Source organism: Dendrobates tinctorius, unplaced genomic scaffold (assembly GCF_039654945.1).
Source record: "Dendrobates tinctorius isolate UK_male_01 unplaced genomic scaffold, ASM3965494v1 ptg000094l, whole genome shotgun sequence".
In the NCBI taxonomy this organism is placed as follows: Eukaryota; Metazoa; Chordata; class Amphibia; order Anura; family Dendrobatidae; genus Dendrobates; species Dendrobates tinctorius.
The window spans coordinates 1,914,170-2,038,146 of record NW_027361762.1 but is presented as its reverse complement, the minus strand read 5'-3'; the positions used below and the strand labels follow the sequence as shown (position 1 = coordinate 2,038,146).

The 123,977-nt window shown below is 45.4% G+C and overlaps 1 protein-coding gene across 3 annotated transcripts; it reads right to left on the bottom strand.

Annotated features, from left to right (window-relative positions):
- Positions 1 to 20,861: 20,861 nt before the first annotated feature.
- Positions 20,862 to 114,182, bottom strand: SREBF2 (sterol regulatory element binding transcription factor 2). 3 transcript variants are annotated; one of them, XM_073586641.1, is made up of 19 exons: positions 113,875 to 114,182; positions 88,968 to 89,342; positions 87,150 to 87,349; positions 78,193 to 78,339; positions 74,644 to 74,865; positions 74,019 to 74,133; positions 72,716 to 72,897; positions 71,300 to 71,492; positions 58,447 to 58,631; positions 44,086 to 44,347; positions 43,816 to 43,985; positions 40,119 to 40,278; positions 39,854 to 39,965; positions 37,476 to 37,588; positions 37,172 to 37,301; positions 35,468 to 35,633; positions 31,502 to 31,687; positions 31,303 to 31,414; positions 20,862 to 27,617 (listed from the first exon to the last, which is right to left on the bottom strand). In XM_073586641.1, exons 1-19 carry the CDS (start codon positions 113,939 to 113,941, stop codon positions 27,397 to 27,399), a joined length of 3,318 nt encoding a protein of 1,105 aa, XP_073442742.1. In that variant the 5' UTR covers positions 113,942 to 114,182; the 3' UTR covers positions 20,862 to 27,396. The 3 variants fall into 3 exon arrangements, with proteins under 3 accessions (XP_073442742.1, XP_073442743.1, XP_073442744.1); XM_073586642.1 differs by having other exon boundaries at positions 31,312 to 31,414; XM_073586643.1 differs by lacking the exons at positions 87,150 to 87,349; positions 88,968 to 89,342; positions 113,875 to 114,182 and adding an exon at positions 81,619 to 81,848.
- Positions 114,183 to 123,977: the final 9,795 nt, after the last annotated feature.

Genomic DNA, 123,977 nt, shown 5'->3' with positions numbered 1-123,977 from the left:
CCATAGCAATGTTACAGTATATATCAGGAAGACAAACTGTAGGGAAGGTGCACAGATGCCTTGTGCCCCCAGCCTTATTCTGGATGAAGTTTTGGGATTAATCTAGTGTATTGTAATGAGTGTCTAATCTAAGTTTATGCTGTCTAAAGGGCACTTTACACTACAATCTGCAAGATTGAAAACAAAATGTTTGCCCATTTGGCACTCATTTAGTTGCCAGTTTACAAGGCCAGTCCTGCTTCTGATGTGAACCCAGTGATCAGTAATAGATTGTTCAGTATCTATGTGTAGGGGGGTGACAGAGACCGTTGTGTTCCTGCCCCTGAAGACAACAAGTGTGTCATGTGAATAGTGTCATGCATTTTTATACATGTAATATGAAGCGGTAACTATCCTATGCAGTTTTTAGTAATGTGACTAATGCATAATGTTATAGATACGGATCCTGCTTTAGGGGTACTGCAAAGGTAATACCTAACGTAACTAACTTAGCTCAGGTGTAGGGAAAGTATAGGATATAGGTTAGTAGTTAGGTATTAACGGTAGGAACATTATGGCAGGATACAGTTAAATGTTTGGGACTAGCCCATATTGGAAAGTGGCTAGGGCAAGTAAAAAGGGAACCATTTTCTGGTTTCATTAGTGAGAGTTAGTGAAAGTTGGTGTGAATTCCCTTGCTCGGACTTCTGAGCTGAAGCTCCCTCTGGTGGTTACTGGGAGTAGTGGAGCTGGCTGGTCTGATGGAGGTTTGCCACCTGACGGCGATGATTGGGAATCTGGGATTGCTGGATGGGTGCATATAAGTGAGCAGGCTTCCCTTAGTGTTTGCTGGTGATTTCCTCCTTGTGAATTTTGAGCTCTTCAGTCTCCTGCCTGATCTGCATGGTTCAGTTAAGTGATTTCTTTTGCTAATCCTTTGCATCTAATCTGGTTGTGCCTTTTTTGCTTTCTGCTTTGTTGTTCAGTCCCCTGTTATATTAGTATCTTTTGCTTTGCTTCCAGTTCACACCAGAGTGCTGATCTAGCGTGGGTGAGGTCGTGTGGCCTCAGGCTTTTTGTATATCAGATGTGTTGGATTTCTTTATGGTTTTTGCGTGATTGCAGAAATATCTTTTCTGTCCTGTCCTATCTAGACAGTTTGGGCTCCATCATTTGCTCAGTCTATGTTCTGCCTATGTTTGTGTCTCATCTTGTCTCACCGACAATATATGTTTTGGGGGCTGTCTTCCTATGGGGATCTGCTCCAGGGCAGTTTAGATTTCACCTTTCTGGCTTTAGGCTTAGTTAGTTCTCTGGCTGTGCCGAGGCGTCTAGGGCATCGTAGGTACGCTCCATGGTTGCTGCTAGTTGTGTTGTTAGGATCAGGGGTCTGCAATCCGCTGAGTTACCAACCTCTCTGGTCTGCTGGTGGCTTAGCCTGTTCCTGCCATCCTCCACGGAGACCCATTCATAACAGAAAGTGTTCATTGGAGGCAAAGTCAAGGTCCAGTGCCAGTGGGTTGAAAGCAAAGAGGGATAAAATATTCTAGCGGTATGAAGTAGTAGTACAAAACTTCCAGCAGACAAAACTTCCTGCAATGTCCAGAGCACAAATCGGGGGCTATGTAGAGCGCCGAAAATCCTTCCATAGAGAGGAAGATGAACATGGAACCTTGTGAGGGAAATGTAGCAGATCTTGGGAATACTGCAGTGCCGGACGGGAAATCCCTTTGGCTAACAGAACCTGATAAAGAAGGGGTAGTCCGAGCTGAATGTAAGAAAATGATGGAGATATGCTGTGTTAATGAAACAAGTGGCGAAGGGTTCTGTGCCCGATACTGCGTGTCAAAGAGTGATGAAGATCTCAGGTCCTTGTGAAAAAAAAATCTTGCAATTTTATGGATCAGACTAGTTAATGCATGTTAATAGTAGAGGACTCCTATATCCATCCACTATTCGGACAAGCATATAGAGCTGCACATTAACATCTTTAACCCCTTTCTGACATCGGACATAATATTCCGTCCCTGTGCCCTGGGCATATTTGACCAGGGACGGAATGTTACGTCCACACGATCGCCCGCGCACATGGGGGGGGGTGAGGAAGATCGCCGCCGGGTGTCAGCTGATTCTGAACACAGCATTCCGGATGCCGGCAGAGGGCTCACAGCCCTTGTGCCTTTGGGTCAGAGATTTGCTGATCATGCCCAGTCCGTGATGAGCAAGTTTGTCTGTCAGTGCAGAGCTGACAGGATGCTGCTTCATCTCCATGCTGTAGAAGCGATCGTCCTCCAAAAAATGATAATCCCATATTGGGACAAAATAAAAACGTTAGAAAAATTTAAATTTTTTTTAAAATAATTGTAAAAATATAAAAAAAAATTAATACAATATCTTTTTATTTTTTTATCTTTAAATAAATATTTGAATGAAAAAGAATACTCATATTTGGTATCACCGTATCTGCAACGACCCAACCTATAAAATTGCCCCACTAGTTAACCCCTTTAGTGAACACCATAAAAGAGGCAAAAAAAACAATGCTTTATCATCATACCTCCGAACAAGAAGTGAAATAAAACGCAATCAAAATGATAGATATAAAAAACATAGTACTGCTGAAAACATCATCTTGTCCTGTAAAAAGCAAGCCATTATACAGCTCCATCAGTGGAAAAATAAAAAAGTTATTGCTCTCAAAATAAAGCGATGCAAAAATAATAATTTTTTTCTATAAAAGCTTTTATTGTATAAAAGAGTCAAAACATAAAAAACTATATAAATGAGGTACCGCTGTAATTGTACTGACCTGAAGAATAACACTGCCTTATCAATTTTACCACATACGGAACAGCATAACCCCCCCCCCCAAAAAAAAAAAAAAAAATTCCTGAATTACTGTTTTTTGGTTTTTGTTCATTGTGCCTCACAAAAATCAGACTAGAAAGCGATCAAAAAATGTATGCCCGAAAATGGTACCAATAAAAGAATCAACTCGTCCCGCAAAAAACAAGACATCATATGACTCTGTGGGCCAAAATATGGAAAAATTATAGTTCTCAAAATATATTGATGCAAAAACTATTCTTTGCAATAAAAAGCATCTATTAGTGTGTGACAGCTGCCAAACATAAAAACTCGATATAAATCTAGTATCACTGTAATCGCACTAACCCGAAGAGTAAAGTCGCCTAATCACTTATACTGCACGAGGAATGGTGTAAAAAAAATAAATAAAACCAATTCTTCACATACTGTTAATTTTTTCATTCTGCCTCCCAAAGATCGCAGAAAGGCTCGGCGCACAGTTATCCTGCGCTCTGCATTGAGCGCTTATACTGGGGTTCCGTATAAATCTTTGAAATGCGTGATTCAGACGGAACCTCTGGCGGAAGATTCCCTATAATGATGCAGATGGAGGCACTGTTGACGCCGTCTGGCCTGTGACCCAGCCATGTCCGTCTTTTTAGGCGTGCATAAATGTGACATCGGCCACAGTTTTGTGCACTTCTGAAAAGGACACCACTGAACAGAGGCCAGACGGAGTCCAGAGTAAGGCTGAGTTCACACGTGGCGTTTTTGCGGCGGTTTTAACTGCGCGATTTTGCCGCGAAAACGCGAAAAATAAGCATCCCATGCATTCCTATGGGATTCCGCAATGCTGTGCTAATGCTGCGGTTTTTACCGTGGCGGAATCGCTTCGCGGTAAAAACCGCAGCATGCTCATTAATTTGCGGAATCGCGGCGATCCCGCACCCATAGGAATGCATAGTCCCGCTTACTTCCCGCATGTGGCTGTGCACACCATGCGGAAAGTAAGCTGAACAATTGCGGATGGTACCCACGGTCCGGAGGAGAGGAGACTGTCCTCCAGGCTTTGGGTACCATATCCCTGTAAAAAATAGAATTTAAAAATAAAAAATATTGTTATTCTCACCCTCCGGCTTCCCGCGCAGCCTTCCCGCTTCTCTCCACGCTCTCGTTCCCAGTAGTCCTTTGCGAAAATGCCCGCAATGGCGTCCGTTCACGCGGGATCGCGAAGTCTCGCGGTCATTTGCGCGACGTCATCGCGAATTACCGCGAGACATCGCGATCCCGCGAGAACGGACGTCATCGCGGGCATTTTCGCAAAGGATTACTTGGAACGGCTGCGCGGGACGTCGGAGGGTGAGAATAACACCATTTTTTATTTTTTTTTACATTTTATCTTTTACTACTGATGCTGCATAGGCGGCCTCAGTAGTAAAAAGTTGGTCACACTCGTCAAACACTGTTTGATGAGTGTGACCAACCTGTCAATCAGTTCTCCCAGCGATGCTACAGATCGCTTGGAAAACGCTAGCATTCTGCAAGCTAAATACGCTTGCAAAATGCTAGTTTTTCCGCGGGAAAATCGCGGGAATTTAAAATGCGATTTTCCCGCGGACTGGAATTCCGGAATTCTCGCGGTAATTTCCGCGAGAGTTCCGGTACTTGTGCACTTAGCCTAACTCTGCTGCCTCATTGCAGTGAATGTATCCCTCGGGGGTTTCATTTGAATCATGTCACTAAGAGGTTTAGATGGAAAGCTCAAAGTAAGTGCTCAGTGTAGATCACCAGATAAATCTGATCCCAAATGTTATAAAAAATGTTCCCAATAAAAGCTTCAACTTAATCCACAAAAAAAGCAAGTCCCCACTCAGATCTGTCATCTGTTAACGGAAATATAGGGGCTTCTTTATTACTAGTAGTACAAAGGCTCCAGAAAAGTGAAATGGCTCCACACCTGCTAAAAGAAATTCAGCAAATTCTGTGCTTCCAAACACAATCCCTTCTGAGCCCCACAGTGTACCTAAACCACATATTGCATCCACGTTTGGCATTTCTGAAGAAAAGAAGAGCCCGCCTAACTTAAGAGTGCATGCTTCCAGAAGCACGAGATGGGCATAACGTACTGGTGACTGAAACGTACTGGTCACTACAGTGGTAGAGTTTGCAATTTTCACTTGGCAACATTCGTTGCTGCTTGTTTCTAGAAAATACCCATGGAGTCAAAATCAGCACTACACCTGTAGATAAATTCCCAAAGAGGTATAATTTCCAAAATTGGGTCACTTGAGGGGGGATTCTGCTCTTCTAGCAATTAGGGGCTCTGTATATGGAGTCCACAAACTCCTAGGAAAACTGCGTTCCAGGAATCAAATAACGCTCTGTTCCTCCTGAGTTTCTCCACATGGCTAAGTAGTACTGTACAGCCACATATAGGGCATTGCCACGTTCAGCAGAAATTGTGGGACAAATTTTGGTGCCATTTTTACCCACTTCTTGTGTGAAAATGTAAAATTTGGGGCTAAAACTAAATTTTGATGGTAAAATGTACCGTAGTTATTTTTTCTTCACTGATCAATGGTATAAAATTCTGTGACACATCTGTGGTGTCAATATGATCACTGCATCCCTAGATGGATTCATTGAGTAGTTTGTAAATGGGGTCACTTATGGGGGGGTTCTGGTGTTTTGGCACCTCATGGGCTCTCCCAGTGTGTCATGGCACCTGCAAACCCTAACAGTAAAATCTGGTGTTCGTTGCCTTCTGAGCTTTGCACTATGCCTGAAAACCATTTCCTGAATACATATAGGGTATTGGTGCACTCAGGAAAAAAAGGACCTCAGTTTGTTGTAAAAAAAATTTCCTATTAGCCCTTAGAAAAATTAAAAACTTGGTGCTAAAACAACATTTTTGTGAGGAAAATGTGATTTTATTATTTTTTACGGCTCAACGGTATAAACTTCTGTGACGCACCTGGGGTTTCAAGATGCTCACCACACATCTAGATACATTCCTTGAGAGGTCTATTTTCCAAAATGGGGTCACTTGTGGGTGGTTTCCACTGTATAGGAACATCAGGGGCTCTCCAAATGAGGGTTTAATGTGCTCACCACACATCTAGATCAGTTTCCTGGGGTGTCTAGTTTCCAAAATGGTGTCACTTGTGGGGGATTTTCACTGTTTAGACACATCAGGAACTCTCCAAACATGACATGGCGCTCGCCAATTGTTGCAGCAAATTTTGCATTCAAAAAGTCAAATGGCACTCCTTCCCTTCTGAGCTCTGTCGTGCACCCAAACAGTGGCTTTCTCCCCCATATAAGGTATTGGTGTACTCAGGAGAAATTGCACAACAAATTTTGGGTCATTTTTTCCTGTTCTTTTAAAAATAAAAAAAAATTGGATCTGAAGTAATTTTTTGGGGAAAAATAGTTAAATGTTAATTTTTTGCCCACATTTCAAAAATTCCTGTGACGCACCTGAAGGGTTAATAAACTTCTTTAATGTGATTTTAAGCATCTTCAGGGGTGCAGTTTTTAGAATGGTATCACTTTGGGTATTTTCTATCATATAGACCCCTCAAAGTGGCTTCAAGTGTGATGTAGTCCCTAAAAAAATGGTGTAAAAATGAAAGTTGGTCAACTTTTAACCCTTAACTTCCTAACAAAAAAAATTTTGGTTCCAAAATTGTGCTGACGTAAAGTAAACACGTGGGAAATGTTACTTATTAAGTATATTGTGTGACATATCTCTGTAATTTTAAGGGCATGAAAATTCAAAGTAGCACAATTGCTAAATGTTTGCCAAACTTCCATTTCTTTCACAAATAAACGCAAATCATATCAAATAAATTTTACCACTATCATGAAGTACAATATGTCATGGAAAAAAGTCTCAGAATCACATTGATCCATTGAAGCATTCCAGAGTTATTACCTCATAAAGGGACAGTGGTAAAACTTGGCCTGGTCATTAATATGCTGCATATTATATGCAAACTACCCTTGTGGGTTAAGGGGTTAAAGTGAATCTCTCAGTAGGACCAGCCTTCCTAAGCTGTCTATATGGGAATGTAAGTCATAGGAAGCTGAATAAAATAATACTTTGATAGCTGCAACCCAATGTTTTATTCAAGAGAAATCTACATTTTTCTTATATATAAATGAGCTGTTAACATCTAAGGGCCGAACACTGATCTCACTGAGAATCTGCCTCCAGAGATTATTTTACATGAAAAGAGGCGTTACCTGTGTGTGACACGTAGATTAAGAGAGCAGACTGTCAGTCATTACATGTCTCACACTGGTAACTCCCTATTTAGTTTAATACAATCTCTGGAGGCAGAATCTCGGTGAGATCAATGTCCGGCCCATAGATCTTAACAGCTCATTTATATATAAGAAAAATGCTGGTTTCTCTGGAATAAGACATCGGATTGCAGCTAACAAAGTGTCCTTTTATTCAGCTTCCTATGACCATAATTTTTCCCCTATGCTTGGTTAAAAAAAGTAACCATTACTGACTACCACATTTTTTGTTCTTGATTTCTTTTAGTGTTAAAGCCAGAAAGTTGCCATTTGAAATGACTTTAGTTTTGTGCCATGTCGGTGATCGGCTTTTTTTCTACAAAATTAACCTCTTTCTGCCATGTGACGTACTATCCCGTCCATGTGCCCTGGGACTTAATTTCCAGGGACGGGATAGTACGTCACAGCGATCAGCAGCACCCACGTGGTGAGCGCCGCTGATCGCGGCCAGTTGTCAGCTGTTTATCACAGCTGACACCCGGAACAATGTGTCAGGGGCGTCATGGACCGCCCCGACACGTTAACCCCTTGCACACCGCGATCAAACACGATCGCGGTGTACCGGGGGTTAAAGGGAAGCATCGGCAGGGAGGGGGCTCCCTCCGTGCTTCCCTGAGCCCCCCACAGCAGCGCAATGTGCAGCGCTGCTGCGGGGGGCTCCTTCCCTGCAGATCCCCAGATCCAAGATGGTGACGGGGACCTTCGGGGGCCTGCAGGGAGCTGGCTTCCTCATGCCTGCAAAGCGCAGGCAAGGAGGAAGCCTGCAGCACTGCCTGTGACAGGTCGCTGATCTGTCACAGTGATCTGTGATGTCCCACCCGGGACAACCTAATAAAGTTAAAAAAAAGTGTAAAAATATTTTTTTTAAAAATCACTAAATAAATTTAAAAAAAAAAAAAATTCCCTAATTCATTTTTTGGAAATTAAAAAAAAAAAAAAAAAGTACACATATTTGGTATCGCCGCGTCCGTAACGACCTGCCCTATAAAACTGTCCCATTAGTTAACCCCTTTAGAGAACCCCTTAAAAAATAAAAAACAAAGCAAAAAATAATATTTTATTATCATACCGCCGAACAAAAAGTGCAATAACGTGCGATCAAAAAGACGCATATAAATATCCATGGTACCGCTGAAAGCGTCATCTTGTCCCACAAAAAACGAGCCGCCATACAGCATCATCAGAGAAAAAATAAAGTTATAGCTCTCAGAATAAGGCGATGCAAAAATAATTATTTTTTATATAAAATTGTTTTTATTGCATAAAAGCGCCAAAACATAAAAAGACATAAATGAGGTATCGCTGTAACCGTACTGACCCAAAGAATAAAACCGCTTTATCAATTTTACCGCACTCGGAACGGTGTAAACGCACCACCCAAAAGAAATTCATGAAACGCTGGTTTTTGTTCATTCTGCGTCCCAAAAATCGGAATAAAAAGCGCTCAAAAAAGTCACGTACCCGAACATGATACCAATAAAAGCGTCAACTCGTCTCGCAAAAAATAAGACCTCACATGACTCAGTGGGTCAAAATACAGAAAAATTATAGCTCTCAATATGTGGTGATGCAAAAACTATTTTTACAATAAAGCGTCTTTTAGCGTGCGACAGCTGCCAAACATAAAAACCGCCATAAATAGTAAATCAAACCCCCCGTTATCACCCCCTTAGTTAGGGAAAAATAATAAAATTAAAAAAATTTATTTATTTCCATTTTCCCATTAGGGTTAGGGCTGAGATTAGGGTTAAGGGTGTGTTGGGGTTAGGGTTGGAGTTAGAATTGGGGGGTTTCCACTGTTTGGGCACATCAGGTGCTCTCCAAACGCAACGTGGCGTCTGATCTCAATTCCAGCCAATTCTGCGTTGAAAAAGTCAAATGGTGCTCCTTCCCTTCCAAGCTCTGCCATGTGCCCAAACAGTGTTTTACCCCCACATATAGGGTATCAGCATACTCAGGACAAATTGCAAAACAACTTTTGGGGTCCTTTTTCTCCTGTTGCCCTTAGGAAAATAAAAAGTTGGGGGCAAAAATATCATTTTTGAGGAAAAAAATATGATTTTTTTTATTTTCACGCCTGGGCGCTATAAACTTCTGTGAAGCACTTGGGGGTTCAAAGTGCTCACCACACATCTAGATAAGTTCCGTGGGGGGTCTAGTTCCCAAAATGGGGTCACTTGTGGGGAGTTTCAATAGTTTAGGCACATCAGAGGCTCTCCAAACGCACATGACACCCGCAGACCATTCCATCAAAGTCTGCATTCCAAAATGTCACTACTTCCCTTGCGAGCCCCGACGTGTGCCCATACAGTAGTTTTCTCCCACATATGGGGTATCGGTGTACTCAGGACAAATTGGACAACTTTTGGGGTCCATTTTCTCCTGGTACCCTTTGGAAAATAAAAAAATTGGGGATTAAATGATCATGTTTTTTTAGGATTTATTTTCACGCCCGGGCGTTATAAACTTCTTTGAAGCACTGGGGGGTTCAAAGTGCTCACCACACATCTAGGTAAGTTCCGTAGGGGGTCTAGTATCCAAAATGGGGTCACTCGTAGGGGGATTCCACTGTTTAGGTACATCAGGGGCTTTCCAAACACGACATGGTGTCCGATCTCTATTCCAGCCAAAAACGTCAAATGGCGCTGCTTCCCTTCCGAGCTCTGCCATGCGCCCAAATAGTCGTATACACCCACATATGGGGTATCAGCGTACTCAAGACAAATTGCACAATAACTTTTAGGGTCCTGTTACCCTTGGGAAAATAAAAATTGGGGGTGTAAAGATCATTTTTGTGGAAAAAATGATTTTTTAATTGTACCGCTGTACGTTATAAACTTCTGTGAAGCCCTTGTGGGTTCAAAGTTCTCACCACATATCTAGATAAGTTCCTTGGGGGGTCTAGTTTCCAAAATGGGGTCACTTGTGGGGGGTTTCCACTGTTTAGGTACATCAGGGGCTCTCCAAACGTGACATGGCATCCGATCTGAATTGCAGCCAATTTTGCATTGAAAAAGTCAAACGGCGCTCCTTCCCTTCTGAGCTCTGCCATGCGCCGAAACAGTGGTTACCCCCCACATATCAGGTATCAGCGTACTCAGGACAAATTGCACAATAGCTTTTCCAGTCCAATTTCTCCTGATACCCTTGGTAAAATAAAAAAAATTGAACCTGAAGTAATTTTTTTTGTGAAAAAAAGTTAAATGTTCATTTTTTTTTTTTTTAAATAGTCAAAAAATTCCTGTGAAGCAGCTGAAGGGTTAATAAGCTTGTTGAATGTGGTTTTGAGCACCTTCAGGGGTGCAGTTTTTAGAAAATTCCCAAAAGTGACACCATTCTATCATATAGACCCCTCAAAGTGGCTTCAAATGTGATGTGGTCTGTAAAAATAAAATGGTGTTGCAAAAATGAGAAATCGCTGGTCAACTTTTAACCCTTATAACTTCCTAACAAAAAAAAATTTTGGTTCCAAAATTGTGCTGATGTAAAGTAAACATGTGAGAAATGTTACTTATTAAGTTTTTTGTGTGCCATATCTCTGTGATTTAAGGGCATAAAAATTCAAAGTTGGAAAATTGCGAAATTTTCGCCAAATTTCCGTTTTTTTTTTCACAAATAAACGCAAGTTATATGAATGAAATTTTACCACTAACATGAAGTACAATATGTCATGGGAAAACAATGTCAGAATCACTGGGATCCATGTAAGCGTTCCAGAGTTATTACCTCATAAAGGGACAGTGGTCAGAATTGTAAAAATTGGCCCGGTCATGAACGTGCAAACCACTCTTGGGGGTTAAGGGGTTAAACAACTGAATGAAGATCCTCCAAGGCCGGTGATTCTATAATTTTTGCCAGGGGTTGTAGATGGCTTAGAAAGGGTGATACTACTGACAGATGCCCTTTAGTAATATTTGTTAAAATAATGATCAGATAGTCTATCTTTAAATTATTAGGGGTTTATGCCTTATACACCCACCAAAGCCTCTCCCACACACAATAAAAACCACTACACATAGACCAGTATTACCATAAGGCGGATTCGCTTGATTCCCATTTTTAAGAGCTTCAGATGGAAGCACAGTCAGAGCCGCTGACCTGTGCCAAAATGGTGGTGTGAACTTTACCTTAAGAGCACTAGTTTCACAATAAACATTCAGTGTAAACAGGCTCGCGACCATCCGATGATTGAGCAAAATGTTCAATTATTGGGTGAAATGATCGTTTGTGCAGTACAAAAAAAAAATCAGTCCTCGACAGCGCATCATCTCATGTAAGTAGGACTCCCACTGCTGAGAATCGTTGCAGCCTACGCACACTGAACAAACTACTACACATCACTCAGTGCACATCCTTAAGTGTGGTAAGCCTGTGAAAACAGTCCATTAAATGACCGCAGATCTGCAAATATTTTCCGAATGGCAGATGTTTAGTGCCACCAATTTAGCCATGTCATCTGAGCTTAAGTGTCACCATTTGTGTATTGTTTAGCGTCTATACCGGTCTTTGTGCATGTCTCTATATAAATCCAATACAAATTGTAATTCTACGGTCTGCATTCACACTTGTGCTTTGAACCAGGAGGAAGGGTTAAAACGATTTCTTACAGAACATCCAAAGATGAAAAAGTCACTAAATCCCTGGGATGTTTTTTATATTCATGTGCAATATTAATTATAAGCCGACCAGTGGGGGTCTGGGTATTGATAGACCCCACCAATAGCTCAAAGTATCCTCGCAATGCGCACACCTCACACAGATTACATTACGGATAGAAGACAAAACATAATAAAACACATCTCTCAAATAAGTAAAATGTACATATATCTTGCTAAAATTGGACCTTTAATATTTTTGGTAAATTCCTAATAAAACTAAATTTACATGCTGAATACGGTGATAATTGTATGGCATCGCATGCAACGGATTGGTCTACCTCAGGTCCAGGTGGAATATTTACCTGGCATCAGCTTCATTATTATATTCTAGTGTTACAGCCGCGCAGACAGTGTCAATTTATTCCCACTCTAATTGAATATATAGGTTAATTGTGGAAGGACCAAACGGATTCAAGTCTGAAAACGCATGGTCCACTGGCCTCAGCAGTATATGTGCTTTTTTTTTTTTTAACAAGCAATCCCTTGATTACACTGCCATTTGACCCTCAAAATCGTACAGGTAATTGTTTTCTTTAATTCTTTATTTTAAGTATATCATAGGAAAGATACAGACATGTCTTGAGTACAAGCATAGTACATAACAGCATATGTTACACCGACATGTAGGACAGAGGGTAAGGAAGGGGATGGGAAAACCGGGGGAGGTTAGGAAGGGAAGGTGGTGGAATGATTTAAGGCAAATGAAAGTCCAGATTCCAATGGGGTATGATAGGGGAGGGGAAAATAATAACTAGGTACAACAAAAACAAAAATAGGTGCACATAGCAGAGCAAATATGCAAACTTACAAAGTCAACAGGAGATAAATGCACAGGGGCCAGAGACACATGTATAATTACTCATCGGGATGAGGTTTTGCTGCTTTATTGACACATGAAATACATGTCAAGTCGGAATCGTGACAGAAAGAGTGCGGATAGGCTGACAACGGCCGTTTCGCGCTGTTAGGCTGGGGTCACACTAAACGACGCAAAATACGGTCCGTAGATTACAGGCGTAATACGGATGAATAACCTCTAAATAGTGCTCCGTAGGTCATCCGTAAGCCAGGTGCGGTCGCGTATTTTGCGCATGTGAGCATCCGTATGAAATCCGTATGGCATCCGTATGCAATCCGTATGGCGAGTTTTTCTCGCAGCCTTGCGAAATGGACATTTAACGGTTTTGAGGCCTGCTAACAATTTAAATCATTAGCCTGCACCCTATTTATACACTCAGGAACAGGTGGCTGCCTCCATTCTGTCCATTTGTGACCTTGCTTTCACGAGGTGTGTTGGTGTTCTTTGTGCAACATGGCAGAGGGTCTGAGTTTCAATACAACTGAGCAGGTTCTCTTCAACTGGCTTTTGTCACGGCGCTTTGGGCAACCATACCCAGTGATAGTGGATCCGCGGAGGAGGAGACGCATGTGGGTACATCCACTTTTGAGGCAACGACTCACAAGAGGTCATTTTCACTGCCTCTTTTCTTCTCTGCGGGAGCATCCAGTGAAATTTTACCAATACTGTCGCATGAGCATTTCCACATTTGATCGACTCTTGGAGACAGTGCGCCCTGGGATAACCTTTCAGGACACAAGGATGCGCCAAGCTATATCTGCAGAGGAGCGACTTCTACTCACAATACGGTATGTACTACACAACCACATTCTCTATGTTCATAATGTGTGGGCTAAAGTATGTTTTTTGGCCTTCTTGGACTAAGTTTAATGCCCTCATCTTACTCCAAATATGGTTCAACTTACACACCAGAATGTTAGGTCTAATATGTACTGCATATCACTTAGTCATTGTGCAACCAAATATGTGTGTGTTATTCTATCTTAATTCCTACCAAGTTTGGTCGCCATGTAACTGATGTTTTTTGACTTTCTGCATTCTAAAATTATCCATTTCTGTTGTTCTACAGCTTCCTGTCCACTGGCCTGTCTTATGCCGCCCTCCACCATGAGTTTCTCATTGGAAGATCTACTATTTCTGGCATAGTGAGGTCAACATGTACAGAAATCTGGACAAGACTCCATCAAGTCGTCATGCCCGAGCCCAGGATGAAAGACTGGTTGAGGATATCAAGGGACTTTGAGGAGGAATGCCAGTTTCATAATGGTATTGGGACCCTGGATGGCAAACATACACGGGTGCGTAAGCCGCCGAACTCTGGCTCCCAATTCTTCAATTATAAACAATACTTTTCTGTTATATTGTTGGCTCTGGTAGACCCTCAATACAAGTTTATAATTGTTGACATTGGGGCCTATGGAAGGACGGGAGACTCTAGAGTCTTCAATACTTCCATAATGGCTCGTCGGCTACGCACCAACCAGTTGGATCTACCACCACGCCAGCTACCAGGCTCCACTGAAGAATCAGTCCCTTATGTCCTTGTGGCAGATGAGGCGTTTCAGTTATCGCGCAATGTCATGAGGCCATATCCCCGGCGCAACCTTGACCACAGGCGCAGAATTTTTAACTTGCGCCTATCACGTGCTAGGCGACTGGTGGAGTGTTCCTTTGGCATTCTTTGTGCCAAATGGCGGGTACTCCAGTCTGCCATTCAGTTGAGTGAACAGAATGTTAATGAAGTTGTGAAAGCCTGTGTGGTTCTTCATAACTTCACCAGGATACATGATTGTTCCTCCTTCTGGTGTTGTGCGTAGGCCGGACAATGTGCGCAGGGTGAGACCACCTAGGAACCCTCAACGTAGACCACTCTCTGGCCTCAAAGTGCGTGATATTTTCACTAATTACTTTATCTCACCTGAGGGGGCAACTTCTTGGCAAGAGCATGCTGTGTCTATGTTATAATTTGTTTCTTTAAGTATGTCTAAATATATATAACTCAACCCCTTATGATTCTATGACTATTTCATTGCATTGGTTAGCGTATGTTAGTATGTTGACTGGGTTTTTGAGAAATCACAGAGACGTTAACTGTAGTAGACTAATTTTTAGTTTTGCCTTTTTGCTTTTTTTTTCTTAAAGGCAAACATAATATTGCCATATGAAAAGTTTGGCAATGGGCCAAAATGCCCTTTTTGCATTATAAAACTTTTTTGAAAAGTAACATTATATAACATAACACTAAAAAACATTAGGCAATAACAACATTGCTGCATGAGAATATTTCAATACAAAGGAAAAAAAAGAGGTGATCTCCATAACCAAAATTATTGCTAAAAGATAACACTCACATTTCTTCAGAATGTTTTCCAATCATATTAATATTCCACCATGACAGGCAAGGCTACCTCACGCCTTTCAGACAGATATTACATGTCTGTAGAACAGAGAATATTTAACCATGCTATACTGGTCAAGTGAAAGGATGAAAAAACAATACTCACTTGTTAAGACATAGAGAGAGCGTGATATTATGAAGGCTAGTCGCCTTGATTTGTTACTATAGATTGCTTACAAAAAAGGTGACTACTTCACTAAGGCCAGCACGCCTTTCCTAGGCCTTAGCAAGTGAGTAGTGTATTTTCATCCTTTGACTTTACAGTATAGCGCGGTTAAATATTCTCTTTTGGACAGACATGTAATATCTGTCTGAAAGGCGTGAGGTAGCCTTGCCTGTCATGATGGATTATTAATATGTTTGGAAAACATTGTGGAAAAATGTGAATGTTCAATTTTTTTACAAAGTTTGGTGATGGAGAACACCTGTTTTTTCCTTTGGATTTGTATTTGGAGCACCAGTCAAACCGCACTGGACATGTCCGGCCATCAGACTGATTGTGGCCACATACTTATAAATTCTCATAAGTAGGGGAAGGAGAACGTGTCCAACATCGCCCTGTGTGGGGCCATACTGATGCCCATGATGTGGGAATTGCCCTGCCTCCTGGGAATGTTGGGGGTACTGGCCAGAGTAATAATGGGGAGGGGCATCTTGTTGGCTGTGGTAGGCACGTGGCTCATACCCACCAATATAGCCATATCGACCCCAACCAGGTTGGGACCAGCCTCCAACACTGGGTGGGAACAAGTGGCCATATTGGTGGGGTTGGCTAGAGACTAACATCTGTGGCTGCTGAATTGAAGGTTGAGTAGTGGGAGGAAGGGGGTGAGGTGTAGGCCCACATATTTGAGGATCCTCAGATCCTGCTTGAGCTTGCATTTGTGGGGGGTGCCTAAGGCGCATGAGATTTCTTGGTGAAAGCTGCCACCTCTCAATATATTCAAATAATTCGTAGGGCGTATTGGGGTATGTGCAGGCATCAAGCAGGATCTGAAAGCATCCTCTAATACGGAGCCTGACCTCACGGGAAAGGGCACGGAGATAATTGGCCAGGCTGCGAGAGTATGCCTCCTCCCCATCATCAGTGTTTACTCTGGCTAAATAATTGAGGACCCCAGTGTCCACATTAGTGCGGATATCAGGGGCAGGTATTTGCCGTCTTCGGCTTCTTCCTCGCCAGGATGTGGCAGCAGGCTGAGGGGAGCCCCGGATGTGGCCAGTTGGGCTGCTGCTGCTATTGCCCTGATCCTCTGCTGGTGCTGATGCAGCAGCAGCACCAGATGGTCCTGGTGGTGGGCTTTGGGGAGCAGACAATGGAACATCCTGACTTGATTCCTCACCCCGGCTCCTAGTAGGGGGAGAAGATGAGCCAGCCACCTCTTCCCCTGCAGACCCAGGATCAATGATGGGGTCGGTTTCCGAGCCAGTGCCTCTGTCCGTAAGGTTGGACTGAGTTCTGTGAAGAAATAGAACAGAGCCAAAAATAAATACCTATTTTTGGCCCTGTAAAGTATCTGTGTAATGTGGTGTGAGGTATCTACTTACAGTCTCAGATCCAGAATTGGGGCGAGGAAGGAGAGGCGGTCGTAATATGTATATTTTCGTTTCACGTAGCCAGCATCCCCACTCCTGGACTGCTGCTGGCGTTCCCGGCGGTATTGGTCCCGGATGCTTCGCCAGCGTCTCATCACATCATCCACTGCAATGTGACAGGAAATAATGTCAAATTCACATATTTGATAGGTCACATTTTCTACCAGTAGTCTAGGCATGGGGCCTTCTGGGGTGTGCTTTCTACCCATGGTGGCATATCTATAATGGGCAGATATACAGGGTCTCTTTAGTTGATGTATCAAGTAGCTACACTTAATAATTTGTCTAGGAGGATGAGGAGCTTGTGGCCTAAACTGAAATTATGGCTGTGTGAAACCACATGTCACATCCAAATCTAACGGCCTCATGAGGGAAAAAAGTACAAGCACAGGAAGGGGGGTGCTGATTCTATATTCATTTTTTGTTGTGCGGTACTTTTACTCATTTTTTGGCTTGTACTTACGAAATTTCTGATGCTCCTCACGTGGCTGATCACCCAAGTCATGGAACATCTGCCTACATATACGCCTCCTTTCTTGCCCGGTTGGCATAATGGGCATCACATTGGTCCCATAGTTCGGGACGCTCCTGCACCAGGACTATTAACTTTACCACATTAATGTAAGTGGACGCCATGATGCTGCTGTACTTCGTGGAGGCGTACTTCCTGGATGTCTGGAGCGCTTTTTGAGCTCATTTGCATGTCTAGGCTTCCTGATGATGGATTGGCCCATTTCCTGTCACCAGCCAAAAGACCTGCGTATTTCTCGCAGGTCACACGTGTGGTCCGTGTGTAATCCGTATTTTTTGCGCACCCATAGACTTGCATTGGCGTACTATGGCCGTAGTACTCTGACAATCGCAGCATGCTGCGATTGGCACGGACCGTAGAATACGGATGAGAAACATACGGCTGGTGCGAGGTGCCCCATAGAGAATCATTGGTCCGTGTCTAATGCGTGTTTTTAGCGCCTCACACTCGTCCGTATTCCTCGCCAGTGTGACCCGGCCTTAAAGCGCTTCTAATGGACCCGTAAAAAGCGCTGTAACAGCGCGAAACGGCCGTTGTCAGCCTATCCGCACTCTTTCTGTCACGATCCCGACTTGACATGTATTTCATGGTCAATAAAGCAGCAAAAACTCATCCCGATGAGTGCGACCCTTTTTTTCTTCATGGAATTCAAGATTTGATTACTACGAGGTCAAGCACCCGGGAACTTTGATATATTCCTTCTGCCAGCCACACACCGCCAGTATAAGCACGGTAACAGCGGTGCCGCCCGCTTTTTCTTATATTGAGTAAACATGTATAATTACATTAAATAAGTAACAAGCGGGGGAGATCGCTCATGTTAAGCCTCATCAGTATCCTGTACCTATATAAGTGAAACCCCTACGTTGGGGTTGAGACTTGTGATTGTTTCCAGGGAGCCCAAATTTTGTTATAAATTTCATGGGTGTTTCCCAGCTGGTGAGTTCTTCAAGGCAGGAAATTTGAATCCCCTTAGAGGCCCATTCCCACAAAGTGGGAGGAGACTTATCTTTCCAATGTATGGCTATTAAATGTTTTGCCGCACTGAACGGTAGTGGGAGAAGACCGTGTCTCGATGGTTTAAAACTCTTGGATGGGCATGATAGATGAGCTTCAGCAGCCTGTAGATCAGAATCGATAAGCCATAATTTTTTATGTTCAAAATTAATGCCGGACCAAAAATAGCTGAGTATTGAGCAATCCCAAAAAATGTGAGTATGATCACCTCTGTTTATGATCTCTCCAGCAATCGTTGGTGTCAGCTAAACCCATATGATGAAGTTTGGCCGGAGTCATATGCTATCTAGTTAGGATTTTATAAGAATTTTCCTGGCGTAGAATAAATCTAGAAAAAATATGCGCATTAAGATTTTAGCAATCTGCACTTTCGAGAAACTAATAAGTTCTGACTCCCAGGAATATATGAAAGAGGGTTTAAACTTAGGGGGAAGGATGATAAGGCTGGAATATAGACAGGAGATAAGTTTTAATCTCAGAGGTGGTAATTTAGTCAGCACATCTAGCCAGGACCAGTTAGATTTAGATGGGTATTGTGGCCAAAATTGGCAAAGTAACTGCCTAACATGGCAGCTGAAGGAAGTTTTTAGGTTGTGCCAGAGTATTACTAGGCCTATTATCATTCTCCAAAATCTTATTGTCATAGAAACTGTTTAATGTTTCCTTAGGTAGCGCAATCCAAAGGTGGTAAGGATCATTAAAACTAGGATCTATGAGATATGGTATGGAGCCAATAGGCGTCATTGTGGATGGAAAATAGGCAGACGGAACATCATTGAATGTTTAATCCGAAGAATAGCCGAGAGGATTCCATCTAGCTTAAAAGTGTCAGGGGGTTTCGCTCGGGACCATAAATATGGCACCCCTTTAGCCCCTAGTAGGATCAAATCAATCTCATGATTGAAAACCATCCTCAGCCATCAGTCCAAATGTATAGTTTTATAATAGATATAAGGATCAGGGACTCCCAGACCTCCCGAGGAGTTCGGGTATGAAAGGAACTTAAGAGGCAATTTTTTCTGTTTCCATAGGAATCTAGACATTAAGAGCTTTAAGGATTTGAAAAAAAAGGTTTGGGGCACTTTTATGTGAATCATGTTCATAGTATACATTGTGCAGGTAATTGTAATGGTCATGTCTTCCAAAGGTAAGTGACTGCTTTACATTTAGTCCACAATGGCTGATTGCTGCTGAGGTTTTTGTCAGTGTCGTAGGCTTACCACAGCTGTGATCTGGCATAAAGAATGAGAATCTACAATGGTGCCAGCACAGTACCTTTCAAGAAATTTGTGGCGAACTCACATGTGTGATACCACAGTTAACTGTGCTCAATCATTAAAAGAGAAAGGAATTAAAAGTCCCCCCCCAATTCAATAATTAACACAGCAAAAAAGGGTCTTTGATGCGGGTTGTGAGCTTGTCTATTTTGGGCAAAATATCGACCAATAATTCATAACATATATATCAATGTTGGCCATGTAAACGGGAGGGGGGGGGGTCTGTCCTCATGGGGTGCACTTATATAGTACTGGGCATCCTGCCTAATCTAATAGTATGGACATCACTAATAGGCTGTAAGCCAGACACCAAGCACTACATGTGTGACCTGCGCCTTGAACAAACGCTTTTTGTGTGCAATTCTAATACTAAGCAATCACCCCCTCCATGAATTGGTAGGTATGCTAGCTGATGTTTCATCAGTATTTTGCCCGTGTTGCATCCAACTTTATCAATAGGGGTTGCATCCTGATAGTGCATTAGTTTTTGTGCTTTATGCTGGAAAATATGGCTGCCTTTTCTGGCATGTTATATTTAGGCTCCTGTGAGCGGCCTCTGTGGCCTAAACATGCTATAATAGCCTGTAGCATCTCCAGACAGGTTATCATTGGTCCGCAATTGTAAAGGAAGCCGACAGCAGTGGATCTTGATGATTTCTGTGCCCAGCTACATGCAGTGTAGCGTGGCAGAACATTTCTCAGACAATTATAAATAACATCTTGAATTCAGAGAAGGCGTGTATTTTTATGCATGCCATTCATATTAAATACTGAAAATACTTGTTTTAAAAATTGTGTTTTTTCATTATTTACATACCATTTCCATGTCTATTCCTTTAATGATTTTTATTTTTCCACTATTGTGTGTTGCAATATCAATGCTGAGGAGTGCATTTCTTAATACATGTTCTGACTGAAGACTAGGTGCGTCCACCAGTGTTACTACTAGCCTCAGATAGTGTTGGCCAGGATATTAAAGAGTATCTAAAGGATCTTTCATATTTGACAGTCACTTTAATTGACTGCAGGTCGGTGGGAAAGGGGATCAAGGCTCTTAGACCCTCAACGATTGCTCAATAGACCCCATAACTGTGAGCGGCTCAGCAAATAGGAGTGCAGAGCTCCTGTCTGAACGCGCCCTAAGACCAGAGTGTGGATTCAATAGAAAGCGGAGAATACAAAGCCTGTGCTTTCTTTGAATCTGTACCCCACTCTAAACTCCTGTCTGCCAAGATGCACCCTGTCTGGGGTCTATTGAATAATGGAGGGGGGTCTTAGGACCTTTCTGCAGGCAACTGATATGCTTGTCAAATAAATAACATCCAAAGTTGAGTTACACCCTTAACTTTTTTTTTTTTTTTTTCAGATTTAGCGAGTGCATGGCAAGAGAAAAAAAAATAAAAGCAATAGAAAAAAAATCCACAATAGATTTCTTGGCAAAAAGTGTATTTTATTCTACTTAAAATAGAAACAAAATGTTTTACTTTTCTTTCCACACTTTGCAAATAACCTGTAATTTAAGAATATATTTACCATAACACAGTATTGCTATTTTTATTATACAATTCATAGATATGTACAAACTTACCAAAAGAACAAGAAATGTCCATAATGTTACATTATAGGTTAAAGGCAAAATGAATAACGTCGTATAAACAAGTGAAAGCAATGCTTTTGCTTTTCCGGATATATTAGAGAACTGTATATCTAGCCGTTTTCCAATATGCTGCCATAAGTAAGGGGGTCTGTCAATGGGATATATACACAGGATGATGTCAGACCTATATCATATTGCTGGATCCATAGGTGAGCTCTGCTGTGTCTGAAACACTACTCGTTAGTAACATTTTGAAGAAGTGTACGGTATTTATACCAAAAAAGTGGATACAAAGTAGCTATACAGATTCAATGCTTTCAAGTCAAACTCGCTTTCTGTAAAAAGTGAAAAATACAACCTGAATAGTAATAGAAAAGGAAAGTTTAGAAAGCCGCACCAATACTTGGAAAAATTTGTATCAAATTGCTTTGTTCAAAAGAGAGACAATACACAATAAATATATAAATTTGCAAAGTACAGTATAAAAAAAAAAAACACACCTAACCATGGTGAAAGACAGCAGAGAATGGTTGCCACGGCTCTAGAAATGAGGCCAGTTAAAGGGATCAAGCACACTGCCGTAATGCAGCTCTGTACGGCCAGTAAAATATGGCTCCTATGGAATTCTGCGGACTGTACCTCCATTTGCTTCAGGTTCCAAAGGATGGCATTTTTTTATTCACATGGAATCAAACAGAAAAAATGTGGCTTGCTTAATGACACAATAAGGAGAGATTGTTTTGCTAAAAGAACGAACAAGAGGTGCCACAGAGACTACGGATAGTGTGGCCAAAAGCTTTGAGATAGACACAAATTTTTGTTTTTTCACAATGTTTGCTGCTTAAATTCTTATAGAGGCAATTTTCACAAAATCTAGATTGTTATGAGGAGTGATCGAATGAATTGCAAAGTCATTCCTTACCATGAAAATTAACTTTAATCACAAAAACCACAATTCCACCGAACGACACATGATCTTTTTGATAGCTCAAGATAAAATGTTAACAAGGTCAAGGAATCAAAATGGCTTTACAGGCAAGGACATTGCCACTTGTAAGATTGCCTGTAATTCAACAAGACCTTCAAGGAGAGAAGTTCTAATGACCCTGGAGCAATTTGGTAATGAACAATGCTTTTTCATCATGATGGAGTTTATGCCACAAGTCAAAAGTGATAACCAAGTGGCTCGGTGAATATTGACATTTTGGGTCCATGGTCAGCAAACTCTCCAGAGCTCAATCACAGATAAAATTGTGGTCAACCTTAAAAAACAAGAGGGCAAACAAAAGCACAGAAATTGCGATAAGTTCCAAGCACTGGTTAAGCGAAGAATGTGTTGCCATCATCCAGGGTTTGGCCTCATGTCTTGAAAAATAAGGGGCAAAATTGTAAATAGAAACTTGATGCATTTGTTAAAAGTGTAAAAACCTATGAAAAGCGTAAATTAGACTTTAGCAACCATATAAACCTCTGACCAAAAGAAGTAAAGACAGCGAAGCAGGAAACTTTGTGAAAAAACAAAATGTGAGTCAAAACCATTGGCCTTGACTGTCTACTTCAGCTATGTCTCCCAACTAGACATGGACACTCAACTTGGCCCGGTGTTCAGGCTCTCTCTTTGGCGAGGGTGTAGTATACTTTTGAGTCTAAAGTACAGGAGTATTGGGAGTTCGAATTCAACCTGCGAGATGTTCATCGCCCCCGTCATCACATTAGATGAGCAAAATCGGTGGGTTCTAATCAATCACCAGTTTTAGACTAACAAGCAATTTTTTAGCTTGATGGACTACAACTATCAGCGGGTATTTTGAATGTTGTCCATGTAACAGGTCTACAAGCTGCACGACTCCAAGCACAATAATACATGGTAGTTACAAGGACCAAGGATATACCATCAACTAACATATATATATTGCTCCCACTGAAATAACATGGCAATAAAGGCTTTGAAATGGTAAGAACTGTGGTTTCATCTCAACCATGACCGGATCACAATCAGATCCATACCAACAGCAGCATTCTATGTTCTTTCGAAAGATGAAGAACAAGAAGTCCTGACGTGTCATGTCACAAAGTATGGTGAATGTGTCACTGAAGGTGTAAAGCACTGGATATGTCAGGGGAAGCCACAGCCAGACAGTTTCCCTGTAGCACATGGTGGCCCATCAGATGAATCCCATGGGTTTGGTTCTCCAGAGTGAGAGCGGCTTCTTGTATGTCTACCTCTCAGGTCTAGGTCACAAAATCTTGACCAGTCTGCACCTTAATCATTATGATGCGGTCGTTGGATCGAGTCATTAAACCGAGGTCAGTGCAGTTGCAGTCAGTCATAACACAGGTGCAAAAATAAACCCATAATACACTTAAGTGAAACTGAAGACCGAGTACAATAAAGCATGGTCAGACTATTCTCTTGATACATGTCAGATATGATGAAAGCTTTTTCCATAATATAAAGCGAGTTTGGTAAAATGCGCTATTTAGAAAACAATTATTATGCATTTATATAGCGCCATTTATTCCTTGGCGCTTTACATGTGAAAAGGGGAAATATAGACAAGTATAATAAACATGTGTAAGACAAGGGACACACAAGTACATAAGGAGAGGGGACCCTGCCCGCGAGGGCTCACAGTCTACAGGATAGTTTTTAATACCAAATATAACCAAAGAAAACCATGTAATTGCTAAAAAGTGGTACACATAGGAAAATCCTTAAACTTCTACTGCTGAACATACAAGAAATAAATATGCAAAATATACACATGCTTTGCCAAATGCCTACACATTCATGTAGAAATTACAAAAAATATATACTCATATACAGGTATCAGCCTACAGGTTTCTATTTGTACAAACAAGCAACTTTCAGGTTTATTTTACAACGTTTTACTTCTTATGAATATTAACAATGATAATGATCCGAAAATGCAACAAGCCTATAAAAAAAATTAGAGCTGGACATGTACACGTGTATTATATACCTATACATGTTGGTCCTGTAGCATTTGGAGGTGGAAAATGAATTCTTGTTGATGACGAACTAACCAATGTGGCATAATGTGAATGGAGGAGAGAGAGCAAACGTTACCATTTCTGTGCAACCCCGGAAGAAGCAGGAAACCATTCATTTATAGTAACACTTCCATAATAAACTGTTATTGCAGTGCACGGTGGCTATGCAGATACTGGAAATATTAGCGGTGGCAATTTCATCTTCTAGTGCATTAAGTGGACAGTGTGCGCCCCTCCGGAAGAATACGTGAGCTACCATGAGGGGTGCTGAACTGGTCAGTGTCCTGTGTAGAACTGAAGTTGCTTTTTCTATTCAACCCTATAGTTCGTGACTCATAGGAATGACTATAGACAATGGCTTCCAGTCCAAATTTAGGACACTTTTGTACGTGTCCTGTAAGAAGGGGCAGGGAGAGAATGTCGTTCTCTTCTCATTAATTTGTTTTAGAAAAAAACTGGATGAAATGTTATATCATATCGAAAGTTCATTCATGTCCCACTGCTCCTGGCTACGGCTTTACCCATGTACTGGCCGCACTGTGCGACTTGTCTAGGTTCTCAGAAGCAAATACAAAGAGCAGCCCCTGCCCGGCCATCTACAGTCAGTACCATGAGGATAACTAGAGGGCTCCTGAACAAGCACAGAAAAGCAAGCAAATATGGTGCGTTCCGAGTGCTGCTCCACCACCGCATACAGTGTTTCTGGGAACATACGAGTAGCATCTAGGACAGGGGTGGGGAACCTCAGGCCCCAGGGCCATTTACGGCCCTTAATGACCTTTTATCCGGCCCCCGGGCAGATTCTCAGGGACTGCAGTGCTTTGGCTACCACCAGCTCCTTAATTTCTTCTTGCTCTGTGAGCATACACACGCAGTGTTCACTATTGAACACTGAAGGGCATGCAGTGAAGATTACATCCTGACACCAGTGCCAGAGTCAGGATGTACTTTGTGCGCGAAGTTTGTACAGCCCCCGAAGGATGGTATAAATATCAAAATGGCCCTTGGCAGAAAAAAGATTCCTCACCCCTGGTCTAAGAGAAGGTGGCCATGCTGTAAGTATCCATCTATGCATTGTGTAGGCAGCGTAACCTCCTAAATCCTAGCTGTATGCTCCAGCACAGGTAGAATGCTTTAGGCTCCGATACTCTACTGAAACATTTAGAATGAGAGGACCAATACAAGATCTTCTTGAAGAGAGCGATTTCTAAAATGGGAGCGAAAAAGGAAATTGCCAGGAGGATCTACAAATTGTCCACATAAAAGGCACTTGCACCTTAAATGGGGAAAGCTACAGCAAAAAGCATGCAGTGCCAACCCTGTTCTCTGCTAAGCCTTTAAGTCTGGTGGTGTACTATTAGATATTCCAAACTTAAAGGGGGCGTCTCAAGTTCTTAAATTGTTAAGATTGCAAGAGTGCTTGTGAAATCCAGCAACTAGGCATTTTCTCTATTGAAAATCCTCAGTTCTCAGGAATAGAGGGATTCCTAATTCTATAGTGTCCGGCTCATTGCCTAGGTTACCGACCACCCTGCAGTATAAGAGTGACCAGTTACCTAGGTAAGGAGGGCGATAGGCTAGAGCAGTGTCTCCCAAATTCCAGTCCTCACGGCCCCCAACATGTCACGTTTTCAGGATTTCCTCAGTATTTCACAGGTGATGGAAGAATCATCAAGGCATCAGGAATTCTCTCACGAGTAAGGCTGTGTTAACACATCGCGTATTTTTCGCGACGGTTTTTAACGTGCGATTTTGCCACGAAAACGTAAAAAAACAGCATCCCATGCAATCCTATGGGATTCCGCAATGCTGTGCTAATGCAGCGGATTTTCCCACGGCGGAATCGCATCGCAGAAAAATCCGCAGCATGCTCATTATTTTGCGGAATCGCTGCAATTTCGCCCACATAGGAATGCATTGTTCTGCTTACTTTCCGCATGTGGCTGTGCCTACAATGTGAAAAATAAGCAGAACATTTGCGGATGGTACCCACGGTCCGGAAGAGAGGAGACTGTCCTCCGGGCTCGGGGTACCATATCCCTGTAAAAAATAGAATTAAAATGAAAAAAATTGGGTTATATTCACCTTCCGATGTCCCGCGCAGCGTCCCCAGGCTTCAGCGATACACGCGGCAGCTCCCGCTCCCAGTGATGCATTGCGATAATGACCTTTGCTGATGTCACTGTCTCGCGATACTGTAGCGGTCTCGCAAGACCGCAACATCATCAAAGGTCATTGCTGCTATGCATCACTGGGAACGGGACCTGCCGGGAGCATCGTGGAGGCCTGGGGAAGCTGCGCGGGACGCCAGAAGGTGAATATAACCTGATTTATTTTTTTTAAATTATTTTTAACATTAGATCTTTTTACTATTGATGCTTCATAGGCAGCCTCAATAGTAAAAAGTTGGTCACACTCGTCAAACACTGTTTGGCGAGTGTGACCAACCTGTCAATCAGTTCTCCAAGCGATGCTACAGATCACTTGAAAAACGGTAGCATTCTGCAAGCCAATTACGCTTGCAAATCGCTAGTTTTTCCACGGGAAAATCGCGGGAATTTAAAATGCGATTTTCCCGCGGAATGGAATTCTGGAATTCCGGAATTCCCGCTACGTGTGAACTTAGCCAAACACTATGGAAATCCTGAAAACATGACTTGTTGAGGTCTGTGAGGACTGGAGTTTGGGAACCACTGGACTAGAGGAAAGAGAGAGGAAGAAACAACATGAGAAGACTCCTCGTAGGGACTACAGGAGAACCTACGGCTCATGTAGAGTCGACCTGCTGTGCATATGTTCAGGCTTTTCATCGTCTTACTTGCTTTATGTCTTTTATTCAGATTAATGAAACAGCTTAAAAAGGGACCTGACCATTCTACGGGCAGAAGACGATAAGTAGTTTATAAATACTCGTCCAAAAAATAATGCTGGGGGTAAAGTCGCAAAAAATGAATTTACAGACGTCAAGAAAAAAAAAAAACGCTTCAGGAAAAAACACCGCCAGTGTTTTCCTGAAGCATCTTCCACTTGAAAAATTTTGGTTGCCCTGGGTTTTAAAGACATTTTGTGTATGTACCCTCCAGATAATCCAGATGTACAATTGGCTTGCACTGAAAAGTGCTACGGGGGGCTAAATCACAGAGATCAGAGCTGTATATTCTATCATCGTAGGCCGACATAATGCAAGTCTGATGAGAATGCAACTGACAAATAATGTATCAGATGATGCAGCTGATGATCGTCCCTTCCTGAAGAATATTTTTAACACAGAGTTTCTCAATGGGGCATTATTGGTATTTACTCATGGATGATGTTCAGTAGTTGATGCCAGACCAAAAGAAAGCAGCGGGTCTCAAGAAGCTGCCATGGCCGTGCCCCCACTGAGCTTAACCATCATCTGCTGGCAATCGTGGTATGAGCGCCTATCGCCCACCTTCTCCAAAGTCCGTGCAGCCTCAGCTAACATTACTGCCCTCTGGCCGGGAGAAGATAAAAACGATAGTGGGAGGTGGCGGCACGCCAGGAGGATGGCGGTAGCTCTCTCTCTCTGTCCTGGTAATGATTCAAGGTCATCTGGAAGTGGAAAAAAAGCAAAACCTAAGCATGCATATTGTAATTTCAGTAAAATGCCAACAAATTAGACATGAGACTTAAGGCAAAGTGTCCTCAGAAAATTACCTACTATTTAAAGACAGGGCTCCCGTACCGTTGTTGTGACATGAGACCCCGGCGCCCATCAGCGCCGTCATCACTATCTCCGTCTCCTGTCGAATTGAACATGAAGAGGAAGTGATAGATCAGCTGCAACCTGGACTTCCTCTTCATGTTCGATTTGTCCGAAGGCGGAGATAGTGATGACGGTGCTGATGGGCGCCGGGGGTCACAACAGCCGCACTATAACCCCAGGACCGCGAGGGTTGACACGGCTGGAATGGTGCCAGCACAGGAGTAGAGTATAGGTTTTTTTATTTTATTGGGGCCAAACATTTAGATCAAGAAGTGGTATGCTGACCAAGGGAATCAAGGAGGACATACAAATCGTTACGGACCTTGCAGATATGGTGACCAAGGGAATCCTTGGTCACCATATCTGCAAGGTCCGTAACGATTTGTATGTCCTCCTTGATTCATATTAGCGGTCATCATGAGACATTTTTAGGTCACCACCTATGGCAATTTTATATATGGTTTACCATTATCTGTATATCAAATTAATTGTAACCTATTGATTGGCTTTAATTTAATTCTGAAAATTTATGTTTGTTTTCACTTGTCTTCTAGCGTTGTTTAAAAAAATACCTAGACGAGGTCGAAAGTCACACAGGCTATTTGTTCTCTTCTTCAACCTTAGTGGATTGTTTGTGGTGTAAATTTTGTTCAACTATTAAAAATGTTTTTTCTTTCTTCAAATAAATGAGTGTCTGGCTGGTTTTAACCTTCACTTCCGGTCAGGAGACGCCGCACGTAGACCGGAATTAATGGCGATAGTAAGTATAAAAAAAGAGCACCAGAGAAGGGATGTGTGCGCCCCCTGACGTACGTTGTAGTGGGCACACCCCCCCTGGACCCCTTCCAGGATCTGCGCACTCTGCATTTGATCAAAAGAGAATTATGCTATTTACCACTATGGTAACTGTTACGGGTATATTATGAAATTCCATAAGCTCTATACTTGATATAGGGGAGCTGCGCACTCTACACTTTATTTATGGGCAATTATTGTACTAGTCACCATTGTTAATTTCTGTATGGATCTACCATGAGCCTTATATTTATCACATAGCGCTAATATTGTGCAGCATTGTATTTATAGCGCAGACCACAATATGTGATGCATCAATGGATTATTTACATGCGCATTAGTTGTTTACTACTCATTATCATCCCTGGTTGGTGCCCTTATGGGGTGGGTGTGCCCCTTTTTTCAGTGGCATTTGTGCTGAATTTTGGTGTAGATGTATTATTTCCCATTCGAATAGTCTACTTATTTCAATTTTTTAATGAATCCTTTTTGATATAATAAAGTTTATATTTTCAAACGTTGGACTTGTACATCATTGCTTCCTAAGAGTAGCTGGTTTTCTCCTGACTGCTCCAGTAGCTGATCTGCTCCTCCTCTCTTCACAGTGACTTTTGCACATGCTCAATAGATGCTTCAACACAAAAGATAAGGTCAGAGCCTGTCTATTGCTACATGTGAATTTCCTGAAAGAACAGGAAGTACAAGCCTAGTAAAACCCCAGAGGACAGTTTAAACATTTCTAATTTTTAACACGAGTCAAAAAAATAAATTGCCAAAATAAAAAACATATGTAAATACATTTAAAAACATAAAAATCTGATTTAAACAATGAGTTATTGTCTGATGACACATTTCCTTTATAGCGAATCTGTCACCAGATTTCTTAATCCAAATCTATCTGATCCATAAATTCTTAAACTGGTATGAGACTGGATGAAAATCCAAGTTAAAATGGCCGCATAATCCTTTTTGAAAGTTTCCTGACCTGATACAAAAGTGAGCTGGATAAAATGTTGACTTTATTTTCAGAACACCACAGCCATTGTGACATGCATTTTGAAAGTACGGTATATACTCTCGTATAAGCCGAGATTTTTAGCCCATTTTTTTTTTTACTGAAATTCCCCCTCTTAGCTTATACGCGAGTCATATACTGGGGGTGGGCGGGGGAGGGGGAGCGCGGGGTGTCAGAGACCATACTCACCCGTCCTGGCACAGTCTCTGCAGCCCCTGCGCATATTCATGAGTTTAATGAGCGGTACCACGTGACCGCTGAACGCAGGAAGAAGACAACCGAGGGAGAAGCAGGGGCTGCAGAGAAGACAGTGCACCAGGAGGGGGTGAGTATGACTGGGGAAGAGCAATATTCACCCGTCCCCCTTCCTTCGCCGTGCACTGCTGTGTCTCCGGGTCCTCCTGCTGTGACGTTCAGCAGAGGGAGCAATGACGTAGTCAGTGTGCGCCCTCTGCTGTCACTGCAGAGACCCGGGAGACAGAGCGGTGGACAGCGATGGAACAGGGACTATATCGCCAGTGTCGGGGACTCAGGACACTGGTACCTGGCCCCCAGCGACGGAGAGGCGAGTATGTCATTTTTTATTTATTTTTTTTTTAATTGCAGAAGCGGCAGCAGCAAATAAGGGGTATTTATGGAGCATCTTAAGGGGCAGCACTAACCCTTGTGCAGCAGCATATTATGGGGGTATTTATGGAGCATCTTATGGGGTAGCATTAACCCTTGTGCGGCAGCATATGGTTTTTTTTCCTATGGACCACCATTAACCCTCGGCTTATACATGAGTCAATAAGTTTTCCCAGTTTTTAGTGGCAAAATTAGGGGGGGTGGTGTTCGGCTTATAAATGAGTATATACGGTAAGTACACTAACTTCATCGGGTCTAAAGGATCTATTTAACACTGCATGCAAATGTGAAAGTTACTGATAAATCTGCTTTAAGGATGTTCACATTGATTACACTAGATAATTCATGTTTTCCTGTGCAGCATTGTTAGCCAAACCCTTATTACAATACATTTTACAGATCACCAAAGTCATCAATGCAAATAAGTAGCACGCTGCAGACAATTTTACAAGCTGGTATGAAAATGGGAATCGGGAACCTAAAGTCACTACGATCAAAACCATGGCAGTGACCTCCTCACCCCAAATCCAAATCACACTTTGTTATCAGCATGAAAAAGGACCTCCAAGATTCTTAACCATCAGGGTCCTTTCTGCTCTGGTGACTTTGGAGCATTTTTGCAGTGGCTTTTCCTACGGCAATAACGCTGTTTTTTACAGCACCGACAGTAAATTCAATTTCAGAAATCTCATGCCCACATTTGTTTTTTTTTTTTCTTTTTCCTTGCACTTTTTATGCTGCTGGATATTTTTTTTTAATCTGCAGAAGGTCAATTCTTACAGTAATTTTAGTAATTTTCAACTTTTCTAACGAATGGTCAAAAATGCAAGTAAAAAAAAAAATTGCGGGAAGAAAATGCACATATTTTGGACGTTTTTCCTGCAGAAGAAAACACGCTACAAAAATGCCATGTGTGAACATTCCCCTACACTGATCTGCATACCTGACCATGTACTGCCCTTTCATTCATTTGCAAGATTGAGATTTCTGAGCGTGTGCACGTACCCATTTCTCATACCCACAGATGGGGGGTGCGGTTATTATGGCCATCTAGCTAAACAATTATGGAAGGGTGTAATGAGATGAGGAAATACCTGGCTTACTGGTATTTGGGGGGCGCTTCTGAAGGCTGTGCTGCAATAACTGGTGTGTACGAGTGGGACTTGCTCCAGCCATAAGACGGACTGTGGCTTCATGCAGGAACAACTAAAATAGAACAAGTTTCAGTTAGAGACTTCAAAATATGAAATAATTCCTGTCATTCTGATACACCACCACTGTGATTGGGCATACCTTGCATTGTGCAGGTTTAAAGGTGAGGGCCAACCTGCGGAGGCTGCTGAGGTCTCTTTGGAATCCGGTCAGTACAGACGTGGAAGCGTGAGCCGCATCTCCTGACGCTGGGGTGGAACAGGCCTGCTTCTGCCACAATGAGGTCCTCATGGAGAGCAGAAGGTCACACAGCAGGAGCTGGAGAACCTAGAAAAATTACCACTGCATCAAAACACAGGTACGACCACACCAACCTATATGCCCCATCACAGTATATGGAGGTCATAAGGACCCAAGGTAACCCCTTCCAACTCAATGTACTGGAAACCAAATTTCAAGTGCACAAAAAAAAAAAAATCCCCAAAACAATTACGCAACTGTTTTGGGATTTTTGTTTCTATAGCATCCATTGATAGGTAACTACACTGCTCAAAAAAAGGGAACACAAACTACAGAATATAACTCCAAGTAAATCAATCTTCTGTGAAATCACACTGTCCACTTAGGAAGCAACACTGATTGACAATCAATTTCACATGCTGTTGTGCAAATGGAATAGACAACAGATGGAAATTATTGGCAATTATCAAGACACCCGCAATAAAGGAGTGGTTCTGCAGGAGGGGACCACAGACCACATCTCAGTACCAATGCTTCCTGGCTGATGTTTTGGTCACTTTTGAATGTTGGTTGTGGAACAGGAGGAGCACTGCCAGAGCCCTGCAAAATGACTTCTAGTAGGCCACAAATGTGCATGTGTCTGCACAAACTATTATAAACTGACTCCATGAGGATGATCTGAGTGCCCAAAGTCCACAGAAGGGGGTTGTGCTCACAGCCCAACACCGTGCGGCCCTCCAAAGAAATGCAACCCCACACCATTACTGACCCACTGACAAACCAGTCATGCTGAAGGATGCTGCAGGCAGATCGCTCAACAGGGTGTCTCCAGACTCTGTCACATGTGCTCAGTGTGAACCTACTTTCATCTGTCAAGAGCACAGGACGTCCGTGGCAAATTTGCCAATCCTGGTGTTCTGTGGCAAATGCCAAGCATCCTGCACGGTGTTGGGCTGTGAGCACAATCCCCATCTGTGGACGTCGGGCCCCCAGACCATCCTCATGGAGTCAGTTTCTAACCGTTTGTGCAGACACATGAACATTTGTGGCCTGCTGGAGGTCATTTTGCAGGGCTCTGGCAGTGCTCCTCCTGTTCCTCCTTGCACAAAGGCTGAGGTAGTGGTCCTGCTGCTGGGTTATTGCCCTCCTACAGCCCCCTCCACATCTCCTAGTGTACTGGCCTGTCTCCTGGTGGCACCTCCAGCCTCTGGACACTACGCTGACAGACACAGCAAACCTTCTTGCCACAGCTCGCATTAATGTGCCATCCTGGATGAGCTGCACTACCTGAGCCACTTTTCAAGAGGATGTGAGCAGATCTGCTGCTCTCGGCAGCAGCCATTACACAGAGTGAATGGTGCTGAACTGCCCAGCTCTGTTTAGTTCACGTCCCAGCTCACAAAGGCCTGCACCTAACAAGATATTGGCCACGTATTCTTTAGGATAGGTCACCAATATCAAAAACCAGAAACCCCAATTAATGGCCAAGGTCTAAAATTAACATATATGCAATATTGGCAAAAAAACTATGGATGTGATCTTTGGCCATCCTGACGGATTCAGCCATCTGGTTATGTACTCATAACTGATTAATATTTTCTATAAATCAAGCTTAAAGAGAACAAAGTAAATTAAAAGCTTGCAATATAAATGTTGAAATAAACCTGATAGAAACTTGCGCTAATTAAATGTGTCTTGGTTAAATAAAGATATCTTTATTAGGGGTGACCTGTGAATTTCTTACAAATATTCCGTAAATGTTCCCCAATTCTGACATTTAAGGGACGTATCGTTCGACCTATATATAATTTATCGCATGGACATGTGATACAATATATCACCCCCTTCGTGTCACAGGTGATAAAATCACGAATCTGAATCTCCATGGATTTATTTATAATAGAGAATTGTTTCTTACTGCCTAATTTTCTGCAAGATACACATTTTTTGCAGGGAAAAAAACCTTTTAATTGCTGTTGTGAATGAGAATTGGGGCCTTTTTTAGATACTGAAATAGAAGGGGCTACCAGGTTACCTAAATTATTTGCCCTTCTAAAGACAAACCTAGGGCGAGCTGGTAAAGCTTCCCCTATGATTTTATCATTCTTCAAAATACCCCAGTGTTTATTTACAATTTTTCTGAGAATTTGACTATTTGAATTATACTGGGTGATGATAGGAATCTCGTCTATACTAATATTTTCTTTATTTTTTATTTTATGTCTGAGGAATTGTTCCCTTGGTATATGTCCAATATATTCCCTGGTTGCTAGCAGGGATTGGGTATCATAACCTTTTTGACAAAATTTTTTGATTAGAGTTTCAGCCTCAGTTAAATAGTCCTGTGACTTGGAACAATTTCTATGAGCCCGTATGAATTGGCTCTTTGGAATATTAAGAAGCCAACTTGGGAGATGACAGCTTTCTAGCGAAATATAATTGTTTGAATCAGTGGGTTTGTGAAATAGTTGTGTCTGAATGGTGTTGTCCTCAATAAAGATTTTTAAGTCTAAAAAGTTAATCTCCGTGAGACTAGTAGTTGCGGTAAATTTTAAAAAATAACAATTTTTATTCAATTCATCAATAAAATCTGTTAAAAGAGTAGGCCCACCAGACCAAATAAAAATATCATCTATGAAGCGGTGCCAGAGTACCAGATTCGCGCGCAGCCTGCCCTCGGTCACAGGACTATTTAACTGAGGCTGAAACTCTAATCAAAAAATTTTGTCAAAAAGGTTAAATTAAATGTGATAAATTTATATATAGGTCGAACGATACGTCCCTTAAATGTCAGAATTGGGGAACATTTACGGAATATTTGTAAGAAATTCACAGGTCACCCCCTCTCTAATCATTATCTTACACATCATGGGAGCTCCCTAAGGGACACTAAAGTGACTGGGATTCAAATAGTTAAAAGAAGTATCAGGAAAGGTAATTTTATCCATCAGATGTCCAGGGTGGAAAGTAAATGGATATTTGAATTGAATACTCTGATCCCAAACGGTTTAAATAGCGAGATTGAGCTATTTGCTTTTAATGCATAGTATAATGCTCCATTGCTATATACTGGAGGCTATATAAGGGTTCCTCTTGCTCTAGGGGGCCATCCCTGAAGAAGGAATCAGTGAATTCCGCAACGCGTAGGATTTGCCATTGCTTTCTGGCCCCATCAGCGCCCCATAGGGCTTTCTTGCCTGTCACGTGATCTATCATGTGACTGTGACGTCACGCAAGGTCCTTCAGCTTTTTCGGACCTTGCAGGCCTACTTTTGCAAGCGGCGGCTGGTACTCTTACAGCCTGCCGATATACACCTCCAGCTACGTGCCAGTCACCGGCCGGGATGGCGGCATGCTAGGAGGTAGCACCCTTTAGCTCCAGTTACTTTGTATATACCTGTGTTGGGGAGTATCATTGGGAAAGGACCTGGAAATCCACCCTGCATTCTGAAGACCTTTTTCCCTGCCTCGCCAGTTTTTAGCTTCAGTAAAGGTAATAGATTTCTTCGTAAGATATCTTTATTTAACCAAGACACATTTTATTAGCGCAAGTTTCTATCAGGTTTATTTATTATTATTATTTTATGGAGACAACTTGAGTGGCGTGTTGTCTTATTACTTGCCGCTTTGTGTTCTGTGGGTGTACGCTTTAGCGCCATTGGTATATACATATATTTATTGCAATATAAATGTTGGTCTATCACAACTTCACGACGATGATCTGAAGCCTCCATACTGCACTGAAGAAACATTGCACAGACGCTAAACACATGCAATGCAACAACAATGCACCACGGTGACGCCAAGGAGATCTGAAAAAAAGGAGGAAAAGTAGAAAAGTTGCGCCACAATGTATCCAGTCATCACCTTGTTCAGATCATTATTGCTGGTGCTGTTCATGTTCAGGCTATTCCACAAAAAGGCGCTGGCTTTCTCACACTGACTGAATGAATTTTGGGCGCTGTCAGTCTTCCCAGACAAGGACATATGCAAGGCTCTGCACATGTGAGCAACGGCTTTCACTAAGGGGTTCCTGAATAAGAAATAAGATCAGTTATCAGCTGACTCAGAAACGCACTCACCATAACACATCAGACAGGAACAAGCTGCATACTACACAAAAGAACAGGTAAAGGCAATCTGTCAGTAGACCATGACGTAGGGGAAGAGATCATGATTCCAGGGATGTGTCACTTATTAGGCTGTGTGCTCTAGGTTCAATACAATGAGTGTTTTATCAGCTGTAGATTATGACAGCAGGCCTAGGTGTCAGGTGAAGACCAGTCAGGCTAAACTGTATAACTCCGCCCCATCCACTGATTGGCTGCTTTCTGACAATGTACAGGGTACACAGGAATCTACCAATCAGTGGTGGGGGGCGGGGTTATATAGAGTTCAGTATTCAGAGATATACTAGGTCTACAGCAGAGATTCTACCAAAAACTGCACCAAGCAGTCCAGTAATGTGATACATTGCTGGAATCAAGTCCTATGTCCCTAAATTAGGTTGTTCTCCGATTACATAGCAAAATCCTGTAGGCAGATTCCCTTTAAGAACACAATTATATATGTTACACCAATATAAATTCCGAGGCACATATTTACAGCATAAGTTGGGCACCCCATATATTGTCCTGTGCCCTACAACCAATATAATGTAAACCACTGTTAACAACGCAAACCAACATTATAACCCACAAAAAAGGGTTAATTAATGTGTGTTTAGCGTAATCTGATGGGCACATACTATTATAACCTAATTGTATCAATGAAGCAGTTATTACGACACATGGTGATGAACAGCTAATAATGCTACTGATGTATGGAAAATGCCACTTCAGGTTGGTGACTACTTAACACAGACTATAGGAATATTGATTGTGAATTACATTTGCATAGTTGAGACCAGATTTTGCTCCATTGGCATCTTGAAAGTGGACATTTAGGGCATTGGAGGGCCAGTGAGAGGAGAGGGGGGAGCTCTTTGCATGAATAATAGGCCAACCTTCACAGTTAGGTAGCGCAACGTCTTCAGGGTAAATACTAGTAACTGTCTTGTGCATATATTGTCCAAAAGGCATTAATTATCTTGCCATTGAAAGGTTTTTTTTGCATGTTGTATATAAATGGTTTGTTTTGTTTGGGATTCTAAATATAATACGTGATTTGAGGGGATTTTGTTAGCTGTGTACTTAACCATCCTCTTGGTATCAACTAACTCATGAAAGCCTCATATACATAGGGAGTCCTCTTCCCTATGTCAACTCCATAGATGCTGCAGTCCCTATTAACCATGGTATCTAGAGGGTTAAACAGCCCATCAGGATGAATGCAGGCACAGACCCGGACCATTGCATTGCAGCCTATCAGCTTTATATTATGGCCAACACCTATCGTTGAAGGCGTGGGCTCCACTTCTGACAATGTATTTGGGGCAACCGCCCATGACATAATAGCACAACAAGGAGTAGGAAGGAGTTAATGATATTAACAATCTTATATTTAGTACACTGATTTTTCTTTAGATTTGTGTTTAATAAATTATTTTTCGACGTTACTGAAGGGGCTTACTCAGGATCCAGCAGCTTCGGTATCCTCTCCACATCCAAATAATGAGATTTCACTACGGTGTCATCACCCTGCATCCAGCCAACAGCCATGGAGGTCACCGAGTACCACCAGCGGCAGACAGGATCTGTGCCTACAATCACAAATCACACTGTTACAATGGGAATACTGTTTATTTCTCTTCTGCAATTACTAGATTTTTTGTTGGTAAAAACAAGTAGTAATCCACGAAGTAAAAATAAAATCTTAAAAAGAAGTAAAGAATGTAAAAATTTGACAACAGTTATTTTCTGTGACTTTTACTTACTAGTAGAGGTCAGCATGCAGGATGAACCTCCGATAGGGAGAAAGCTGACGCCGCTTACAGAGTCCGCAAACACACTTAAAAGTTTCAAATACTCTTGAGCTTTGGAAAACTCACTGCAGAACAAAAAACAAACATCTTAATAGAAAAACAATGGAAGAAAACTGGAAAAGATGTCCTGAAATTGGCGGGTCTTGGACAGCAAGTGACTAAAGTGATGGCCCATCTGGCTTGATATTAAAGATGATGTCTCATAACATTTTTCATCAAATTTCAGAATTCATACTAATTATGTATGCAATTGTGTGAAAGTGGATGAAAATCCTTTGTGATTGCCGTCTTCCCTGGTTTCCAGTGCCGCTCCGGTCCTATGTGACAGCATTACAGCTTTGACAGTTCACACAGCATCTAATATGTGGAGCGGGAGCTGCTTTCCCAGTGGAAGTCTATGAGATTCAAAACAAGGCTCCATGGACTCACAATGGGAAACCCCACAAAGTCTGCTGTGTGCGGCTTGCCTGATTTCACGTCAAGTGAGACAGAAGACAGCGGGAGCTGCTGTGGACTATAGGGAAGACGGTGATCAGTAAGTATTTTAATACACTTGCACAACATTATACAAGGTACATAATTACGATGAATTTCGGAATACAAAGTTAACATACTTTAACCTGTGTGTTATGGCACTGACTATAGTAAGTGTTACAGGTTCTTCCACCGGACTTATTAGGGCCACCTTCCTCACAGACTGCACTGATATATTATCATAGAAAACGGCTTCTTTCTCCTGGACGAAACATTCTCTCTCAACATTGTGAGTTCATGGACAAAATTTGCAGTGCCTTCAGTGAATACAGACTTTGCCATTACTGAGATAAGAGATGACAGTTGGTGCTCAAAGCTCTATGGAGAACTGTTACAACCCATGTCTGGCTCCTCCCTCCATAGCTCTACCGAGAACTGTTACTGCCTGTGTCTGCCTCTAGCTCCTCCTACCTCTATAGCTCTAAGGAGAACTGTTATTGCCTGTGTCTGCCTCTAGCTCCTCCTCCCTCTGTAGAGAACCGTTACTGCCTGTGTCTGCCTTTAGCTCCTCGGAGAACTGTTACTGACCATGTCTGCCTCTAGCTCCTCCCTCCATAGCTCTACCGAGAACTGTTACTGCCTGTGTCTGCCTCTAGCTCCTCCTACCTCTATAGCTCTATGGAGAACTGTTATTGCCTGTGTATGCCTCTAGCTCCTCCTCCCTCTGTAGAGAACCGTTACTGCCTGTGTCTGCCTTTAGCTCCTCGGAGAACTGTTACTGACCATGTCTGCCTCTAGCTCCTCCCTCCATAGCTCTACCGAGAACTGTTACTGCCTGTGTCTGCCTCTATCTCCTCCTACCTCTATAGCTCTAAGGAGAACTGTTATTGCCTGTGTCTGCCTCTAGCTCCTCCTCCCTCTATAGAGAACCGTTACTGCCTGTGTCTGCCTTTAGCTCCTCGGAGAACTGTTACTGACCATGTCTGCCTCTAGCTCCTCCCTCCATAGCTCTATGGAGAACTGTTACTGCCTGTGTCTGCCTCTAGCTCCTCCTACCTCTATAGCTCTATGGAGAACTGTTATTGCCTGTGTCTGCCTCTAGCTCCTCCTCCCTCTATAGCTCTATGGAGAACCGTTACTGCCCGTGTCGGCCTCTAGCTCCTCCCTCCATAGCTCTATGGAGAAACGTTACTACCCATGTCTACCTCTAGCTCCTCCCTCCATACCTCTATGGAGAACTGTTATTGCCGAGTCTGTCTCTAGCTCCTCCATCCATAGAATTTTGGAGAACGCTTACTGCCCGTGTCGGCCACTAGCTTCTCCATCCATAGCTCTATGGAGAACTGTTACTACCCATGTCTACCTCTAGTTCCTCCCTCCATAGCTCTATGGAGAACTTTTACTGCCTGTGTCTGCCTCTAGCTCCTCCTACCTCTATAGCTCTATGGAGAACTGTTACTACCTGTGTCTGCCTATAGCTCCTCCCTTCATAGAATTTTAAAAGCACCAACTGTGACAGTTCACTGAAGACAGATTTCAACCATGAAACCATAAGGGACCAGTCGAGGAGGAGAAAACAGCAGATAAAAATTAGCAACTCTGTAATATATCTTTATGTGTACTATTGATTAATGAAATAAAAATTAAGATAATGGTTACGCTTTAAAATAACGTAGGTGACCCCCTTAATCCAAGCAGAGTCCTAGAGATCCATGCCTGTAGGATCAAGCTACAGATGAGTGGTATAGGTGGAAACCTCAAACACCAATTTTCCAAAGGAATAGGGTACAGGAATATGGTCAGATGTTCATCTTAAAATTTAGGGAAAGTAAATCACACACAAGCATTGTCCATACCAGCTTTCTTCCTCCAATGAGATTTTGCTTGCCTCTGGCTTTGCGAGAGCATACAACGCTTTCTCCAGTAAAGACTCACAAAATGCCCGATTAATTTGAGCAATGGGATCAGCTGCAAGAGAAAAACGGTGAGTGGTTTGGTGATCAATCACTAATAACAGAGCGATCTGTGAACGTTATCGAATCGGAGAATAAATCAACTGCTGCCAAAGACGACCTTGTTATGGCTCTCCGCTGCGACAGTAAGGGTACAAGTCCCTCATACCTGGGTTCCTTGAGGAGCTGTAGATGGACTCCTTTGCTGCAGCCTTCACAGTCCAGTTAGAACTGATGAAGAAGTGTTTTCCCAGAGGATGTGTCAGCCAGCGTAGGGACTCCGGCAGAGCCTCGGTGTCAGAGCTCTGGGCACACCCCAGGAAGTATGCCTGAAATGGGGGGAGCCACATGGTCTATACATTTACCAGGATATTTCTTATACATTAGTTATGCTGAAAATGAATACAAAACAACTTGCAAAATTGTTTACACCAAGAAAAAGAAAGTTATAACTTCAGGAAAATTTTGCAACAATTTCTAAGGAGGATCCAGACTGTGCATATTTTGCTAATTCTATTTGGGCATATGGAAAGATGAACCAGGCTATAGAAAACACATGTACGTTTAAAACCGTCACACCCCATTATGGAGATAGCACAGGGACACTTACAGCAGATGCCTGCTTGAAAAGACTTGAGCGTCGGTTCATTAAAGGGGTTGTCCGGTCTAAAATGAAAAGTCTACAAGGCACTCTGTGTGTTACTGTGAGTGACTGCAGACTTATGAACCCCCAAAGGACACACTGTGAGGATTCACCAGCGCGGGGAACGGCGGTGATGTATGCGTTATGCATACTCCTGGCCAGAGCCTGTCTAGTGGGGGCCTTCTCGCTCCTTTCACTTGTATTGAGGCCGTAGCCACTAGATGGCCACATCACTAGATGGGCATGGCCTCGCACCATACAAGTGTATGGAGCGAGGTCGCACCCACTAGGACAGGTTCTGCCCAGGAGCGTGCATATACTGCAACTATCACTGCCATTCTTGGCTCAGAAACCTCGCAATGCACGGTGCAAGTGCTGGGGGCATTCTTAAGTCTGCCGACACACAGTGACTGCAGACTTATCCATTTAGACTGGGCAACCAATTCTTTTTCTCTCTCAATGTTATCTGAAGCCTTAACTTTATTTTTCTGTTGATGGGATGATTTGGTGCATCTGTTGACACCATTTCAGGTACATGATTTTTCCTTACTCCAATTGTCCCTGGTGGGGTGGGGGGTGAGGGGCAGATAAATAGAAAAAGAAAGCAGTTCTGTCTTTTTTTGGTGCGTTCATTCACCATTCAGGTTAATTATTTCATAGGGTGGGTCATTATGGAAACGGCATTAGCAGTTAAGCATGTTTATTGTTTTATTGGTTTTTATCAGTGTTCATGGTTATTGTTCTCTGGGCCCAGTGGCAGAACATGCACGGTCATGTATATATAGATCTCTCTGTATATATATCCACCATAGAGCAGGAATTAACCCTTGCTTGCGACAGATATATGTGTCATGAAATGCAAAGGGGCTACAATAAAAAGCATGCAGACTAGTCTTCTGGAATATCTGTGCTGTTTATCATTGGGATTGTATGACAACGCTGTTAGCAGGTAACCATCAAGAATGCATTATTCAGGATGTACAAATGATGGCTTACTACTTTTTCAAAATAATATAGAGCTCTGCAAAGGAATACGTGGATTTCGTCCGCGCTGCCCAAATGATGAAATTCCAGAAGGTTAATAAGGTTTGACAGTGGTTTATTCTACACGTTTCAAGTTTTTTTGCAACCTCTTCTTCAGGAAATACCACCTGGTGGTATCCTGAAGAGGTTGCAAAAAACCTTGAAACGCGTAGAATAAACCACTGTCAAACCTTATTAACCTTCTGGAATTTCATCATTTGGGCAGCGCGGACGAAATCCACGTATTCCTTTGCAGAGCTCTGTTTCAGATAGTCGGTGACCGACTTGTGGATCTGCAGCAGCCTTCATCTATACATGCTTTGAATACCTACTACCAGGTGAGCAGTTTTTTGTCAAACCGCTTACTTTATTTGTGGGATAAGACCCTATATTGCGCTTGTGTCTCCCTCTTTCTTCAAAATAATATAAGCAGTCTCTTTGTAAGCGGAGCCAGAAGCAGCTCATTTGATCAGATACAGAATTTGTATCAGTCAATCACACATATTGCAGCTCCTCAGCCTACAGGAAATCTGTCAGTAGGATGAGCCCCCCTAGGTTCTCTACATGGGCATGCAGGTCATAGGAAGCCGAACAACATAATAATACCCTGATACCTGTGATGTGATCACTGTGCCGTGTCCTGCTCTTCTATGGACACTACCTTCATTGCACTCCTCAGTAGATGGTTGGTGCCTGAACAGAAGGAAGTTGAAGCCAGTGTCCATAGAAGAGCAGATCATTGTGAAGAACGTAGGACAGTAACGATCTGCACACGCCTGAGCTGTAGGTAACAAAGCCAGGCATCACACATACAGGGAACGGAACACTATGCCTACAGAGGCAATGCCAAGCGTTAATATATGCGCTGGGGGCAAACCCTCGATAACGTCTCTGGGCTAGAAGAGACGTTAACAGATAGTGGACATATTAAGAAAACATGGATTTCTCAGGACTAAACCATCAGATCACAGATATCAGGTATGTTATTCAGCTTATGACCTACATGTCCATATAGATGATGGAGGATGGCTGATGCTACTGACAGATTCCCTTTAAAGGGAATCTGTCACCCTATTTTTCGCCCATCAGCTGCCGGCACCGACATCAGGGGCTTATCTACAGCATTCTGTAATGCTGTAGATGAGCCCACAATGTAACCTGAAAGATAAGAAAAATGAGTTAGATTATACTCATCCAGGGGCGGTCCTGGTCTGGTCCGGGTCCGATGGGTGTCACGGTCCGGTGCCTCCCTTCTTCTAACTGTGACGTCTTTTTCTTTGCTGCCTGTCGTGGCTCCTGCACAGGCGCACTGCTCTGCCCTGTTGAGGGCAGAGCAGAATACTGCAGTGCGCAGGCGCCGGACCTCTCCCGGCGCCTGCGCACTGCAGGACTCTGCTCTGCCCTCAACAGGGCAGAGCAGTGCACCTGTGCAGGAGCCACGACGGGAAGGAGAGAACGTCACCGTTAGAAGGGAGGCGCCGGACTGAGACACCCATTGGACCCGGACCGGACCAGGACCACCCCTGGGTGAGTATAATCTAACTAATTTTTCTTCTCTTTCAGGTTACATCAGGGGCTTATCTACAGCATTACAGAATGCTGTAGATAAGCCCCTGATGTCGGTGCCGGCAGCTGATGGGCGAAAAATAGGATGACAGATTCCCTTTAAGGTATTCTATCATCTCCAAAACGCCACACTGAGTGGCTCACTGCTCTGATGGACATATATGTAAGCGAGAAGCTGCAACAATCAGGGGCGAAGTAAGAAAGGAGCACACACTAACACTGTCTGCGGCTGCTGGGCTCATGGAGAGAGCACGTAAGAGTCTATGATGGCAGTGAACGCTGTGGACAAGCAATGGCTGATATACCATCTAAGGGGCAATGTGCCTCATGTTATTTCAGAGGACTGAACGGTGCACGGGGCCCTTGATCAGGCCCAAGGTGGCATCGAGGAGCCCTGGTTCACATTTGAAATAGAACTTTTTTTCTGCACAGCAAAAGCAGTAAAATCTATAGTACAGGCATGATTTTATAGGGGCCAAGCCCCTTTGTACTTGTACTGGCAGTTTAATTATAGGTTTGGTCATAACAGACTCCAGTTAAACAGGAAATACTCAAGTAAAATTTGATTAGAATTTGGGTATCATTTCTGTAATAATAAAGTGTGACAGTAAAACTGAGGTTTAGTGAGACTTACAGTGAGGAAAGAGAATCTCCCGGAGAATGTGATCTTCATCTGCACAGCGGTGGTCAGGTGGACTTCTGCCAGTAAGGTAGGGGAGATCTTGCCACCAGCACACTCCGCTAAATTTACCGCACAGAGCGACAGATTCAATCCTGAGCAACACCAGCTTGACGGCAACTTCCCTGAAGTGAAAAAATGAAAGAGTCAATATGGAGGCAGAAGACATGCAGTCAGATGCCCAGTTGCTGTTCCTGTACGTCAGCCATCTGTCTAGGACAGTACCTGTCAAATGTAGCTGGTGCAACTTATGATACACAAGGGCGGCATCCCGAGCGCTGGTTGTGGCTTCATCCTGGAATTCGGCCTTCTTACAGTGACCTGGGGTTCTTTTGAGAAGCCAACGTACCAGACTGATCTTCTGAAGACTGCAACGGATAACGTTCCATGACAGGCTGCACGCAAGGTCGAAGCGGGAAGTAGGGAGAGAGCGCCCCAATACACACAAACAGGTCTGTAAATTCACTGCAGCCGCTCCAAAATCTCCCTGTGTGTGAAAGAAAGCAGTACATTGTGTATATAAGCTTACTATCATTGTCATCCACAAGCACAGACGATCAACAGGTGGGGCGTCTTTACTGTAAAGCAGTGAGACTATGAAACGCTTTGCCAGATATCGGATTACTGTAGGTCATCAATATAAGATTAGTGGGGGGCAAACACATTGCACCCAAAGTGATGCATGGGGAGTGTAATGATAATGTGAGGTATGATAAGATATGTCTTTTCTGGAACATTCCAGAATCTTCCATTCTCTAAACTACAGTAGACGTCTTCCTGTCACACGCTGCAGATGTGACCCCGCCTCCCCCCTTAGCAGGTGCAGCTGTGTGTGTCTCCTCTGCCTGCATCTCTAATAGGACACCAGACACATCCTGTGCCAGCATTTCTCTCCTCTCCAGCTAAGGAATATTAATTAAGCTAGGGGGAAAGAATGTCTTTGTTTGAAGCACCATGTGGCTGGATATAAGTATGGGTAATAAAGAGACTGGATCGCGAACACGATACGCGACAGATATAAAAATCACATATCTGCGTAGGACACGAAACCAGCATTCTGGCCCATAATCTTCACGGTTCCAGCACCCACAGAAACCGAGAACTGGATTTCTCCTAAACGGTTGACATAATTACTGCATGTTTGGTCTTGAATTATTATCCTCGACAGGCTAAAAAGAAAGATACCATGTGCGTGTTTATACGAGGTACCCTCTGCGAGATATAGTCCTTACAAGTTTTGTAGTCAGAATTGTAACTCCTAGAGCAGGGGGAGGAACATCACCAGACCGCCCTTTCGTGATGTCACAAACTCAAAGCTATAAGGTACTCCCATCCCTAAAATTGTTCATTCGAGCATGAGGTTTCATGCCCAAAGGACCCCAGATGCAGTGGGACGTGTGGCCCCGCCTCCCCACATGGTTAGCCTACAGACCATCAAAGCAACTGTAAGTGTTGATCTCTATGTTAATCCCATTTATTTTATATTTAAATTGCACATACCTAATGTCTCAACTTTGTAACATCGTTTATCTGTGTAATCACTGCCCCCCTTTTGGGGAATAAATTATAACTTTATTAGTCTGTCTTCATGCTCTAAAAACGAACACGTGCCTTTAAGATAATTGCTACTGAATTGGGTTGGCTTTGAACCCCTCTATTAAGTTTTTAACTTAATCAGAGAAACTCTGGAACTGGTGGTGGCAAAGTGTGATTTGGGTACTGCTGAGAGTGACGGAAGGGATTTTATAAGCTAATTGGGTGGCTGCGGCCAGAGCATTTTATAACTCCCTCACTGCAGCGTGCCGGGTGGCCAGACCTCATTGAAGCAGCCGGCCGGTGACCAATTATCCCAGGTGTATATCCCTGACTGATCTGAGGGTAAGGGGGGCGCCGGAGAGCTGCGAGTTCCAAAGTGGAACTGAAAAGTTTCATGAAGTATTGTGGGCAGTGGTGGGAGAGCCAAAATAACCCCCCTGCGATAAATTGTTAGGGCAAGATTAGCTTGCTGTTTTTTTTATCCCATGTGGGATAACTAAGATAAGCACCCCCGTGTGTCGGCAGTGCGTCGCATCCCTCCGTCCGTGACTTACCGGTGTCAGCGGCGGAATCGTGACAGGGAGGAGAGAGGTCAAAGTCAGAACAGGGCTCTGCAGTCCAATAGCTCTTCATAATGCACAATTCCAGCTGGTTTGGGGGGTGGTAGTGGCCCCCTTATCCTTGTGCGGTTGCACCAATGATATGTCCACCCCTATGGCAGAATACCATAGTCCACAGATTGCTTAGTGGCCGCTGTCAAGTATTTTCCATTCCCCTCTTTGTACCATATATTAGAGGCCACTGCCAAGTATTGTCCTTTACCTCCAATTCAACTGAAACAATTTGCAGTATTCAGCAGCGGCCACTGCTGTGTTCCACAATTACATTACTTATTTCCAACCTATGGATCCAGCCTGTGGACCGCTCATCAGTACTTTAGTCCTAGACAAGGCTTTAACCCCCTTCAATCCCACCCCCTCCTGTTTTCACCTTCATGACCAGGCCATTTTTATCAATTCTGACCACTGTCACTTTATGTAATAGCAGCTCTAGAACGCTTCACCAGATCCCACTGATTCTGAGACTGTTTTCTTGAGACCTATTGTACTTCATATTAGTGGTAAATTTAGGTTAATTTTTTTGCAGTTGTGAAATTATCAGAATTTGGGCAAAAATTTTGAAAATTTAGCATTTTTCAAACGTTCATTTTTTAGGTCATTAAACCAGAGAGTGATGTCACACAAAGTAGTTAATAAATAACATTTCACACATGTCTACTTTACATCAGCACAATTTTTTAAACATTTTCTTTTTGTAAGGCTGGTTTCACATTTGCGTAGGGCAGAGCTGCGGAGAGCTGCGTACTTCCCTGTTAAGCTCCACCCACTGCCGCACCGCCTCCTGTCAGCTCCGCCTATGTCTGCATGCTTCCTGTGTACCTACCTTTAGCATTGGGTACGCAGGCCATGCTGATGCGTCATTTTGACGCTGCACCGAACTGCGTCGAACGCAACATGTTGCATTTTGTTGCGGTCAGTGGACGCGTGAAAACGACGCCTATGGACACATACATCCACATGGCCTGCGTACCCAATGTCAAAGATAGGTACGCAGGACGCATGCAGACGTAGGCGTAGCTGAATGGAAGAGGTGCAGCAGTGGGCGGGGCTTAACGGAGGAGGTACGCAGCCTTCCGCAGCTCTGCCCAACGCAAATGTGAAACCAGCCTTAGGAAGTTATAAGGGTTAAAATTGGATTAGCAAGTTCTCATTTTAACAACAAAATTTACAAAATCATTTTTAGGGACCACATCACATTTGAAGTCACTTTGAGGGGTCTATATGATAGAAAATACCCGAAAGTGACACCATTCTAAAAACTGCACCCCTCAAGGTGCTCAAAACGACATTCCAGAAGTTTATTAACACTTCAGGTGCTTCACAGGAATTAATGGAATGAGAAAGGAAAAAAAAAAAAAAGGACATTTTACTTTTTCCCATAAAAAAAAGTTACTCTTGCCCCCAAGTTAGCATTTTCACAAGGGTAACAAGAGAAAATAGACTGTACGATTTGTTGTGCAATTTCTCCTGAGTACACGGATACCCTATAAGTGGGGGAAATCTACTGTTTGGGCGCATGGCAGAGCTTGGAAGGGAGGGAGCACAGTTGGAACTTTGGAACTCACGCCATGTTGTGTTGGGAGGGAGACTCCCTGATGTGCCTAAACACTGGAAACCCAACAAGTGACCCCATTTTGGAAACTACATCTTTTGAGGAATACATCTAGGTGAACAGTGAGTAACCCTCACAAAATTGTATAACATTAAGCTGAGTAAATTAAATATTACTATTTTTCCCACTAAAACGTTGCTTTGGCGCCAAGTTTGTAATTTTCCAAAGGGGTAATAGGAGAAAACGAACAGTAAAATTTGTTATGCAATTTCTCCTCAGTACGCCAACACCCCATAAGTGGACGAAAATTACTATTGAAGCACAGTGTTGGGGAACACAGTGCTCTTCCAGAGCCTTTGTGCTACCAGTAAGGAGGCAGCCCCTATACTTCCGTCAACAGATGACAGACCTGAGTGGGGATTTGTTTTTCTGTGGATTGAGTTAAAATCTTTTTATTGGGAACATTTTTCATAACATTTGGGAGCACAGTTATCCAGAGCACTACCCTCACCACTTACATTTGGGTTAATTAAACAAACAGAAGCCAATTTGGCTATCAGGGTGGGTGCTGTCCCCCCCAATGAGCGTCTCGGAGAAAAGGATTTTACGGTGAGTTATCACAAAAATCCACGTTTCTCCTTCGCCTCATTGGGGGACACAGGTACTGTGGGACGTCCTAAAGCAGTCCCTAGGTGGGAAGTTGACTCACCGATCCAAGCTACATGCACCTCCTGTCTAAAGGTGCGCCACTGCTGCTTGGAGAATCCTTCTAACCAGGCTCGCATCCGCTGAAGCCTGAGTATGGATATTGTAATGTTTGGCAAATGTGTGCAGGCTGGACCAGGTTGCTGCCTTGCAGTCTTGTTCTGCCGATGCTTGGTGCCAAAGAGCCCAAGAGGCGCCCACCGCCTGAGTAGAGTGTGCTCTGATCCCTGCTGGAACTGGTGCACCTCTGATGCGGTAAGATTCTTGAATAGTCAACCGCATCCACCTGGCTATGGTCGATTTCGAAACAGCGAGTCCCTTCTTGAGACCTGCGGGGAGCACAAACAGCACGTCTGACTTACGAAAGGGTGCCGTTCGTGACACGTACCTCCTGAGCGCTCTCACCAGGTCCAACGTATGAAGGGCCTTTTCCACACGGTGAACCGATGCTGGACAAAAAGAGGGCAAGACAAGATCCTCATTGATGTGGAACGAAGAAACGACCTTTGGCAAAAAAGAAGGATCTGGTCCGAGAACCACCTTATCCTTGTGGAAAGTCAGAAACGGGGCTCGACAAGATAGAGCTGCCAGCTCAGAAACCCGGCTAATTGATGTTATAGCTACGAGGAGCACTACCTTCCAGGAAAGGTATGGCAAAGAGACACCCTGTAGCGGTTCAAATGGAGCTTCCTGCAGAACGCTTAGGACCAGGTTAAGGTCCCAGGCATTCATAGGAGTCTTATAGGGAGGTACCAAGTGGGAGACACCCTGGATGAAAGTCTTTACTTGCAAATTGGTCGCAATCCTGCGCTGAAAAAGTACGGATAAAGCCGATATCTGTCTCCTGAGAGAACTGGGGGCCAAGCCTGAATCTAAGCCAGACTGGAGAAAGGCTAAGATGTTAGGGATAGAGAATCTCAGAGGAGAACAACCGCGGCTTCGACACCATGAAAAGAAAACCTTCCAGGTGTGGTGGTAAACTTGTGCCGAAGTAGGCGCTAATCATTGTAGCAACCACTTTGCGCCCAAACCCCGCCTGACTCAGAATCCAAGATTCAATGGCCAAGACGTCAAACACAGGGCCCCCGAGTTCGGGTGGCAGATCGGCCCCTGCGAAAGTAGATCTGTGAGCTCTGGCAGTCGCCATGGCACGTCGGCGAGCAGCTGCACTACATCTGCGTACCACGCCCGAAGGGGCCAGTATGGGGCCAGCAGAATCACTGGAACCCCTTCCACCTTGATCTTTTTGAGGACCCTCTGGAGTAGTGGCAGCGGGGGAAATAAGTATGGGAGGCGAAACTGGTTCCATGGCAGAACCAGCGCATCCACGGCGATTGCCTGCGGGTCCCGGGACCGAGCGACAAACATGGGCACCTTGTAGTTCACCCTGGAGGCCATCAGATCCACATCCGGTGTTCCCCACCATTGGCAAATCTGCTGAAAGACCTTGGGGTGTAGTGACCATTCCCCGGATGAAAGCCCCTGCCGGCTGAGGAAGTCTGCCGCCCAGTTCTATACCCCCGGGATGTGGACCGCCAATATCACCGTGCTCTGCTGCGGGTGCCCCGTTGGTGATTTATGTAAGCCACCGCCGTGGCGTTGTCTGACTGAATCCGGACGGGGCGGCCTGCTAGAAGGTGATGAAAATGTTGCAGAGTCAGCCGGATCGCCCGTATCGCCAACAAGTTGATCGGTAGGCGTGCCCTCCTGCGGTGACCACCATCCCTGGGTCGTATGGTGGCGAAAAACCGCTCCCCAGCCGAGGAGGCTGGCGTCGGTTGTGACCACCAGCCAATGGTCTGGGGGAAAGGGCTTCCCCTGGAAAAGGGAGGGACTGATCGTCCACCACTCGAGTGACTGTCTGACCTGAGAGGACAACTGGCATCGGTGTTTGAGCGTGAAAGTCGTAGTTACTCACCGGTTAACGGTATTTTTCGGAGTCCATAACAGCACCACCTGAGAGAGGGGATCCGCCCTTTAGGAACAGGAAACCTACAGATACAAAAAGGCGGCACCTCTCCCACGCATCAGTTGGATTACAGAGCACAAGAGGACCACAACGGTTAACAGCATAATTTATATACAATACTTTACATGACTATTTAAATTACCCGTGTACCTATAAGGGGAAGAAGTGCACACCCAAAATTTTAAACTAAAAGGGAGGGAATATACGGGTGCTGTCATGGACTCCGAAAAATACCGTTAACCCGTGAGTAACTACGACTTTCTTCGGTCGTCCATGACAGTACCACCTGAGAGAATTACAGAGAGTAATAACTATTTAGGGAGGGACTACAGCCTGCAGCACCCTTATACCAAAAGAGAGGTCTGTGGAAGCACCCAAGTCTAGCCTATAATGACTATAAAAGGTGCTCGGAGAGGACCAAGTAGCCGCCTTACATATCTGGTCGATGGAGACTTCTGATCTCTCGGCCCACGAGGTCGCCATGGCTCTGGTGGAATGCGCCCTCAGCTTTCCGGGTGGCGACCTGCCTTTTGAGGTGTATGCTATTGAGATCGCCTCTCTAATCCACCTAGCTAGTGTGCTTTTTGACACTCTACAATCTTTCCTAGGGCCTTGATGGGAGACAAACAGGGCATTATCTTTTCTCCAGGGATCGATAACTGCCAGATATTCATTGAGGCATCTCCTAACATCTAGGGTGTGTAGTTTCTATTCCTTCTCATTAGCTGGATTAGGAAGGAAGGATGGAAGGACTATCTCCTGTGTCCTGTGAAAGCTAGAAACTACCTTAGGTAGGTACGCCGGATCAGGTCTGAGTGTTACTCTATCGTCTTTAAACTGTATAAGGAGGACGCCTAGATAATGCCTGGATGTCGCTCACCCTATGAGCTGAGGTTAGAGCTACCAGGAAGGCTACTTTAAGGGACAGGTTTTTTATGGAAGTTGATGAAATAGGTTCGAATGGAGCCTCTGTCATAGCCGTGAGGACTAGGTTTAAGTCCCACGGCATTAACCTATTTTTCACTATTGGCCTGGATCTATCTGCTGCTTTAATGAATCTACTGATCCAGTAATTACCCGCTATGTTGCAGCTAAAGAGGGCCCCCAAGGCTGATACCTGTACTTTAAGGGTACTAGTGTAAAGCCCCATATCGAGACCTTTCTGAAGAAACTCTAAGATCTGGTTTATAGGTGCTGAACCCCCAGCGACTATTCCGGAGTTCTGAAGGAATCTCTTCCAAATCCTGACAGATTTTGGTAGTGATGATTTTTCTACTTTTAAGTAGAGTGTTAATCAGGTCTGGGGAGAAGCCTTTATCTCTTAGCAATGTCTGTTCAAACTCCACGCCGTCAGATGTAGGCCAGCCACCTGAGGATGGAAGACTGGGCCCTGGGATAGGAGATCGGGGATGTCTGGAAGGACCCAAGGCTCGGACACCGACATGGTCCTGAGGCATGAGAACCATGACCTCCTGGGCCAAAATGGAGCGATAACTATAACCCTCGCTCTGTCCCTCCTGATTTTTCTCAACACCAGGGGTAGTAGTGATAGGGGAGGGAAGGCTAGCCTGAAGTCCGACTTTATCAGAAAGGCATCTACCTCCAGGGGGTTCTCTCTGGGATTTAGGGAGCAGAACTGCCTTACTTTCCTGTTTTCCATGGTAGCGAAGAGATCTACCTCTGGTTGACCCCATTTTTGTACAATCAGGTCGAAGATGGAGTTTTTTAGGGACCATTCTCCTTGTCTTAGTAGATTGCGGCTTAAGAAATCTGCTGTGATATTTTCTTTCCCTTTTATATGTAGCGCTGTTAAAGATAGAAAATGCCGCTCTGCTAGCTGGAACAACCGTTCTGCCACATTCATCAGGGGTTTGGAACGAGTCCCGCCTTGGTGGTTGATATAAGCCACGGTGACCTGATTGTCGGAGAACACCCGCACATGATGGCCCTGTAGATACACAAGTAGTCTCTAAGCTGCCTGTTCTACTGCTGTCAACTCTTTCAGGTTAGATGACATCTCTATCTGATGATGCTCCCATAGGCCCTGTACCAGAATCTCACCCATATGGGCCCCCCAACCGGAAGGGCTAGCATCCGTGGTGATTATTCGGGATATGTCATACTCCCAGGGAACCCCTCTGGATAAATTATCCTTGTCTAGCCAACACTCTAGAGACTCCCTTGTGTTCCGGGACAAGGTTAGCTGGCCCTCTAAGTAACCTCCGAGCACTCTTTGATGTACTAAAACTTCGCCCTGTAGTGTTCTTGAATGGAATTGGGCCCACTGGACAGCCGGGATGCAGGAAGAAAGAGAACCCAGAAGGGACATGGCTTTCCTGAGGGACATGGTGGGGTTATTGGAAGCGTTCAGGACCTGACAGTGTAGGCGAACAAGCTTCTCCGGAGGCAGACGGCATTCCTGTTTCTCAGAATCTAGGATCAACCCCAAGAATTGTTGGACTCTCATCGGTTGCAACCGAGATTTTTTTAATGTTAAGCAGCCAACCTAACCGCTCTAAGGCAGACATTGCCCTTTGTAGCTGTTCCATACAATGTTTCACCGTTTTCCCTACAATCAGGAAGTCATCTAAGTAGGGAACTACTAGAATGTCTGATTCACGTAGATGGGCCATAACCTCCGCTACCACTTTAGTAAATATTCGGGGAGCGACTGCCACCCTAAAGGGGAGGGCCGCATATTGGAAATGCTGACCTGACCCATCTAACTGAACCGCCACTCTGAGGAAGCGCTGATGAGCTGCATGAATGGGTAAATGGTAGTAAGCATCTTTTAAATCTAACACTACCATAAAGCAATTTTTAAACAGCATTTTTATTGATGAATTAATTGTCTCCATTTTAAACGGGCGTATGACCAGGAATTCGTTGAGGGACTTAAGATTTATTATAGTCCTAAAGGAGCCATCTGGCTTGCGGACCAGGAACAGAGGGGAGTAGAAACCTTTTCCCCTTTCTCCTTCTGGAACCATAGTTAGGACCTTCTTGCGGCAAAGATCATGAACCTCGGCCTCCAGGGCAGCTTGTTCTGATGTGGAAGTCCTGTGCGGGGTGACCTTAAAACGATCTTGGGGGACCCGGGTGAACTCTAGTCGTAGACCCGCAGCTCTCACCCCCAGTATCCAGCTACTACTAGAAATCCTAGACCAGGCTGGGTAGAAGGCAGCTAGTCTCCCCCCTACCGGAGCAGCTAGTCATTGGGGCGGCTTTTTAGTGTCACGGGCTGGACCTTCCTGGCGCCCCCCATCTCCGAACATGAAACCTGTACCTCTCCTTTTCTTGTCATCCCATCTGCCCTGGTCCCTGGACGGCCTTCTACGGAAATATCCTTTCCTAGTAAAGGGACGACTATAAGAAGGGTTCGGCAGACTGGGGAACTTCTTTTTATCATCCCCGGCCTTCTCTAAAACTTCATCCAAAACGGGGCCAAACAGATATTCCCCCTCGCATGGAATGGAGCAGAGTCGTGACCTGGCCTGGATATCTCCTGGCCAGCATTTTAACCAGAGAGCCCTTTGTGCTGCGTTAGATAAACTCGCGGTCCTCGCCGCCATTCTCGCAGAGTCTGCTGAGGCATCAGCCAAAAAAGCGGCAGCACTTTGGATGATTGGTAGGGTTTTCCGGATGGATGCTCTTGAGGCTCCGTCCTTCAGTTGGGAATCCAGTTGATCTAGCCAGACCATCATGGATCTGGCCGTACATGTGGCAGCTATCGCTGGTCTTAAAGCGCCTGCTGACATCTCCCATGTTCCCTTTAGGAAGGAATCCGCTTTTTTTATCCAGCGGGTCTTTTAAGGAGGCCATGTCATCGAATGGTATGGAGGATTTTTTGGAGGCTTTGGCTACTGCCGCGTCCAGCTTAGGGGCCTTATCCCATCTGTTTACCACTGGATCATCGAACGGGTACCTCCGCTTGAAGGCAGGTGGCAAGGAGCACCTTTTTTTAGGTCTTTTCCATTCCCTATCTATCAGGCTCTGGACTTTGTCATTTAAAGGAAAGGCCCTGCGCTTTCTGGGATCTAGACCCCCGAACATCACATCCTGTGCGGAAAGTTCTGGTTTTGCGTCTGCTACCCCCATGGTGGACCTTATTGCTTTAACCAGCCTATCCATTTGATCTAAGGGGAAGCAGAATCGGCTTGAGTCTTCCTCTGAAGAAGACGAAGCGGAGACCGGGGAATTTGAGGAGTCATAGTTCCTAGGGGCGGCTGAGGACTCCGAACCTGAGAGACTAATTTCTCTTCCTTTTAAAAGAATCCCTTTTAGATAGGGCCTTCATTTCCGACCTAATAATTTCCTTCAGGCTTGTGGTGAAGTCTGGCGTTTCTTCCGCTACCTGTATGGACGGGGGAGAGTGTAAGGGCCTGTCAATCTACCCCTGGGCTCCCGTCCCTATCCAACCCCTACCGTTTGTCGCACGCATGGCTGACACAACTTTTTAGGGTGGCCGTCTCGCAAGGGGCAACTACAGAGGGCACATTCCCTGTGCTTCTGTTTTCCTGTAGCTTTCCTCCCCTGCAAAAAAAACATAAGGGAACACTGCATCAGGGTACATTCACGGAGATCTCTTACCCATGCAGATGAGGTAGGTACCGGATCACGGAGGGAGGCAGGAGGGTCCTTTATCCTGGAGGAACTTCTGTGGCTCTGTTCGCTCGGACGTTTCTGCTTTTTTTTGCTGGCCACTTGCATGAGGCTTCACCGTGGCCTGTTTCTGTGGGCGCTCCTGCGCCTCGTCCTGCTGCTCTATGGGGGGCTTCGGTCGTCTCCATTGCTGGGCCTTCAGAAGCACCCCAGCAGTGTCACCTCCTGTCTTTTAAGGCCTCCCAGCCGGGTCAGCAGGGTTCTGGCGTGGCACCCCCCCTGGGACCCCCCCGCCTGTACCGGCCACCCCCTCCCCGGACCGCCGTGCACCCGCGGCGCGCACTGAAAAGCCGGCCGGCACCCGACTTCCGATTTCGGCCCCGCCCCTTCCGCCGCTCATCATAGCCCGCGGGAGCGCGCGGAAGGAGCCGGCACGGCGCCCCCGGCTCCGGTATGCCTGCCGCCCCACGCGCGCCGACCTGCCACCGCCGCCCGGATAGGAGAGGAGGACTGGACCCCCGAGGGAGAACGCACCAGGAGGGGCCCGGGGCATACATACCTGGTGCCCGCAATATGGAGGCGGCAGTCCACCGGACCCTGTGCTCCACCTGCTCCGACCACTGCCGTGGCAACCTACCCGGCCCCACCGTGGCGCTTCCAGGGACCCGCGCGTGACCGAGGTAGGAGAACCCCCCGCTACCTGGGTCGGTCAGCCGGCCTGGGAATCCCTCGACGACTCCATGATGGATGATCTGAAGGAAGTCCCGTCCTCTAGGAACAGGAAACCAACTGATGCGTGGGAGAGGTGCCGCCTTTTTGTATCTGTAGGTTTCCTGTTCCTAAAGGGCGGATCCCCTCTCTCAGGTGGTGCTGTCATGGACGACCGAAGAAAGGGTTCTTGTCCCAGGATGACAAGAGGGCATGCTGCAGGGGCGGAGATGGAACTGGGCGAACGGGATCCCTTCCATTGCTGCCACCATTTTTCCTAGAATCCTCATGCCGAAACGGTGTGAGGGAGTGGTTGGCGAAGTATCCGAACTCCTTGCCGGAAAGCTAGGGATTCCCGGGGCCTCAATTTCTTCTGCGTCCGCCCAGGCCATGGAGGGCGGGGCCGACGTGACGCGACGCCGGGGACTTCAGACCGAGGCCTAGCGACGGCCGAAGCCTAAGTTTTTTATATCGCCCATGGGGGGGGGCGGAATCGCCGAACCCCAGCCAAGGCCGGAACCGGGTCCGCCGCTGCCCGACTCCAGGGAGCGCGTTGTGGCGCCCAGATGAAGCTAAGGGCTGCCGCCCTGCGCCTCTGCAGGAGCCCTCCCAGGCCACCCTCCTCCGTGCTTCAGCTCCAGCTCAGGGGAGGGGGGGCCGTATGAAACAAAGGACGGTGCAGGCACCCTGGCTTCATCTAACCCCTTCAACCGATGAGGAGAGGGACCGTCCGCCCCCTTGCCGCACCGCAGCCTTTGCATTGGTGGCGCAGTGGGGGCCCGCACGGACTGCACTTGTGCCTCTGCAGCCTAGGGTTTCAATACCTTAGGGTGGTCAGGGCTAAGTCCGGCATCATTCCCACGGTGCGGGAGAGAATACGTGGAGGCGACACTCGCATGTGCTCGCCTGTTGTTGGTTTGGGGAGATCGGACCCTTTCAATAGGGTCCGTCACCCTGTCCACCTTCACGTGAAAAAAAGCAATGGAAAAATCCTACGTTGCGGGAGAGGGTACGTGGAGGCGACACTCACACGTGCTCGCCCATTGTTGGTTTGGGGAGATCGGACCCTTTCAATAGGGTCCGTCGCCCCATCTCACCTTCATGTAAAAAAAAAAAAAAAAAGTAACGTCTGGAAAAAATCCCCGTTGCGGGAGAGGATACGTGGAGGCGACACTCACACGTGGTCACCCGTTGATGGTTTGGGGAAATCGGACCCTTTCAATAGGGTCTGTCGCCCCTGTCTTATCTTCATGGGTAAAAAAAAAAAAAAAAAATATCAGTCTGGAAACAGAGACGTGTGCCTCCAACAGACACTAAGCAAAAACGAATTCCGCCCGCAATCGGGGCGAGGGTGTATACGGCGGAGGAGGAGCTAACCTCTTTTTTTCACTTAGTGTCAGCCTCCAGGCGGCAGTAGCATACACCCACAGTATCTGTGTCCCCCAATGAGGCGAAGGAGAAAAGATGGACACTGATGGATCACAGGTCCTATGGCGTCCACAGTGCCTCCATCTCTTTCATTATGGGGAATCTTCTGTCGGCGATTGTATATTTTGAGAGCTATAATTTTTCTATATTTCGGCTGACAGTCATGTGAGGTCTTGCTTTTTGCAGGACAAGTCAACGTTTTTATTGGTATCATTTTCAGGCAAGTAACATTTTTTGATCGCTTTCTATTCAGATTTTTGGGAGTCAGAATTAACAAAAACCAGCAATTCAGCAACTTTTTTTTTTTTTTTTTTTTTTTTTTTTTTTTTTAGAGGTTTTTCTATGCTGGCAGCTTTATTCTTCAGTCAGTGCGATTAGAGCATTACCATTTCTATCTGCTTATTTATGTTTTGCTTTTATGCAATAAAAACTTATGAAAAAAAACAATTCTTTTTTGCATTGCTGTGTTCTGAGAGCTATAACTTTTTTTTATTTTTCCGCTGATGGAGCTTTATCGGGGCTTGTTTTTTGATGGTGTTAATCCACTTTTTGTTCAGCGGTATGATGAAATAGCATACTTTTTTGCAGTGTTCACTGAAGTGGTTAAATAGTGTGACAATTTTAAAGATCGGGTCATTCCCGACCCGGCAATACCATATACGTGTAATTTTTTGTTTAATTTTGTTATTACATGAACGTATTTATTGGATTTTTAATTTTTTTTAAAAAACAGCCTTAAAAAAATCTCTCTTTAAATATTTTACTTAGTCCTTGTATAGGGACTCCAACTTTTATTTCTCTGATCGCTGTTCTCACACATTGCAATAACACCTGTTAGACCCAGCCAGTAGCAGGGTCTAACAGGCCACCATAGTTGCTCTCCGATTGCGATGACAACCCTTGGTTCCACGTGATCACGTTGTGGGGATGGCAGAGGGGTGAGAGAGCAAACTTCTAAATGTCGTAATCGCAGCATCTAGAAGATAACACAGGGTCAGAACTATTGCTCTGCACTGGAATTCCAGAGCTCGCCGGACTCTGGGGGTCACAAGCCCTGTAAGAATGATGACCATAAAGAAACGGTGCTGCTCAAAGGCCAGCAAGTGCTGATGTTTATATACCGTCGGCAGTCGTGAACGGGTTAAACGTACTATATCTTACAGATGGATGTGTAGTGGATTTGGTTATCAATTTTTGGTGTTCAGAAGGAATTTCTCCCACATAAGAGATAATTGTCATCTGCCTCATAGGTTTTCCTTTGCCTTCTTGTGGCTTGGCACTGTGGGATTATCGTGACTGAGCAGAAACCCATTTCTGCTCCCATCAGCCGCAGTTGACGACTTCTCCCCTCACTGGCTGAAAATATAAATTATAACCACCTACACAAATTATTTAAGAAACTAAATAGCAAATAATGGGACCTAAATAAAAAAAAAAAAATTTAAACGAAGAAGTGATAAAATTACCCGAGCGAGATCCAGGTCAGCCTGTTTTCGGTGCCTCCAAAACTTTACAGAAGAACGTGAGTGCAACCGTGTCACCGGCTCTCCGTGGATCAGTAGCTTCATGAAGACGCTGAGAACAATCACGCCATTTACCAGCCAGAGAATTAATGTAGGGATGAGCCAGTCAAGCCAGCTCCCAGACAGACCTGCAGTATAATGAGACACAAGTGGTTATACCCAGCATTCACAGTATGTCAGCATTACACGGATTAGTCTCAATGTATATTTATCATTAATGATGTAGGACAGTACACTAAAGGCTTCTACATCCTTATAGTGCATCATCTCTCCCACATACTATAGATATTGGTCACCGTAGATTCACCAATCTGCACAAATTAATGACCATAGGGAATAATGGAGGTCGGCAGTGCCCCCAGGATGGTCGTATCAGATCACTGGTGCTGTTCCAAGGACCACTTTGCACAAACACTCGGGTGCTCAGAATGAGCAGGTGCTTGTTAAATTCATGTATAAAAGTAGTAATAAAGTGGCAGCACTCACCAAAGCCATTTTTGATGATTTGTGATGATTCCATAATATAAGTGAATATTAACCCCTTAACCGCCAGGCCATTTTCTGCTTTTGTTTTTTGCTCTTCTTCCCACAACCATAACTTTTTTATTTTTTGGTCAAAATAGCCATGTGAGGGCTTGTTTTTTGCAGGACAAGTTGTACTTTTGAACCTCACATCATTGGTTTTAACATAAAGTGTACTGGAAAACGGGAAAAAAATTCCAATAGCGGGGAAATTGCAAAAAAAAAAAAAAAAAAAAGTGCAATTGCACTCTTTTTTTTTTTTTTTTAACCATGTTCACTAAATGCTAAAACGGGCCTGTCATTATGATTCTCCAGGTCATTACGCGTTCATAGACACAAAACCTGTCTAGGTTCTTTTTTATTTAAATGGTAAAAAAAAAAAAAAGCGCCATTTTCTGAGACCTGTAGCATGTCCATTTTTTGTGATTTGGGGCTGGGTGAGGGCTTATTTTTTTTGCGCATCGAGCCGACATTTATTTTTATATTATTTTGATATATATCATCTTTTGATTGCCCGTTATTGCATTTTATTGCAATACAGCGGCAACCAAAAAAAAAAAGAGTAATTCTGGCATTTTCACTTTTTTCTCGTTACGACGTTTACCGATCGGGTTAATTATTTTTTTTTGTTATTGATAGATCGGGCGATTCTGAACGCAGCAATACCAAATATGTGTAGGTTTGATTTTTTTTATCCATTTTATTTTGAATGGCGACTTGAACTTATATTTTTTTTATATTTTTAAAAAAAAAAATTTTTTTTTTTTTTTTTTTTACTTTTTGCATGCTTCAATAGTCTCCATGGGAGACTAGAAGCTGCAGTTATCTGATTGCCTGTATGTAGCAGAAATGCTCACTTGCTATGACAACCATAGAGGTCTGCTGGAGACCTCTGGTTGTAATGCCAACCCATCAGTGACCCACGATCAGGTGACGGGGTCACCAATGGGCGAGCATGCCAGAAGCACGAGTTAAATGATTGACAGCGGCACTTAATGGGTTAACAGCTGTGGGTGGATCGCGAATTTCACCCGTGGCTGTTAGAGGCACATGTCAGCTGTTCAAAACAGCCGACATGTGCCAGGAAAGATGTGGGATCAGCGCCGCAGCTCACATCAAAGGGAGGGATTCTGATGTGGGCGCACTATTATACCCAACATCAGAAAGGGGTTAAAGCAGAAGTGGTACGAGCATGGCAGTGAGAAATAACCATGGCCATCCGCAGTTCTAGATGCTACCCTGCACCTCCCTCACCTGCTTTAACCCTTTGAGGACAAACCACAGTGTTAAATTGAAACCAATTTGATTGAATCAACTTACAGTCCTTAAAAGGGTTAAGAGGCATCTGTCAGTAGTACCACCCCTCCTAAGCTGTCTATATAGGCCTATTGGTCATAGGAAGCTGACTCAAATAATCACTGTGATTTCATGTCTTATTTCAGAGAAATCTATGTTTTTCTTAATAAGTAAATGAGCTGTTAAGATCTATGGGTTGGACATAGATCTCCGAGAATCTGCCTCCAGAGCTTACATTATATGAAACAAAAAGAGGTGAGACACGTAATAACTGACAGTCTACTTTCCTGATCTCACTGCAGAGCTGTGCCCAATTACTTACAAAACCAAAAATGTGGTCTGGAATAAGTATGAAAAAAAATAAATAAATCAGACCTAAAAATAGCTTTTGATTCCTCCAAAATGCTCCAGACTCTATAAAAACAATTCAGTGAAAGGATCAGACATAGGTGTGTATACACAATAGTCATAAACCAGGTCAAATATTAAAATAAGTACCGAAATTATATATAGCTAGGGAATCGAATTGATATCTCATTTTCCTACCTGGCAGCAGAGGTTGGCACTAGAGTTGAGCAAATTTGTTCGAGTCTCTGCTTATTTGGCAAGCTATAGTGCTTACCGAATAAGCTGCAGAGGGAACCCGGATACATGCATGGAGGGCCAACACACAGGCTCTCCCATGCATGTGCTGTGACAGTGACAAAGCCGTGACACATGCAGCTGCACAGCTTATCAGCCGGCGCTCTCCATGTCACTGGGTTCCCTCTGCAGCTTACTCTGTAAGCACTATAGCTTGCCGAATAAGCAGGGATCAGAACAAATTGGCTCATCTCTAGTTGGCACCCAATGGTGAAACGAATTGGCGCCTCCGTGCAACGTAGACTAAACCTGTCTGACCCTAAAGGGAATCTCTCACCAACACCCATAAAGTGCTTATTGATTAGAGAACCTGACAGTATCCTGTTTAATCAGTGAGAGCCTGGGTTAATACACAGGCTGTAATAAAGTGCTCACTGCCTGGTTAACTTGGATTTTTTGGAGAGTACGCCTTCTGGGTAGCTGTATAGCCTGCTGACTAATGGTATAGTGGGAATCACAAATGAGTTTTATGTACTCAAATCACATGTCGACATTCAATGCTAAGATGACAGTGCAGACTACCTCCCACAGTAAGAAACAGAGACTACTGTCAACATCATCAAAAATAGGTCAAATGAGATTCCAAGTATAGTAGTATTGTATATGTCAGACATAATATATGCCAAGAATGTAGGTATCACTATTCAGATAATTTTGGTTCAATGTTCAAGATATAAAGTGGACATCGTCATAGTGGGAATTCTAATAAGCTCCCAACTACAATAAGGCTATGTGCACACGTTGCGGATTCTGCTGCGGATCCGCAGCGGATTTGGCCCTGCGGACCCGCAGCGGTGTACAGTACCATGTTAGCCTATGCAAAACAAAAACCGCTATGCAGATGCTGCGGATTTTTCCGCGGATTACAATAGGCAGCACGTCAATTGTTTGTGCGGAATCCGCAGCGGTTTGACTCCTTTTGAGGTGTGAAACCGCAGGGCAAAACCGCAGATAAACCGCAGGACTTTTGTCCTGCGGATTTACCTGCTGATTTCACAAAATCCGCAGATCAATCCGCAGCGTGTGCACATAGCCTAAGTTGGTATCCCTTATCTTGTGGTGAAACAACATCACTTACCAATGCGTTTCCCGCCTCACAAATGAAGTCAGGGGTTCATTAGAGGATTGAGGGTGAAGGGCTCCGATCAGCTTCTAGATTATGCAGACCGCATGTCATCAGGTCTTATGTGTGTCTATGATTTTTATAGGTAGAGCTGTCCCATTTCAAAAGGTGCCACTGGATAGACCGAAAATTAGGTAGATTATAGGCACTGTCCTCATTGGGGCGCACAATGTCTGTAAAGCGCTGTGGAATTAATGGCGCTATATAAAAGGAGTAAAATAAATAAATAAATCATACCAGTAAACTGAGTTCCGAATGAAATGCATGCTGCACTCCAGAGAGTGGGCAGACCGCAAGTATGTGACCGGAAATGTAAGACCGGTCACATGATCGCTATGATAGGGTGTCCGGGTGGAACACATAATTCACTCCACCAGACAGAAGCATGGTGCCATTACGTGTGACCAGAAGTGACGTCGGTCCAGTCACATGGTCCCTCCACTAGGGAAGTACGTACTGGTGGAACGCAGAGTGCGCTCCACCAGATGGAGCCAATACTTTAGACACCCATGGTTGGTAGGAGATCCTGCATCCACATCAGTATATTAAGTGGGCATAAGATAAAAAACAGACCATATGACGTTTGTTTATATGAATTCATGGGGTGACCGCTTTTCTTCATGTGGAAAAAAGTACATCCCCAGATAAATACCTCCTCATCCCGCCCTCTCTCTGTAGGAGTCCCCCAAGGCTCTGGCCTGGGGCCCCTACTTTTTTCCATCTATACTCTTGGTCTAGGATAACTCAAAGTCCCATGGCTTCCAGTGTCACCTATATGTGGACAACACTCAGATCTACCTCTCTGGCCTAGATGTCACCTCTCTGCTGTCCAGAATCCCGGAGTGTCTATCAGCCATATCCTCGTTTTTCACCTCTCGCTTCCTGAAACTCAATGTAGACAAAACTGAACTCATTATCTTTTCTCCATCTCACGTATCTTCCCTACCCAATCTATCTATTATGGCAAACGGCATCACGCTCTCTCCCGCAGCTGAAATCCGCTGCCTCTGAGTAACTCTCGACTCTGCCCTGTCCTTCATACCACACATCCAAACTCTTGCAACCTGCTGTCGCCTCCAACTCAAAAATATTTCCAGAATTCGTCCCTTACTCAGCCCTCAATCTACTAAAACTCTTGTACATGCCCTCATCATCTCCCGCCTTGACTACTGCAACACTCTCCTCTGTGGCCTCCCTGCTAACTCTCTTGCACCACTCCAGTCTGTCCTCAACTCTGCTGCCCGACTAATCCACTTCTCTCCTCGCTACTCCCCTGTCTCTCCCCTCTGCAAATCCCTCCATTGGCTCCCAATTCCCCAACGAATCAGTTCAAACTACTAAGGCCTCTTTCACACTTCCGTTTTTGACCAACAGTCAAAATCCGCCAGGTTTTGAAAAAAACGGATCCACCTTTTTTTTGCGGATCGTTTTTTTTCCCCATTGAGTTGCATTACTGGCGGATCTTGACGGATGGCCATCCGTTGGATCCGTTTTTGTGAGGATCCGCCAAATTTTTTTCATCCGCCGGCATGCCTGACCCTGCAACTTTTTTTGTTGTTGGATCCGCATTTTCCAGTGCGCATGCCCGGAGAAAGGAAGTCAGGGAGAAAATTAACCCTGAAATAATTTCTGCCGGACGGAAAAAATTCTCTTTCTCTCTGCGGCTCCTTTAAAATTCTTCTTTCTGCGGATCCGTCACAAAACCTCTTTTCAAAATCTCTTTCTTGGAACCTTCATTGGGAGAGACAGGTTACCATGGGTGTATGCTGCTGTCCCTGGGAGGCTGACACTATGCAAATAAGAAAAAGTTAGCTCCTCCCCAGCAGTATACACCTACCGACAGGCCCAAATTACCTCAGTTAGTGCAAAAGCGGTATAAGGAGCTACTATAAGAACTCAACCATAAGAACTCAACCTATGTACCAACCAAAACAACGGCACATTGGCCAACACAGTACAACATTAAGTGAGGGTGCTGTGTCCCCCAATGAAGGCTCCAAGAAAGAGATTTTACGGTAAGTACCAAAAATCCCTTTCTTTCTCGCTTCATTGGGGGACACAGGTTACCATGGGACGTCCAAAAGCAGTCCCAAGGGTGGGAAATAAATGCTGAGAGAAGGGTACTTAGGTCGGCCGGTGAGAGACCGCCGCCTGCAGTATCTTCTTACCCAAGCCTGCATCAGCAGAGGCGTGAGTATCTACCTTGTAAAATCTCACGAAGGTATGGAGGGATGACCAGGTAGCAGCCTTGCAAACTTGCAAGGCTGAAGCCTGGTGACAAACAGCCCAGGAAGCTCCCACAGCCCGGATAGAGTGAGCCCTCACCCCCGGAGGAGGCTGTTTGTCCTGGACGCGGTATGCCTCCAGAACCGATGAACGAATCCAACGAGCAATGGTGGATTTGGAAGCTGGAAATCCTCCCCGACAACCTTCAGAGACGTCAAACAGGGAATCGGACTGACGGAAGGGAGCAGTCCTAGCAAGGTAGATTCGAATAGCCCTGACCAAGTCCAACATGTGAATGGATCTCTCCAAGGGATGAGCTGGAGAGGGACACAGAGAAGGGAGGACGATGTCCTCATTGATGTGAAAGGCGGGAACCGGTCTGAGGACTACCTTGTCCTGGTGCAAAACTAGGAAAGGGGAATGGCAGGACAATGTTGCCAACTCTGAGACCCTCCTAATCGAGGTAATGGCGACAAGGAAGGCTACCATCCACGAGAGGAGGGAAAGAAAACATCCTGAATCTGCTCAAAAGGCGCACGATGGAGGGCGCCCAAAGCAAGATTCAGATCCCATGGTTTGACCGGAGAATGGTAAGGAGGCGCTATGTGAGTGACGCCCTGAAGAAAAGTCTTCACCTGGGGTAGAGAAGCCAGATCCCTTTGAAAAAGGATAGCCAGAGCGGACACCTGACCCTTTAAGGTACTTAGGGAAAGGCCAGAGTCGAGACCTGTCTGCAGAAAACCCAGAATGGAGGGGATAGAAAAAGTCATAGGAAACAAACTGTTGACCTCACACCACCGAAAGAAGGCTTTCCAACATCTGTGATAGTTGCGCTTCCTTGCCTTAATCATGGTCTGGATGACCTTGTGGGAAAAACCTGGATACCTCAGTATCACGGCCTCAATGGCCATGCCATTAAATTCAGAGACCGAGAATTCGGGTGGAAGAGGGGCCCTTGCGATAGAAAGTCTGGACGGTCTGGTAGCCTCCAGGGAACGTCGGAGAGCATGTTCACTAGCTCCGCATACCAGGCCCTCCGTGGCCAGTCCGGAGCTACAAAAAGAACGGGGACCCCTTCTGCCTTTATCTTTTTTACGATTCTTGGGATCAGGGGGAAGGGGTGGGAACAGATAAGGCAAGCGAAACTGGGACCACGGGATCACAAGAGCATCGCAACCGACAGCCATCGGATCCCGAGACCTGGCTACGTACCGGAGAACCTTGTGGTTTGTTCGAGTCGCCATGAGGTCGACATCCGGAACGCCCCACCCTCAGACAAATTTGGTGGAAGACGGCGGGGTTGAAAGACCACTCGCCTGACACGAGCCCTTAACGGCTCAGGAAATCAGCTTCCCAGTTGTCCACTCCTGGAATGTGGACAGCTGATATGGCGGGGACATGGCTTTCCGCCCAACGCAGAATCTTCACCACCTCCAGCATGATCTGCTTGCTGCGAGTTCCACCTTGGTGATTTATGTACGCGACAGCCGTGGCGTTGTCCGACTAGATGCGGACAGGCTTCACCGCGAGGATGGACTGCCAGCGGATGAGGGCAAGAAAGATTGCCCTGATCTCCAAGAGATTGATTGCAAGGAGAGCTTCCTGGGCATCCCAGAGGCCCTGCGCTGTCAGAGAAAAACCACTCCCCAACCCAGGAGACTGGCATCGGTGGTGATGACCTGCCATCGAATGGGAACGAAGGATCTCCCAACGTAGGACCGAGTTGGGAAGCGTCCACTAAGTTAGGGATTGCCTCACCTTGAGAGGCAGAAGCACTGGACGGTCCAGGGAGATCGTTGTCTTGTCCCAAGCAGACAGGAGGGCCAGCTGGAGAGGGTGGGAGGGAAACTGGGCATATGGCACTGCTTCCATGGAGGCAACCATTTTCCCCAGGACTCTCATGCAGAGCCGAAGGGGAAGAGGGACCGGGCGCTTTAGAGCTTTGATCCCGTCGGGGGACGAAAATTTCTTCTTTGGAAGGAAGACTAGAGCTTGGCTGGTATCGAATTCCATGCCCAGGAATACGAGACGCTGAGTTGGGATCAGGATCGACTGCTCTTTGTTGATTATCCAGCCGAGACGAAGCAGCGTCCAGAGTGATGTGGAGGCTGTGATCGCAGTCCCGGCGAGATGGACCCTTGACCAGGCGATTGTCGAGATAAGGGATTATAAGAATCCCCTTTGAACGAAGAATGGCCATGACCGCCGCCATGATCTTCATAAAGACCCTGGGGGCGGACGCCAGACCGAATGGGAGAGCCATGAACTGATAATGGCACTCCTGTATGGCAAACCTGAGGAACCTTTAATGCTACACACAAACAGTAACATGCAAATAAGCGTCTGGTATGTCCACAGAGCAAAGGTATTCCCCCGGCTCCATGGAGGCGATCACAGAGAGCAAGGACTCCATTCGAAAGTGGCGAACACAAAGGTGACGATTCAACTGTTTGAGGCCCAAGATCGGGCGAAGGGAACAGTCTTTTTTGGGACTACGAACAGGTTTGAGTAAAACCCGGAAAACCGTTCGTACCAAGGAACGGGTACGATTACTCCTGAGTTTAGTAAGGAAGAGACAGCCTGGAAAAGCCCTGGGGCATGAGAGGGCTGTTTTGGTGGACGACAGAGGAAGAAACGTCCTTTTGGGGCGAAGAAAATTCTATTTTGTAGCCTGAAGTGACAATCTCCCTGACCCAAGCGTCGTTGACCGCCGCCAACCAAGTTTCCTTGAAAAGAAAAATCCTGCCTCCCACCCTGGAAAGATTCCCAGGTGGGGGTGGCCCGTCATTTAGAGGAAAATCTGTGCCTGTGAGAACTGGAGGGCTTAGAGGGGCAGGTTTGAAGGAAGGTTTCCTTCTTTCTCCCTGTGTGGGAGAACAGTCCTGCTGAGAGGATCCGTCTGAGGAAGAGAAAGGCCGAAAGGGCCGAAAAGGCTGGGGGCTCTGTTGAAAGGGCATCTTGGCCTGGATTGGGGCAGAAAAGTACTCTTGCCTCCAGTAGCATCCGAGATGATCTGGTCTAGCTTAGCCCCAAAGAGGCTGGCACCCTGGAAAGATAGGCCATTGAGAGATTTTTTGGAGGCCGGATCTGCGTTCCACGCCTTCAACCAAAGGATGCGGCGAATAGCAACAATATTGCTGTTTGCTCTTGCTGAGCAAGCAGCAGCATCCAGGGAGGCATTCAACATGTATTTACCCGCATGGGCATTTTGGTCTGCCAAATCTGCTAGCTCGTGTGGGAGCTGCCGCCACAATGCCTGGACGAAGTATGTTGGCCCAGGCGGATATTGCTTTCGCCACCCATGAGGAGGAAAAGTTTGGGCAAAAAGAAGCACCTGACGCCTCAAAGGCTGATTTGGATAGAGACTCTGTCTGTCCGTAGCGTCCTTGAGGGACGCTGCATCGGGAATTGACAGGACTGTGTGAGATGCTAAGCGTGAAACCGGCGGGTCCACCTTAGGAGATTCTGACCATTTTCTGACAAGGTCAGGACTAAAGGGGTAAAGGATGTCTAGTCGTTTTCTTCCCTGGAAGCGTTTCCCGGGATGTTCCCAGTGTCTAAAGGTAGTGACCTCAAACTCATTGTGATTGGGGAAAAAGCTTGGAAGGACGTTTTACCTGTTTGAATGAAATGGATTGATCTTGAGCACTAGCATTTTCCTCCTTTATTTCGAGTGTTTGAACAATAGCCAAAATAAGGCTACCTACCATGTCCTGCGTTCTAGAGGTATGATCTGCATCAGAGTCAGACTCTGACAGAGAGGCTATGTCTGACCCGACGACCGCCTCCAAGGAGAGGGAAAGGGCAGAAAGGGGCACCCGTGGTGCTGTTGAATCTGAGGAGGAGCTAGACAGTCTGCTTCCTAGATCTTTCTCCTGATCTGTCCCTGTGGAGGTCGTGGTCAGGTGCGTGCGAATCACCGCGAGAGGTGCTCGGAGCGCTGGTGGCGTTAGAGAGATGCGGAATACGTACCAGGACCTGTACCAGGGATTGTGATATTTTGGTGAGGTCTGATACGGACTTAGACATGGCAATGGACAGACCTGATACCGACTGGGACATGGCAACAGCCCACTCCGGAAGTGGGAGATTGCTCTCATCCAGGGCGTTAGAGGTGTCCTGAGGGGCAGACATGGTGGAAGGACTGCAGGACGGGCAGAAAGGAGACGGCTGGCCTGAAGCCCACTTTCTCTTACAGTGGGCACAAGCGTAGTGAACTACCGTAGGGATATAGCCAGAGGCCCCGGCAGGGTTGGGCATAGGTAGAGCGTATGTGAAGACTGCAGCAGGACGCTATGGAGGCAATACTGCTGAGGGGGGCTAACCGATGGCCAGGGGAGAGGAAAGCAAAGCCTACCAGACACCCGGCGATGCAGCAGCAGTAGCACAGGTAGTTGTGTCCCCCGTCGGAACTCTGAACAGGAGGCAGGTATCTTAGTCCCCCGGGAGAGAGAAGACGCTGCAAGAGCACAAGATAGAGGCTGTGCACTCTGAGACACGCTGAACGGTGGGCAGGGTTAACAACTTAGGGACCCTCTGTAATTGGCCAGTAAGGTAGAGCGCGCCGAAAAAGAAGGGGGCGTGCCCGGCCGAAGAAACTGAAAGTCTGTGGGGGGCGTGACCAACCTGCTATGAGCATAATGTCAGTGTCGGGACATACGAACAGGTAGCGGGCGTGTCCGGCGCTGTAAACTGAAAGAAAGGCGCTGATTGTGCAACGCCGGCGAGGGGGGCGTGGCCTAAACGGAGAACAGCCTGGAGGAACAAGGCTGTAAAAATGCCGAACAGTGCGCGCTATAAGAAAAAAGGCGCGGAATTTGAAAGTGAGTCCTGAGGGAGGAGCAAGAGCTGCAGGGGCTTAAGAGGTTTATCGGTGGGTGCTTCTTGATCTGGCTCCTCTTCATGGCTGAGGATGACATCAGGAGCCCTTGGGATGGAGAGGGTCCTGGGAGTAAGATCCTCCTTCCCGCACCGTCTCCTGACGGTGCAGAAGACTGCGTCACCCCTTGGAAATAACGGGGAAGGCCACCACCGGTGACCACCGTCTTCCTCTCAGCCCTCTCCGAGGAGAGGGGTGAGGAGGGGATAAGGAAAGGACTGGACACCGAGAGTCGCCCTGAAACAGGGGACAGAGGACAAAGTCCTGCCAGCGGGTTCGAGAGTGGGCGATGTGGGTGACACCACACTGCTCTCTCGGTCGCTTAAATGTGGGAAAACAGGGTGAGAAATCTGCACCCTGTTACCTGAAGAGCTGTATCTGAAAAGTAAAGGTGAAATGATTAATAAACACACACAAAACCTGTAAGGAAAAAACACTGCGGATCTGGTGTTAGATCCAGGTCCGCCTCCTTCAGAGACTAAGCAAAAACTGAGGAAATTTGGACCTGTCGGTAGGTGTATACTGCTGGGGAGGAGCTAACTTTTTCTTATTTGCATAGTGTCAGCCTCCTAGCGACAGCAGCATATACCCATGGTACTTGCCAGTCCTACTATAACATGAAAACCTCAAAAAGAGGAAAACATCCTCCAAAAAATTCAGGAAAAAAAACAGACAGGCCTAAATGAATCTGCACTAATACAGGGTGCAGTGGACCCAAGTAAAATAGCAGCTGCACAGGTGCAATAATACCAAATGAGTCAGCCAACCTACAATCAGGGATTGGCCGTGTGGCACACCAGCGCAGAAAAAATAATCTGCATGTGGCAGTGTTCACACAGGGAATGCAGGGCTTCTGGTTCACAGCCTCTTAGTAACACCATATACGGGGGCTGCCCAGTGCCAACTAAAATGCATCCCGTGTGAACAGAGGCCACAGTTTGCAGAACCATTTGGGCCCAACTGCACCCTGAAAGAAATATAAAGTGCACAAAAACATATTAATATATAAGGTATTGGATGATATTAAGGCCTTAATACAGAAGCTGGCAAACTGCATCAAAGTACCTTACACTTGCCAGGCCTAAATGCATCTGCACCCTGTATTAGTGCAGATGCATTTAGGCCTGTCTGTTTTTTTCCTGAATTTTTTGGAGGATACACCCATGGTAACCTGTGTCCCCCAATGAAGCAAGAAAGAAAGCTATTTTTTAGGTCTGATTTATTTTGTTTTTTCATGCTGTGCCAGATTACTTACACAGTACAGCAGTGCAGAATAGGTTTCATTACAAAACAAATCAGCAACTCCCTCTCATGGTGCTGTCAGCTCTGCTGCACAGCCTCTCCTGGTTGCCTGTGAGATGGAAGCTGAAGTGCTGATTGGTGCAGCAGAACCAAGTAATGTGAAAAAAAATTCAGCTCTGCTGCGCTACGTTAGTTACAATCACACACAGCTCTGCAGTGATATCAGACTGTCAGTCATTACATGTCTCACACTGATAACTCCCCATTTCATTTAATATAATCTCTGTAGGCAGATTCTCAGGGAGATCAGTGACTGGCCCATAGATCTTAATAGCTCATTTACATGCAAGAAAAACATGGATCTCTCTGGAAAAAATAAACTGGATCGGAGATATCAAGGAATCATTTTATTCAACTTACTATGACCTACATGCCCATAGGGACGGCTTATAATTTAGTCCATTGACAGATTTGCTTTAACGTACACCTACTATATGCAACACTTCTACTCCTCCTGCCTCCCAAGCTGGTCATTCAATCTGAACAAAACTTGCTTTGACACTATAGGCTGCATGATCGTTGAGGGATCAGATTACAGCTGCCTATTGTAGTCTATGGGGAGGGGAAGAGAAAGTCGGAATAGATTTAAGGGGTTACTGTTTATAGTTGGTGAATTCAGTCCTATGGAAGCTACAAAGATTGTTACATTAAATAGTAAACTAGTCTCAGTGAAATCAGCAGGTCCAGCTGGTGTTAAGTCTAATGAATAAGGTTTTTTAACAGTGTGATGTCTAACACTGAACCTATGTAGTTACTCAAGATTGTAGAACCATCACATAAGTACAAGCCATGGAAAGGAGACGCACCTGAAACCTCAATACCCAGCATAGTCCTACTTGTCCCATGCTGCATTGTCCTGTCTGAATATTGGCCATTATCCGAGTGAAGCAATGATGTCAGAGGGTTAAATGTCAAACAAAGGAACGTCATCGTGCAGAGAAGCATCCGGGAGCGATCCATCATGCCAAGTCCTGTTGGAGAATCAGGCTCATCCTTCACCTAATAAAGAAGATACAAGTTGTGTAAGAGGCACGTGTCGTAACTCTGTAGGATACTTAACTGCACAAAGTCAACACGGAAATGGACAGAGCATGTCAAAGTGTACAGAAAAAAACTGAAGGATAAACTGAGAACCATATAACCGCTCTTGTACCTTAAGAACGTTACTAAATCCACTGCAATATTCAGCCTGCGGTAGCACCCGACAGCTGGAAATGCTGGATTTTTATGCCCATTGCACGGTGATTATAGTTTAGTACAGCTGCTCTATTTCAATGCCATATGTTGAAAGTGTTGCAGTTATGTTTCTTACAAGACAATGAATAACCAAAGTACCTCATAGCTGTAAAATTATATTCCTACATAACCTGAAACGTTGCAAATCTTCACTTTACATGGCAATTCTCATCAGCTACCTATTGACGCCATCTTTTTATGATCGATGCGGTTCTGACATCTAACGCACCGGACAATTCTGAGAATGAAGAAGCCACAGTGTTAAGATAGCACTGTAGGCCTAACCCATAACGGTTTCCTTTCAGAGTTGGTCCCAGACACCCACCATGCAAGTAACTGCAGCACTGACCTATTCACCTGGGGAGGCTGGAGTTCCCTGAACAGCCCGATGCTCCGCTGCACATGAAGGAGATGCAGCACTAAAACTAGTCCTGCTACCTCCTCATTCTAGGAATTAGTGGGTGTCTCAAAAGCATGACCCCCCCACAGATTATCAAGTTATGACATCATTCAATAACTTTATATAAAATTGGATTACCCCTACAGATAGAAGCTTTCATTCAAAGGACTCCGTTTCATTGGCCAAATCAGTAATCTGCGACTGCTAGATGGGAGCCCTGCAATTCTCCTTACCTCCCGGCATACTCAGCTCTTTTAATGGCTGACGCAACATTGTGTTTGCATCACGCCACAATGATGATGTCGCACTAGAAAGAAGAGCCCAGAATGCCGGGAGGTTAGGAGATTCACAGGGCTCTCATCCAACGGGCACAGGATACTTACCTGGCCACTGGACCAGAGTCCTGCAAATCGATTCCCCCATCTATAATTACGCCATTGACGTGATGAAGCTAAAACTATTCATGTACGTGGGACTCCTCCTCACGAGCAGAAAGCAACTGATTTCTACTTTCAATTTTGTCTCGTTGCTAAAAAAAAAAAAAAAAAAATAAATATATATCTAAAATATGTTTCAAGGATTTCACCTTTTCATCATCTAACAGAGGACTGCCTGGCTCTGAATCCACAGAGTAAGGAGAGAAGACAGCAGGAGATCCAGAGTCCGATGCTGGCGGGGACATCATTAGAATGTTTTGGTTGAACTCGTCCATCTTCATTTCCATGCTGGTGTCCACCAAGCTGCTTAGATCAATGCCCTTGAGATATTCTATAAAATAACAATGGCATATTACAGACATAGCAATTAAAACATAGGAATCCGGAAATGAGCACTAAAGTGACAGGCTGAGAAATACGCAAAAGAGGAAGAGAAATGGTGAGGATTCGACTCTGGGGCCAAGGTCTTGTATAACTGGAGACTCTACCACGACACTCTGCCCCTTCAGTGTATAAACCTACACCGGGTGACCTCTTCACATAATAAAAGGTCTAATCAAATAACTTATTCAGATTTATTGAGCGGTCAGGTCATGGCCACGGGGTGCAATATTAGCTGATATAGGACAGTAGAATTACTTATCAGGACTGGATGAAACTTTGATCACCCAAAGATACAGTCTACAATTGATTGACGCCTGGAAAACATAGGAAAGCTGCGGCTGAACGCAGTCTGTTTTGTGAAATACATTAAGTCAACTGCAAAATCACTTGACCAAGGAGGCCTGGAGGCCTTTATAGAAAGACCATTTTACATTGCGGGGTATGGCTATAGATTTTGTGAAGATACATTGATCCAGGGAGCTGACTGCCGTATGTGGATTCAGGAAGGAATTTTCCCCTAATTTGAAGCCAAGAGCTTCTGCCTCATGGGGTGTTTGCCGCAGATTGAACTTGATGGACTCGTGTCTTTCAGCCTTAAAAGAAATCCATCCCAGGTTTTTGCTACCACATCTGAAAGCAGCATGACGCAGGGGCAGAGACCTCGATTCCAGTGATGTATCACTTACTGGGCTGCATAATGGAGTGTTGATAAAATCAGTTTTATCTGCTACTAATTTCAGTTCTCGGAATGCAGAGCCCTGTATAACCCCACCCACACCACTGATTGGCAGCTTTCTCCGTACACTGTGCATAGACAGAATGTTACCAATTGCTGGTAGGGGCGACACTATGCAGAGCTCATGAATATGGAGGACTATAAGCAGCAGGTTTCCTTGTTCTCTAGTGATTATCTTCTGCTGATTAAACTGTGATTTTATAAAAACTAGTCAGCAGCCCGGTAAGCCCCGACATTATGCTGCTCCCAGGTTAGGTGTCAAAAACCTGGTGACAAAACTCACCGTCTCTCTATGTTTAAGGCAATAATATACAAGTACCAGCACAACTTACTATTTTTTTGATTTGCCAATTTGAGGGCCATATTTTCTTGACGAAGTTTCTGGTTGGATTGTTGTAAATATTTTATGTAGTCTATGGCTTTCTTCAGGACCCCTGACTTGTGCATCTGAAACAAAGTAACAATTTTTCAGATAAATCAAAGTATGTTGACCAAAGATGTCAGCTCTCACCACCCCCGGTCACTGTATGCCGCATGATCCTGAAATCTCAAGATGCAAAACTGCCTTACATGCAAGGAAATTAGATACGATTCAGAAAATTGTACAAACCAGTTTTCAAAGATTGGTTTGTGTCGCCATTTTCTGAGATCCCCACCCCTCTACTTAAGAGTTGTAGTTTAAAAAAAAAAAAAAAAAAAAAAGACTGTGACATTTCAGGGGTCAACAGCAGTGAGCGGAGTTTAGTTCTGGTCGCCGCAGATGTTGGATGTATAACACTGCCAGCATCTACCAGGAATCTGCTCAAGCCAGAATCAGACACGTGGACTGACACCGGACACCAGTATGTCACATGTCTGGAACGGGTTGAATTCATTTTTCATTTTAAAAATGACACGAAGAAATATAAATATATATATTATATATATTTTAATAAAAGTTATGCGACACTCGCTCACCTTGGCATCAGTTCCCATAACCAGGTCTTTCAGCTCGAGGATTTTATCATTGATTGATGAGCGATACCTTTTCTCAATAATGTTGTGCGTTGTTCTCCTCTCGCCCTCCTTGGGCACCTCTTGCTGTTTGAAAATGCCAGGCACCTGCTTTATGGGCATCTTTTCCTGACCCATCATAACTGGCATGGTTGTCAAAATAGTTCCATTGCCACCAACCAAAGTCTACAATAGTAAACGGAAAGCAGACAACGCGTTACACAATTATCGCTGCACAAGAGTGGAAAGCACAAGCTTTAAGCCTGGACAAGACAGGCCCTAGAAGATCTCTGGTCAGTAACACTTTGTCGCGTGTGACAGACGAGCTGCAGACAATCATGAAACTGTAGGGAAAACAATTGCTGAGCGCACACTGCCCTGATCCTTGTAACGGCTGACGTTTATTCTGGGCCGAAAATCATCCCATGTAAAGGAAGCCTTCGTGAAGTCAGATGTTTGATGCATTTCTGCTATAGGTGGTTTTCAACAACAAGAAATTATATGAAGTTTTTTCCTTTATAAACATGATCCACTCATCTTTATAGTTGTCTAATGTGTAAAAAAGTGAACCTACTCTATAAAGGTATCCTCCCACCTCGAGAATCACAATTTACCTGCAGATATAGGGTTAATCTGGAGTTAAATAGTGATTAATCCTTGCATACCCGGGTTATCGAAAGAGTAGCAACAGAGTAAATTAAGCTATATATTCTCCTAGCAGCCACACGCTTCCAGTCAATGGAGTGGTGCAGGGAAGCAGTCATCACTCCCTGACACATTGATTGTCAACCCGCACCGCCCGGCCACCAGCAGCTCTCCCCGCAGCGCCCGGCGGCCAGCAGCACCTCTCCCCGCAGCGCCCGGCGGCCAGCAGCACCTCTCCCCGCAGCGCCCGGCGGCCAGCAGCACCACTCCCCGCAGCGCCCGGCGGCCAGCAGCACCTCTCCCCGCAGCGCCCGGCGGCCAGCAGCACCTCTCCCCGCAGCGCCCGGCGGCCAGCAGCACCTCTCCCCGCAGCGCCCGGCGGCCAGCAGCACCTCTCCCCGCAGCGCCCGGCGGCCAGCAGCACCTCTCCCCGCAGCGCCCGGCGGCCAGCAGCACCTCTCCCCGCAGCGCCCGGCGGCCAGCAGCACCTCTCCCCGCACCGTCCGCTGGTGCATTTCTTTAGGCGACAGGTTTCGTTTAACATTTCCTTAGTGACAACTGGTCTGGCTGGAAGTTTTCTAATACAAACTGCAGTCCAAAAGAAGCCTTAAAGTATGTTCACAAGCTGAGATTTTTTCATGCACCAAAAACTATAGTGTTAGCCGAAAAACGCTCTGTGTAATACAAATTTTAAGAGATTTTATTCCATTCATTTGAATGGGTGAAAAATGCTGCAAATATGCTGAAATAATTGACATGTTGCGTCTTGGCAAAAACACACCATGGCTCCAAATACGTGGGGGAAAAAAAGATGCACGTGCGTATGAGATTTCAGAAATCGCATTGATTTTGCTGGTACTGTGAAATGCTGCGTATTTTACGCACCAAATACGCTGCCCAAAATATGAGGCAAAAACATTGTCAGGTGTGAACATATCCTTAAGGTACTGTCACACTTAGCGATGTACCAGCGATACCGACAAGCGATATGACGCGGTCAGGATCGCTGGTACATCGCTAAGTGGTCGCTAGTGAGCTGCCACACAGGCAGATCTCCCCAGCGACATCGCAGGGGTCGGGGGTCGCTACTTACCTGTCGGACGAAGTGATCCTGATGCCCTCCCGCCCGCCTCCACGCGTCGCTCGTCGTCACAGCAGGAAGCCCAGCAGGAAGCTGACGATGAGAAACGGTCCAGGACGTTCTCGCGCGATCAGCGTTAACCAGCGGGGGAGCGGTCGGAGGTAAGTATCAGACATAGCGATATCGCTAGCAATATCGCTGCTACGTCACAAAAACAGTGACGTTATAGCGATATTGCTAGCGATATCGCGTAGTGTGACAGGCCCTTTAGGTTCTCCAAAATGGCACCAATGAAAGCTACTGCACAAGTCAAGAAAAATTGCTCTCAGATAGTAGGAATGAAAAAATCCCAAAAACAAAGACATCTATGCTGCCAAAAGTAGGTGTTGCAGAAAAGGGGGGATATGTAGAGATAAAAATAAATGATTTAACTCTCTCTTTCAGCAGATTAACTAGTGAAGAGTGTTGCAATTAAATGATGAAATCTCTTATCGGGATCTGTGCATGTCATTGCAGTGATCTACTGTGGTGAATGACAACTTGTGCGGCACCTTGACCTATAACATCACGATAAGCCTCAAGGCATTTCCATCAATCATTAATCCCATTCTATACAGTCCCCAGGAGATGATAACCTGGGCCTTTCCCCTAACAGTGGGCACACTGACGTCAAGCTGATGGGATACGAGATACCACATAGTAGTAACTCCTTAAACATTAATAGTGTTATCATAAGATAGCAGCTTATTTTATTTAGTAATATAGCTCTAGAAATCTATTATGTTATCAGGAAATCCGTACTTGACAAGTTTGAGCCTAAAAGCCGCGATACACATTAGATGGCTGTCAGCCGGATATTCGGCCAGCTCTCCCATACAGAAGACTCGCTCAGCCGAGCGCCCCTGTGTTCTCTATGACATAGTTGTCACCAGACATGTCGGATGGTGGCTTATCTCTGGAAGAGCAATAGTCCAAAATCAGACACGTTGTCCAGGCCTCCATACAGATTACATTTTCAGCAAAACAAGTCAATATCCGTGGATTCGGCAACATTAGTCTAATGCATATGGGGGGGCTTCACTCTCCAGTGCTGCCTGCCTCATTGGTTACCATGCAAATGTCCCTGATATTACCTCTGACAGCAGCTCTGTCCCATTGATGGGTGTAGGAATACGCATCAGGCTCATACCCTGTACCCATTGCTTGATAAACTACAAAGGGCATGCACAGACCCTATAAACAGGTGATCGACAAAGGGGCTTAGCAGTGATCACTACAAATGTGCACAAAAACTAGAAAAGGAAATTAATATTTATGCCATTCTCTAGTATACGATGCTCCAAACCATTAGCAACAATTAAGGCCTGTTTCACACATCCGTCTGTTACCATCAGTCAAAATCCGCCGTTTTGCAAAAAAAAAAAAAAACGGATCCGCCATTTTGCTTGGCGGATCCGTTTTTTTTTCTCCCCCATTGAGTTGCATTACCGGCAGATCTTGACGGATGGCCTTCCGTTGGATCCGTTTTTTTGCGGATCCGCCAAAATTTTGGCACCCGCCGACATGCCTGGATGGACAATAGAACGTCTCTCTCTCCTCCCCAGACAGCGGTTCCTTTAAATTTCTTCCTTCGCCGGATCCATCAAAAAAAAAAAAAACGGTCCGGCACACATTGATGTCCCTACACAGGCAGATCCGTTTTCTGCCATTTTGGCAGATTACTACTGACAGAAAAAACTGATGTGTGAAACAGGCCTAAAGAGCATTAATAAAATAAAGAGACGTACGGGTACTTGCAGAGCCGTGGTCTGGAGAGGGGTAGCGAGGGTGGTGATGGCAGGGTTCTGCACGGCAGTCATGACGGGGCTGCCATCAGCCTTCAGTGCTGTCAGGACCAGGGACTCCGTCTTAATGATCTGAGGTTGTACCAGTACCTAGAAGAGGAATCCAAGCCGAGTCAGATAGTTGCATGCTATAGTAAAATCGGTTACATTGGTGTGTTTTCGCTCACATAATAAACAGAGAAAATACACAGAAAAACTGCCAAATAATGCAATGAAAAACCTGACTCACAGGGAAGCTGCCCAATAATCATCACAAGCACCTACCTATGGGCAAGGACCCAAGTGGCTTCTCAGCAAATTGGCAGCTTTGAAATTACCGTATATACTCGTGTATAAGCCAAGTTTTTCGGCACTTTTTTTGTGCTGAAAACACCCCCCCTCGGCTTATACACGAGTCATTATGCCAAAAGACGGCGGGGAGGGGGATTGGCGGAGCAGCGGGTGACTGGAATCGGTGGCTGCGGTTGTAGCTGTGCCCGCTACTAAAAAGAAATGAATATTCATTTCCCTTATAGCGTGCACAGTTACAGGCGGAGATGCCGGCTTCCAGAAGCTGTAAATAAAAAAAATAAATAAAAAAAACCTCCTACTTAACCTTCCCTGCGTGCCATCTCTTGTTCTGGTTTACAGCAGCTCCTGCGGCCGAGTGATCACATGTCCCAGTGATCGGAGAGAGGTGAATATTCATTACCTTAATGAGCGGGGTCATGTGATCACCCGGCCGCAGGAGCTGCTGGATACCGAAACTGGACCCTGCGAGGGCGTGCAGGGAAGGTAAGTAGGAGGTTTTTTTTAATGATTTTCTCAAGGGGGGGGCAGCATGCATACCAGGATATGGATGAGGAGGCGGCCATGCATACCCCGACGGGGATGAGGAGGCGGCCATGCCTACCCCGACGGGGATGAGGAGGAGGCCATGCATACCCCGACGGGGATGAGGAGGAGGCCATGCATACCCCGACGGGGATGAGGAGGAGGCCATGCATACCCCGACGGGGATGAGGAGGAGGCCATGCATACCCCGACGGGGATGAGGAGGAGGCCATGCATACCCCGACGGGGATGAGGAGGAGGCCATGCATACCCCGACGGGGATGAGGAGGAGGCCATGCATACCCCGACGGGGATGAGGAGGAGGCCATGCATACCCCGACGGGGATGAGGAGGAGGCCATGCATACCCCGACGGGGATGAGGAGGAGGCCATGCATACCCCGACGGGGATGAGGAGGAGGCCATGCATACCCCGACGGGGATGAGGAGGAGGCCATGCATACCACGACGGGGATGGGGAGGCCATGCATACCAGGACGGGGATGCAGGGACAATGCATACCTGCTTATAATTGAGTCAATACGTTTTCCCAGTTTTCCGTGGCAAAATTAGGTGCCTCGGCTTATACACAAGGATTGATATTGGTTACGATCTCCTCATGAAGATATTCTTAAATTAAAACAGGCATGAACCCATTACCCCATGGACCAGGGGAAGGAGTTACCAGCTGCCCCCCTACAACTGATGGACAGTACCTGGAGGACAAATTAGAGGGACCTTCTATTTCTTACTAGATTTATACTCATACCTTAGCTCAGACCTGGGCAAGGGGCGGCCCCCTGGCCGCATCCGGCCCGCCCACTGTCTGTGACCGGCCCGCGGAGGGGTCCGGGACTTCTCCGGTTCCTGCTTTCCTCATGAATCATTCATGAGGAAAGCAGAGGAGTCCTGGCAGACGCGGCAGTGAGCGGAGCGGACCCCGACCTCCTGAGAGCGGTACAGAAACATTGCCTCCAGCACACCTCCCACACACCAGACCTGCAGCGCTGACTGGTCGAGGCTGGAGGGGGGGCGTGGTCTGAGAGGGCTGCGTAGATGCTGTTGGTGGAGTCTGCTTGCAGCAGTATACATCATACCACGCCTCCAACTCTGTGCTAAAACGTGCGGGCGTGGAGGCGTGGTGTGATCTATACTGCTGCAAGCAGACCAGTGACACTGTGGTGCAACGTAAGGCTAGCATTAATGGGTCTGGACCGGGCGTTTGGGTCTGGACCGGGCGTTTGGGTCTGGACCGGGCGTTTGGGTCTGGACCGGGCGTTTGGGTCTGGACCGGGCGTTTGGGTCTGGACCGGGCGTTTGGGTCTGGACCGGGCGTTTGGGTCTGGACCGGGCGTTTGGGTCTGGACCGGGCGTTTGGGTCTGGACCGGGCGTTTGGGTCTGGACCGGGCGTTTGGGTCGGGCCAGGGTCTGGGACTCTGGGTAGAGTTAACTTTAACACTGTTAAAGCTAACAATTAAAGTGAACAATCACAAGCTGGTTTCAGTTCATCATCTCATCATTAAATAAAGATTGGGTACAAATGAGTTAATTATATTAGTCGGGCCCTCTGACGCCATCCCAATTTCTAATGCGGCCCCATGGCAAAATTAATTGCCCACCCCTGCCAGCCTTCTTTTTAAAAGCTATATCTTTTCTCTAAACCACTCACCAGATTAATGAAAAGCATTCTACAGTGAGGAAACAAAAAAATGGCTGGGTTTTTTCCTTTTGTTAACACCTTCACAACTGGGTCATTTTCCGTTTTATTTTTTTCCTCCCCTTCTTTCCAGTCATAATTTTTTTTTATTTTTCGGTGAATATGGCGTGTGAGAGCTTGTTTTTTAGTGGGAAGAATTCTACTTTTGAACCACACCATTGATTTTACCAAAAACGGGGGGAAAAAATTCCAACTGCAGTGCAATTGCAAAACAAAGTGCAATTCCACAATTGTTTTTTTTTGTACTATACTCACTAAATGCTAAGACGGACCTCCCATTGTGATTCTCCAGGTCATTACAAGTTTGCAGATCCCAAACATTTATGGATTTTTATTTAAGTGGTGAAAAAAACACCAAAGTTTTTAAACAAAACAAAAAAAAATGGCGCCATTTTCCGAGACCCATAGCGCTTCCATTTTTTAGGACCTCGGCTGAGTGAGGGCTTATTTTTTGCACACCGAGTTGATGTTTTTATTGATACTATTCGGGGTAGATACAAGATTTTGATTGCCCGTTATAGCAATGTTGTGGCAAAAGAAAAAAAAAAATAGTTCTGCCGTTTTCATTTTTTTCTTGTTACAATGTTGACGGATGGGATTAATTCATTTTTAGATTTTGATAGATTGGAAATTTCTGAACTTGGTGATAACAAATATGTGGAAAAAAGTTGGTCACACTTTGCTTGACAAGTGTGACCAACCTGTCAATCACTTTTCCAAGCGATGCTTCAAATTCCGCATGCGTTTTATCCACGGCAGGGAGTTGCGGAAATGATGACTATGCAGCATCAATAGTAAAAGATAGAATGTTAAAAATAATATAAAAAATAGGGATATACTCCTCTTCTGACGGCCCCCGATGTCCTTAGCGGTGCTCCCGATGTGTTCCGTTCCCAGGCGTGCATTGGAATGCGTTTTTTAAGAGTTTCAGCGGTGGTGGGGGGAAATAAAAAATAAAAATAAAAAAATTGGCGGAAACGCTTAAAAACACAACATGGGCACACAGCCTAAAAGGTTCGATAAAATAGCACATCAAATTTTATTAGTGAACAATAGTGAACAATAGTAAAAACAAACCATGTTTATTTAGTAATGCCATGTATAGAAACGGTTTTCCACATTGAAAAATTGAGTTTAGCAGATAGAGCCAAAAAAGAGGGAGACAACAAAAGGGTACATAAAGTAATCAAAAAAGTAATAAAGTCACGTGGTCATGCAGCCTTAAAATATCCATGAAAAAAAATTTAAATATTTATCACCACTGTAAAAGAAATATTTGTACCCATGTCCAGCCAACACTTCAAAAAGGGTAATAGAATAGGAGATCCAGCCCCTGAAGAAGCATTTGTGAAACGTGCATCGGGGCAGTTGGATGACACTCAGAGACATGGGTAAGATACTATACATTTAATTACGTTTGGTCAGCCTTGGTCATGCCTGTAGTTGCAATTTGTTGGTCTTAAATGGCTGTATACGAATGTGTGTGATACAATCAATAGGCCTAGCACATTTGTATCTTTTTGCCCTTCATAAATGACTTTTTGTCTGTGCTTGAGTGACAGTGATACTTCTATTACTACTGTACCTTTTCTATTACCCTTTTAAAGTGTTGGCTGGACACAGGTCCATTTCTTTTACAGTGGTGATATGTATTCTATTTTTTCATGGACATTTATAGACCACATGATAGCCATTTGTGATTACTCTATGTACCCTCTATCTGCTAACCTCAATTGATTAATATGGAAAACAGTTTCCTTACATGGCATTGCTAAACAGCATGGTATGTTTTTACTATTGTCCATAATTGTTAAGTAATACAATTTGATACGCTATTTTATCGAACCTTTGGAAATGTATTGATTCATTTGTTCTTTGGCAGGGTACCAAAAGTGTGCATTTTTGATATTTATTGTTTTATTTTAAATGAGGCAAAAGGGGGGGCGATTTGAACTTTTAAATTTTTTTAAAACTTTTTTTGTACACTTTTTACTTAGGAGACTTAAAGCTGCAATCTTCTGATCGTTTGTGCTAAACATAACAGGGCAGAAATGTTCATCTGTAATGAAATCCGGTCACAGCACAGCGCTCATAGTAGATCAGCAATGAGAACCACGGGGGTCTCCTGCAGACCCCCAGTTGTTATGCCAACCTATCTGCGAACCACGATCATTTGACAAGGGCGCCAATGAGTTGGGTTAGTGACGCACATCTGCTGGGAACATGTTAAAAGCCGCAGTCAGAGACTGACAGCGGCATTTAACAAGTTAATAGCTGCAGGTGGTTCGCAATTACACACGCGGTTGTTAGGGGGACATGACAGCTGAACAAATCAGATGTCATGTGCCGGAACAGATGTGGGTTCAGCGACGGAACCCAGATCAAAGTGGGATACAAGACATGTGATATGTCATGAAGGGGTTAAAGGGGATCTGTCACAAGGTTTTTGCTACCCTATCTGAGAGCATCACAATGTAGGGGAAGAGACCTCGATTCCAGCGATGTGTCACTTACTGGGCTGGTTGATGCACTTTTGATACAAATCCAGTTTTCTCTGCTTAGGATAATCCAGTTCTCAGAATGCTGAGCTTTGGATACCCCCCCCCCCACTGATTGGACACTTTCTTTCTATACTGTGCATAGGCAGAAAGCAGCCAATCAGTGATGGAGGCGGGGTTAAACAGAGCAGGAGGGCTGCATGGCACAAGACAAATAGTCCTCTAGTTATAATTTCCTGCTGACAAAACTCGATTTTATCGAAAATACATTAAAGGGGTTGTCAACTACTAGGACAACCCCTTCTTAAACTAACTGTTCGGCCCCGATAAAATAATAAAGCCTGTTCTCCCCTCCCGTGCCAGCTCTGTTCTCGCGATGTCGGCACTCGCACTCCTCGGGCTGGGATGCGGTGACATGTGACTCTAGCGACCAGTCAGCGCTGGCATCACTGTTTCTGCCTTCAGACATACTGAACACGAAGAGGAAGCCAGGGATCGGCAGTAGCCCGGACTTTCTCTTCATGTTCAGTTTGTCCGAAGGTGGAGACAGTGACGCCAGCGCTCATTGGGCGCCGGGCATCATGCATCATTCCACCACTTGGTGTGGCGTGCTGGGGTAGTGGCATATCAACCAGGGACAGGAATAGGCTGGACAAACTGATTAGAAGGGCCAGCTCTGTCCTGGGATGCCCCCTTGACCCAGTTGACAGGAGGATACTGGCCAAGGTGAGCTACATGTGCAGAATGATTCCCATCCCATGCATGAGACCGTGACAAAGATGTGCAGTACTGTCAGTGACCGGCTACTTCATCCTAAATGTGAGAGGGAGCGCTATCGAAAGTCCTTCCTTCCTGCTGCAGTTAGGCTGTATAACCGGCACTGTCCAAAACGGAGAACGACCCAAACAGAGAACTGATAGATCCAAACTTGTGATAGTCCGGTTATATCTTTTTTTTTTTTTTTCGTATATGTACCTACCTACTGTCAATGTAATTCCTTTATGCATCTGTATCTGTACTTGTTCCTGCCTTGCTGCTGTAATGCTCTGAATTTCCCCATGGTGGGACGATTTAAGGATTATCTTATCACATCACAGCCCTGGAACGCGAGTGCCAACACAGGAGGTGAGTATATGCTTTGTTATTTTATCAGGACCGAACATTTAGTTTAAGAAGGGGTTGTCCTACTAGCAGACAACCCCTTTAGGAACCCAGTTAATGATACACCGCTGGAATCAGGGACTCTGTCTCTACATCTTCGGTTATATAGTAAATAACAATGAAGACAGATTGCATTTAATTAATTGCTAGTTTTTTTTGTATTTGATTTATGTACTTGATGTATTTGTAGAACCTATAACGCTGCCCTTCACCTCGCCAAACAGACCTACTTCACCACCCTAATCTCCTCACGAGCCAACAACCCCAAGAAACTTTTTGACACTTTTCACTCCCTCCTCAGGCCAAAAGCACAATCCCCAATCACAGACATTTGTGCTAATGACCTGCCCCTCCCACTTTACAGAAAAAATAGATAATATCCGTCAGGAAATCTGCTCCCAACCACCAAGTCCTGTGACTCCCATCCCTTCCTGCATCTCCCCTGGCTCACTTTCCACATTTGATCCCATCGCAGAAGAAGTAGTCTCCAGACTCCTCTCTTCTTCTCATCCGACTACATGCACTACCGACCCCATTCCCTCACATCTCCTCCAGTCTCTCTCCACATCACAACTCACCTAACTACAATCTTTAATCTCTCCCTCTCCTCTAGCATTTTCCCATCCTCCTTCAAACACGCCATTGTTACTCCATTACTAAAGAAACCCGCTCTCGACCCATCCTGCACAAACAACTACAGACCAGTCTCCAATCTCCCCTTCATCGGTAAACTCTTGAAGCACCTAGTCTACTGCCGCCTTACCCGTTACCTCTCCACTCACTCCCTCCTAGACCCTTCACAGTCTGGCTTCCGACCCCTACATTCGACTGAAACTGCACACATCAAAGTGACCAATGACCTTCTGACAGCAAAATGTAACGGTGAACACTCTCTGCTCATTCTTCTCGACCTTTCTGCAGCTTTCGACACTGTTGACCACCATCTCCTACTCCATAGGCTCCAGTCACTAGGCATTAAGGACACTGGTCTCTCCTGGTTCTCTTCCTATCTCTCTGACCGCTCCTTCAGTGTTTTGTTTGCTGGCTCCACGTTATCTCCTCTTCCTCTCGCTGTCGGGGTACCTCAGGGCTCAGTCCTTGGCCCCCTTCTTTTCTCTCTCTACACGGCCCCAATTGGACAGACCATCAACAGATTTGGCTTTCAGTACCATCTTAATGCTGATGACACACAACCATATACGTCTTCCCCCGACCTTACCCCCGCTGTACTACAGAACGCCAGTGACTGTCTGTCCGCAGTCTCCATTGTCATGTCCGCTCTCTATCTGAAACTTAACCTCTCAAAAACTGAACTTCCTTCTGCTCCTGCCATCTACTAACCTTCCTAAATCTGACATTTCCCTCTCCATGGGTGGCACCATAATAACACCCAGGCAGCAGGCACGCTGTCTGGGTGTTACGTTTGACACCAACCTCTCCTTCACATCCCATATACAATGTCTTGTCCGCTCTTGCCGCTTACACCTAAAGAACATCTCCAGAATTTGCCCTTTTCTCACCATGGAAACAACAAAAACCCTCACTGTAGCATTGATCCACTCCCGCCAGGATTACTGCAACGCTCTATTAATTGGCCTCCCCGCTACTCGACTTTCCCCTCTCCAGTCCATACTTAATGCAGCAGCCAGGGTCATCTACCTGGCTAATCGGTACTCGGACGCATCCGCTCTTCGCCAGTCCTTACATTGGCTGCCCATTCATTATAGGGTCCAATTCAAAGTACTTGTTCTCACCCACAAAGCTCTCCACGGTGCGGCACCCCCTACATCTCCTCCCTCATTTCTGTCTATCGGCCTAGCTGACCGCTGCGCTCTGCAAAAGACTTTCGACTAACCTCTGCACTAATCCGCACCTCCCACTCCCGACTCCAAGAATTTTCCCGCGCTGTGCCAATCCTCTGGAATGCTCTACCACAAGAAATTAGGACTATCCACACTTTGCACAGTTTTAGGCGCTCTCTCAAAATACATCTATTCAGAGCAGCCTATCACGTTCACTAATCAGTTATTTTATGTACAAGTGTGAGTATGTAGCCCATTCACTATCTCTGTCCCCCACCTTCTCAAGATGGCTGGACCATCATTGTAAATACATCAATGTAAATACACACCTGTACTTTGTATCTCCCCACCTCATTGTAGTTTGTAAGCTCTCACGAGCAGGGTCGTCTTATGTTACTTTAATTACTGTATTGTTAACGTTGTTACTTATGACTTGTATTTTGAAACTGTTAAACTGTAAAGCGCTGCGGAATATGTTGGCGCTATATAGATAAAGATTATTATTATTATTAGCCCCTTCTTTGTAGTCTTTACTAGTATTGAGCGAGTATACTCGTTGCTCGGGTGTCCTCTGAGTATTTTGGCGTGCTTGGAGATTTAGTTTCTGTCACCGCAGCTGCAAGATGTGCGGCTGCTAAACAGCCTGAATACATGTGAGGATTCCCTAACAAACAGGCATTCCTCACATATATTCAGGCTGTCTAGCAGCCGCAAGTCATGCAGCTGCGTCGACAAACTAAATCTCCGACCACATAGAAATACTCGAACACCCAAGCATGTTTGGGAAAACCCGAGCAACGAGTATACTCGCTCATCACTAGTCTTTACATTTTACAGATGCAGGCTGTAAAGTACAATGCACAATGACAATGTGTATCACCAACAACTATTCTTAAAGCAGAGACTTACAGGAACTTGTTGCACTTGTGGTGTAACAGCTTGAGTCAGTGTCTGGATGGTGCCTTGTGTGGCAGGACTCAGGGTCTGGATGGTCCCATTGGCGGTCTGTGTGAGGACCCTCTGGGCCTGGACAGTCTGCAACTGTTGCTGGATGGTCACCGGTTGCATTTGTTGAGTTGTCATCAAACTTGACATTTGAGGCTGTAGCACTGAGAACATGAACAAACCCATCAGGATGGAGGTGAAGGTTACCAACATTTACTGCGTCTTCATACATCACAACTAGAAATGAGCAGATCTGATGAAATGCAATTCAGAAAATTGCCTCAATTTTGCAAGGAAAACATTGAAGTTACTCCATGAAAATTGATTGTTCCTTATTATGTTCTGACAACTCTCCAGACCGCAGCCAACATACTGTAAAGAAAAAAAAAAAAACACTCACATCTTGCCACTTCACCCTCTACCTTCCGACTCCACTCGGCAAGCATCATCTATTTTATTTTGTTTTAACGTCATCATATTCTGCAGCGTTTTATAGACATTATCAGCGCTGTCCCCATTGGGGCTCACAATCTAGAATCACTATCAGAATGTCTTTGGGGGTGTCGGAAGAAACCGGAGGAAACCCACACAAACAAAGGGAGAATATGCAAAAAAAAAAAAAACTTAAGAAATTACCTAGAAAATAAGTTGGTGCGCATGTAGCATGCAGGCGCATTTTCACACTGGCCACTAAACACATAAAACTCAAGATAAAATCAAAACAAGCAAATACCCTGCAGTAGTAAATAAACAGCAATAGTGCATGAAAATAACATAGGGTACTTAGTTTACATTATTTTATTTAAAAAAAAGAAAGTCATCCCACCGCGTCACGGTGATCCTATTCGGGAAGCAAAGGTCCTAGCCTATACTATTAAAACATTGCCATATGTCAAGTGACATAATGTGAATAAAGGTTGAGAAGGACTGAGCTCTGCTAATGGACACCCAGCCAAGGGAAACTACATGAATGTAATGTCCAGTACAAGGAAAAGGGAGGCCACGCCCTAATTTGAACAGAATACAAAAACACAAACAAAAACCTAAAAAGATGAATTGGAATATAAGTGGGTGTGGCCTCCCATTTCTTTCACATTACGTCACTTGACATATCGTAAGGTTCTAATACTATAGTTTAGCACCATCCCAAATATAAGGTCACCTTGATGCGGTGGGAAGGCTTTCACTTTTTTTTTTTTTTTTTTTTTAAATCAAAATTATATTAACTAAGTACCCTATGTTATTTTCATGCACTGTTGCTATTTATTTATTGATACAGGGTATTATTTTGCTTTTATTTTAGGTTTTCCTTACATATGATGTACTTGGTGGGATTTGAACCCAGGACTCCAGTACTGTCAAGCAACAGTGCTACCCACTGAGCCACCATGCTGCATGTAGGGAAGATCAAGAGTGCTGGGAATGCTGGAAAACAAAGGAGGCCACACCATGTGATGGACTGGAAGGTGGTGAAAATGGTGAGCAGTTTTGTTTTAAACACTTTCCCCGTTTACAATAATTTATCAAACCGGTGGCCACGTGGCTTCTATTTACTCACCTTACACAAAGTGAACTGCAAATATGTGAGATCCAGGAGTATCCAAAGGCTTTGTGAACTTTGAGGAGCATTCAAATCTCCTAGAACAAACTTGCTCATCTCCAATCACAACACATCTGACATATTAATGCAGCTTAACAATTAGGGAAACTTATTTTTTACCACGTAATAACACCTTGTTTGTGCCCATTATAGACAGTTTATACATTAGATATAGGTCTTACCTTGAAAACTTGTAGTGCCAGCATTTTGGTAGATGAGCGGTTGCTGTATAATTCGAGTCTGGGGGGCAGTACTAAACGTTGGGGTCAGCATGACCGTCTGCTGCTGCAGCTGATGCTGTGGAGGGGTCTGTATCACGGGGCGAGGCTGAAGAACAGGCGTGGTCCTCTGAGGGGGGCTCTGGACTGAACTTTTGACAGGCCCTACTGCCTGTGGCGTCTGAGGCTGTGGTGTCGGGGTCTGGAAATTCTGGGCCTGGCTATACATCTTGGCTAAACCAGTGTCCATCCCAGGGCCTCCTTGGTAGCTCGAACATAACTGATCTTCAAACAGGTCTGGAAACTCCCCAACCTGATTACTAACAAACTGGAGCATTTCTGCAAGGAAAGAGAAGATTTTATTCTTAGCACACAGCAAAAGAAACGGAGAATGATATTAAAGAAAATGCAGACCTGCTATACTTTATAGACAACTCAGACCTGCTTGTACATTACTTGTCTATGGTGCACACAGACCCGGACAGGAGGACACACATAGTCCTGATAATATACAGACTACATTCATACGGGCCATTATCGGCCAAAATCCAGGTACTGCTGCATCTGAGACCAGACACTAGCAGAAAGGAGAATTTCCATCTCAAACAATATAATTGTCTTGCATTGTTTTCATTTCCTGTTCTGTCCAGTTGTCACCGTATCCCAGAAATCCAAGCGGAGGAAGTTCACCGACCGCCATATTAGGACACCCAACTGATGGGTGTCTCAACATGGAAACTGCTGCTTGTACCAACCTATTGTCGGGACCACCAGCGGAACACCGTCGCACCACACACACTATACGCCGCACGCACCACTCACGCAGCCTCTTGTGCGGTACCACCAGCGGAACACCGTCGCACCACACACACTATACGCCGCACGCACCACGCACGCAGCCTCTTGTGCGGTACCACCAGCGGAACACCGTTGCACTGCGCGAATTCCACGCAGGCGCAGTGAATCATTCGGCTGATCCCGGCAGCAGATGCGCGACGTGTCTACAGGCAGAGGAAGCAGGTCATATTAAAGGGGTTTTCCCACGAACGAAAGTTCATTTGAAAAATTGTCTGTGTCTGACCGTATACGGAGCATACTATATCTCCTGGGCAGGGAAGGAAGCAAAAGACAATACTGACATTACAGCAGGGGATCACAGAGGATTCATTTTGTGAGGTAAAATATTTCACTCACTGTTTTTAAACAATATTTTACCTCACAAAATGAATCCTCTGCGATCTCCTGCTGTAATGTCAGTATTGTCTCTTGCTTCCTCCCCTACCCAGGAGCTGTGGTATGTTCTGTACACAGTCAGACACAGGGGTGAGAGAGACAGAGCACAAGGGGGAGACAGCTCAAATGGGACAGGACATGAGGGGAGAACACAGCACAGGAAGGAGAGACAGCAGACAAGGGGGATAGCACATGGGGTAGACAGGTCAAAGAAGAGAGCACAGACGGGAGAATTCATCACATGGGGAAAGAGAGAGTGGATAGGTGGGTGAGCACATGGGGGGGGGGGGGGGGGTTGGGAGATTCTCAATGCTGCAAAGCCTGCCCCCGTCGTGACGTTACCGCCCTCCCAATGCGATAGCATCAGGCCACCATCTAGTTACTGCATATTCCTCATTAGTGCAAATATCACCAAGCTATTCACCTCCACTCCCGACCACTCACATCTTAGGGGGTTTTTGTACATGTGGTTTAAAGATAAGGAAAATTCTTACTTGTTCAGATATTCAAGTATTATTTGCGTATTTTTTCCTGATATATTGTGATTAATTTTCATGTCACCATCATTTTTTTTTTTGTTTGTTGATTTTGGGCGATATTAGTGGAAAAACAAGGGAAATAAGTGGCTGTTTTTCCACATTTGTTTTATGTCCACAAAGAATTTCTACAATACATTTATAATAAACTAGATGGTGGCCCGATTCTAACGCATCGGGTATTCTAGAATATGTATGTAGTTTATTTATGAAGATTTAAGAATAATGCAATGAATACACAGGATTTTCCAGGTAAAGTCGCCAGGCGCGACCAATCAGAAAAGTGTGGTTCAAATCCCGCGGTAATTCGCGGGCTGACTGCACCTGTCGCTAATTGGGCGCGACCAATCAGGCTAGCACCGGTCATCTCCCGGCTGCTTCGCCGCTGACCTCCGTGTGGCAGATGACCCGCAGCAACCGTCGGGAGATCAGCGGCTAGCGCCGCAGATCTCCCGACAGTAGGGGTGGCATGCGTCGATCGAATTCCGCGCCAATTCGAGGCCGGACTGCACCTGTCGCTGACTGGTCGCGACCAATCAGCGACGCGGGATTTCCATTACAGAGACAGAATTAGACGATTATTTTGGATCTATTTTGGACTTTTTTTTCACCGGGCACACTGCCCTAGAAGATCTTGCTGCAGACCGCTGTCTCCTCCTGCTCCCCGGCTTCTCCTCCCAAGCTGGTGACATCATTGCTGTCAGCGATATCCGTGTCGGTGCTCAAATTGTATCGGAACATCCTCTGCTGCCTTCCTTGGAGCTGCCCCTTTTGTGCTGAGGAGTCAGGAGTTGGTTTTAACTTCGCATTCATAGGGCACACCACCCTGGAAGATCTGCTCCGGGACCGCTGATTTCTCCTGCTCTCTGGCTTCTCCTCCCCTGCTGGTGACGTCATCGCTGCCCGTGCTCGCCCTCCTTCATTGTGAAGACATCTGCAGCTGACTTATCAGTGCAGAGTTGGTTGTGGCTATATTACCGAGTTACAGAAGCTACCGGGCACAAACAATCAGCGACACGGGTTTTCCGTTACAGACAGACAGAATTAGAAGATTATATAATAGATTTGCTCCCACTCTGCAACAAATACTTTTATATATTGGATTTTTTATTTATTTTGTACCTTTATTTTACATTTTGTTCAAGCATTTAAATGTTGAAATATTTGTACTTTCATCTATATTTCCCTTGTAACTGGGGTTGGCATGTTCAGCCCCCAGTTGCATAGTGGCCATTTCGGTCTCCTATAATACGGTGGCTCCTGCTTCCTCCATATACATTGTAATCACATGACGGCTCTGTATGGAGGAGGAAGGGCAGTCACAGCTTCCTATTATATACATAGAGTGCTTCTTTAGCGCTGTGTATACAATGACAAAAAAGGCAGAGACATTAATAAACCATCTCTGCCCCCTCTATGTGGACTGCAGCCGGTTACAACAGCTGGATCCCAGTTCCGGCAGCTACACAGCGACATGTAGATGCACTCCTATGCAGTGATGTTTTAGAACGTTACTCCAAGGTAGGAGTTGTCCAGTGAAAACAAGTACTCAACAGTTACCACAAATTGATAGGATCCTGCCAATAGCAAGAATTTAGCAACTAGATTACACCTATTGGTTTGCTTACTCTGTGGCATAAGTTTGCACCAAAATGTTGGCGCCTGGTGTCATGCGTTTTCACTCCCCTTTTCATTGAGGGCAATGCTCCTTATCAGATAAAGTGCAGAACAGATAAAAAAATAAGATGCAGCTCATGAAGCAAGTTTTTTTATGGGAGCAAACTATGCCAGAATTCTGGAGCATTTGTATCTGAATGTATATTAGAAACTTGCAAAAACATTTCAATGCACAACCAGGAAGATACAGCTCTGGCAAAAATTAAGAGACCACTCCCAAAATGTTCAGTTTGTCTGATTTTTCTCTTTATAGGTATATTTTGAGTAGAATGTAAATTGTTCTTTTAGTCTGCAACCTTTTGACAACATGACTCCGAATTTCCAAGCAATAAAAATTGTTTGTTTTTTTTAAAGGAAATGGTCAAAATTAAAAAAACAAAAAAAAAAACCCCAGGGCTTTCACACCTCAAATAATACTAAGAAAGCAAGTTCATAATCATTTAGAAACAACAATACTAATTGTTTTAACTCAGGAAGAGTTCAGAAATCAATATTTTGTGGAATGGCCATGATTTTTAAAACCAGCTTTCATGCGTCTTGGCATGCTTTCCACCAGTCTCTCACACTGCTTCTGGCGTAAAAATGTAAGCAGTTCTTCTTTGTTTGATGACTTGTGACTATCCATCATCCTCTTGATTACATTCCAGAGGTTTTCAATGGGGTTCAGGTCTGGGGTACATCTACAGCTCACTCCTTTAAAATGAATCTTCAGGTTGTGGCCGCAATGTGTGACCACAGCCTAACTGCTCTTTGATGCCGTGTTCGGCCAATACGTTTTTTGACACTACTCATTTTTCAATAAAAAGCAGTTAAATAGCCGCGATTTTACTTCGTTATTTTAAAAATGAGACAAAAACCTGTGAAGGATGCATTGTGTGAACGCAGCATATATGGGTTGTGTGGTTAACTAAAAAGAACTTTTAGGTCAAGTTCTCACAATGATTTAGTGAGTTTCAGATTTTCTGCACTAATTCACTTTCTTAGGTAACTTGTGGTTTTCCATTGCGTTTCTTATGGGCAATGTTCTTTCTGCCACTGATTTGGTCTCTTTTCGGTATGTCCTATGCAGCATTATGGATACTTAGTTTAGCGTTAGATACTTTCTCATCTGAGATCACCATATTGTATATCCCTGATGAGGTTTACCAGAAGGTTTCCATTACCTGCTGTCTGTAGGTAACATTTCGGAGACCATTTAGAGCTCAGGCAGAGTCACTTACTCCATGAAGTATTTGGATTACTGAGTAAACATTTCCTAGAAGGGACCGCTTGAAGCAAGGTCTTTACTTGTTCCCGATCCTGGTTTCATCACTACAGAGTTGGGCTTTATGCAAACAGCAGTCATTTTGGATCTGTGCCATATACACACAACTGTATTTGGATCCTGTGCCCGTGTCACAAACTTTATTCTTTATTATGCAGAATATATGTAAAGTCATAAAAAAGGATTCCATGATGTTTTACGGATGTATTATAAGAACATTGGGGTGGGAAAGGTGAGAGGTTCCTGACAGAAGTAGCATATGGTGGCACATTGATTGCTCAAGGTTCGGAAATGTGGATATGTAGGCACCCAGTACTGCAGTACCCAGGAGTGGCCACTACATGTGTACAGGGCCGTGCTGATCTTACTCCATATACTGTTTACCCCCGGCGGCTATCACAGCTGAGAAGTTGGGGTGTTTGGTGCAGATTCTCTCACAAATATGACATTGCTTATCCTAGCGGTAACAATCCCCTTTAGCACACTGACAATTGTGCGGCATGGCCTGATTGTGTTTTTATGCTGTAACCACAGGTTGTGTGATCATTTATCTAATAAAGCTGTCCTCACCCATGAGATCGCCGATGCCGACAGTCATCTCTAATGACGACTCAGCTCAGCCAAGAGATTCTGAGTTCTCTGAGACAGCCAATGTCAGAATCGAGCAGAGGCTTATCCCCCCCCCCATTAGGATATACCAGTAATCTGTCCAGAGGCACCATATGAATTAGGCGTCTCTCACACGTCAGTGGCTCCAGTACGTGTAGTGACGTTTTCTCACGTACCGGGGACATGGACGCATGTAGACCCATTCAAATGAATGGGTCTGTGCACATGTCAGCGTGTTTTCACGGACCGTGTGTTTGTGTGCAAAATACGCTGACATGCCCGTTTTAACACGGACACACGGCCCGCACATGGAGAGCTGTTCACACTGTCCTCTGTGCTCACGGACGGCGCCGGGAAGAAGCGGCTACTGTAAGCACTGTTCCCGGCGGCTGGTGCTGACCAAGGCTGTGATACTCCTTTCCGGCTCTGCCGGCAGGAGAGAAGAATGAATAAAACCCTGACGTGGGGTCCCCCTCATTTTATGAACCAACCAGACGAAACTTACAGCTGGGGGCTGCAGCGCTCAGCAAGGTTGGTTCTCAAGAATAGAGGGGTCCGTGGGGACCCCTCTATTCTTGAGAGCCAACCTTGTTGAAGCTGACAGCTGAGCGCCGCAGCCCCCAGCTGTAAGTTTCGTCTGGTTAGTTCATAAAATGAGGGGGACCCCACGTCAGGGTTTTATTCATTCTTCTCTCCTGCCGGCAGAGCAGGAAAGGAGAATCACAGCCGCGGTCAGCACCAGCTGCCGGGAACAGCGCCTACTGTAGCCGCTTCTTCCCCGCGCCATCCGTGTTGTCCTGATGCGGCTCACGCGCAACACACGGTTGACACACAGAGGGACCACAGGAACATGGATAGCTCTGGTACCGGAATTATCTGGACGTGTGAAACTGGCTGATCATGCAGAACTTTGTGGATTTGGCCAACTTTTATCTAATGTGTATGGGGGGTGTAAGTGTCAGATTTTGTTGCAGACACTTCCCTTCATCTGATTGGTGCTGGTTTAGCACCAAGGACAAGGTCTTCTGCACATTCCCTTCAGGTAATGGGAAAGTCAGATTTTCTGCAATGAAATATGCAAAGTGTGAATCAACCCTGACACAACCAAAAAGAGAAGACAGAAAAGCTTTATTTGCATTTCTGACTCCACAATCGCTATGAACACTTTATATGCAATTTAAGTGTTATTTACAAAATTAATAAGTTATCCCACATCAAAAGAGGAGGGTCCAACCAGGAGGAGACCACCCCTCACCCCAGACAGGGCTTTGGAACACAAAAACAAGGCTATGCAGAGCCCAGTCTCGAATGCTTGACCATTCATTGTCTATGGTACTACCAGCTTTTTCGGAAATCCCATAGGAAATGAAGGGCGAGGAGGTCGAACATGTGTACCTTTGCAAACCCCAGATGTGAAAGCAAGTATAATGTAAGATAAACAAGGGAAGACAACAGGACCCTCACATCCAGCCTAAATTACAGGTAGAGACACTCCCAAGAGAAAAACCTGCATGTTGTATTAAGCTACAAAGGGAATATCAGCGGGTCAAAAAATTAATCAAGGAATGCAGGTTGCGGACTGCATCTTATTACAATATTTTAACTAAAGCTTAGCATTAACATATATAAAAATAACATTTCTATGATTAAGTTGTCCGTAGCCTTTAAATCCTTGCTGCTCAGATGCTTTGCTACCTGGATCTTCCAACAGTTTCTTTTCATGAGGCTCCAGCAGTGACAAGCTGACATGACATGTGCCCATAGTAATGTCGACACTGCACTACTACAGACAGGAATGGGCTGCGTCCTTCATAAAACAAGGCAACTCAGTGAGGAACCGGGACCTGCGGGGTGGGGAAGGAGGGCAGGAATGAGTTGGCACAGATATGTATTTTACCCATAATAAACACATACACACACATATTATATATATATATATATATATATATATATATATATATATATATATATATATATATATATATATATATATATATATATACACACATACATACACGCACACTAGCTGAGGAGCCCGGCGCTGCCCGGGCATAGTAACTGTGGTTGGTTATAAAAAAAAATTATAATTATCCTCCATCCCATAGTCCTATGCCCATATACCCATCATACATATCCACGATCCCATAGTCCTATGCCCATATACCCATCATACATATCCACGATCCCATAGACCCGTGCCCATATACCCATCATACATATCCTCCATCCAATAGTCGAGTGCCCATATACCAATCATACATATTCTCCATCCCATAGTCCCATGCCCATATACCCTTCATACATATTCTCCATCCCATAGTCCCATGCCCATAAACCCTTCATACATACCCTCCATCCCATAGTCCCGTGCCCATATACCCATCATACATATCCTCCATCCCATAGTCCCGTGCCCATATACCCATCATACATATCCTCCATCCCATAGCCCTATGCCCATATACCCATCATACATATCCACGATCCCATAGACCCGTGCCCATATACCCATCATACATATCCTCCATCCAATAGTCGAGTGCCCATATACCAAACATCCTCCATCCCATAGTCTCATGCTCATATACCCATCATACATATTCTCCATCCCATAGTCCCATGCCCATATACCCTTCATACATATTCGCCATCCCATAGTCAAGTGCCCATATACCCATCACACATTCTTCATCTCATAGTCCCATGCCCATATACCCATCATACATATCCTCCACCCCTTGGTCCCGTGCCCATATACCCATCATACATATCCTCCAGTCCATAGTCCCGTGCCCATATACCCATCATAGATATCCTCCATCACATAGTCCCGTGCCCATATACCCATTATGAAAAATGAGGATGAATGAACTCATGGAGATCAACATCCAACACTGCGGAGACACCATCACGTGTTTCTCAACGCAGTGATTCTAGAGTACTGCCCCCATCCCTTATAGGAAATATGCAAAACATGCAAAACAGAAGCCGCGGAGACACCATCACATGTTTTGCTTGCGTTGAGAAACATGTGATGGTGTCTCCGCGGCTTCTGTTTTGCATATTTCCCATAAGGGATGGGGGCAGTACTCTAGAATCACTGCGTTGAGAAACACGTGATGGTGTCTCCGCAGTGTTGGATGTTGATCTCCATGAGTTCATTCATCCTCATTTTTCACAGTCTTTCACTAGGCATTGCTCCTACCAGCCAGTTTCCTACTCCACACTGATGAGGGGCAATACCCCGAAACAGCTGTCTGTGGATGGATACCATGTTTTGGCATAGGTGGTTTCCTTCATTGGAGACTGCCCTTCCCGTGGTTGTTCCTTCCCAGGGAAAGACTTGGCTGGTCATTGCTTGCGTTGAGAAACGTGATGGTGTCTCCGCGGCTTCTGTTTTGCATATATCCATTATGACATCATCACCATGGCAACCGTTATGACATAAGTCACCACTGCAACCTATTAAGACATCATCGTCACCATGGCAACCATTGTGACAGCATCTTCGCCATTGCAACCTATTATGCCATTAGCGTCGCAATGGCAGCCATTAGGACATCATAACGAGGGGCGGGGCTTGCAACCTATGACGACATCAGCGTCACCATGGCAACCATTATGACATCATAATGAGGAGCGGGGCTTGATACACACTTTTTCCCCCATTATGTAGATAGGGGCAAAATTGTTGAATTGGAATGCGCGGGGTTAAAATTTCACCTCAACATAGCCTATGACGCTCTTGGGGTCCAGACGTGTGACTGTGCCAAATTTTGTGGCTGTAGCTGTGACGGTGCGGATGCCAATCCCGGACATACACACACACACATTGAGCTTTATATATTACATTTTTTCCCCATGGGGTTGTACTGCCACTTAAGTGGGTCACAGCAGCGCACAATCTGGATAGGTACAAGTAATTGATACATTTGGATGGCATACATTGTTCAATTAATTGAATGAAAACTAGGGTAGCGGATATATTTCTTAAGCGGCTACTGACATGAAATTCTCACCAGATGTCAGCAACAACCCATCCAATCCTCTCAAGCAAAGAAACCAAACTATAGGCGTCCATAAATTAAGTTACCTGTAATAATGAGAATTGATCCAGGGAAAAAGTATTGAACACGCTTACTGAAATGTATTTAAGACTTCATACACAAGCCTTTGTTGGTGATGACAGCTTCAAGATGCCACCTGCTATGATTGGGTCACCGAGGAGGAGAGCAAGCCCAAGCTAAGCCACAGAAAACCAGATAGACCCTTGATCCAATCCACACAACTAGCAGGAGCCGTGGAGCGTGCCTACGGTGATCCTAGACGCCTCGGCACAGCCGGAGAGCTAACAGCCTAAAGCAAGAAAAGGGAAATCTAAACTGCCCCAGAACAGACCCCAAAGGAATATACAGCCCCCAAACATATACTGTCAGTGAGACAAGACGAAAACACAAACGAAGGTAGGAAAATAGACTGAGCAACTGATGGGGCCCACACTGACTAGACAGGACAGGAAAGACACTGTCTGCAATCACGCAAAAAACCCTGCAAAAAAGTCCAACACGTCTGATGCAAAAAATACTGAAATAGCACGACTTCGCCCACTATATCCTCACTGGTATATTATGAAAGCAGAGCAAAAAGAGGCCAATCTAATAAGGGACAAAAACAAACTGGCACAAGCAGTAACATATGGATGGTGATTCAGCACAGACCCAGCCGGAGCTGGCTGACCCACACAAAACTGAAATAGACAAAACCAGATCAAATGTAAAACAGAATAGCAAATGAACACTTAGCTGAACATGCAGGGACTGAGCTGGAAACTAAGACCTCAGGAGGCAGGAAGAAAATCACCAGTAGGGATAGAGGGAGTCGGCAGTCTTAAATCCTAGTCTGAAACCTCAGATCTCCAATCGTCATCCTCATTATCAGGTGGCAAGCCTCTGTTAATCAGTTCAGCTCCATTACTTCCAGTAACCACCAGAGGGAGCCCAGAAAGAGAACTCGCAACCCCTCTGTCAATTTGACCAGCTCCACTACCTTCAGTAGTAACCAGAGGTAGGCCAGAAAGCGAATTCACAACAGCCACCTGTATGGAGAAACTAGTCGCATGCATTGCTCACGTGAGATTTTGGTTCATTCTTCCACACAAAATCTTTAAAATTCTGAAGATCCTGTGGGCTCCTTCTATGACCTCTGAGCTTTAGTTCCTTCCATGAATTGTCTATTGGATTCAGGTCAGGTGATTGGCTGGGCCATTCTATCAGCTTTATTATAATTAAGTTTCCTTGACTGAGTGTTTGGGTTCATTTTCTTGCTGAAATGTCCATCATCGTTTCATCTTCATCATCCTGGTAGACAGCAGCAGATTTATCAATAATGTCTCAGTACACACATACAGTGCCTACAAGTAGTATTCAACCCCCTGCAGATTTAGCAGGTTTGATAAGATGCAAATAAGTTAGAGCCTTCAAACTTCACACAAGAGCAGGATTTATTAACAGATGCATAAATCTTACAAACCAAAAAGTTATGTTGCTCAGTTAAATTTTAATAAATTTTAACCTCTTCGCGACCGCCCACAGTAGATAAACGTTGGCGCTTGCTGGGCTTTGTGCAGCGCCGACGTTTATCTACTGTCGGCGGTTTTGTGCCCCCCCGGGACCCCCTCATACCTTATAACGCGGGGATCCCGGTGCACAATGCATGCTGGGACCCCCGACGTCATCGAGACCTGATTGGTTCAGGTCCTGATGACGTCGCGTCACAGCAGCCAATGAGAGAGCTCGCTGGGAAAGCTGCTTGTTTCCCGGCGATCTCCCTCATTATAACGCGACTTCTCCTCTGAGCTCATGCTGACAGATGAGCAGAGGTGAAGCAGCGTTACTGTGTGACTAGATCGCTGCCTGGCACAGCTGATCGCTGCCTGGCACAGCTGTGCCAGGCAGCGATCTTGTCACACAGTAACGCTGCTTCACCTCTGCTCATCTGTCAGTGTGAGATCAGAGGAGAAGTGGCGTTACTATGTGCCGGGCAGCGATCTTGTCATATAGTAATGCTGCTTCTCCTCTGATCATCTGCCAGTGTGAGATCAGAGGAGAAGTGGCGTTACTATGAGTCAAAAATACAAAAAATAAAAAACACAAAAATAAAAAAAAAAGTAAAGAAAAAAAAAGCAGGTAGGCAGGCTAGGGTTAGGGCTAGGGTTAGGGCTAGGGCTGTGTTGGGGTTGGAATTCGAATTGGGGGTTTCCACTGTTTAGGTACATCAGGGGCTCTGTAAATGCAACATGACGCCTGCAGACCATTCCATCAAAGTCTGCATTCCAGAACGTCACTACTTCCCTTCCGAGCCCCACCGTGTGCCCAAACAGTGGTCCCCCCCCACATGTGGGGTACCAGCGTACACAGGACACATTGGACAACAACTCTTAGTGTCCAATTTCTCCTGTTACCCTTGTGAAAATAAAAATTGGGAGCTAAAAGATCATTTTTGTGGAAAAAAAATGATTTTTTTATTTTCACGGCTCTACATTATACACTTTAGTGAAACACTTGGGGGTTCAAAGTGCTCACCACACATCTAGATAAGTTCCTTGGGGGGGTCTAGTTTCCAAAAAGGGGTCACTTGTGGAGGATTTCCACTGTTTAGGCACATCAGGGGCTCTGCAAACGCGACATGACACCCGCAGACCATTCCATCAATGTCTGCATTCCAAAACGTCACTACTTCCCTTCCGATCCCCACCGTGTGCCCAAACAGTAGTTTTCTTCCACATATGGGGTACCAGTGTACTCAGGACAAATTGGACAACAACTTTTGGGGTCCAATTTCTCCTGTTACCCTTGTGAAAATAAAAAATTGGGGGCTAAAAGATCATGTTTGTGGAACAAAAATGATTTTTAATTTTCATGGCTCTACGTTATAAACTTCTGCGAAGCACTTGGGGGTTCAAAGTGCTCACGACACATCTAGATAAGTTCTTTAAGGGGTCTAGTTTCCAAAATGGGGTCACTTGTGGGGGTTTCCACTGATTAGGCACATTAGGGGCTCTCCAAATGCGACATGGCGTCATCTCTCAATTCCAGCCAATTCTGCATTGAAAAAGTCAAACGGCACTCCTTCCTTTCTGAGCTCTGCCGTGTGCTCAAACAGTGGTTTAGCCCCACATACGGGGTATCGGCGTATTTGGGAGAAATTGCACAAAAAATTTTGTGGTTCATTTTCTGTTTTTACACTTGTGAAAATAAAAAAAATGGTTCTGAAGTAAAATGTTTGTGAAAAGAGTTAAATGTTTATTTTTTCCTTCCACATTCCATTCATGTGAAGCACCTGAAGGGTTAATAAACTTCTTGAATGTGGTTTTGAGTACATTGAGAGGTGCAGTTTTTAGAATGGTGTCACTTTTGGGTATTTTCTGTCATATTGACCCCCCAAACTCACTTCAAATGTGAGGTGGTCCCTAAAAAAAAATGGTGTTGTAAATTTTGTTGTAAAAATGAGAAATCGCTGGTCAACTTTTAACCCTTATAACTTCCTAAAAAAAAAAAATTATGTTTCCAAAATTGTGCAGATGTAAAGTAGACATGTGGGAAATGTTATTTATTAACTATTTTGTGCGATATCACACTCTGATTTAAGGGCATAAAAATTAAAAGTTTGAAAATTGCAAAATTTTCAAAATTTTTGCCAAATTTCGATTTTTTTAACATATAAGCGCAGTTCATATCTAAGACATTTTACCACTATCCTGAAGTACAATATGTCACGAGAAAACAGTGTCAGAATCAGCAGGATCCGTTGAAGCGTTCTAGAGTTATGGCCTCATAAAGTGACACTGGTCAGAATTGAAAAAATTGGCCTGGTCACGAAGGCAAAAACAGGCTCAGGCGCGAAAGGGTTAAACATACAAGTGTGGGTCAATTATTATTCAACCCCTAGGTTTAATATTTTGTGTAATAACCCTTGTTTGCAATTACAGCTAATAATCGTCTTTTATAATTCCTGATCAGGCCGGCACAGGTCTCTGGAGTTATCTTGGCCCACTCCTCCATGCAGATCTTCTCCAAGTTATCTAGGTTCTTTGGGTGTCTCATGTGGACTTTAATCTTGAGCTCCTTCCACAAGTTTTCAATTGGGTTAAGGTCAGGAGACTGACTAGGCCACTCCAACACCTTGATTTTTTGCCTCTTGAACCAGGCCTTGGTTTTCTTGGCTGTGTGCTTTGGGTCGTTGTCTTGTTGAAAGATGAAATGACGACCCATCTTAAGATCCTTGATGGAGGAGCGGAGGTTCTTGGCCAAAATCTCCAGGTAGGCCGTGCTATCCATCTTCCCATGGATGCGGACCAGATGGCCAGGCCCCTTGGCTGAGAAACAGCCCCACAGCATGATGCTGCCACCACCATGCTTGACTGTAGGGATGGTATTCTTGGGGTCGTATGCAGTGCCATCCAGTCTCCAAACGTCACGTGTGGTTGGCAACAAAGATCTCGATCTTGGTCTCATCAGACCAGAGAACCTTGAACCAGTCTGTCTCAGAGTCCTCCAAGTGATCATGAGCAAACTGTAGACGAGCCTTGACATGACGCTTTGAAAGTAAAGGTACCTTACGGGCTCGTCTGGAACAGAGACCATTGCGGTGGAGTACGTTACTTATGGTATTGACTGAAACCAATGTCCCCACTGCCATGAGATCTTCCCGGAGCTCCTTCCTTGTTGTCCTTGGGTTAGCCTTGACTCTTCGGACAAGCCTGGCCTCGGCACGGGAGGAAACTTTCAAAGGCTGTCCAGGCCGTGGAAGGCTAACAGTAGTTCCATAAGCCTTCCACTTCCGGATGATGCTCCCAACAGTGAAGACAGGTAGGCCCAACTGCTTGGAAAGGGTTTTGTACCCATTGCCAGCCTTGTGACCCTCCATGATCTTGTCTCTGATGGCCTTGGAATGCTCCTTTGTCTTTCCCATGTTGACCATGTATGAGTGCTGTTCACAAGTTTGGGGAGGGTCTTAAATAGTCAGAAAAGGCTGGAAAGAGAGATAATTAATCCAAACATGTGAAGCTCAATGTTCTTTGTGCCTGAAATACTTCTTAATACTTTAGGGGAACCAAACAGAATTCTGGTGGTTTGAGGGGTTGAATAATAAATGACCCTCTGAATAAACTTTTCACAATTTAAAAAAAAATTAAACAAAGAAATAACATTCTTTTTTGCTGCAGTGCATTTCACACTTCCAGGCTGATCTACAGTCCAAATGTCACAATGCCAAGTTAATTCCGAATGTGTAAACCTGCTAAATCTGCAGGGGGTTGAATACTACTTGTAGGCACTGTATATATTATATATTCAATTATATTAAGTATGCCAGTGCTGTATGCAGAAAAACAGCCCCATACCATGATGTTCCCACTTCCAAACTACACTACTGGTATGGTGTTTGTGGATGATATGCAGTGCCTTTTGGCTTCCAAACATGGCATCCAAACAGTTCCATTTTGGTCTCACCTGACCAGACTATATTCTCCCAGAATTTCACAAGTTTGTCTAAATGTTGTTTGTCATGGTCACGTGTGTCAGGACGCAGATGATACCGCAAGGCGGACCCATAACACACGTGACCCTGGATACAGCGCCTCCAGTGGCGAATTTAAATAATACGTGCAGATGGATACACCGCCTCCACCGCGAATTTAGGTATTACACGTTAATATAAATTCTGGAAACCCCGCCTCCAGTACAGCGAATTTAAATAAGGGGGAACCTGGGAAACATTAACAATGGTGGGCCCTGCGATAGGGAAAGGGGACATGGAGACCTCCTGCACTCCCCTGAGCCAGTGTCCCTGCACTCCTCACATTCCCTATACAGGCTCCGCACCTGTCGCCACACACGAACCTTAAACCCTTGCTCGCCCTGACCCTAAACCCTCACTAGGGAATTGGGCGGTGCGGAGACTAATCCCACCACTGCACTAGAGACACACATGAGGGAAAGAGACAATACAGGGGGACACCACTTAGCTTTATGCTCTGTGCTTATGCTTCTGCAACAGAGCCCTCCACCTGCGTGCGTCTTCTCCTCCACCCAGATCCTTCACCATAACAGGATCCTTCACCATAGTGCAGCCTTGGAGCAGAGTCCACCACCAGTTGCTGCTGCTTAGTAACAGAGTCCCAAAGATGAGTTCAGCTTTTGCCACGAAGTCAAGCATGCTTGAGTCCAGCTCAGCAGCCAAGTCCCACATGGTGAGTGCTACTCTCCATAGTCGCCACTCCACCAGTCCATGCAGACACTTCCTGCCGACACCATCACTGCGACTCCTCCATGCCATGCCAGCAATTCCTGCAGACACCATCACTGACACACGTCCCCCCTGGCTAAGCTGCGCAGGACTCCTCCTCAGCTCCATCCTTCCACCAGGCTCTCACCAACTCAGAATCAATGAATGAATCAATATCACCAGCAGTGATTGCACACCCCGAGACTCACTTATAGAGCCCCACACCTGATTCATAATTACGTGCACATTAAACCTAAAGTGTGATACCACTAACCACCACCGGGGACAGTCAAGTCACTTGGCACTTCCCGAAGAAAGAAAAGTTCACCCTGTGCAATTTAAAACTGTCAGATCAAATTCAGATCATGACATTGTTGAGCAAACTTTAAATGCGCTTGACCATGCTTATCGTTCAGCAGTGGAGTCTTGCGTGGAGAGCGTGCATACAGGCCATGGAGGTCGAGTGTATTATGTATTGTTTTCTTTGAAACAACTGTACCTGTTGATTCCAGGTCTTTCAGTAGCTCTCCACCGTTGGTCCTTGGCTTTTGGAGAACTCTTCTGATAATTCTTTTCACTACGTCCAAAATCTTGCAGGGAGTCCTTGTCGTGTCTGGTTTTTGGTGAAATGATGCTCTTCCCACTTCCGGATTATGGCCCAAATACTGTTCACTGGAACCTTCAGTAGATATATTATATATATATATATTATTCTTCTATAACCAAAGCCATCAGTACATTTTGCAACAATAAGGGAACTAAGATCTTCCGACAGCTCATTGGCTTCACCCATCATGAGATGTTTCTTCTGTGGCACTTTGGTAATGACACCTTTTTATAGGCCATCGTTGAACCAGCTGATATGTTTCACTAAGTGGCAGGATTGCTTTCTAATTACTGATAGATTTCAGTTGCTGTCATGAATTTCCATAGCTTTTTGCATCTCTCTTTCTTCATGTGTTCAATATAAACTGTGTTCCAAATTATTATGCAAAAAGAGTTTAGGAGTGATAAGGTTAGAATTTTTTTGTTTGTCATTTAAACTCATTGATGGTGATGTGTGTCAGGGCTCTTTATATCACTGAAAGCAATTGCAGATACCTGTGCAAATTAGTTTGGCAGGTGTGTCCAAATAAAGGCAAGACTACTTAAGAAGGCTGTTCCACATTATTAAGCAGCCTACATTTTTTGCCAAAACGGTAAAGAAAAAGGATGTGACAGCTGCTGAGAAGCAACAAATTGTGGAGTATTTAGGTCAAGGCATGACTACAATCAACATTGCCAAGACACTTCATCGTGATCATCGCACAATCAAGAAGTATGTAGCTGATTCCCAGCACAAACGTGTGCGTGCTGATAAGGAAAAATCGAGGACTCTTTCCAACAGGCAATTGCGTCAGGTTAAAAGAGCAGCTGCAAAAATGCCTTGTCATAGCAGCAGACAAGTTTTTGAAGCTGCTGGTGCCTCCAACGTCCCCCGAACAACAAGATGCAGGGTCCTTCAGAGGTTTGCAGCTGTGCGTCAGCCATCCTGTCGACCACCTCTATCCACTGCACACAAGCAGAAACGGCTCCAGTGGGCCAAACGATACATGAAGACTGACTTCCAAACTGTTTTGTTCACCGATGAGTGCTGTGCAATAGTCCAGATGGATGGAGTGGAGGATGGCTGGTTGATGGACACCCCATGACAACACGGCTAAGGCACCAACAAGGAGGAGGTGGAGTAATGTTTTGGGCTGGAATCATGGGGAGAGAGATTGTCGGCCCCTTTAGGATCCCTGAAGGGGTAAAGATGAACTCCATAATCTATGTGGAGTTTCTAAAACAGCACTTCCTGCTATTGTTCAAGAGGAAGAACCGTGCTTTCCGCAGCAAGATCATTTTCAGGCATGATAATGCACCGTCTCATGCTGCAAATAACACATCTGCATCTCTGGCTGCTATGGGCATAAAAGAGGACAAACTTATGGTGTGGCCACCATCTTCCCCTGACCTCAACCCCATTGAGAACCTCTGGAGCATCATCAAAAGGAGTGTCTATGATGGCAGGAGGCAGTTCACATCTAAGCAACAGCTCTGGGAGGGTATTCTGTCCACATGCAAAACAATTGAAGCACAAACCATCCAAAAACTGACAAATTCAATGGACGAGAGAGTTCAGAAGCTTCTTTCGAACAAGGGGTCCTATGTGCAAATGTAACATCACCTAGAATAAAGTTTTGACTTGAAAACTGTTTGATTTCATTTTGTAATAAGCTGATAATGCTTATAATTTCACAATTGACCATTTTTTTGTTAAAAATAAAAAAGGTTGAAAACTCTGCTGTGCATAATAATTTGGAACATGCATTCTGAGTGTTTATTTTTAAAAATATACTGTTTTCATAGGCAGTTTGTTCAAAAACATTGCAGTTATACTAGAATATTAGATGACTGGAAAATAACAATGACTGCAATTCATATAGGTAATTTAGAGAAAATATGAGGAAATATTTTTTGCATAATAATTTGGAACACATTGTACAGGTGTTTCTCACACAAATAGAATAATACCATCAAAAAGTTAGTTTATTTTGGTTCTTCAATACAAAAAGTGAAACTCATTCTATAGAGACATTACAGACTGATCTATTTCAAGTTTTTACTTGTTAATGTTGATGATTATGGCTTACAGCCAATGGAAACCAAAACGTTATTATTTCAGTAAATTGGAATACTTAACAAAAAAAAACACCTGCAAAGGCTTCCTAAGCATTTAAAAGTTCCCATAGATGTCCAGAAGGCAGTCATTGACACACTGCACAGGGAGGGCAAGCCACAAAAGGTCATTGCTAAAGAAGTTGGCTGTACAGAGTGGTGTATCCAAGCATATGAATGGAAAGTTGAGTGTATGGAAAAAATGTGGTAGAAAAAGGTGCACAAGCAACCGGGAAAGCATTGAAAGGATTATTAAGAAAAGGCCATTCAAAAATTTGGGGGAGATTCACAAGGAGTGGACTGCTGCTGGAGTCATTGCTTCAAGAGCCACCACACACAGATGGCTGAAAGTGTTGCATTCCTTGTGTCAAGCCACTCATGACCAATAGACAATGCCAGAAGAGTCTTACCTGGGCCAAGGAGAAAAAGAACTGGACTGTTGCTCAGTGGTCCAAGGTGTTGTTTTCAGATGAAAGTAAACTTTGCATTTCATTTGGAAATCAATGTCGCAGAGTCTAGAGGAAGAGTGGAGAGGCCACAATCCAAGCTGCTTGAGGTCTAGTGTGAAGTTTCCATAATCAGTGATGGTTTGGGGAGCCATGTCATCTGCTGGTGTAGGTCCACTGTGTTTTATCAAGACCAAAGTCAGCACAGCCATCTACCAGGAAATTTTAGAGCACTTCATGCTTCCCTCTGCTGACAAGCTTTTTGGAGATGGAAATTTCATTCTCCAGCAGGAATTGGCATCTGTCCACACTGACAAAAGTACCAATACCTGGTTTAAAAACATCAGTATCACTGTGCTTGATTGGCCAGCAAACTCGCCTGACCTTAACCCCATAGAGAATATATGGAATATTGTCAAGAGGAAGATGAGAGACACCAGACCCAACAATGCAGATGATCTGAAGGCTCCTTTTTGATGGCTGTGTTTTCTGTGTGATGCATATATAGTGCTGACCAGCCCGCTTTCCATTATAGGTGCTTTAAATAGGCTGTCATCCAGACACTGTGCATCGCACTTTCCTGTGTGACTTATGTCCTAAGCAAGCTCCAGCTGTGTGCTTTTTCCACTAGGCAGCTATCACCTTCATCATCACTATTTTAGTGATAGGGTGGCTGTTTTCATCAGTGGAGGGCACCTGTGCTGCTGCAGCCTTTATCGGTGGGAGCCCGCTGCGTCCTGTTAGTGCATTGGTCATTTGACAAGGTTTGGAGAGGCTACGTTTCATGATGTGTTGCTGCTATCAAAGCAACCTGGGCTTCCATAACACCTCAGCAGTGCCACAGGCACATTATGTCATACACTTACCTTATTTTTAACACCTTTTCTATTTTTTTTTTTTTTAAGACCAATATAAAATTGTGTTTTATGAGGTAGTTTTTCTGTGAACATTTATATAATTTATGATACCTCTAGTCAAATATTTTTTGATAATTCTTCCAGGTTTTGGGCAGAGCCAGACAATGGGGTAGGGGTGCAGCTGGTCACAGACAGCCAAAACTCCAACTATCACTATGACAAATTGCCCTAGGATTATGTTTCACAATTGTGCCGCTGCATCATATGGCCGTGCCCTATAAACGTGCTATTTTAGGTAACCAAAGAATGTGCCACATACAGAAACTTCATCTCAGAGATCCATCATCAGAAAATTACATGATCTAGATTTTTAGTATGAATTAGCTATTTATTAGTTCTCACTACCACATAAAAAAACATTCCAGTTTACCTTGCACAAGCCTCCATCCACAGATCTGTGCTTAGCTCTCCAAGATGTTGGCAACAACCAACCAGCTGAGTTCCTTCAAAAACTTCGTGCAAGTACTTAGAAGAATTGATGCTGCTGTGAAGGAAATGGCGGTAACGCCAAATATTGATGTGATTTACATTGCTCTTTAGCTCATTCACTTTTCATTTTGTTAACAAAAATAAATGATTAAGAGCTCATTCATACATCTGTTGGTCTCTGTCTGATCTCGGACGAAATGTATGGACAGGCATCAAGTCTCTGACCCAAGTGTGCCGGCTTTGTATATGTCTTTGGGGCTATCTCACTCCAGTTGGGAGAGCCACGGGCCTGTAGCTGCGGTCCGTGCCCAGACGTCTGCATGACCCCCAACACTTTCATAAGCAAGCTTTCCACTCCTGCCTAAAACTTGTGAATAGGACCTTAATAATGTTTACACCAAATAAGTAGTGGAAATTGGGACAGAAATGTACTCCAGTCTAGCTAGCATATATTTCCTAAGGTGGGCAAGGCTAGTCATAAACCAGGCCTGGAGTCCCAAAAAAAAGTAAGGAAATTTGCGCAGCTCCTCTCCACGGCAACTGACCCAAATGAAGGCTGTGTGAAACAATCCACTGATCTTTAGTGTTTATGTCTGCAGCTCAAAAATCAGCTTTGCCGTGTAGACTGTGACAGAGTAGACTATTGCTGCACTCATAGATAATGCAGCATGCAAACCCAATACACACAGATCATAACTGGCTGTGACTTTCTCCCTCCACTCCCTTGTCTTTGGTGAAGGGGTAGCACTCCATCACTTCCTGAAGACTGCGATAATAATCTATGACATTTTTCTGTCTCCCACCTTTAATATCAGTTATGTGCCACTATTTCCGGAGAACCTCTGTAAGCAGATGCTTCCAGAGCTCAGTTGTCATTGCCCATGTTACCAAACACGGCACATTTGCATAATATAATATGACAAAAAAGACACGTCACTCCGAGAATTCAGATGTGGGGTGCGCAGAAAAGGATACCAGTCCCAATTCAATACAGAAAAAGAAATCCGGCACTCCCAAATGCAGAAAAAATAGTTTTGTTTTATTCACAGCTTAATAACCCACACGGCGTACATTCTATTTGTTACGTTTTGGTCACTATCATGGACCTTCTTCAGACTGTATACAGTGTAGAGGAAAAACAAAAAAAAAAGATAAATTAACATAAACATACAACTGTTATTATGTATGTTTATGTTAATTTATCTTTTTTGTTGTTTTTCCTCTACACTGTATACAGTCTGAAGAAGGTCCATGATAGTGACCAAAACGTAACAAACAGAATGTACACCGTGTGGATTATTAAGCTGTGAATAAAACAAAACTACTTTTTCTGCATTTGGGAGTGCCGGATTTCTTTTTCTGCATTTGCATAATATAATCCTTCCTCACCAAAAGCAAACAAAACAAAGAACTTTGGGGCAGATTTATGGAGACTGGGTCTTTATTTAATGACTGTCTTGATGCAGAATCCACAGCAGTCAATATATGCCAATTTTATTAAAAAGCCTCTTAATGAGTTTGGCGCACCTTTCAAGGGCTGGAGTACATTTCTGCCATAAATCATTATGACTTTGTGGGTCTGTGTTCCGTCTCATCAGTAAGTCACACACACTTTCCAAATAGTAAAAAAGCTAAAAGATGCTAAACTTTTGCAAAGTGGTTTCACGACAGGTTTCAGGAGCAATCAGTTTGATGGATCAAGTCCTTTATATACAGTATGTAGGCAAAACTCATTTTCTACAGCCCAGTCACCTTTTAGGTCATAAGAAAGGGTCCACAAGATTTACTGGCAATTACCCTCCCTAAACTTCACTGCAGACACTTCTCTGCTTCTCCCAGATATTAAATTGAAGAGGAAGCAACAGGAGAACAAGACCTTTTGTGCCTTGGCTCCAGTTCACAAAAACCTTTCCACCATGTGCTTCTAATGAAACCACCGCCGCCTGCACCAGCGCGCACACGTCTACAATCACGCCTTTATTACAGATCCATCACTCTTCAGAACACATGTGACACTATCATACCCTTCACTGTGAACACAAAGGTAGGTCTGTGGCACAGCCATGTCTCATCGGTTACATCACACACAGGATGTGGGTCACACGAGCTAAAAGTGACCTGATCCTGATTCCTTAGGGCATATGCAGAACTGGAGCCGATTCATCGCTTTCTTGTCACCGATTCCAAATGTAGAAGAAAAACTCAAAAGTGCAAGTTTTATTTTACTAAAAAATGCACCATAAATGTGGAGTAATCCACAGTAAGGCGACCAATATAAGAGTTTACAAGGCAATTACCGCATCTAGTGAAGGTTGTAAGGTGCATCATCCACGCAGAAAGGATTCAGGAACGGAGATATGAGACAAAGAAATGAGAAGGACGTTATGATTCCTCTCTCAGATCCAAGAATGATATGAGTAACTTCAGCCTAATATAGATCGATGAGCCCAGGAAAGACTGGGAGACGAGAAGCCGGCAGTAAATGGACACGATAGAATCCTGTGTAATCACATAACTGCAATAGGGAAGATACACATCGGAACAATGTAACCAGGGGAACACAACAATACGGCCCCTACAACAGCTGAAAAGAGCATGCAACTTGTATTATTCCCATTGATGAAGGACGGCGGTCTCATGTGCCTTGTACAAATGCAGAAGTGTTCACCCAATGTCCTATGTGCCTCATTCCAGACACACAAGTGTATGAAGCTCTGGTCACACCATAGTCACCCCCCACTCCGTTACTAGAAATCAAGAGGATTCTTTCTGATCCATTACAACCAAATACATTGGTTAAAGTTTAACAGTGGTTTGAATTCTTATTCTATTTATCAATAATTCACACGAAAGTAAGAAACTTTGTAACATCTGTTATCAGAGAAATCGGCTCTTTATGCCAGTACTTTTTCGTCACTCTCAGTTCCAAGTTAAAATGTTAATTTCGTGAAGACAGGCGTTCCCATTACTGAGATAGGAGATGACAGTTGGGTTTTTTTAAAGTTCTATGGAGAGAGAAGCTAGAGGCGGACACATATACCCTGCTGTACGTTCTCGCGCAGCAAGTTACAGTTCTCCATAGAACTTTATGAGCACCAACTGTCATCTCTCTCAATAATGAGAACGTTTGTATTCACGAAAACATAGATTTTACCAGGGAATTGAGAATGAATTATCAGTCCTTGAGATTAAATAAGCAGATTTATATAATAAGATATATTACAGAGATGCTTACATTCATTTGTATTATTAATTTAGGGGGGAGAAAAATTAAAAGAACGGTTACTCCTAGAGAGCAGATGGGCACAGGCATATCTACACCACTGAAATAAAAGCTAGATGACAAAGAAGCAAAGCGGAACAGAACATTTCTATTCCACAATGACGGCTCCAGGACTGCTCTGGGTGACCGACCCAGATAAAAAGCATATGGGTATAAGGGGCCAGAACACAGCAGAGGGAGACTACTGGCCAAAACAGGGGACGAGATACTAAGGCCTGTACAGAAGAGCGATTGGCACAGAGCAGCAGCAAATGATGTATCAGCCTCTGCTGCTGAAAATAACACAATAAGCACCAAACCCCAGCACGGATGAGTCACAACATTACACAGGCAGCAAATAACATCACGCGTCTGAAAGTCAGGCCTGTTCCAGTCCAGCAACAGCTAAGGCCTGCTTCACACATCAGTTTTTTGGTGTCAGTCAAAATCCGCCAATTTCTGAAAAAAAACGGATCTGCCAAAAAAGGGGCGGATCCGTTTTTTCCCCCATACTTACATTAGTGGCGGATCTTGACAGATGGTCGTCCGTCACACCCGTTTTTTGACGGATCCGCCAATATTTTAGAGTCTCCCGGGCGGATGAGACGGACTCTGCAACGTTTTTTTTTTGTTGACGGTCCGCTATTTTCAACTGAGCAGGCCCGGCAACATTTCTAACCCTGGATGCTGTTCCGGGATCGTGAAAAATTCTCTCTCTCGGCAGCGGTTCCTTTATATTTCATCCTTCGCCGGATCCGTCAAAACAATGGTCCGTGGCACACGTTGATGTGAGAACGGAGACAGATCAGTTTTCTGCCATTTTCACGGATTGCAACTGACATCAAAAACGTATGTGTGAAACAGGCCTAAGTGAGTGCGACGTCGTCATCCCCCCGGACTGGACGGAGCGGCGACGTCGTCATCCCCCCGGACTGGACGGAGCGGCGACGTCGTCATCCCCCCGGACTGGACGGAGCGGCGACGTCGTCATCCCCCCGGACTGGACGGAGCGGCGACGTCGTCATCCCCCCGGACTGGACGGAGCGGCGACGTCGTCATCCCCCCGGACTGGACGGAGCGGCGACGTCGTCCCCCCCCGGACTGGATGGAGCGGCGACGTCGTCCCCCCCCCGGACTGGATGGAGCGGCGACGTCGTCCCCCCCCCGGACTGGATGGAGCGGCGACGCCGTCCCCCCCCCGGACTGGATGGAGCGGCGACGTCGTCCCCCCGGACTGGATGGAGCGGCGACGTCGTCCCCCCGGACTGGATGGAGCGGCGACGTCGTCCTCGAACCCAAACGTGCCCCCCTTAGTGACTGATGACTACGAGGAAGCTCATCCTCCCGCAGCAGTGGGGTCTTGTAGCCCCTCTGACGAGCGCCATGCTCACTGCTCCAAGGCACACAAGTCACTGCCCCACATTTCCGTAGTGGAGCTTCCCTCGGAGTAGCACTGCGCACAGCACTACAGAGGAGGCGGCTCCCGGGCCACACATGTCAGCGGCGTCTCTCACCATCAATGTCCCCCAGGGTGAGCTCATCCCCGAGCTCCGTCAGTGTCTCCATATTGTCAATGCTCATGTCGGCAGTATCCGTGCAGCAGGTCACAGGCCACCTGGTCCGCGCTCCCCGCCGGGAACTGGTGTCTTCTCGGAGCTCCTGTCACTTTCTTCCCAACTCACCGACCTGTCACAGACGAAACCGACGCCATGTTCTCCCAGCCCCTCCCTCCGCTCCAGATGACGTCAGCCTCTTGCGTGCCAAACCTCCTTTGGAACACACAGAGAGCAAGGCGAACTATGGTGACCAGAACGAGGCTTGGCTCCCCTCCCCGTCCCCCTCTATTCTGAGAAAGCCCCCTCTGGAAGATTGCGCGTGGGTAGGCCCCGCCCCTTCCTCTTGTCATAACGCGTGCTGGTTGTTTTGTTGTCAATGAGACCAGGGGCTCCTAGCCAATCAGAGCGCTTGGCGTGCTGTGGGGTGATGTGACGTCACCGATCAGGGGATCTCTATTTGCATATGAGGCGGCTCCTCCGGAGACCTGTGTCTCCCGCATAGAGCGAGTGACGGCTGGGAGCGCATGGTTAACCTGTCATGTGCTGGGGCGCCCGGACCCTAGTAGCGCTGGCGGTCCCATAGTCCTGCCTGTGGCCCGGACTCCCGGAGAACGGGGGGCTGCAGCTGGTTGTTGGGGTGATGCTCACACAGGGCTTCTTTTTGCATCAGTTTTCATTCTGCACTAAAACCAGTGTTGACAGGAAAGAAAGCCGCATACATGACGGTCAGCGTCGGACTGGAATAGTTTGGGCCGTCCAGAGAAAATCATTCTTGGGGCCCACCATGCCTAAGGGTTATTGGCAGCAGAGCCTTCCCTCAGCTTCCATCTTGTCAACCTTATAATCAGGGAACTTTTTCCAACTACGGTACATACCTGTCCACACAGTCAGCGGCACCAGCGACACGCTCATCAGTTGGGGCAATGATTTTTATGCTCAATTTACAGACACGGGACACATACGCGTCAGATACACGCCAGACACGGGACACATACGCGTCAGGTACACGCCAGACACGGGACACATACGCGTCACATACACGCCAGACACGGGACACATACGCGTCAGGTACACGCCAGACACGGGACACATACGCGTCAGGTACACGCCAGACACGGGACACATACGCGTCAGGTACACGCCAGACACGGGACACATACGCGTCAGGTACACGCCAGACACGGGACACATACGCGTCAGGTACACGCCAGACACGGGACACATACGCGTCAGGTACACGCCAGACACGGGACACATACGCGTCAGGTACACGCCAGACACGGGACACATACGCGTCAGGTACACGCCAGACACGGGACACATACGCGTCAGGTACACGCCAGACACTGGACACATACGCGTCAGGTACACGCCAGACACGGGACACATACGCATCAGGTACACGCCAGACACGGGACACATACGCGTCAGGTACACGCCAGACACGGGACACATACGCGTCAGGTACACGCCAGACACGGAACACATACGCGTCAGGTACACGCCAGACACGGGACACATACGCGTCAGATACACGCCAGACACGGGACGAATACGCGTCAGGTACACGCCAGACACGGGACACATACGAGTCAGGTACACGCCAGACACGGGACACATACGCGTCAGGTACACGCCAGACACGGGACACATACGCGTCAGATACACGCCAGACACGGGACACATACGCGTCAGGTACACGCCAGACACGGGACACATACGCGTCAGGTACACGCCAGACACGGGACACATACGCGTCAGGTACACGCCAGACACGGGACACATACGCGTCAGGTATACGCCAGACACGGGACACATACGCGTCAGATACACGCCAGACACGGGACGAATACGCGTCAGGTACACGCCAGACACGGGACACATACGAGTCAGGTACACGCCAGACACGGGACACCTACGCGTCAGATACACGCCAGACACGGGACACATGCGCGTCAGATACACGCCAGACACGGGACACATGCGCGTCAGATACACGCCAGACACGGGACACATGCACGTCAGATACACGCCAGACACGGGACACATGCGCGTCAGATACACGCCAGACACGGGACACATGCGCGTCAGATACACGCCAGACACGGGACACATGCGCGTCAGATACACGCCAGACACGGGACACATACGCGTCAGATACACGCCAGACACGGGACACATTTGCGTCAGATACACGCCAGACACGGGACATACGCGTCAAGTACACGCCAGACACGGGAAACATTTGCGTCAGATACACGCCAGACACGGGACATACGCGTCAAGTACACGCCAGACACGGAACACATTTGCGTCAGATACACGCCAGACACGGGACATACGCGTCAAGTACACGCCAGACACGGGACACATACACATCAGATACACGCCAGACACAGTGTCACGGTCACGTGTGTCTGGACGCAGCAAGTACCGCAAGGCAAACCCATATGACACACGTGACCCTGGATACACCGCCTCCAGTTGGGCGAATTTAAATAATAGGACGTGCAGCTGGATACACCGCCTCCAACTGGCGAATTTAGATATTACACGTATATCTAAAGTAGTCTGGAAACCCCGCCTCCAGTAAGGCAAATTTAAATAATAAAGGGGAACCTGGGTAAACATTAACAATGGTGGGCCCTGCAATAGGGAAGTGGAGACCTCCTGTACTCCCCTGAGCCAGTGTCCCTGCACTCCTAACGTTCCCTATGCCGGTTCCACACCAGGCGACGCACAGGAACCTAATAACCCTAGCTCGCCCTGAACCTAAACCCTCACTAGGGAATTGGTCAGTGCAGAAACTAATCCCACCACTGCACTAAACACACGAGGGAAAATGACAATATAGGGGAAACACCACTTAGCTTTGCTCTGTTGCGTACGCTCCTAGCAACAGAGCCCACCACCTGAATCTTCTCCACCCGGATCCATCACCATAACTGGATCCTTCACCATAGTGCAGCCTTGGAGCAGAGTCCACCACCAGTTGCAGCTGCCCAGTAAACAGAGTCCCAAAGATGAGTCCAGCTTCTGCCAAAATGTCCAGCATGCTTGAGTCCAGTTTTCAGCAACCAAGTCCAGCATGCTGAGTGCAACTCTCACCATCGTCGCCACTCCACCAAGCCATGCAAGCACCTCCTGTTGACACCATAAACTGCAACTCCACCACGCCAATGTCAGCCCTCCATGCAGACTCCATAGCTGACTCAACCCCTCTGGCTGGGCTGCCCAGGACTCTCATTCAGCTCCTTCTTTCACCCAGGCTTCCTTGAAAATTACTAACTCAATATCACCAACAGTGATTGAACACACCTGGCTCTCTTTTATAGAGCCTCACACCTGAATTTTAATTACGTGCACTAAACCAAAGAAACTAAAGTGCACTACCGCTCACCACCACCAGGGCAACTTAGAATGAATGACACCACGTGTAATAATTCTAATGGCCACCAGGGGCAATCACATCACTTTGGCACCTAGCCAAAGGAAAAAAAAGTTCACTTATCCATTTAAACTGTCAGAACCACGCTGGATCATGACACACAGGACATATACACATCAGTCACACGCCAGACACGGGACACATGACATACGCGTCAGATACACGCCAGACACGGGACACATACGCGTCAGATACACGCCAGACACAGGACAGATACGTGTCAGATACACCCCAGACATGGGACACATACGAGTCAGATACACGCCAGACACGGGACACATTTGCGTCAGATACACGCCAGACACGGGACACACGGATCAGTCACACGCCAGACATGGGACACATACGCATCAGATATACGCCAGACACAGGACACATACGCATCAGTCACACGCCAGACACGGGACACATACGCATCAGATACACGCCAGACACGGGACACATACGTGTCAGATACACCCCAGACACAGGACACATACGCGTCAGGTACACGCCAGACACGGGACACATACGCGTCAGATACACGCCAGACACGGGACACATATGCGTCAGATACACGCCAGACACGGGACACACGCATCAGTCATACGCCAGACACGAGACACATACGCATCAGATACACGCCAGACACAGGACACATACCCATCAGTCACACGCCAGACACGGGACACACGCGTCAGATACACCCCAGACACGGGGCACATACACGTCAGATTCACGCCAGTCACACGGCAGACACGGGACACATACACATCAGTCACCCGCCAGACAGGACATGTACACGCCAGACACGGGACACATACGCATCAGTCACACGCCAGACCCAGGACACATACGCGTCAGATATACGCAAGACACAGGAGACATAAGCATCAGTCACACGCCAGACACGGGACACATACGCATCAGATACACGCCAGACACGGGACACATACGTGTCAGATACACCCCAGACACAGGACACATACGCGTCAGGTACATGCCAGACACGGGACACATACGCGTCAGATACACGCCAGACACGGGACACATATGCGTCAGATACACGCCAGACACGGGACACACGCATCAGTCATACGCCAGACACGAGACACATACGCATCAGATACACGCCAGACACAGGACACATACGCATCAGTCACACGCCAGACACGGGACACATGCGTCAGATACACCCCAGACACGGGGCACATACACGTCAGATTCACGCCAGTCACACGGCAGACACGGGACACATACACATCAGTCACCCGCCAGACAGGACATGTACACGCCAGACACGGGACACATACGCATCAGTCACACGCCAGACCCAGGACACATACGCGTCAGATATACGCAAGACACAGGAGACATAAGCATCAGTCACACGCCAGATACGGGACACATACACATCAGATACACGCCACACATACGCGTCAGATACACCCCAGACACGGGGCACATACGCATGAGTCACACGCCAGACCCAGGACACATACGCGTCAGATATACGCCAGACACATGACACATACGCATCAGTCACACGCCAGATACGGGACACATACGCGTCAGATACACCCCAGACACGGGGCACATACGCATCAGTCACACGCCAGACACGGGACACATACGCATCAGTCACACGCCAGACACAGGACACATACGCGTCACATATACGCCGGACACAGGACACATACGCATCAGTCACATGCCCGACACGGGACACATACGCGTCAGATACATGCCAGACACAGGACACATACGCATCAGCCACATGCCAGACACGGGACACATACGCGTCAGATACACGCCAGACACGGGCCACATACGCGTCAGATACACGCCAGACACAGGACACATACGCATCAGTCACACGCCAGACACGGGACACATACTCATCAGTCACACACGAGACACGGGACACATACACATCAGTCACACGCCAGACACAGGACACATACGCATTAGCCACATGCCAGACACGGGGCACATACGCGTCAGATACACGCCAGACACGGGCCACATACGCGTCAGATACACGCCAGACACAGGACACATACGCATCAGTCACACGCCAGACACGGGACACATACTCATCAGTCACACACCAGACACGGGACACATACACATCAGTCACACGCCAGACACAGGACACATACACGTCACATATACGCCAGACACAGGACATATACGCATCAATCACATGCCCGACACGGGACACATACGCTTCAGATACACGCCAGACACGGGACACATACGCGTCAGATACACGCCAGACACGGGACACACGCATCAGACACAGGACACATACGCGCCAGACACGGAACACATACGCATCAGTCACACGCCAGTCACGGGACATGCACACGCCAGACACGGGACACATACGCATCAGTCACATGCCAGACACGGGACACACGCATCAGTCACACGCCAGACTGAGGACACATACGCGTCAGATATACGCCAGACACAGGACACATATGCATCAGTCACACGCCAGACACGGGACACATACGCGTCAGACACAGGACACATACGCGTCAAATATACGCCAGACACAGGACACATACGCATCAGTCACACGCCAGACACGGGACACATACGCGTCAGATACACGCCAGACACAGGACATATACGCGCCAGACACGGTACACATACGCATCAGTCACACGCCAGACACGGGACACGTACGCGTCAGATATATGCCAGACACGGGAAACATACGCATCAGTCACACACCAGACACACGCCAGACTTGGGACACATACGCACCAGTCACACGCCAGACACGGGACACATACACACCAGTATTAAGAAAATATAAAAGCTGCACTTTGGATTGTATAGAATGGTTCATCTAGAAAATTGTAACTGCATTACTGCTATAGAAAATAGGTAAGTGCTATATTATGTACATATGGAAACTTGGAAATGCAATACTACAATAGGAAAATATACACACCAGTCACACGCTAGACACAGGATAAGGCTAGTTTCACACTGGCGTATGGCCTAGGTGCGGAGGGCTGTGGGCTTCCTCTGTGAAACTCCGCCCCAGGCCGTACCTCCTCCGGTCAGCCCCGCCTCTGTCGGTATGCAGCCTGCGTACCCTACCTTTAGCATTAGGTACGCAGGCCGTGCCGATGAATGCAGATGCCTCCGCATTCATTTTTTTGACGGTGCGACGACCTGCGCCAAACGCAGCATGTTGCATTTTGGTGCGCTCGCTGAACCATCAAAAAGACGCATGCGGAGGCATCTGAATTCATCGGCATGGCCTGCGTACCTAATGCTAAAGATAGGGTGCGCAGGCTGCATGCCAACACAGGCGGAGCTGATCAGAGGAGGTGCGGCCAGGGGCGGAGTTTCACAGAGGAGGCCCACAGCCCACCGCACCTCGGCCATACGCTAGTGTGAAACTAGCCTTAGAGATGGGCGGACCTCTGTATATTCAGGTCCAGCCACATGTTAAAAAAAAGTTTGGGTTCGAGTACCAGAACAGTACCCGGACCCAATTCACTTGAATGGGGGGGGGCAACATCCAATATAACTAATGCTCCATGAATAGTATCTTTCTATACGTTGGTCGGAGGTATAGTGTTTATACTATGTGACCAGCAACATTCAATATTACGTTTCCTGCTTATCTGGATATATAGATATATATTTTTAAATGATATATTGTTTTTATATGTATACTATTTATTTCCAGATGTCTAAGGAGAGTTTAGTCAGGGTTCTGACTAATTAACTTGTTCTACCACTCCCTTTGACTCCCTTGTATGTATATATGTCTTTCTGTTACTCTGAGACAGTGTTCCCCAACTCCGGTCCTCAAGAGCCACCAACATGTCATGTTTTCAGGAATTCCTCAGTGTTGGACAGGTGTTTGAATTCTTGCCTGTCCAGGTGATGCAATTACTAAAGCCATGTGCACACATTGCGTTATTGGCTCTGCGGGTCCGCAGCAGATTTTGCGTTCTACAGTACCATTGTTTTCAATGGAAATTAAGAAACGCTGTGCACATGCTGCGGATTTTTCCGCGGTTTCAAATCCGCAGCATGTCAATTCTTTGTGCGGAATCCGCAGCGGTTTTACACCTTCTCCATTGTCCAGGTGTCAAACCGCAGGCTGCGGATTTACCTGCGAATTTTTCCAAATCCGCGTGGAAAAATCTGCAGCACCTTCCACTAAAGTTCACATGGCCTAAGGAAATCCTGAAAACATGACCTGTTGGTGGCTCTTGAGGACCGGAGTTGGGGAACACTGCTTTAAGATGTAATCCATGATTAAAACCGTGTAGGTTGAAACATGTGGGATTTGTTCCCTGCATTGGGATTGCTCTTTTTTGCATATCTGTGCTTTTTAATATAATGGCTTAACCCCTTTACTACCAAGGGTGGTTTGCACGTTAACTCCCAGGCCAATTTTTACAATTCTGACCACTGTCCCTTTATGAGGTAATAACTCTGGAACGTTTCCATGGATCTAGGCGATTTTGACATTGTTTTCTCATGACATATTGTACTTCACTTTAGTGATAAAATTTCTTTGCTATAACTTGCGTTTATTTATGAAAAAAAACGGAAATATGGCGAAAATTTAGAAAATTTTGCAATTTTTAAACTTTGAATTTTTATGCCCTTAAACCAGAGAGTTACATGACACAAAATAGTTAATAAATAACATTTCCCACATGTCTACTTTACATCAGCACAATTTTGGAAACAAAATTTTATTTTGTTCGGAAGTTATAAGGGTTAAAAGTTGACCAGCGATTTCTCATTTTTACAACAAAATTTACAAAACCATTTTTTTAGGGACCACCTCACATTTGAAGTCACTTTGAGGGGTCTATATGGCAGAAAATACTCAAAAGTGACACCATTCTAATAACTGCACCCCTCAAGCTACTCAAAACTACATTCAAGAAGATTATTAACCATTCAGGCGCTCCACAGGAGCAGAAGCAACATGCAAGGAAAAAAATTAACATTTAACTTTTTAGTCACAAAAATGATCTGTTAGCAACAATTTTTTGATTTTCCCAAGGGTAACAGGAGAAATTGGACCACAAAAGTTGTTGTCCGATTTGTCCTGAGTACGATTATACCCTATATGTGGGGGGGCACTGTTTGGGCGCACGGCAGGGCTCGGAAGGGAAGCAGCGCCGTTTGACTTTTTCAACCTAAAATTGGCTGGAATTGAGATTGGACGCCATGTTGCGTTTGACTAGCCCCCAATGTGCCCAAACAGTGGAAACCCCCCACAAGTGACCCCATTTTGGAAACTAGACACCCTAAGGAACTTATCTAGATGTGTGGTGAGCACCTTGAACCCCCTAGGGCTTCACAGGAGTTTATAACGCCCGGGCGTGAAAATAAAAAAAATCATATTTTTTCCACAAACATGATCGTTTAGTCCCCAATTTTTTATTCTCCCAAAGGTAGCAGGAGAAATTGGACCCCAAAAGTTGTTGTCCAATTTGTCCTGACTATGCTGATACCCTATATGTGGGGGGGGACCACTGTTTGGGCGCACGTCGGGGCTCAGAAGGGAAGAAGTGACGCTTTGGAATGCAGACTTTGATGGAATGGTCTGCGGGCGTCATGTTCCGTTTGCAGAGGCCCTGATTTGGTTAAACAGTAGAAACTCCCCACAAGTGACCCCATTTTGGAAACTAGACCCCCTAAGGAACTTATCTAGATATGTGGTGAGAACTTTGAACCCCCAATTGTTTCACTAAAGTTCATACTGCCCAGGCGTGAAAAAAAAATCCTATTTTGTGCCCACAAAAATGATTGTTTAGTCCCCAATTTTTAATTTTCCCAAGCGTAACAGGAGAAATTGGACTCCAAAAGTTTTTGTCCAATTTGTCCTGAGTACGCTAGTCCCCATATGTGGGAAAAAACTGTTTAGGCACACGTCGGGGATAGGAAGGGAGTGACGTTTTGGAATGCAGACTTAGATGGAATGGTCTGCGGCCGTCATTTTCCATTTGCGGAGCCCCAGATGTGCCTAAAAAGTAAAAAAAAAACACAAGTCACATTATTTTGGAAACTAGACCCCCAAGGAACTTATCTAGATGTGCCCCAACTAATCTAATGTTTCCGGTAAAGTAATTTAGTAGTGCATTGAGGTGTGGTACAATTTGAAGCAATGCTTCATACACAAGCCAGGTTTTTCGGGGCAGGTGTCGCATTGATAAATGGTGTCCTTGCGTATTCCGTTTTTGTAACACACTCGGCACCTTTTTAGCGATTTACCTTTTTTTCCAGTTTGCGGGACCTCCCCCGGGAAATGCTGACCTGGTACAATACGAGCACCTTCCGTTCCGGAAGTTCTGGGGCCCGCTCCTTCCAGAGTGCCAAACATCAGGGCCTTAACCACTACCTCCTGGAACTCAGGGTACGACGAATCGGTGTGGTGTGCACATTGTGACAGCAGGAATGCGTTGAGCATTGCCAATTGGATGATGTGCACGGCCAGCTTTTTGTACCACACCTTGGCCTTTCTCAAAGCATTGTACTGTTGGAGGAGTTGGATCGGAGCCTCCATATTTTTATTGTACCCCAGCACACATTCAGGTTTGCTGACCTGTGCAGAGGTACCCCGTTCAGTGCTGAG

Excerpts from the sequence above, each read along its gene's own strand:
- SREBF2 (XM_073586641.1), bottom strand. The coding sequence starts at position 113,941 with ATGAGCATTGACAATATGGAGACACTGACGGAGCTCGGGGATGAGCTC. Across the intron at positions 72,898-74,018 it reads ATTGGCAAATCAAAAAAATA|AATATCTCAAGGGCATTGAT; the intron begins GTAAGTTGTGCT and ends GTTATTTTATAG. Across the intron at positions 37,589-39,853 it reads TCATTGGAGGAAGAAAGCTG|TGAGTTTTCCAAAGCTCAAG; the intron begins GTATGGACAATG and ends TTTGTTCTGCAG.